At 33.3% G+C, this 144,179-nt stretch overlaps 2 protein-coding genes across 3 annotated transcripts in view; both read right to left on the minus strand.

Moving 5' to 3' along the window:
• Window positions 1-17,480: 17,480 nt before the first annotated feature.
• Window positions 17,481-102,836, minus strand: LOC145278625 (serine/threonine-protein kinase Chk2-like). Its single transcript, XM_080130675.1, has 16 exons — window positions 102,345-102,836; window positions 81,884-81,996; window positions 70,369-70,447; window positions 62,050-62,115; window positions 59,533-59,620; window positions 52,066-52,174; window positions 47,041-47,094; window positions 42,100-42,164; window positions 34,679-34,778; window positions 33,338-33,376; window positions 30,747-30,794; window positions 29,158-29,321; window positions 27,583-27,698; window positions 26,912-26,994; window positions 24,907-24,984; window positions 17,481-17,666 (listed from the first exon to the last, which is right to left on the minus strand). Exons 1-16 carry the CDS (start codon window positions 102,460-102,462, stop codon window positions 17,607-17,609), a joined length of 1,380 nt encoding a protein of 459 aa, XP_079986801.1. The 5' UTR covers window positions 102,463-102,836; the 3' UTR covers window positions 17,481-17,606.
• Window positions 102,837-112,149: 9,313 nt separating this feature from the next.
• The window catches only part of LOC145278641 (putative ATP-dependent DNA helicase HFM1), a 143,700-nt gene continuing 111,670 nt past the window's right edge, over window positions 112,150-144,179 (minus strand). For both annotated transcript variants that reach the window (XM_080130677.1, XM_080130676.1), the window contains 9 exons: window positions 141,876-141,979; window positions 140,181-140,245; window positions 136,703-136,766; window positions 134,502-134,752; window positions 131,237-131,462; window positions 129,328-129,376; window positions 125,917-126,228; window positions 117,580-117,711; window positions 112,150-112,344 (listed from right to left, as the gene is read on the minus strand). In XM_080130677.1, the coding sequence (XP_079986803.1) occupies window positions 112,287-112,344; window positions 117,580-117,711; window positions 125,917-126,228; window positions 129,328-129,376; window positions 131,237-131,462; window positions 134,502-134,752; window positions 136,703-136,766; window positions 140,181-140,245; window positions 141,876-141,979 (1,261 nt within the window). In that variant the 3' untranslated portion in view covers window positions 112,150-112,286. The remainder of the gene's footprint in view (window positions 112,345-117,579; window positions 117,712-125,916; window positions 126,229-129,327; window positions 129,377-131,236; window positions 131,463-134,501; window positions 134,753-136,702; window positions 136,767-140,180; window positions 140,246-141,875; window positions 141,980-144,179) is intronic.

The raw sequence follows: 144,179 nt of genomic DNA on the forward strand, positions 1-144,179 counted from the left end.
TATAGAATAGGTACAAAACACCCTTCCCTCCCCATGTTAAAAATGGCTTTTTAAATAATAACGGTATTATTTACGTCCGGATCACTCTCTGCACTAGTACCAAAATTGCAAAAAAAAATAAATGATTTTCTATATTAAAAAGAAAAATAACTTGAGCAATTTACGTGATTTTTGGAATATGAGATTTTCGATATGGAACGGATATGTAGATTATACAGCTTTTTGGGATGGTTCCTTAATTAATTTTTCTGTATTTTCTGTATTTTTTAAATTAGGTTGAATTCTGGAAAAAAAAATTTTTTTTAATTTCGGTCAACAAGACAAAGAGCAACACTTTAGATCAATATAATATTTTTGTTAACAATTCTTTCCAAAATGTTTATAACAATTAGATACTAAAGTTCACAATTATAGAAAATAATAATAAAATCAAGAACATCACGTTTTATTCATTTTTATTTTATATATATATTATTTTAAAAATATAATTATCCACTGACAATTTTTAAAATATAATTATCCACTGACACGTGTTTCATCATCTACGACTCATCTCAGTGACTGAATCTAACGAGACTCGAAATCAGGACCCCGCAATAAGAAGCCTAAGCCTCTTCCACTGAGCTATCTTGCACGACTACTAATTTATCAGATTTTTATGTAGATGTTGTTTGTTTGTTTTTGTTAACGATACTTATTAAATGAATTCAATTATTTATATGGAAGTGCATTTTTACCTAAATGCGAGTTAATAATTTTCCCTTTGACCAGTTTGGTACCCCCAAACTGGGGAGCAGCATATGTATTATTTTTAAAATATATATATATATATATATATATATATATATATATATATATATATACTAGCAAAAGTACCCGTCATTGACTGGGTTCAAAAACAGCCTACAGAAAATGGACTCTGATTTATGAAAGTATGATAAGTTATAAAAAGGAAGGGTTGTAAAGAGATAGCTTCGAATTTGGGGGTATCAAAACCAAAGCAAAATATGATGAAAGTAAAAATAAAATAGATAAACCCTATAATTTATTATACCATACTTGTTCACACTGAAACACTTATCACAATATTCTGTGGATCTATATTAAAAAACCTTGTTAAACTTTGTGACATATTTCCATTCTATGGAGGTCAGGTGCAAACGAACACCGAATAATTTTATTATACCATATTTCTTCAAACAGAAACATAATTATCAAAGTATACTTACACAGATAGATATTAAAAGTCTTTATTAAAGTTTGTGCCTATTTCCATTCTATGGAGGCCAGGCACGAATGCAGACCCCACAATTTTATTCTACGATCCCTATTTAAGTAAAAACATACTTATCAAAGTATTCTTATATACATCTATATCAAAAACACTTGAAAACATATTTTTTTAATTTTTTAATTTTTTATTTCCATACTTTGTGGACCAGGTGCGAACGCAGACCCCACAATTTTAATGAACTACCATTCTGCCAGATCAAACATACCCATTCCTGTGTCTCAATACATCTTCTATCATTATATGTAATCAGTTTTTTAAAATAGTCAACCATATAGGAGCCTATTCGTGACCAGACACACACACACACACACACACACACACACAGCTTTATTTATATATATATATATATATATATATATATATATATATATATATATATATATTCTCATCACTTATTGTATTTTTATACCTACAAAGATCCACCTAAGGATTTGCGATTTTGAACGGTCCTAGATCCACTCTCCCAGACTTTGAGAAGAGGTTAGCTTAAGGGGACTTTTGCTGGGGTCGATCACCTGAGACAGTAGACATAGGCAAAAATATGACAATGGCAAAGAAGAGGGAACAAATGCAGATGAACGATTGTAAAACAGATGTTGTGTTCATTTGTACCAATGCAGGAAATAACAATAAAAACTAATCAGACGGTGGTTCTTCTTTGTTATTGTACCTATTTACTATGCCTCCCCACGGGACAGAGTTAGACACCAGGGTCGTTTTTTAACGTGGAGAAAAGGTACAAAAATAAAAATTGTCTCAATCGTGAAGGATTTCTCCTCCACTGAAAGAGAACGAGAAATGGAAGTGCAGCATCTGATATTGTAGCGAAATTTGAAAATTGAAAATATTGAATTTTAAGTGAAACCAATGGTATGCACTGAATTGTCATGTCATAATAATGAAAATATCCAAAAATTGCAAAAAACGATAAGATAAAAAATTAATTATTCATGAAAACAGTTTTCAAAGACAATTAAGCAGAAAATTAAGTTTTACTAAATTGGCCAAAGATTTTCAGTTTTCAAAAAATATTTACCTCTCTTTTGTTAGAATTAGAACTCACCAGTTTCCTGTTGTCTTTTTTCATACATCTTGTCTCGACAGCATTTCATTTTATTATATATTAATCGGATTCTTTGTAGACAAAATAAAAATACAGGTTGTCCTCAGTGTCTGTATGTCTAGACAACATGATATTAATATAGTGTTCTCGAGAGGACCTTTATTATTCATGATATTCATAAATGACCTCCTTGATAAAATTGTAGCTTAGATGGGTATATTTGCTGATGCTACCACACTCTATAATAGACATGAGAGAAAAAAGAATGTACACATATACAAGGCAATGGCAGAAACTCAAGAAAACAACTTTCAGTCGAAAGTGAAATGGAACATTTAATTCTATTAAAACTAAGTGACTTCTTTCTTTTAATAACTACAAAAAAAAAAAAAAACACTCAACCACCTTAAAAATAACACCTTACCTGGGAGTACATCATTCAAATTCTTCGGCCTGACATTCACAGGCAACATGAATTATAACAAATACATTGAGGACATTGCAAAACCTGCTGCAAAGAAGGTAGACTTCCTCTACTGTGCTAGAAAATTACTCACACTAGAAAGCCTGAAGAATCCAAATGAGACAAATGATCAATCCTCATCTTCATATGAATGCAGTTACAGGAAACATGAACTGGAATAGATACATTGAGAGCGTTGCCAAGACTGCTGCGAAGAAGGTGGGCTCTCTCTATCATGCTAGAAAACTACTTATGCCTGAAAGTATCCTGTAAGGCCACCATTCACCCAGGTATGTAGTACTGTTGTCACATTTGGGCTGGTGCATCTGCTACTTGTCTCTCACTCCTGGACAGGGCTCAAAAGAGAGTCGCCAACCTGATAGGTCCTAAACTGTCATCTAGGCTTCAGCCTCTGTCCCATCGATAAAATGTTGCATCTCCCTGCCTGTTCTACAAGTATTTTAATGGTGGATGCTCTGATGAGCTTTAAGCACTTGTACCCCCCTCAATGTGAATACCCCCGACAAACCTGACAAGCAGCAAAATCCCACCCCTTCACAGTAGAGATCCCTAGGTATCAGAAAGCCTTCTACTCCAATAGTTTGTTCCCCAGAACTGCTAGACTTTGGAACTCTCTTCCGAGATTCTGCTTTCCCAACTGTACTGACATGCAGAAGTTCAAGTGTAATGTGAACAGACATCTTGCTACTCATCTCCCTTCATAATATTCCTGCAACTTATGTCACCGATAGTAGCCCCTACATCAAAGTGGCACTGCGCCTTGTTTGGGGTGAAAATTGAATAAAAAATGAATGCATTTACTTTTGAACAAACAAATATCTTGTTGCAGAATAATTTAGCGAGCTGCACCCTCTCAATAATGAAGTGTCCTCCACAGAACATTCACATGTGTGTTTAAAAATAGTTGAGAAAAATGATGCACACGTTGGATCCAGACCATTTTTATCATTTATGTCTTTAAAAACAAAAATGTGCTTATACTTGGTTTAAAAAAAGAAACACATTATCGCAGGGCTGCTTCCCAGCTGATTGCAATATGGCCATTTTCAAGTTCAATGTGAAAAAATTCTTGTTGAGCCGCCCTCTTAGATTTGTTAATTTTTTTCTACAACTAAAATGAATGAAAATGAAATAACAATAAATAGGCAAAGAGAACAAATTAACAATACACTTAATCAAACTTCAAAAGCAATTAGAACAACAACCACTCCTGCTAAAGATCGTGATCACTGATTAAATTGACCAAAACACTATCACTTGGTGCCACTATATACAATCTGCCAAAACAAATAAGATTGCCTGGTGAATAGAGCAAATTACCCATAGAATTGGAAAAATGAAAACTCAATCGTGTTCAACCGGAAATGTATTGGCCGTGAGGTTTGTTACTTGCTAATGGAGTCAATGGCTTCATGGCCAGGTTCGAATTTCCCAACCAGTAGTAATCGTGTCACTCTGCACTGATGATTCCCGAAAGGATGAAACACTAGTGTCTGTAGGTATAAAAAAATTATTTTTGTGATAAAGAGAAAGTCGGTCGCCTAAGCTCGCATGCATAGATCATGATGTTATAATCATTAGATCACTATGGCCGGATGTTACGACATTTAAAAAATAAATGTTTAAATTTCAACGATGTTTCTTGCAGTTGAGATTGGCTGTGAGGTTTGTTCCTTGCTTTGTGGCCAGGTTCAAATCTCCCGACTGGTAGTAATCATGTCACCCTACACTGATGATTCCCAAAAGGATGAAACACTAGTGTCTGTAGGTATTAAAAAATTATTGTTGTAATAATTATATGTGTGTGTGGGGGGGGTTGTAGATTTTATATCTTTATATCAATACACACACAAGTTTTCATTCCTCTTACATGCATAATCAAATTCTGCCCAATCAGCACAATGTTGTCACATCTGACACACATTTATCTCTTATCCTTGAAAGGCATTTGGGCCTTGAAGAATGATGACCCTTTAATAAAAAAAAAAAAAACTTCAAAGCATGAGTAAATTATTAATGAAAGAAAGCAATGGATGTAATTTGACTTGACAGCATTTACCTAGAATGATTTAAGTTGGTTCCTCCTATAGAATATACAGTCTCGGATAAATGCAGACCTGCATTTTTTTTTTAACAGTTAAGAGTAAATAAAAAAACTAATAGTCACCCTTGCACATAAGAGAAATGGGCTGTGTGACCACTTTTTTTTTATATATATATATATATATATATATATATATATATATATATATATATATATATATAAATAAATAAATAAATAAATAAATAAATAAAAAGACACTGATAGAATTCAGATGAGCCATTGTTGAAAATCTATAGATAAGGGAAATTAAAATAACCCCTTCTATATATTCCTTTTGTCAAACAATAAATTCTTAAATCGAATATATGTCTCTATATGTTTTTTTGTTTTTTTTTTGTTTTTTTTTTTCAGAATTTAAAATTTAACCACGATACTTATATATATATATATATATATTATATATATATAGATACTAACCTGGGTGCCCAGCATTGCCCGGGTGTTTGGAGGTGTGTGTTGAGCAAAAAAAAAAGTGGTCATAGTCACGTAGGCTTGAACTCATACCACGAAGGAGAAAAAGAATGTGAAAATAAAAACGCGACCTCTTTGCTGTTGCGTTCATCACCAAACCGGAAGTGGTGAATGTTTAAATTAAGGCTAGTCATTAATTTATTTTTATTTCGGACTACTAGTCTCATCTTTATTAGTTGTTGTTTTTTCATCTTTTATTGGATTGTTTATTCACAACGTTTCGGCCAACTAATTCTTCTGGCCTTCGTCAGGTGGTAACCGCGACGGATAGGAACTTTCTATAACTTAAGACATTTTTCACTTCCTCTCCCCTCGTGGCCGAGATTGTTAGGTGTCTGAGTTTTTTTCCCTTTCGTTTCCACCTTTGCGTCAAGGCTTCGGGTTCGAGCCTACCTTCCTACAAAAACTTCTTTTTTTCTTTTACACCTCCAAACACCCGGACAAAGTTGTTTTTTTTTTTAAACAGGGTTGTTTCATCTAACCCCCTCCCCTCCCCAACACACACACCTCCAAACACCCAGGCAACACCGGATACCCCCCGCTAATAGTTAATATAAGATGTAAGCATTTTTAACTTCCATTAAATATCAGTTCTGAGCAAAGAGGTCATTTTGATTAGTACCGCATTTTCTGAGATTAAACCAACCAGCTATTTTACTAAGAACTGACATTTATGGTAACTTGGAATGCTTATATAAAAATAAAACTTTTAAACGCAAATAGATCACAAGTATCAAGCGTAAAGTTTATCATTCCTTCCTAAAAAAGCATGGTCATATACACCAAAAGATCCTTTAAGTACTTTAAACAGAGTGTGCTTCGATGAACTCATAACACGTGTCCCCTTGACATATATACCTTCAACTAACACATCAAGCAGCAAAATCTTACCCCTTCATTGTTGAGGTTCATAGATATTGGAAACTAATAGTTTCTTCTCTTGAACTGCTACCTGCTTCCCCTAATTGTACTAACCTGCAGAAGTCCAAATGTAATGTGAACAAACATCTTGTTGCTCAACTCTCCACAGTCCTCTGTTAACTATGATCCCAAATAGTAGCTCCTTATGTCCAAATTGCAATATGCTTTGTTTGGGTTGAAAAAAAAACAAACAAAAAAAAAAGTGAAGTCATTGCCTCTTTTCGATTGTCTAGCCTTAATTTAAACCTATGTCACTTCCGGTTTGGTGATGGGCAGAACTGCAAAGACGTCACGTTTTTTTTTTTTTTGTCACAGTCTTTTTCTCCTTTGCGGTACGGGTTCGAGCCTGCCTGCCAACTACAACTTTTTTTTTTTCTCAACACACACCTACAACCACCCGGGCAACGCCGGGCACCCTGTCTAGTAAAATATATTTCTCACTTTGTGGAATTTCTACAGGTTCTGCTATTTTATAAATATTTATGAAAAAGTAAATGTAAATTTTATACAGAATAAAATTTTCTATTAAAATATAAATATCAACCCAACAAAAAGTTCCTTTAAATAGCTCAATACTCTGAATTTGTTTTAGTTTTATTCTTTACTGGAACAGACATTCATTATGCTCATCTAAAACAGTTTAGGTTATTGACTATACTAGCAGGCTGCCCGATGTTGCCCGGTTGTAAAATACACAAATATTATATTTTAATTAATGCAGAATTCTTATTCATTATAAATAAAATACTGTAGGTATTAAACATAACGTTAACTTCTTTAAATAAGTGAAGTAAAAAGAAACGTAAAAAAAAAAATGAGAGTATTATGTTTTTTCTAAACAGTTCACTTCTTGTAAGTAAAAAAAAAAAAAAAAAAATACTCAAGCTGAGATCGAAACCAAAACCTAATGACATCGAGTCAAGTACGATAAACATTAAACCAGTTTGACAGGATCTTTTCATGTGTCTTCAAACCTACTTATCCTTAATTTAACGAAGTAGTCATGTTTCTTGACCACACATGCAGTCATGAAACAGTTGACAAACATAGAAATCCCCCCCCCACGTACCAATTTGCTAATTTTGACCCCTTAACAGCCTTTTTTTCCGGATAAAAACCAATTAAAAAGTTTTCCACATGTTTGAATATCCTATATGCCAAATTTCAAGTCTGTAGATCAAAAATTTGTTGAGTATATAGGTTGAGAAGTGTAATCATACACACATTCTCACTTTTATAGATAAGCAAATAATTGTTTCGGCTCATACTGATATTTATATAATTCACTATGGGCACTCATCAGTGCTAAAATATATACATAAATAAATAAAGCGGTTAAATATTAAAAGTAAAAATTATTTTAGATTTTCTGAGGAAAAGAAATCGTTAATCAAAGGCCAAATTCATTGTTTGAGAAAGTGTGATTTGTTTAGATTAAACTAATCTGGGTGCCCGGCATTGCCTGAATGTTTGTAGGTGTGTGTTGAGAAAAAAAAAGGTGGTAGTAGGCAGGTAAGCAGGCTCAAACGCGTGACGCGAAGGTGGAAAAGAAAATGAAAGAAAATCTGACGTCTTACCGCTACTCCATGACGCGACCGGAAGTTCGGAACATTAAAATTAGACGCAGTCAATCCGACCGATACGATGACTTGCAAAAATGGCTCACAAAATAATCGACCTCTCCTTGTAGATAACTGTCCAGTTCAGGGTGAAGGCATGAATGTTTTTGGCCAATTTTTTTATATTTGTCATCAGAGACGTTGAGCTTCAAAATGATACCAATCTTGTGAAAATCCATCACCTCTGTCGAAAGTTTTCGGCAGACATACAAACATACATTTAAAGAGGCAGGTGAGATTTATATTATAGATCAAGTCTCCAGAATCATATATACACCAAGGAAAACAAGTTATGTATACCAGTGTGTTGCCTGAAGATCCAGAATGCATCTGACATGATCAAAATCCAATGCTTATGAAAGTGACTTTCATCTCTACATTTCACTGCTTAACAAAGTGACTGATGTGGAGGCTCTTCTCACCTTTATACCCCCCCCCCATACATGGCTCTTATTTCCATGGTGTTCTTGATCAGGGGTTTCCAAACTACGGCCCGCGGGTCAGATCTGACCAGTGGAGCTCTTATAGAATACATAAAAATATAGAAGAAATATTTTTAAAAATGGAAATTTGTAAAAATAGTGTAATTTTAAAAAAATGAGGTTTTGCAGAACCTATTTCACTAAAAAGCAAAACTAATAAGGAAAAGAATATCAAACCCGTTAAGGAATTCTTTTTTTTTTTTTAATTTTATTTTGGCTTGCGTAGCTCTAAAACATCAGCAATATGGCCTTCTGTTAGAAAAGTTTGGGGACCCATATTCTAGATGAACAAAAAGCTCAAGACATGGAAGAAAACCTGACCTCACAAGCAATTGCGGCTGTAAATGAAGAACCTGATGCTACTGATGCCCGCAACGCATTATGTCGACACTAACATCAGTACAGAAGGACTAACGCAAGTGCAATAAAACTGTTTCTTTAATTTATTACTATGTTTACGAGCAATAATAACTTTTCATTGTCACCGTTCTCAGGACAATTATCATTACATCAGAACTATCATCAGCATTGAAATTTAAAGTATTTTTATAGCGGATGCTCTGATAAACTACAAGCACTTGTAACCTCTCGATATAAATACTCCTGACAAACAGCAAAATCCCACCCCTACACAGTAGAGATCTCTAGATGTAAGAAAGCCTTCTACTCTTATAGTTTCTTATCCCGAACTGCTAGACTTTGAAATTCTTTTCCAGGTTCCTGCTTCCCTGACTGCATTGATATGCAGAAGTTCAAGTGTAATGTAAATAGGCATCTTGCTGCTCAACTCCCTATTTAATATCCCTTCAACTTATGTCCATGATAGTAGCCCCCTACATCAAAGTGACACTGTACCTAGTTTGAGGTATAAAAATAAAAAAAATAAAAAAATGAACATGACATGATAGCCTAGGTGTTACACTATTTTAAAACAAACCACAACAATTTTCTATATTAATTTCTGAGATATATTGGTTACAGAGTTGTGAAACTTTGAACACCCATTTTGACGGGTTTTTTTTTAAAAGTGGCACTTAATACTGTATAGGTCTGGGGCTACAAATGCCCTCACATACAATGTAGAATTCATTCCATTCAGGCAAAAGGTTTAGTACTTCGTTGTCTGTTTTTTTTAATTTTTTTTACTCATAGAAAAGAAAAAAATCCAGCCAATTCCTTGTTTTGAAAATTTTTTTAATTCAGCTCAAATTTACATGATTTAAAAAAATGATGGATGAAAGAAAAATGTTATTTTTTTAAGAAAGTTTTTCTTGATTTTGTGAAAGCGTTTTGCATTTGTAACGATCAAAAACAATGTTTTACGGTTTTTCTTCAATGAATAAAAAAAAATGTAAAAATATTTTTACACAACTAAATAACAAAGTATGCATATTTAGCAATTAGAATGACTCTAAAAGCTTTCAGGCAAAAGAACCACATGGAAGTGGCTAGACGAAATGTACATGCACTATATTTTTTATTTTTTTAGCAATCATCATGACACGTTGATTAAAAAAAAAAAAACTTAAATCAGAATAATGATCATAAGATGGCAGAATCTGTTCAAAGATAATAAAACCCTTCGAAATTGAACAAGATTAGCACGAGAAATGTAGTTTGGAAAAGTTAGGCAGACAGTTCCACTTAAAGAGTATGAAACTGTGCGACTATTCTTAAATATTTACAGTATAAATGACAGTTGTTTGTATGTCTGACTAAAACTCAAAAGTGACAAACCAAATACCCACAAAGTATTTTGTTGATTGGCATTGCCCCGGGATGAATAATATCTAAAAGTTAGAAAGAAAAAAAAAATTATTCATTGGATCTGAAACTGGTGTAAATTTTGTCAGGGAAGGGAGTCTGAAGGGACCTAACGCATTTTTTTTTTTTAATCAAAGAGTGAATTTGCTTATCCCAACTCATTTCTCGAGAAATCTATAAAAACAATATGTCCATGTGTTCCCAGAAAGAATAATGGGCTAGGTGGGGAAGAAAAGGTAGGAAGAGGAAGGATTTAAACTGTGGGGGGGGGGGAGAAGAAGGAAACAAAGAGATGAATAAAGAAATAAAAGTTTTAACAGAAATGTTATTCTTTTATCCTGGGCAACACGGGGTACATTAAATCAATTGCACCAAGATATTTGGTAAAGGCATAAAGTGACGTCAAGCGAGAATTTGGTTTATTGATATGAATGGGTGCATTTGAAAATTAATGCTTTTATTATGGTTTAGATGCACAAATGAACTATAATATGTGACAGAAATTACTAATGCCTTTGCTGGGCTGGTCACGCTCTCCGCTATCAATGAGGCAATCTCATCAGAGAAGCCATCGATCCAATTCCTCCTTGAAGCTGGAAAAAATGATGCAGCAACCAGCTTAAGACATGGCTCAGAGCCGTTAAGTATATACCGAACCGATTCTGGGTCGAATAATCTACGGTGTTCGCTGTTGGAACTGTGGCTGGCTGTCGATAGTGTCAGCATTGGATCGCCATAGTCAGCTTTCATGCGAGATGCAGTGAATTCCTTGGAAGGAGGCGGCTTAACTGATCCGTGGTGAATATCACCTCATGACAAAGAAGATATCAGTATAAGAGAACTATGTTAACAGTCGAAAATTATTTAACATTTTGTCATTTTTTTCCTTACATTTTTATGAATAATATTTTTATGAATAATATTTTTTCATATTTAAAAAATTTTCTTTTTACTTGTTCGAATGTTAAGTGTATTTTCAATTTGTCTTCTCAATTTTATTATTGGACACGTTCTTTACTGATGAGAATGCATAAAGAAAATTTGATAAATTAAAAAATATGTTACCATTGTTTATGGTCATTTTAAAAACACCGTACTCATAACATTTTAAAAATCATTGTAGTAATAACATTTTGAAAAAACATCGCACTCACAACTTTTGAAAAAACATTGAATGTCAAAAAGGAAACAAAAAAAAAATTATACACATTTTGTGATGCTTTTGGTATAATCAGATGTTTGGAGTTTTTCAACATCATACTTTTTCTTTCAAGATAACCTCACTGGAAATAAGACTTCCCAATATGTAGCTAGGGGATGTCCTTTTCTCTTCCCTGCAACCTCTTTCCCACAGAAGAGATGTTGCGAGTTTGTCTCCGCTTTATCGTTATTTTCAGGGCAAGTGCTCGGCTGAGCTCCAATCTATTGCCCCCCCCCCTCGCCAAACTTTCACAAGAAACACCCATCTAGCAGAAAACATTATCACTAATTTCTCCCCATTCTTTGTCTGTGCCTAAACATAAACGTAGATTCCATAAAAAAAGCTTCTTTCTTAGAACTGCACACCTATGGAATTGTCTTCTGTTTTCCTGCTTTCCAGCTGACTACAATATGGTTGTCTTCAAGTCTAACATAAACAAGTTTTTGATGAGCCGTTCCATATAAGTTAACAAATTTACCGAATTTCCATTACTAACGATTACTATATTGTCCAATTTCTACTGTACACTCTTTAACCTTTATCCTCGAGTGGCCTCTTGGCCTTGATAAGTGGTGATGCCTATGTAAAAAAAAAAAAAAAAAAAAAAAAAAAAAAAAAAGGTGTGAATCTTTTTTTTTAAATCTAACACAAAAATTCCACTTATTTTTGCAAACAGGGGGTACAAAAGAAAATTGCATTGAATGGAACCACAATTACACAAGGTTTCATAATTTTAAGATAAAATAAAAAATGTCGGATTTTATTTGTTGATAACAGAAAGAAATGAACTTGTGCGACAGATGTGTGCAATTTGCATAAAACTGAATCTGGAAGGATTCGGATTAGCACAACGTTGTGGAAAAAAAAAAAAAAAAAAATCTGCCCTTTGATATCAAATAATTTACTCAAATCAATAATTCAGATTTCTATAGAGTGCAATAAAATAGAGCCAGCACCAATTCTTTGCCCAAAGGGCAAACTAAGAATAAATGGAATCTGGCACCAGCTGGACCTAAACAATAACAACTACAATAGCAATCATTTTTCTATGACAGCCATTTATCTGGGTAAAGCAAATGTTTTTAAATGTCATACGCTATTTACAAATTGTGGTTTACAAAAGAAGACTGTTGCTCAAGTTCTTTTGCCGATGACAAGACAAACCATGCAAAAATTCACTTGTAATTCCAATATGAACATGCCTTTGTATGAAACTGTAAATAGAACAGTGTCACAAGCTTCATGCATGAAGTTGCATTTTGGTATGACGCCATCTCACAAAAGGAATCACATTTATAAATATATTTTCCAATACAAAGAGATTTGATTCGGTGCTTTAGCTAACATCTGAAGTGGCTCAACCAATATATAAAGTCTTATGTGGATAATCGGTGCTCTATCACTTTTATATAGGACAACTCTTTATCAATCTGCAATTGTTCTGGAGTTTTGTGTTAAGGAAGCTTCATCTATCTTGAAGCTACATTCATCAACTTTATTATTTGGATTCTTCAGATTACTCTCATTATCTTCCGTGTTATTTCCACAAGGTTTTGATCAACGTAACCTTCAACCTTCCTCAGGTTTATTTTGTCAAACTTTGAAATCTTTCAGTCAAACTCTGAAATCTACACAGAATTTCTAACAGAGCTCATCATTTAATCCACAAAGCATACTCTTGTTTCATCAGTCATGAGTAGGAGAAAGTTCTAAATAATTTGTAATTGTATTTGAGTGCTGTCTGCAACAAGGATTGAACGTTCAACATCTAGAAGAGTATAACCTTACAACTGCATTTTACAAAGTATTTTATCCACTGTGCCAGTTGTAAAGTAGGTGATATTCAAAATACAATTGTGAATTACTAAAGACTTGTACTCTGTCATGGCTGACAGAACCCAAGCATGCTACAATGCTATCCATAGATTAAATAAAAAAGGGTCTTTTTAAAAATTCCAGAGTTTGACAAGATACACCTGAAGAAGGTCAGAGATTACATCAACTGAAATGTTGTGAAAATAACACTCAAGTTAACAGTAGTCGGAATAATCCAAATAATCAATCGTAAGCTAAAAAAAATTCAGTCAGGTGGGACATTTTGGTAAGAATTTATTATTTGAGCCGAGAATGTAGGAGAGATGAATTTGAAAAAAAAAAAAAAAAATCCTTTCAACACTGATTTTGAAATTCTGTTAAAAATTGCTTTCTACGTTGAAAACTAGAAAAGATTTTTTTTTTCAGCAAATGTTCACAGCATTTTAAATATGATTGTGATGTTGGACAAAACAGAAAATGGAGAGGGAAAGAGAGGCAGAGAAAGAGTAAAAGAGATAATGAAAAAAAGGGGTCAACTTCTGTGTGACTTAATGTCAAAACAATAAAGATTCATTTTGTAGGATTAATGAACAAAAGTTTCCTGGCCATGCAATATATTTTATACAACTTATATGCAATACAGGATATGGCATTCCATAGGTAGCTACAGTATCCATTAGGTTAATCACACAACTCTTTTTAATAAAGATTAATTAAACAGAAAATAGGATAGAAAGAGGGAGAAAATAGTTTATAGTTGAATTGAGAGAGAACAGAGAAAAGGGAAAGAGAGAATAGTTTATAATTGAATTGTTTCTGCTGAAGGAAACCTGCTTTCACCGGACGATTTTTCTAATGCTTTAAACAATAATTTTTGTGCCCTAATTAAATGCTTTAAAAGCTACAATTAAAAAAAAAAAAAGTTTAAAAAAAAAGTTTAAAAAAAAAAAAAAAAATGAAATGCATAATTCCACGGCAAAAACAGAAACTGATTGAAAATAAAGAATAAAAAGGAAAAAAAAACTAAAAAAAAGAGGGGAAAAGAGAAGGGGGAAAGAGAGGGGGGAAAGAGATGGGGAAAAAGGGAAAAAGAAAAAGAAAAACATGGGAAAATAAAAAAAGTTAAAAAAAAAAAGAGGGGAAAAGCACCAAGTAAAAACAAAAAAGGTCTGGACGTATTTAACAAAATAAAATTTTTTTCCATTTTATATACTTTTTTTTTCAACAAGCATTTATTTATGAAAGTCAGACTTATAATTATAAATGACTCAAATATTCTATAATTTTTCTCCATATCTTTTGAACATTAACCCAGTCTCACACTTACACAACAGTGACAATAGAAATAGAAATACAAATACAGTAATACCTTGAGATATTAATGCAGTTAGATATGATTTTTTTTTTTAAATAAAATACATAGTAACTATATTAATGCCCTAAAACCATAGAACGGCAAAAATTTAAAAAAAATGGGAGGGGGGGGGAGAGACAAAAAAATACAAAAAAAAAACACGCAAAGCAAGAAAAAAAAAAAAACACGCAAAGCAAGAAAAAAAAAAAAAAAGTATGTTTGTGCATATGCATATCATAGGCTAGGTTACTTCAGTCTTTTCTCCCTGCCTCCTCCCATCTCACCTTCATTAGATGCTCATCCCCATCTCCATGGTAAGTTTGTTACAATTTTTTTTTTCTTATTCATCCTTTCTGCTACATTAAGACTTAATTATTAAACATTAAGTTCATTCAACGTTTTAATTGGCTAATCTTGCCTCATTTTACTTACCATATCATGTGTGCAGGAGTGGTAGTTTTGCTTCTCTCTCTCTCTCTCCCTCCTCCTTGTATGCATTCCAAATACTAGCACTTGCTCAGGCGGTGGGTACAACTATTTTTTATTGTTTTTATTAATGTTTATTATTATATATCAATTTCCGTGTTAAAACTGTTATATTTATCTTTCTTCAATGATTGTTGAGTGCAATCTGAGCGTACTTTGTTTTGGGATAAATCTTTTACCTTTAAAACAGATTAATTCTGTTTCTTTTCATTCAAATAATTTGAGATATCTTTTCAAGATACGTCGGTTGCAATGGAATGAATTAAATTTGTATCTCAAAGTATCACTGTATAGGTTTAAAATATAGATTTAAATACGTGCCACCAAGACATGTGTTAAGAAAAACAGTAAAAGTCAACGAATATCAAGAAAAAGCCAGCAGGATTATAAATGAAAAGAAAAAAAACAATTAAAAAAAAAAAATGAAGGAGTGAAAAAGACTGGATTAGAAAATTAAGCTTATATATATATATACCAACTGAATGTTCTGTGTTTCCCAGTCATACAATATTCTTAATCATGGTATTTTAATTTATGCAGATTGCGTATGTATTATTATAGAATCAATCCTCTATTGATTATTATATATTACAAGGAATAATTTGCCTGGTGGACTAATTCACAAAATAATTTAAAAAATAAAAAGTAATGATAATGTCGTTTATCAAATTCCGTCTGGTTGTTTACATAAGCTAATATTTGAGCTGGATGAATGCTCTAAAGTCACTTCTAATCAATGTTTAGTTTTAAAATATGCAAAGAAATGATTTGCAGCGATTTTAAATGGTACCTCTTTTATACCTTTGTGTGAAATTACAAAAGATAGGCTCAGCAGTTTTGGAACCTATAAAGAAAGAACACACACAAAGTGATTTTTATATAAGAGTGGATATATATATATATATCATAATTTAGTAATTTAAATTTTATGATTTGAAATGGTTAAATTTCAAATCTAGAATTTTTATTATATGCAAAACGAAGAATACATTTTAATTAGTATATTTCCTTAACCCATGAGTTTTCGATGTTTATTCATCTCCTCAGAGGAAAAATATTAGCAAATATTATAAATGGTTTGCACCGAATTTGCTAAAGTTAAAAATAAAAAAAAAGGTAAAAATAGAAAATTATAATTTAAAGTTTTTACATCATAGAATAAGGGAAATTAGATATTCGTGCAGAATGAAAAGGATATTGAACTTCAGATCTAAATTCTTTGTTAAATCCTGAAGTGAGAGTTTTATTTATAATATTTGCTAATATTTTTCCTCTGAGGAGATGAATAAACATCGAAAAATCATGGGTTAAGGAGATATACTTATTAAAATGTATTCTTTGTTTTGCATATAATAAAAATTCTAGATTTGAAATTTAACCGTTTCAAATCATAAAATTTTAATTACTAAATTATGATTTATTTGCTCTATCTGGTATATTGAGCAATTTTCATTTAGCTGAGATTGTCTTTATAAAATATTACATCGAATAATATTTTTCAATAATCACTGGATTTACATGCCAGTAGATTTATTACATTATTCTGAAGTGTGTGTGTGTGTGTGTATATATATATATATATATTTATCAATGATGGGATGTTTCTAATATTTTTTCCTGATTCCGAGTAAAATTGCTTAAAAAAATTAGAATTTTATTGGCGTCGGATTCAGCTCAGTCCTCATCTACTTTTAAATGTAGATATTTTCTTTTCAATTCGACAAACTTCTTCATATTTTCCTTTTATGTATCATATCCAAACTGAAACTCATTTGAAGATTTACATTCCTCAGTTAGGCAAACAATGTGAAAATAAGTTTCAAAGAAAAAATAAATCAAATAATTGTTTTTCAAATCGGAAATTTTTTTCGATTCAGATACCGAAAAAAGTTCTGATTTTTACAATTAATTGTGCCAACACTAATTTATATATATATATATATTAAACCACCTGCTTGGGTAGAGCACTGTTGTAAATGTATTTCACCTGCTACTTAATTGGCATTAATGCAAGTCTAGTTGCTTGTTTGTTTATAAATAAACAAGCAGCTCGAGTACTGTAAAAACATTTGAGGAGGTCGTTTGCAGGCACCAATCCCATGGACCGGAGATTAGAACTGCTGACTATCAACTCGATGGTTGTAGGTTCAATCCTTATCTAAGGAAAGGTGCTGGTCTAGCCACACTGATGAGCTGTGATACTGTGAAACAGTACTGCATGCGGATGACTATATAGATATATATATATATACATACATACTGTGATTGCTGGTTTAATAAAATTAGACCTGGTTAATGTTCAGGAGAGCTGGACAACCATACAATTACTTAAAAGTTTGAATTAAAAATAAATAAATAAATGCTTGTATGGTAGATTGTAAAAATGTTTAAAAAAATTTTTTAAGTAAATAAAAAAAAACAATTTGGCATTTTTTAAAAGATTTTTTCAGCATGAATATTTGAATTAGATATAAAAATGGAGATGTACTTGAAGCATAAAAATCTAATTTGGGAAAAAACAAAATGATAAATTCAGGGGACATAATTATCATCGAGATTTTTTTATTGCTTTTTCTTCTTCTTCTATTGCTTTTCGTTTTCTAGAAATCTGAAAGTAGAAAGAAAGATTATCAGAAAAATAAATAAATAAAAAATAAAATAAATGTACATAAATATAAAAATAGTAAATAAAAGTACAGCACTTGAAAAACAAAAATAAAGAAAAATCACTTTGAAGAGAATTTAAGTTTTTTCAGTGCACCTCCCCTTCCCATCTTAAGAATGGCTTTCTTAAAACTAGCTAATTTAAATTATTTGATGGTTTCTCTCTTGTTCTTTCAGACAGTTTTCAAATCGTCACTTTAGCTATAAAATTTAATTTTCTTTTTTAAAAATAAAACTTCTAGATCAATTGACATGATTTTTGGCATATATTTTCTTTCCATCACAGGGCTGTATATTATCCAAATTTTTCTTTATTTTTATATCGGAACAACTCTGGACAAACCCAAATGTTAAATTATGGACAGTAAATCCACGAGTATAGATTTTAACACATGACAGCTGGTATGGTCACAATGACCTGCCTATGTGTAAGGTAGGCAAGATTTTCAGTGTATTCTAGACTAATGTTCATAATTGAATGCAAACTGTACGTGTAACTCGTTTAATATTTTTCTCTAAATAAATCTCTATTCTATATCTAACTTAATTCTCTATCTTATTTTATATACACAACAAAGTTAAAACATGGGTCATACCCACAATAATACGGTTCAAGAAAGAAATGAAAAAGAATGACAGCCATTACACAGAAAAAAATGTGCTAATATATATATTAACATTGAGAAGTAAGAAATAGTCAACACAACACATCGATCACAACAAGCATATATGTGACATCAATGAAGAAAAAAAATTCAAATTATACACAACAAAGACTAAAGAGTTATCCAACATGTGTTTTATTATTATCATTTTATATGAAAACTACCCTATCACAAGACAATTCTTAAAAGGTAATGCTTTATTTTATATATACTGACCTGGGTGCCTGCCATTGCTTGGGTGTTTGGAGGTATAAAAAAAAAAAAAAAAAGTGGTAGTAGGCAGGCAGGCACCCAGGCAGGCTCAAACCTGTGACACGAAGGCGAAAAGAAAGTTAAAAATATGACGTCTTACTCCTACTCCATAACGCAACCAGAAGTGTAAAGCATTCAAATTTAACGTAGTCAATCAAACAGATGACTTGCAGAAATGGCGTTGCTTTTAAACCTCCAACGAAGGTCGTTTTTAATGTGGATGTGTGTGTGTGGGGGGGGGGACCAGCTCCAGCCAAAAGGGGAACTCTGGCAGTATCCAAATAAATAGTTTATATCTTATTATGAAGAGTTTCCCCTACATTGATCAAGGACCAATTACAGTATAGATACTACCCGGCTCAAGGGCCAGGCATTTGCGGTCAAATAGTTTCGCTTTATTTATATGAAAAAACAAACAAATAACCGATACAATGGAATTGCGGGAATTTTTTAAAACTCTATGAAAAAAAAAAATGATAGAGACAATATCCGTTTGCGAATCTGAGATATTAGGATCTAGGAAGTATAGGAAAACTTCTGGAATCTAACCGATGTGAGAACCCCGACGCAAAAAGCCTTTCGTGGACATACACAAATGCGCATACCAATTTTGCCTTTTATATATTGGACTAGCAGGGCTACCTGGCATTACTCAGGACCGTATAAACAATGAGAAAATTGAAGTTAATTTTGGACATATTTGTTATTCTTAGGATGGAGGAATTTTTAATGTCTATGTATCATTTGCTATGAAGACTAAAACTCTCCAGCGGGTAGCCAAAAAACTTAAAGACAATGAGTTCCTTCACGTGGGGAGATGAAAATTTATGTGCAGGAATTCTAAAATATTCAGTATACTTTATGGTGTGATTCCAGTTTCTGATTGGTTCTTATTAAAGTGATTCTGATTGGTCAGTTCTTATCACCCTAGTCTATAAATAGAACCTTCTAATTTTTTTGCAACTATACCCTCTTAGTTGTACAAAAAATATTGCAACAATATATAGAGTCAACCACATACAGTACTGTTTCGCTGTTTCACAGCTCAGTGTGGCTAGACAAGCAACTACTTCAAACCAGGATCAAAACCCGATTGCCAAAACGACAATCAGAGTTTCTAACCGTTGCGTTATTTCGGCTGCTGCTGTGTGTGTGTGTATATATATATATATATATATTATAACATACAGAGAGTTTTAGAGGTTTTACAACAAAAAAAAAAAATTTTGTCCCAAGTCTTTTGTTTGAAAATTTCTTTCCCTTTAAATCAATCACTCTCTTGTAATCAATATTAGTTTGCTTCCAAGAATTCATGCTAGTCTTGCTATTTTGGGGATCATTGATTGTTCACCATGAACAAGTGTTTTGGGGATTTAAAAACAAAGTAGACACCACCTCCCTAAAAATTCAAGAACAAAACTGTTCCAGATATTGGATGTAGTTTTTGCGCCATATTAATTTTTTATGTTATTAAAAATGTTCTCTTCTTATGTGTTCTTCATCTACAGCCAAGAAAGACGTGTTAGTAATTTATAGAGTTTAAATGACTCCATTATCCTTTGATTATATTTTTATAATAATTAAAGTTTAAAAAAAAATATATATAAAAAATAAATACATACACACACATACACTTGCCCATAAACACGTAGCAACATATGCGTACATAAAACATATACATATATATATACACACACAGACACACACACATTTTTTATATACTATATGTATTATTTATATAGATGTAGCTATAATTTTATAGTGTTTTCTTATATAATGTTAGATTTTCTCTATGAATTTACTTTAATTTGATATCACTTAAAAGCATAATTGGAAGCGTTTTTGACTGAAACAGTTCTGACTGCAGCAATACCTAAAGTTTATGTAAAAATACATAAGTATATATTAGCGGTCTGGCAAGGCCATAAGGGAGAGAACCAAGGCAGCAAAACTAAAGCTGGCCTACAGGACACTATATATACAAATGTAATTACAGAGGAATATAATGAATGACCAAAACTACATTCCAAAATTCATGATATTGACCATCTTATTTACAATTCTTGACAGTATGTTTCGTAGTGCAAAATCAATCAATTATTATATCAATCAGTGACTATTATGCCCTTAACTCATCCGAAGAAATAGAAATAATCAATCCGTCAAAAGGAAATAAAATGTGATTTGACATGATTAAAATCCGAAAATTGTAAAAGAAGCTGCAAATACCTTTAACATGTTTCCATTAAGTCATTTTTTTCCTTCTTTCTCCTCTCAGTTTGATTTTAGTTTTTTTTTTCAGTTTTCCGTGATTGTCTTATTTTTAAATATGTGTTCCCCGTTTTTTTTTAAATTATTTTTTTTTGTCTTAACAGCGATCCCCACTTTGGGGATCTCCCGACTTATTTCAGGGTCAATCCTGGTCACGGCAACAAATGTGGCCTTCTCGCCCACGTCAGCAGATGACTTGACCCTGCTGAACTGGTTTGGCCGTTGGCTGTCTATCTTCAGACTTCACATAAATTCTCAGCGTCTCAGGTTCCATGTCAATTCTGCTGAAAATCAATTAGCTTTGCATGCATGCCAGGAAAAGAAAACAGACTCCGGAGTTGTAACTACGAAAAAATTAATTTCACAAAAATTACAAGTTTTTACAAATGTACATTGTTCAGTATGTACACCAAAAACATCAAGATTCTCCAAAATCTTATTCTTCGTTCTTTACGATAGCGGTCAGGATGGATGAAGGGGGGTTTGTGGCATTCTTGGAGCGTGTGTTTTTCTTGAGATTTGGCTTCAATCTGCTAAATTCAGCCGAGGTATTTGCTTAAATACTAAGGTAACAGTAGATTCTGCTTGGTCGGACGAATTGAACCGACCAACCAGAATCCACCACGTCAAATGGGGAATTCCCAACTCTTTCTGCATGTGTGCATTTCAACAGGTCGTCCATAGCCTGCGAATCTGGGACCAAAACTAAATTTCTTTCACATGCCCCCAAAAGTTCAATCCTGTCACATAGAAAGCTAGGACGTCTGAGCAGGTGTTCCTCAGGCCAAATGAATGCACGATTTTATTCAACCTTATTCTGATATTTCCAGTCATTTTTTAAAACAATAAAATATCTGTGTTTTTACAAAGTACGATAAATTCATCCCTTTTTATAGGTCACCTGCCATTGTCCGGGATTCACTCAATGTTTAACAGACAATCTCAGCATATTTACCTGGCCTTGCTCAGGGTTTTAGGGGATCTTAATTACTCCGATGGGGAACAGTATCGCTCCTCTAGATGGTCACGTCATCTAATAACACTAACTAAGAGTTCATTATTCAAATTTCTCAGCTTAAAATTCACAACATGAATTGGAACAAATGCATAAAAACATTCACACCTGAGAGCATCCTATATCTCTACAAAGCCACAATTTGCCCATACATGGGGTATTGTTGCTACATATGGACTAGTACATCAACTACTAGTCTCTCTATTGGACAGGGTTAAAAGAAACCCAATCTAATACTGTTAATCAAGCTCCAATCCCTGTCCCATCTCCACAAAGTTGCATCCTCTTTTACAAGTACCTTAATGAAATGTGCTTTGATAAACTCATAGCACTGGTCCCCCCTCTACATAAATACCCAACTAACTGACAAGCAGCAAAATCCTGTCTCTTCACCGTATATGTCCCTAGAAGCTGGAAAGCTTACTACTTTAATAGATTCTTCCCTTGAAATGCTAGATTTTGGAATTCCCTGTGTTTCCATGATTGGCTATCATGCAGAAATTTAAATGTAATGTGAACAGACATTTTGCTGCTCAACTCCCTACATGATGTCTGTAAGCATGGTTCCACTTATGCCCCCAATGGCATAACGATCACATACTAGACGAATCGGATCATAAAAGTGATTATCCCAAAAGACTGGAAAAATAATACAATTGTGAATTGTTACAAGAGTAATTAATTATTAGAGAAAATTAATTAAAATCTTAAAATTGATGGATCAAGTCTTGGAAGTGATTAAGAGAATAATTGAATGGATCAAGTCTTGGAAGTAATTAAGAGAATAATTGAATGGATCAAGTCTTGGAAGTAATTAAGAGAATAATTGAATGGATCAAGTCTTGGAAGTAATTAAGAGAATAATTGAATGGATCAAGTCTTGGAAGTAATTAAGAGAATAATTGAATGGATCAAGTCTTGGAAGTAATTAAGAGAATAATTGAATGGATCAAGTCTTGGAAGTAATTAAGAGAATAATTGAATGGATCAAGTCTTGGAAGTAATTAAGAGAATAATTGAATGGATCAAGTCTTGGAAGTAATTAAGAGAATAATTGAATGGATCAAGTCTTGGAAGTGATTAAGAGAATAATTGAATGGATCAAGTCTTGGAAGTGATTAAGAGAATAATTGAATGGATCAAGTCTTGGAAGTGATTAAGAGAATAATTGAATGGATCAAGTCTTGGAAGTGATTAAGAGAATAATTGAATGGATCAAGTCTTGGAAGTAATTAAGAGAATAATTGAATGGATCAAGTCTTGGAAGTGATTAAGAGAATAATTGAATGGATCAAGTCTTGGAAGTAATTAAGAGAATAATTGAATGGATCAAGTCTTGGAAGTAATTAAGAGAATAATTGAATGGATCAAGTCTTGGAAGTAATTAAGAGAATAATTGAATGGATCAAGTCTTGGAAGTAATTAAGAGAATAATTGAATGGATCAAGTCTTGGAAGTGATTAAGAGAATAATTGAATGGATCAAGTCTTGGAAGTAATTAAGAGAATAATTGAATGGATCAAGTCTTGGAAGTAATTAAGAGAATAATTGAATGGATCAAGTCTTGGAAGTAATTAAGAGAATAATTGAATGGATCAAGTCTTGGAAGTAATTAAGAGAATAATTGAATGGATCAAGTCTTGGAAGTAATTAAGAGAATAATTGAATGGATCAAGTCTTGGAAGTGATTAAGAGAATAATTGAATGGATCAAGTCTTGGAAGTGATTAAGAGAATAATTGAATGGATCAAGTCTTGGAAGTGATTAAGAGAATAATTGAATGGATCAAGTCTTGGAAGTGATTAAGAGAATAATTGAATGGATCAAGTCTTGGAAGTGATTAAGAGAATAATTGAATGGATCAAGTCTTGGAAGTAATTAAGAGAATAATTGAATGGATCAAGTCTTGGAAGTAATTAAGAGAATAATTGAATGGATCAAGTCTTGGAAGTAATTAAGAGAATAATTGAATGGATCAAGTCTTGGAAGTAATTAAGAGAATAATTGAATGGATCAAGTCTTGGAAGTAATTAAGAGAATAATTGAATGGATCAAGTCTTGGAAGTAATTAAGAGAATAATTGAATGGATCAAGTCTTGGAAGTGATTAAGAGAATAATTGAATGGATCAAGTCTTGGAAGTGATTAAGAGAATAATTGAATGGATCAAGTCTTGGAAGTAATTAAGAGAATAATTGAATGGATCAAGTCTTGGAAGTAATTAAGAGAATAATTGAATGGATCAAGTCTTGGAAGTAATTAAGAGAATAATTGAATGGATCAAGTCTTGGAAGTGATTAAGAGAATAATTGAATGGATCAAGTCTTGGAAGTGAGTAAGAGAATAATTGAGCAGCAAAATAAAAACTCAAATATACAAAGATGAAATGCAGTTTAGTTTTATACCTCGTCAAAGTATATTTATCCTGATGTAATGTGGGTACTGTCGCAGAAACAAATAAACATAAATAAATCCAACTCCGCTTTTTTTTTCTTTTTTAACACAAGTCTTTTACTACATTTTTTTTCTCCCCATCTCGAGCCCCGCTTAAAGACTCTCTGCCACTGTGGGACCACACGTCCACCTCTCCAGACACACGTTTTTCTTTGTGTTTCCCTACATTGTCGGTCGTAAACAGCCATTTCTCGTCTTCAACTTTACACGTCAGTCTTTTTCAACCGACTTTTTCTTCTTTTGACCATGTGGTGTCCTTTTTTTCCTTTTTCTTGTTGCGACAGCTTGCGCATACTTCCTAATTTGCATATGTGCTTTTTTTCGGCTACTACTGCTAACCAGCTATCTTACAGCTTCTGCTGATGTTTTACCATGCACTCATGCACGCTCTGTTACAGTAAAATAAATGCAAGAGAAGTATCTTATGCATGGTCACATTACAAGTAGCCCCATATATGCCAGTAGCAATGTGCCTTGTTTTGGATGAATAAGATTATAAAAAAAAAAAATTTTTTTTTAATTACTCACAGGAGTCATTGAAATGCAATTGCCATTTATGTTTGGATGCATCAGCGTATACGCTTTCTTCAAAACAGCATCATCATTCTGGAAAGAAAAGTGAAAAAAATAAAATCTAAGCATTTCAGAATTTTTTTAAAATAAGGATTCATAATTTGTATTATGCAAACTACTGCTCTCAGTTTGCTCTCATTCTGTCATCCATGACCAGATAGAAGTCTTAAGTAAATTGTAATTGCAGTCTTAGCATCGCCTGCACTAAGGATTGAACCTTCAATCTCTAGAAGACAGTCACTTAGAACTAATTGATACTGGATTAAATAAAGAGTTTCATTTGAAATGCTGCACAGATTCCAGAGTTCAAGATACATTTTCTTTTTTTTTTTTACATAGGCATCACCACATTATCAAGGCCCAGAGGCCACTCAAGGATAAGGGTTAAAGAGTGTACAGTAGAAATTGGACAATATAGTAATCATTAGTAATGAAAATTTGGTAAATTTGATAACTTATATGGAACGGCTCATCAAGAACTTATTTACATCTCGGAGGATACATTGACCAAAACATGATTAATGCTCAAATAAGAACCGTAGTTCAGAAAATAAAAATTTTAAATTTGAATCTTCAGTGTCTCGACAAAGTACTTGGTTGGAATAAATTGGTGCATTATTGATTTTTTTTTCATAAAGTGAGCTGAATTCTTGATACACGATAGAGTTGTGATTACGAGTGAGGTAATTATATCAGAAATCAGCTCAATGCTAACGTTGGGTGTTATTGGCCTTAATGGAATACAGTCTTTGTGAACTTTAGGAAGGTCATATAAGTGTGGTAGCTTGCTGTGATGCTGGATTAACTGTATTTTGCAGGTGATATTAGGTTCTTAAATATGACAGGAGTGAGTCTGTTTTAGTGACAAAGATGGCTGCATGCATTCTATTTATTTTGGTATTTTGAGTTGAAGCTCAAGCAAAACACAGGAACACGATTCATTTCTTTCTTTCTACACATGCAACTCTTTTCTTGATCTGAAACCTCAGCTAGCCTTAACAAAAACAGGATTTGTTCAACATATGTATTGATAAATTTCTATGTCTCTTAAAAGCTTCGTTAAAAAGTTACGTTTCACGTTTCGTCATTACTTGAAGGAATTTTTCAAAAATGTTAACAGGTGGACATTACTTCATCCCTTTTGTTCAATAATTTGTTCTTTTTTTTTTTTTTTTGTCTCATTTAATTTTAGTCATTCTCAAAAATGACAGATATTCGAATATTTCAAAGTTCTCTACTTCTCAAACACGAGTTAGTAAAGTTGAGAATATAATTTTCCTCTCCCCAATCGATCATTTAAATATGTTATATCCTTCTTGTGATTTCTTGGTTTTATTAGATTCCAGGACAAGAATTAATCTAGTCTGGTTGAGTATCCAACCTTATGCCGTTACTTGAGGTAGCATCACTTGGAAAGGTGCACCATTCCTGGTAAAAGCCAGTGTGGCTAGCCATACCGAATAGATCTTATTTGAGCCACGAATACTATGCAATTCTGAATATTTAGTCATGGTTTATTTCTATAAAAAAAAGTATCTTCATGTCAGGTTGTTCTAACAAATTTTTATACAGTGAAACCTTGGATACTCAAAAATATCTCGTAGGCCTTCATATTCTATGTACGTGCATGAAAACTATATTTAAAGAATAAATATCTGACAAAACGCACAGGTATAAATAGGAATAAGGGTGATAAGTAAAAAAAAAAAAAAAAATTATACAAGACAAAATGAATAAACATAGAACCATGCAGATTTCATTTGGGTATTTTATTTTATTTATAAAACTTTATCAAGAAAAACATTTATTGAACAGTTTAAAGTTGGAAGTCATGGGAGAAAGGAAATATCCAAATGCAAGGTAAAGGATGTCAATGTGAAAGGAAGTAGGTTTGGTGGTAGGCCATACATTAAGAGTCTGTGATTGAGGGAGACAGAGGATAAAAAAAGATGGTACTTACAAACCATGGATGTTCTAAGGTTTCTTTTAATGTAATTCGGACCGATGGATTTACCGTCATAAGTTTTCTCACAAGGTCAATTGCTGAAAATTAAAATGAATTTTCAATACTTTTCAACAAGAAACTTTGCTTCCCAACAATTTCTTATATATCCTTTTTCACACACACACACACATGCTCCCTATGGTTACATATTTTTGTTAGACTGGTAGAATAAAATGATGAATGAGCAACATACACCGACTCCAAAAGGAGGAGTTAAAGCCTGGGAGGAGGATATGACAACAGAATAGATAATTTTATTGAGCTTGTCGGACTGACTTCCTTATCTTGGTTGTTATAGTCACAACGTTTTGGCCGTTTTGCCCTCCGGCCTTCATCAGGTGTTTTGTATTGAACTGGGGAACCGTTTGTTAGGAGTCTCGAACACAACCCTTTATTATTATTACGGGGGTACCATGTTCGGACTCTAGCTAGGCTCTAGGACAGTTGCTGATTCTGTTTTGAATGTTACTTTTCACTGCCTTCGTTCAGGATTGAACTCGGCACTTTTGGGTATCTGTAAACTTTGCTACGTGGCTGAGTGGTCCTAGACGTTGTATCAAAGTTTACAGTTACCTACTGGTCCGTTCACCTTATGTCATTCATACAAGCTCGTCTCCTCAACTTACCTTCTGGGGAAATATGTGACCAGTACTGTTTCGGGAAAGTATAATGTCCTCCAAGAATTTGTTCTGTTAACTTCATATCTTTTCTTTCTTCGGAAAATGGTGGATAGCCGACGAGGCTGTAAAATAACAAATAAATAAATAAACAGAAAAATAGAACAATAAGAAAAAGGTGTTTTTAGTATTGCTAGAAAAAGATATTCACTTAAATATGAATATTATTTTATTTTAATAATTTACAGTTTAAGTTGAGATAGAAAGAATAATTCTAATGGACATCTATTGCTTTGATTTTTCTCCAACTGTGCGGCCATTAATAATCTGGGCGAGTACTTCATCTCTTGCATTGCATGCTGGGAATTCTTTTTTTTTTTTTTCTATAGCTGTTATTAATTATTTTATTGACAAGCTGGCAGCTTGGCATTGCTCAGTCATACAATACACTTAAACATGATATTTTAATTTATGCAGATTGTGTATGTATTTTTATAGAATCAATCCTCTATTGAATATTATAGATTACAAGAAATAATTTGCCCGGTAGACTAATTTGCAAAAAAAATTAACAAATAAATAAAAAATAATGATAATGTCATTCATCAAATTCCATCTATGTTTGTTTACAATATCACGTCAGTTGATATTTGGGCTTGACAATGAATGCCCTGGAAAAGTTACTTCTGATTAAGGTTTAATTTTTTAAAAATTAAAAAGAAACGATTTGTGGCTATTTTAATGGTACCTTTTATAATAAATTGAATTCATAAGAAAAAATTCAAATAAAATGGTGAGGTACACATGGTCTTGAACAGGGGGATCATTTAATCTGTAGTTGAATGCTCTACCACAAAACTAGATCTCCAGATTATAATTGTAGGGAATAAAAGAAACAACACTGGGTTACGGTGTAGGGTAAGGAGTGATGTCTCTTGATAAGGGTAGACAGAGTTTGGATACGTGTAGAGCCTGCACGTAAATTCTCCCCTCATGAAACAATGTCGGACGAAAGAGTAGAACTCTAGACGGATTAATTCCCCCTACTCAGCCGATAAACCCACTATTAAAGTGACTAATGTTTTATTATGTTGTTCGATATTGCAGTGTTGTCATGTGTTCGTGTTTGTCAATAAATATTTGTCTATTGTACGCGTGTTACATTTAGTATTTATGCTGGTAGGTAGTTTTGTTTGAACCTTAACACTTAGCACATAAAAGACCTGTTTTTTGTTTTTCTTTAGAAGAAATTTGCCAAGATTTTGTTATCTCCCTTGGCTGGTGTAATGCAAAATATTCCGCTGTAAAAATGATTCTTTTTATCTATAAGAGAAAAAGACTATTTTTAAGATTGGATTTTTCTATTTTCGATACTTATAGGATGAATTTCTGTATAAAACATATCTAAGAACACTGCCAGACATATAAATTAGCTGTGTGTGAAATTTGCAAAACATAGGTTCAGCCGTTTCAGAACCTATGAGGAAGGAACTCACACGCACACAAAGTGACTAAGAGTAGAGATTAGAAGAAATCAGAGTAGAGATTAGATTAGATTAGAAAAAAGAAAACTATATTACTTACCAAACAAAAAGAATAACTCCCAAACTCCAAGAATCAATTGCCTCTGTATAAGTACCATGACCAGCAGAGAAAAGTACTTCAGGGGCAACATAAGTAGGTGTGCCACAAAATGTCTTTAACATACTCCCAGCATCAAAGAATTTTGAAAGACCAAAGTCCGTCAGCTGAAATTGTCATGGTTCAAAAGGTTCACTTACAAATGAAAACATCAAGCAAATACTAACTTAAAATTTAAATTATTCGATAAATTCACTTTTAGATCTTAATTTTTATGTTTTAATTAATAAAGTCAAATGAACGCATGCGAAAGTTCTTTCATGTTCTATGAGACATTGTTGTAGAGCCGAGAGACAAAACAAATTGTTTAAGGTCTCCAGTGATGGTGCCGTCCTTATCAGACAAAGCATGCCACCTTTGAGCCGTGTCTACAGTGGAAAGGGGGTGCTGACATTTTCAAATAAGCCAGCTCAGCACAAACTCTGAAATGTATGATGGTAAACAAACAGTTGGGATAGTTTATTACTGCACGTCATTAATTATGCAGAGATAATAATTGCATAAATAACATTTCTTTAAAGTTGTAACTAAATCAGAAGCAAGTTTCCATCAAATAATGAAAAAGAAAAATAAGGTCAACATTTTGACACCATTTATTCAAAGTTAACAGATGAAACCATTTCATTTTTGGAGAATTGAAACCGTTTTGAGGACATTGATATACAGCGAATAATACAAATATTATCCTTTTTTTTTTGAAGAAATAAAATTATTGGAGAAAAGAGAAAGTCTATTAGCATTAAAAACAAACAAATTGCATAGTTAAAAAAATGAAAATAAAAGTACAGTTAGTTGAATAAAGCCTTATTAAATCAATAATATTGTCTCTTAAATAAGTGCTAGATGATATTTTGACCAATTCATTTCTCTCCAAGAGACTAGATGGAAACTTTTCTCCAAATTTGTCAAAATGTTGCCCAATTGTCTATAAACAAATATCGCTTCTTCATTTTTCAATAGTAGAAAGTCTTTGTGTATCAGGTTTACTTTTCCCAGATATCAATGATCATGGCTCACCAGTCATTCTGTATTCGGACCATTCCACCATGATATTCTTTGCTATAGAACCTACAGTAGGTTTTAATTATTTGATATAACAACAATGCTCATACAGAATGGATAGTCTTAGTCATTATACCTTAATCAGCATCATTTGCTTAACACAACAAAAATTTGACCAATTCCAGAAGAAACTCTCAAACTGCTCAGCAGTTCATCTATCACTTGCCTGCCATAAGTTCACGTACCCTGCCAATAATGTGTACTGAGGATTTATTCTGAATAGAAAATTTCAAGCCATATTTAAATTTCAAGTAATTTAAAGAGATTTATTTTATTTGATTATATCGATCAGAATTATTTTCAGATTTTTTTTTTTTTCTGTACATGTCTTCCATGAATTTTGAGAAAGGAAATTATTTTCTTTCCAATTTTTGGATTTAGCTTTATCTTTAATTTAAAAAAAAAAAAAAAAAAAAAAAAAAACATGCCCTGAATTAATTACAAATATTAAAAAAAAAAAAATACATTACCTTAATTAATGTGTCCTCCTCATTTGTGAATAGAAGTATATTTTCAGGCTGAATAGTAGAAACATTTCAATAATGAAAAGAAAATTATTAATATTCTAATAAGCAAACATATATATATAATTACGAGGGGCGTGCAAATATGTAATGCCCCTGACCCACTTCCCATTGCAGTAGAGCAACGAAACTTGGCACAGTTATTAGTCTTTCTCTACATAGGAACCACCCAGAGTTATGCATTTGTCCCATTGTTTGATGCAGCTCTGGAGACTGTTTTTGTAGAACAACCCAGGTTGGTCCTCCAAACCACGACGTGATTTCAGAAATCAAGGCTGCATCATCTGGGAAATGCTTTCCTTTCAAAAACAACTTCATGGCTGGGAAGAGGTGAAAGTCAGAGGGTGCAAGGTCAGGAGAGTAGGGAGGATGGGGAAGGATTTCATAACCATATGCCCGTGCTTCTGATCTGGCAACATACGAGTTGTGGACCGGAGCATTGTCCTGCAGGAGGAGGGTACCTTTGCTGATCTTGCCCCGCCTCTTGATTTTGATAGCTTCCCTTAATTTCCTCAAAAGTGAAGCATAATAGGCTCCTGTAATTGTGGTACTCTTTGCCAGGAAATCTGTCATCACTACTCTGTCCTGGTCCCAGAAGACTGTGAGCATGACCTTGTCAGCGGAGGGCTGCACCTTTGCCTTCTTTGGAGGTGGTGAATTCAAGTGCTTCCACTGCAGTGACTGGGCTTTGGTCTCTGAATCATAGTGATGGACCCAAGTTTCATCCTGTGTAATCGGTCTTTTGAAAAACTTTGATTCACCTTCTTGGCACATCCCCAAATTCATCCTTGAGAACTCAACGCGTTCTCACTTCTGGAATGGTGTGAAAAACCTGGGAATCCATCTGACAGACGCCGTATGCATATGCAAATGGTCATGAATGATAATTTCCACAGACCCTGTACTAATCTTGACATCTTGAGCTATTTGGCGAATAGTAATGCGCCAATCTTCCAAAATGGCAGCCTCAACTTGACGGACAGATGCCTCATCAATGGCAGAAGGCGGGCGACCAGGTCTGGGAGCTGTTTCCACAGACTTCCGGCCATGTTTGTATTCACGATGCCAACGTTTTACAAGGTCATATGATGGGGCATTATCACCATAAGTTTCTTTCATTTCATCAAAAGTCTCCTGTGGTATGCGTCCTTTCAAATGCAAAAACCGGATCACTGCTCGACATTCAACAGGCTCCATTTCACACCTGACTCAGTTCAAACACCTGTAAAACAGAAACCACAATTAGTTTAGAGTTGTAATTTGTCACATAACACGTAGAGATATAAATCATTGCACATGCAAAATTTCAGCTAGATCAGACAACTGGAAGTGGGTCAAGGGCATTACTTATTGCACGCCTCTCGTATATATATATCTTTGATCTCACTTTTTTGTTTCCATAAAAAATGTTTTTAAATTAAAACATTTAAAAACTGGGAGAAAGAGTAACATTTATTTGTTGCATATTTGTATTTTTTAGTGTTTTTTTTTTAACCTCTTTCACCCCCCCCCCTGTTACCTACACTGAAAAATCCCCAAATACTGCTCAATCATTTTTTTTCTAATTTTTGGTGAGGATACTTATTTTTAACCGATACATAAATATATCAAAGAATTTTTACTTGGAATGCAATTTTCATACGTGACCCACATTGTGTGAGCACCGAATATTGGTGAAAAACTCATTTGTTTTTGCAACTATTTTAATTTTTTCAAATTGGCATCAGTTTCAAAAATTAAAACTTAATGATAATAAAATACAGGTCAGCTGCTGTGATTATTAATTGGTGGAAGTAAATATACTGAGGACAGATTTTGGCCAGGCACCATTTTCTTCTGAACTAATTCTTAGGTGAAAATTGCGATTCTGGAGTGTTATGCTCTTTTACAAATTTTTGTTTATTAAATTGTCAAGTTCAGGTACAGAATAGTCAATAAAGCCCTCTGCCTCCTTCCAATGCATAAAACGGGTTTCTAAATAATAACGTTATTTCACGCTGATTCATGCACAACTGAAAAAAAAACGTTTTTTTGTTAAGAACATTGTCCCACAATATTATGGCACCCATTTTTTTTTTTTTTTTTATCAAAATGAAACAAACTTATTGAAATATTCTGAATAATGTACCCCGCTAATTAATTTCCTAATAGTAGCCCCCTGCTTCAAAGTGGCACTGTGCCTTGTTTGGGGTGAAAATTGAATAAAAAAAAAAAAAAAAGTTATGGACATCTCAAAAACTTAAAATTTGTGAACAAACAGACAGGAAATACAACTTGTATCTGAGAATTGCTTTTTCAATGTATCATGGCAAACATCCAATGTGCAGAAAGCGAATCCAACTTATGCGACTTATTCTGAAAAAAAAAAAAAAAAAAAAAAAAAAAAAAAAAAAAAAAAATGACGAAAGCAAAAAATGTGTTTAGTAAATTGTGACTTTGTTTTCACACCCATCATCCTCACTCCCTTTTGACCTACAAAAATGATTATCCGTAAATGTTCTCCATCAAGGTTTTGTTAGAAAAGCAAAGATACTTACTTTCAAATCTCTGTGCGTGATTCCCAAATCATGGAGATACTGATAGAAGAAGAAAATAATCAGCATTTCATTTAAAATATTTTAAAAATTAAAAGAATGAAAAACCATTATAATACATTTTAGCAGGTATACTATATAACTGAATAATACAATTGCATTAAGGATATTTCAAAATTTTAGTGAAGGAAAATATAAAGATGTTTATCTTTTCAAAATGGAAATTGAGAAAACAAGGGGAGAAAAAAAAAAAAAAAAACGGAGGAAAATATGAGATACAATTTGGCACACAAATTTAGAGAATCAAAATAAGTGCAAAACATTGAAACACAAAGAATTTATCAGGGAATACAAAACACAAATAGAATTTGTTGTTTCCTTGACTGATTTCAAATTTAAAGGTGATTGGAATACGGCAGTTCAAAATAAAACACTAAAATTATTTGATATACTTACATATCAGGCAAACTATTTGTTTACACAACAAATAATTATCAAGCAGAATTTTAGTAATAAATAAAATTTATTTTTTTTTATCATTTTCATTACGTGTCTTTAAGCCAGATTATCTCCCTTCTTATATGAAAATTATCTGGTTCTTTGCTAAATTCGAAAATTGAAATACTGAAGTTTAAATGAAACCAATGTTATCTACTTAATTGTCATGTCACAGTAATGAACATATCCAAAAATTATGAAAAACTAAGAAAATTAATTATTAATGAGAACAGTTTTTGAAGACAATTAGCAAAAACTGAGTTTTGCAAAACAATTAAAAAATAAAAAATTAAAAAATCAGAAGTTCGAATCATAGCAAAAGGAGGTCAATTTTTCTGAAAACTGAAAATCTTTGGCCAATTTAGCAAAACTCAATTTTCACTAGTTGTCTTTGAAAACTATTTTCATTAATTATTAATTTTCTACCTTATTTCTCACAACTTTTGAATATGTTCATGACTGCAACATAATTCAGCAGATATCATTGGTTTCACTTGAAATTTAATATTTCAATTTTCTAATATTGCTCCAATAACGAAGAAGAACCAATCATCTCCCTTCTTATATGAGTATTATCTTCCTTATTCTAATATGAAGATACGATCCAGTTTTGTCCTTCAAAGTTCATTGACTACGAATCGTAAAATATTTTTTTTATTATTCTACCTAATAATTTTCATTTGCCTGACACGTATGTATGTCATTTTTCTGTTATTTTATTTGGAAGTGCCATGGCACTCGTATATTAATAAAAACAACCACCTAATGTTTTTTTCAGACTAGAGATAAATTGACAAATATGTCCAGACTTTAAAAAAAAAAAATTCTAATAAAAATTAGACTCACTTTGACAGCAGTTGCCATTTGATAGAAAAACAATTTTGCATTCTCTTCTTTGAGTTGTCCAATTGAACTGATACGGTCAAAAAGTTCACCACCTTCAACACTAAAAAGAAAACAAACATCATTAGACAATATCTTTGCATCAACAAAATGTTGCATCCCTCTGCCTGTTGTACAAGTATATTAATGGTGGGTGCTCCAACGAACTATAAGCCCTTGTACCCCCTCGTCATAAATACCCTCAACAAACAGCAAAATCCCACTTTTATACAGTAGAAATCTCCAGATGTTGGAAGACTTCTACTCTAATAGTTTCTTCCTCAGAGCTGCTGAACTTTGGAATTCGCTTCCGGTTTCCTGCTTCCGACTGTACTGACATGCAGAAGTGTAATGTAAACAGACATCTTGCTGCTCAGCTCCTTATACAGTAACCCTGCAATTATGTCACAAATAGTAGCCCCCTACATCAAAGTGGCACTGTGCCTTGTTTGGAGTGAAAATGTAATAAAAAAATTTTAAGAAAAGTTTCAGGCAATTACTTTTAGCAGTCTACCATAGTGTATTAAGCAAAAGGATTCCAATTAAAGAAGGTCAAAGAGTACAACAATGAAAATAATATAAATAATGAACAGCAAATTCAAAACAGATAAAAATTCATTGACAAAAAATTCCAGCATTTTCTTTTAACCAAATTTTTTTCATCTGTATCTGGTTCTCATTAAATCAACGAAAATAAGCAACACTGAGCCTAGTCAGTATTAAAATGTGTGACCATTTGGGAATACCAGGTCCTGTATATTAGGGCAGGTCGATTTGCAACTTTTCAGAAAATCAACATGGCACTGGTGATGACAGATACCAAAAATTAGATTTCTATCTTGAACAGAAAATTGAGCATTTAATTTTAAAAATTGTGTAGAAAAATGCTGAGAAATCCTTCATTTTCATAGCATTTGACACAACACTGACTTTGAAATTTCACTATTTTTATAAAAAATCCAATTAAAATTGATATATTCATATGAGATACATTGAAAAAAAAAATATGTGAATTATAATTTTAATTATGAATCACAACTAGACAAATATCTCAACTTTTACTGCATTAATGAAACAAACATTGTAAAAAAAAAAAGCTAATTAGCAACTAAGTCTTTTAAATTTCACAATTCAAAAAGATATGTGGAGATCTATTATACAATATTGTACAAGTTACAGAACCATGTATTTTAAATTTTTTATTAAACACAATAATATAAACTGTTATAATAGAACTATATTGTTCTGTATAATTTCTTTTCAAGAAAAATGAAGGTCTAATTTGCTGGCACGATGACTTTATAATAATGTATCCATATACAACTTTTTTTTTAGAAAAATCAATTAAATTTGACCGATGTTTGGCTGCAAAATTGATAGCCATAATCTTTTTCAATCTTTTTTTTTTTTTTTTTTTGAGTTGTTCACTATTTCTGGAAAAAACAACACAAAAAAACAATTTGAAAACACTTATTTTTTTATATTTTTGTGATGAAATATGAATAAAACTGACTATTGTTTGGGTAAATTGACAAAAACTAATAAAATTTAATGGATAAGTATTTATTTACCTAATGGACAAAATCGTTTGAATGCCCTCTTCTCTCACATCCAATTCATGTGAGTTTAGCATCGATATTATATTTTCCGGAAGTAGTGCAAAAGCGCTATATTTGGAACTGTTTAAAACAGTAATTTGGATTTCAGTTAACTGTTTTGTTCTCTGAATCATATTAAAATATACTGTTGGTTAAAAATATTATTGTTGGTTTGGATCTACAACCAACTAACTGCATACACTTGGATGATAAATTTGACCAGGATGTTTAATTTATCATAGTGTTTGAGGATAGACACCTTTACTTGAGGCAAATCTTGATAATTACTGATACAAAGTTTTCCCAAAGGACCAGGAAATGTTGTTAGGCTTTTTCTTGTTCCATCAATTAATTTAAAAATTGCTCTAAATGGCAGTTCTTCTAGTGGAACCTGAAAATTGTAAAATTTGCATGTTTAATAATAGAGCCAGATTGCATAATAAATACCAATATATTATTTTATTTTCCACAAAAAAAGGAACATAATTGCAGAATTAATTTAAGAGAACAAGTGTAGACTATATGCCTTTTTGACAATTTTCTGTCTTGCACTTTACTGCAAATTCATCACATCTCAAGACAGAAGTTTACAGCTACAATATATCAAACAATCTGTCCTGCATTTTTTTCACTTTGGTTGCTGCAAGAGATTTCCTGTCAATCTGTTTGGCCCTCTTATAACGAAATATATTGACATTCTGTCCTATATAACGTTCCCCTAACAAAGGCAATTGTGGATTAACTACTTGCCAAGTACTAATTAATTCCTCAGGAATTAACATAGAAATCCCACTATTTTTTAAGTGGCGATAACTGTTTGAGGAAATAACTAAACTTGATGACTTGTCATGAAGTTGGAGGTGCTGTGTCATCCAAACGACAAGGTGAACCAGCAAATTTTGTGAACCACGGGTTAAAACTGAACGTTGTGCTTTTAATGACATTTTAATCTGAAAAGTTAAATAAATGGATTAAAACTGAAGGAAACTATTTTAGGCTATCTTCCAGTTTCATATGTAAAAAAATAAGCGCTAGTTATAAGAAATAATTAAAAACTTTGTACAGTTGCATTAGATGTATTGAAGAGAGAGGACCAAACCAAATCAGAGACATAGTAGTGTTTAGTTTAAACATTTTTAGCAGACTTTAGCTCCTCCTTCGATAACATGAATTTACTCAAAGAGATTCAATTTTTCTGTCGCTGTGCCATTTTAAACAAGCGTTTAGAGTTTGAAAAACCAGTGCTTGTGCATCTATGTTACCATGCTATTTTTAATAGTATTTTCAAGTTAAATTTAATTAAGAAATTTTTGTTTATTAAATTTTTAGGTGAAAGTACAGAATAGTTAAAACACAACCTCCCATATTCCCCATGTTAAGAATAGTTTTCTAAATAATAAAGTTATTTTAGCACAATAACATAGATGCACAAATAAGGAAAACCTTTAAAGCAGTTTCCTTATTTACTCATATTAATCTTTGTGAGTTATCTGATTTTAAAACTATAATTTTAGAAGAAAATACTGCTTAAAAACAATTACTCCCTGAAAATAAAAGAAATAAACATTTGACACTAATTTTCTGCAAAGTATTTTTTTATTAAGTAGAACAACTTTAAAATTTATGTGGTTATGTTTCGTAAAGAATGTGTAGAATAAAATTGTATGGACTATTTCTTTTTAATATGAAACTGGAGTATTACCATATTTTAATAAAAATTTCAAATAGAATTTGATGTGAAATATTAGGTTGGTGCCAAAATAATGGTTTTGACATTCGTTTGAACGTCAAAAATATGCCATTATTTTTGCAGCAACCTAATAGAAAAACAAATTAAAAAAGATAAAATGAATATGTTTAAATTCACTGCAGATACTTGAAATATAATATATATTTTAAAGTCTTTTTCGTTTTTCCTTTCGAAATAATTAAGTCTAAATCGTAATGTTTTCAAATTAAATAATAAACAAACGTTAATTTTCAATATTAATAACGAGCGTGCTTTGCAACGGTGAAATCTAAAATGTTTCCGCTCCAAAAAAGTTCCCGAAATGAAAAAGCGAACTTTGGTCGCTATTATTTAAAAAACATAATTTTGCCTTTACACCTAATATTTATTTTATTAATTCATTATCTTCACTCATTTAATTTAAAAATGTAGTTTAAAATATATTCTAAATAATGATTCCATTTTCTTAACAGTCTTAATTTTCTTGGCAGTGTTCTTAGAAAGGTTTTGTATCGGAATGTCTTCGATAAGTATCAGTAATCTATAATTGAAATACTCCAATGAAAGGAACAAACGATTTTGACCAAAGTTAACACCTTACACAGCCTAACATTGCGAGTGCATTTGAAAAATTTTATTACCACACAATCATTCAATTCCGGGCACGGTCGGGTCACATTCTTGACAATTCACCGAAAAACTTTTAATCGCTTAAATTTTTCAACTTTTAAAGTCATTTCCTCAAGCGAAAATAACGATTTTGAAAAAAATATTTCGTGTAGGTCTTTTTTATGTCAAACCCCAACTATCATCACCATTGCCTCCTCACCGGGGTTCCAACATCGACCTGCCCTACTGTATATGCTCTCTGCTAATCTCAACATTTTTTACAGTTGTCCTGGAATTCTTCTGGCCATTGGAATCAGGCAGTGCAACTCAGCAGAGATGTGGTTGGAGTTTGCGCAAACTTTAGTTTACAATTACATGCACAGAAACCCTTACAGAGGATATCCATTGTTTCTTAAGACTGAACAGAAGCTATAACTTTTATCCATTCAAATTTATGACAAATATTTTTACAAATTTTTTGCAGCCAGATATCACTATTTTCTACTTAAGATGTTTTTTTATTAATTTCTTTGGTACTTATAGAGTATGAGGCACAGATGAAAATCACATTACAACTATCAGGTAAAAATTAGTATACTAACCAAAAATTAGGAAAAATAATCAAGTAGAAATTTAACTAGAAATAATATGAAATTTTTTTATAAATTTTGTAGGAGTTACCATGGACCATTCTGAAGAGTTATATGAAATAGGAAGTAACTCCTGTAACATAATATACCCCTCATCCTGTTAAGAATGACATTAGAAATAATGTTACCATTTCTACAGCTATTCTTGACATGAGGAAAAATGATGGATGGGAAGGAGGGGGGAGGTGTCAAATTACAACCGCATAGGAGAGCTATCTCTCCTGTTTTAGATGAATCTTCAGAATGGATCATCGATCGTTTTTTTTTCTAATTTTTGATGATGATACTTATTTTTGCCGGATACATAATTATATAGAATTGGTTTTTCTTTGTTAATGTAGCAATATTCAAAAACTGAAAAATTGAATTTAAGTGAAACCAATGATATCTACTTATTTCTCATGTTGCAGTAATGAACATATCCCAAAATTATGAAAAACGATTGGGTACAAAAATAATTATTAATGAAAACAGTTTTCATAGACAATTAGTAATAATTAAGTTTTGCTAAATTGGCCAAAGATTTTCAGTTTTCAGAAAAGATTTACCACTCCCTTTTGTTACAATTTTTTTTTTTTTTTGCAAAACTCAACTTTTGCTAATTCCCTTAAAAAACTATATTGATATATATATAAAAGTGAGAATGTGTGTACGTGAGGAAACTGCTCAACCTATATATTAAACAAATTTTTGATCTACAGCCTTGATATTTGGTGTATAGGATATTCAGACATGTGGAAAACTTAAATCAGTTTTAATCCCGAAAAAAAGCGCTGCTAAGAGGGAAAAATTTTTAAATTAATACTTGGGAGTCATCGGATTTTTATCTGCTTGCTGTTTCATGAATAGGTCACATTACAAATTCCTTATGTTAAAAATAAGTTTGAAAACACTTTTAAAGATTGTGTCAAGCTGATGTAATGGTTATCATACTTGAGTCATTGTCTTTCTGTTTTGGTTTTGATCTAAGCTCGATTATTATATTTTATTTTTTTTTTTACTTACAATGTGACCCGATGGGGACCGGGCGATGCCGAGTGACCTTGCTAGTCAACACGAATTCAGAGGAATTCGCATGGCTGAATTCTAATGATGATGATGGTTTGATGTTGTTTAAACAGAAATGTCTATGGGATTTTGTCAGAAAGGAAAAAAACAAAAACAAATGATAATTGTTTTATCTCATTGCTGTTATATATCTGTTAACAACGAAAAAGGTTGTTTGTAAACCCTCTGTGAGGGATATGAAGCATGTGGGTCAAGGGTAGGGGTCGCCGCCAAGCATTGTTCGACTTGGGGTGACTAATCACGCCTAATTGGTAATAAGTAAAAACCTCAGTGCAGGTGGGGGTTGAGTTTTGGTAGAGATAAGCTCTAAGAGAAAGAAAGAAAGGTGTTTGTAACCATTCTCTGAAGGAGAGGTGGGGAAAAAGGGGTTGGATTAAGAAAAAGGAATTCTAAACAGAAAAGAGTCGTAGCCAGCAAAGCGAACGACTGGGCTAGTCAAGCGCTCCTAATTTGGGAGCCCTTCAGGGCCTGATGTTATGATGGGAACTAGCCTGTGTTAATGGGAACTCTGTGACTTTACTGGTCTGGTCTTACATCGTTCACTGCTATAGTCAGTCGCCTCAAATTAGACAGTAGTTGTTATGAAGTAATGAAAACAAATAGTTTGTTACTGTTATAACCCGGAGTTCTGTTTGTTGTGGTGAGGACTCTTGATTTTGCAGCAAGCCGCAAGGACCAGAGGAGTGATTGATGTACCTGGAGACTACCTACACATGGAAAGAAAGACGATTCGATCGAGAGGAAAAGCGCCCCTCCATGAAAACACAGTGGGTAAAGACGATCAACAGGCCAACTTGTAACGAGACAAGGTACAATCAAGAGACACCTGCAACATCGAGTGGAATCCGACGAGGTTAAGGACGCCCGGTACCCGGTGTGGTTGGTGCGGCATTGGTAACGTTATAAATGGTGCCGGATCATACATCGTTATAACAAGAAGTGAGCTGTTTAGAAAAAAATACTCGCATGCACAGGTCTCAGTTTCGTTCCATTTTTTTTTTAAGGAATCTAAGATTACATTTAATATCTATGGTATTTCTGTTTATAAAAAAGAATTTTGCATTAATTAAAATATAATATTAATGCATATTTTATGACTAGGCAAAACTGGACAACCTGCTAATATATATATATATATATATATATTAGTGACCCGGTAAGACCACAGGAGAGACAACCAAGCAAAGAAAACTCCTCAGCAAAATTCATCCCAAAGCAGCAAAACTAAAGCTAGCCTGCCAGGACACTAAACATACAAATGTAGGCAAATTTGGGCATATATATATATATATATATATATATATATATATATATATATATATATATAAAAAACGAAGAACCAAATATTTTTTTTTACTTTTCATCTGTATAAGAGCCATTTCTTTGATTGCAAATATTAATCTGTCATATCTGCTTTTGTTTCGTTCATGTTGGAAGTCATGTTCAGATCAACCACAAATTTTTCAAATCTAAAAAGAAAAGTGACTAAACTAAATTTATAACTTCAATGATAAGTAAATAACGCTTGTAAAAAAGAGTGCATCCCACAACAGAAAACAGATAAAACGACAAATATTTCAAAGATTATCAGTTTCTTTCAAAGAGGAGATGACTGCAAACAATTTCTGGCAAAGAGAAACGTAACAGTTCAACTGGATGAATGATGTAACCCATTTTTTTTTTTTTTTCACTCAGTCTACAAAATTTTTCACAAAACAAAAGTTTACTCACAGCTCAAGTACGATAAAAAGATTTTCAGGAGTGTCGATGATTTCTTCAACTTCAATAATACAAGGCTGCAAAGATAAAATTGGAAATTGAACTGAAAATTTTTAACGAAACAGTTAATCTTTAAATGAGTTTTCTGTTATTAGATTACATTTCAGGATGGAATTTATGCCAAGGTCTTACATTGGAGTCAGAGCTTTAGTTAGTCCTGCAATCTAACAAATCTGTTTCTACAAGTAATAATTCATTATATATACATACACACACATATATATGACATGCCGGGCGTTGCCTAGGTGTTTGGAGATGTGTGTCGAAAAAAAAAAAAAAAAAAAGTCGTTGTAAGCAAGCAAACTCGAACGCATGACGCGAAAGCGGAAAAGAAAGTGAAAGAAAACCTGACGTCTTACCCCCTACACCATGACTCAACCGGAAGTTCGGAACGTTAAAATTAGTAAAGTCATTCCAACCAATACGATGACTTGCAAAAATGGAGACACAAAATAATTGACCCTCCTTGTAGAAAACTACCTAGTGGAGAGTGAAGGAATTAATGTTTCTAGCCAATTTTTCGATATTTGTCGTCCGCTGGGTCGAGCTTCAAAACGATACTGATCCCGTGAAAATCTGTCGCCTCTGTTGAAAGTTTTAGGCAGACATATAAACATACATACATACATTTAAACAGACAGGTGAGATTTATATAATAGATGCATATTTATGTATGGCACAATCGTGTTGACACACCGTTTCTCGTCAGATCACCAAAGTTAAGCAATGTTGAGCCTGGCCAGTACCAGATGGGTGACCACTTGGGAAAGCTAGGCGCTGTATGTAGCTTCTGAGAAGGTTGGGTGTGTGGGGCCAGCACCCTCACCCCAAAAAAAGAATTCTTATATATGCACACACACATATATATATATATGTGTGTGTGTGTGCATGTATGTATGTATATATAATGAAAAAAGAATTCCTCACTACAAAAAGTATTTACAAAGTTATAGATAGTCTATGCCCCTCCAGGGGCTCAAGACTATGATGTATATTTAGGCAGCATATTTTCATTAAACATACATTGTTGAAAAGCATGGAGAGTTTCTGTTTAATGATTTTCTTTTTGATTTTTTCCAATAAATGTTTGTATGTAGGATATATATGTGCTGTTGCATTGTTTCCACTAGCGCTTTCTACTGAAACCAGTCATCATCAGGTGTTTGTTTGTCTGTTTGGTTTAAAACATGTGGCTATTTATAGAAAAGTATGTTTGGGGAGATGTGGTCAGGTGTTTAAGGCATATCTAACTGAATGTATGTACAATATTTAAACAGGTGTATTAAAATTACAATATATTAAAATTACAATTGAAAATTTACATTTTTCCCCCTTTTCCTTCTCGCCTACTTATTGTTAATTATGTACCTAGACACTTTAAAATATTCCAACTGGATTTGTAGTTGATATTTATTGTTGGAATTTTCGTTTTTATATACAAAGCCTCTAGAATTTTGAGTCATTTTACATTGGGATCATTATGTAAGATTTTTATGTTCTCAATTATAATTTCCTAAATTCTGAGTGTGGGCAGCCATATCTACTCAATTTTTAGTAGTCAAAGAAAAAAAAAAAATTGAGTAGATATGAATTAATCTTAGAAATAAATCGAAGAAAAGTTTTCCTACAGATTTTGGTTTTCTGTAAAAGATGGAAATTCCCATAGCCGACCGGAACTTATGCATTTTGGGACTAGTCTAATTTTCAATTTTGTAAATCCTCTATCTGGCCCAAAATATACCCTATTTTCTGAGATGTACCCATAAATTGTATTCTACATGAATCCCCAATGTAACTTTCACAGTACCAGGATACCAGGAATCCTGATAAGCAACAACTATCTATTCACCAGTTGATGGTAATTTTTGTCATTTCTTTTATTGTTTTACTGAAAATTCAATTATATAAAAAGAAATAAAACGGTAATTTTTTACCTTTTTTCCAGCTTAACATTTAAAATGACTACCTTTTTTAAGGTTTTTAGGGTATGCTGAAAACATATCACATTTAAATTTTCTGCAAATAAGTAGCTTTTTCGGATATTAAGCAATGTCATTTCTTATGTTATCGCTGGTGGCCATCTTGGTACGCACAAACGCAACCTTGAGAAACCATGCGCAAACGCACATACCAAGATGGCCACTAGCAATAACGTAAGAAATGACATTGCTTAATATCCGGAAAGCTACTTATTTGTGGAAAATTTAAATGTGATATTTGTTTTCAGCGTACCCAAAAACCTTAAAAAAGGTAGTCATTTTAAAGAAAAATGTTAAGGTGGAAACAAGGTAAAAATTTACAAAATGCATCAACAATGAAATTCTTTATCTAACAGCCTAATTAATATTATTATTATTTAGATATCCTCAGTTTAAAAAAAACTGAAAAACGGGTTTGTTTTACAGATTCGAAAAAATAGTCTTGACAAGGAGTTAAAATAAATTCAAGTTTCACAATATCTTTTTTATTTCATTGTTAGGTGAAAGTACAAAATAGTTAACAAAACACACTTCCTTCCCCATGTTAAGAATGGGTTTCTAAATAATATTTCAGCATGGTAGCATAAGTGCACAAGTACCTTTTATTTGTTACTAGCGGGGGTATCCGGCGTCGCCTGGGTGTTTAGAGGTGTGTGTGTGTTTGTTCGGAGAGAGTAAATCAAAACAAAAGAATAAGCAAAGTAATAACCCTGTTTGAATGTGTCAGAAAAAAAAAAAAAAAGTAATGTTAAAACTTTTTAAAAAAAAAGAAAAAAGTAATGTTAAAACTTTAAAAAAAAAAAAAAAAAGTAATGTTAAAACTTTAAAAAAAAAAAGTAATGTTAAAACTTTAAAAAAAAAAAGTAATGTTAAAACTTTAAAAAAAAAAAGTAATGTTAAAACTTTAAAAAAAAAAAGTAATGTTAAAACTTTAAAAAAAAAAAGTAATGTTAAAACTTTAAAAAAAAAAATCGGAAAAAAAACAAAAACAAATGTGATGCAAACAAATGTTAAAATTTCTTAAAATCGGAAAAACAGAAAAAAAAAAAAAAAAAAAAAATATGTGAACCTGAGGGGGGGGGGAAAAAAAAAAAAAAAAAAAAAAAAACAGTGAACGCAAAAAAATGGCATAAATAACTGTTTTAATATAGTATTGTTTGGAAATCAAATTTGAAAAACTTGAAAATAATCTTTTTAAATCGACAAACTCAGAATAAAAAAATGACTAGTCTAATAAGATGTAAGCAGAAACAGTTTTCTATTTTTAAGAGAATATTTTAGTCAGCTCACCACATTATGTTAGAATTAGCGCTTAGCAAGCCGTTTATCTATTAATTTCTATAAATGATAACATTTTAAATAAATTTACGGACAATTAATAATTATCAAATATTTACATATACATAAAATTATTCTGAAACTATTATCTATATGAAAATGGATGATATATGCCAATTTATCTTATCAATTTTGAAATATTCTTCGTCAACTTTGTTCGGTCGTAACTTTGCTTCCTGTGGTCGTAAAAACATAAAAAACACCAGTAGAGATGGACTTCTTGTTTATATAGCATGTAAAATTTCAGCAATATTCTATCAAATTTAACCCCACACATGTGTATCCAAATGTAACGTATAAAATATAAACATTGAAAAACAGTTTTGCTGTCGTCATTTTTTACCGTCTTTTTTTTCATTTTTAACTTGGAGCATAAAAATATTGAACGCATAAAAGAAAAATAGATGAACATCATTGGAATGCTTATTTTATTCTCTTTCCATCAATATAATTCTTTTAAAAATTGGTCAACAAATAAAAAAGATGACTTCTTGAAGCACATTAGGTATATAATATTGCCGATATCCACAAATACAGCATACACTTGTAATGCTAATATATACACACACACACACACACACACACATACATATATATCTCAACCCAGCGACTGATGATGTAGGCTTCTCTAGCACCACTGATGCGTCTCATTAAGATGAAATCTATATATCTATAAAAGTGAACGTGTGTGTATCTGTGTGTGTGTGTGTGTGTGTGTGTGTGTACATTTCCCTATGCAATAACTGTCTACAGACTCGAAATTTGATATACAGGGTACTGAGATTTGGGAAAATCGATGTGATCGGTTTTCAGCCAGAAATTTGACAATTAAGGGGTCAAAGTTCAACGATATGACCTTTGAGAACTCTACCAAACTCCTGACAATTTGGAGTCTAAACACTTGAAATTTTAGATATAGGTTCCTTGGACATGGATCTAACTTGATTTGAGCCCAAAACAATAAATTTTAAGGGTTCATAATAGGGGTCAAAGTTAAAAAAAATGACCGTTTTTTTTTTTGTTTTTTTTTGCTCAGCATACACCTCCGGGCAACGCCGGGCACTCATGCTAGCAATATATCAAATAAAATATTTAAAATTTTACATACAAGTAAAATGATATGAATGTTAGAAAGATCCTATGTGGATTGACCAACTTTTCCACATCAACAAGTCTCATCATGGTTTCCATAATAATCATTATTGAATCTTCAACCACAAGGACTCATGGTGTAATGGGTAAAAATGCCAAGTAATATTCAATTCAAAGTGATACTCTTCTTCAGGTAAAGGTTCAATCTCAGAATGGAGCATGCTACCTCCATGGATTAAATAAAGGGTTTCATACGAAATTCGTTCAGAGTTCAAAGTTCAGCAAGATACACTTGAAGGTCGGAGGTTACATCAGGTTAAACATTATGAAAATCACACTCAAGATGAGAAGAATAGTCTGAATAATTCAAACAATACAAATGATCAGTCCTCATGTCAAAAATTCAGAAACAGTGATAGATCAGAATTTGCAGAATGCATAGAAAATGTTAAATGATGATGGTGGTGATGATGATGGCACTTACATGATTGACAGATTTTAATATTTTGGCTTCTATCATTATACGTGATGGATCATTCTAAAAAGAGAAGAAAAAAAATCTTTAAATACACAAAAAACAGTAAAATAATCAAATCAAATAAAAATGAATTAAGAAAAGTGGATTTATATCTGTTTTTCAAAAAAAAAAAAACAACTTTGAACAAATAGAACATAAGAAACAGTTGGGCTGAATTTATAATTCCTTAATTCTGTTTTTTTAATTCATTTTCATCCCAAACAAGGTATATTTGGGACATAAGGAGCTACTATTTGGGATCATGTCTAACAGGGAAGTGTTGGGAGTTGAGCAGTTACAGTTAAACTTCTGCAGCTTAGTACAGTCAGGGAAGCAGAAAGCAGAGAGGGAAGTCCAACATTTAGCAGTCTGAGGGGAAGAAACTATTAGAGTAGAAGGCTTTCCGGCAACTAGGGACCTTAACAGAGGAGTGGAATTTTGCTTTTTGTCAGGGGTACCTTGAGAGGTTACAAGTGCTATGAGTTCATCAAAACACATTCCATTAAAATATTTGTAAAGCAGGCACAGAGATGCAACATTGCATCAATGAGACAAAGGTTGGAACTTGGCCAATAGTGTGGGGCCTATTAAATTTGTGAGTCTAAGGGAGAGAGACGAGTGATAGATGCACCAGCCAACAATACTCCTTGCATTGTTGAATCATGCATTTATAAAGATATAAGATGCTCTCATATAATTTTTTAGCATCCACTTTCTTTGCAGCAACCATGGCAATATCCTCAATGTATTTATTCCACTTCATAATGTCTGAATGTTAAACCAAGGTTTTTTTAATAGAATATATTTGTTTTTTGCAAGTCAGTTTCTATTTAAGCCATAGTTGGGACCCTAACAGGTACTACCACTCCGGGTCAGAGTGGACCTGGGAGCAATGGCAATTAAAGGATGGTTCCACACTTCTCAGAGCCTGCAAGCTGGGGCCTCACCATCAGATATAGTTTAAGGTCATATCCAGGACCGTTAAGCCAAGGAGTTTGAAAGATAGGGTTTCAGGTAGGGTTTTATTTTTCATGGCAATTGATGGTTGAGAAGGGTTTTTTTGTAGTTGTTGAAGGAAAGAAGCTTAGTCCTAGCAACATTTATGCTATGATATTTAGTAAGTTGATTCAACATTGTATACCAGATTACCCATTAAAAAAAAAAAAAAAAAAAAAAAGAAATAATGTACTGATCAAAATTATAAAATCCTTGCCATCAACATCAAATAAACCTTTAGTATGAAAATGATTGGATTAAATACAAAAATAACACAAGCAAACTTGCGTTTACCAACAAAAATGTGAATTCAAAATTACGCATGTTAGATCAAAGTTGCTTAAAAAATGTAAATGACCTTGAACAGAAAAAAATAAACAAAATAAAGCTACCAGCAAAAATATTTTTTAAATTCTAATTGTAACATAACTGATGATGGTTGAAAGTACTTGAGCATATGAAGGTTTCATAGACAGTGCAAATAAACATTCACTAACTTGTAAAAAAAAGATAAAATTTATTCAAATTGACATAATTATTATATATAAAACTTTACAATATAATCTCAAAAATTATAATACTTTGGAATTAAACTGTCTAGGCGTCTTTGCTTGCTTGAATCTTGTCTTGGACAATTCCATCTTAAAAAAAAAAAAGGGGGGGGCGACAAGTGAAATTTTCTACACACACACACACACACAGTTCAGAGGCTAAGGATGAGGGTATATTTTGGTTTCAATTCTAGCTGATGGCAACCAAGTCATACATATATACTTTTTTAGTTTTAATCTGACTACTATATTAGGTTCAATATAATAATCAATAAAAAATTGTCTCTATAATAATAAATATGTAATCGATATTAAAATATATTTAAGCTTACAACCGGGCAATGCTGAGTATCCTGGTAGTTTATAATAAACTCTAATATTTTATGTTAATTATAAACCGACTAAATTCTACTTTAGTTAATATGGCATAATCATGTAGACTTACCGGTTCATATTAGGTTAACTAAGTTAAGCAACATTGAGCTTGGTCAGTAGCAGAGGGGTGACCATTTGGGAATACCAGATGCTGTATGTAAGAGTATCTTGACACCTTTCTGCAAGAGGTGCAAAAACCTAATGCCATCATCTTTGTTGATGGGGATATACATGCAGCTTGTGGACCGCTTATGAAATTTTATATTCCCATGAAACTTTGGAGGAAGCCGGTTCGATTCCTCTAAGGTGAGTGCCGCTTCGGTATGGTATGTACTTTAGTTGATTTCTTTCACATTGAAATACAATGTTAAATGCTAATTATTTGAAGAGGATTAATTTCTCAAATATGTTTTAACAAAGTGTTATAATTTGACCAATTTGATATTTTATCAAACTAACTTAAATCAATTCTAGAAACAACTTGGATGATGCATAAAAATTAGTACAAGTTTTTCAAAATTCAGTCAATTTGTTAAAAATAAAAAATCATAATTTATTCCTTTTTACATCAAAAATAAAATCAAAATAATTTAACAAATATGTGTATATTTCTATATTAATAAAGTAGCCGCAGGAATTTCCCTCTAGGCTACAGTATCATAGGTTTGCAACAAGATACCCCATAAAATTCAATACAGCTAGGCTAATAGCCACTATCTTATGTAGCTTTCAAAACTTTTGTAGACACATTCAATTGTGATAATAAAATACTATATTACATCCTAGGATCAACACCATCACAATCTTGTTAGAGGAAGGGGTACCTATTTTTCCCTCTTAATATTTAGACCTACCATGATCACCAGGAGGACGTTTATACATTTCACAGATTGTACCCTTACACCAGCTGTAACTGGCTCATACATGCATATGCCATTATCTTTCCTGTAGTGGAATAAAAAAAATAATAAAGTCTCCCTCAAGAAAATCCATTGCCTCTGATTGGTTACCTGCTAATTCTCTTATTCTGGAATTAGATCATTCTAAATGAACACTTCAGAACATTACAATATAGTGTCGCTAAAACAAATACTTCTCCACACACCATCAATTTCAATTAATAGACAATTTTCAGTATATACCAACCGTGAACAAATCATCCTCGCCTTTTACATAAGTAATGACTGTTTAGCTTTTCTGCTAAGACTAAAACATATGCAAACATACAATACATATCTTCTACATTCTTCTTTCTTTCTTTATGGTCGTCACCATCAAATGTCAACAACATACGAGTAGTTGTTGACCGATATTATATCAGTCACAGTTTAATGATTAATATTTGCTTTTTTCCCTTTACACATATAATTTTACACGTTAACTAACTTGTTAGGATAACACTTTCTTTTATCATTCTGATCGCCTTCAGGAGAGGGTGAAAACATGCCGCGGTATAATTAAATACTGGAAACCCAAAAATTTTAATACAGTGATTCTAACAAAATGTTAGAGAATTATTGGCATTTTAACATGCATTGCTAACACTTTACTTGCGCATATGGAACTACCATAAAATGTTAAACACATACTGCTCTTTCCTTGCTCAGATGGAACTCTCAAAATGTAAACACAGCATGGGTTTTGGAATCTAAATATGCACAAAATACTGACATGCTACTACCTCTCCCTTCAAAAAACATCCCTCAAAAGAAAAAACAAATTCTTTTATAAGTACCAATATTTAATTTTCTATTTTTGAGCGATTATCAAGGTTTAAATGATACAATGTTTTTGTTTTTTTTGCATTTTTTTTTTTATTCCTGTTGACAATTCGATTACCTAAGCTTCAAAGCTGTGACATATCATGTTGACATTTTTTTTTTTAAACTGAATAAACGCTTTCAAATAAGTTAAAACACAAATAATATTATGCAGGTAAATTTCAACATATATTTTATTGGCTACAGAAACTTATTTGTTATATATTTGTTTTTTTATCACTTTTACTTTCTGTGGAATATATTATTTAGATGTGCTAGAGCTACTAAAGTCGTTTTATTGTTTATTTTAATAACATTTTTTGTGCCAACAGACTCAGTAGATCACCCATGTAAGAGGGAATATTTAATAAAAATTGGGAGTTTTCTTTAGTAAATATCTTTTTAGGCATGGACTTAGAAAGATATTTGCCAAAAATAACCTCTCCAAACTTCTGAGTAAATTCATTTTATTGTTTATTACATTATTTATTGTTTTACGATATTTTATGCTGACGGACCCAACTGACTGCCTTGTTGAAGTTGCTTTAATCAGCAGCAGTGGCAATTAGTTGTACATTGATCGTGCTTAATTTTTAGTCGTACGATTTTTGTAAAGCTGACAAGCAGAGCATTATTTCTGGTGTATACAGTGTGAGTATGTATAGAAGTGAAACCTAACCAGTGAGAGTGGCGGACATGCCGTATGGAGAGAAACGATATGATACAATGGATGTGTAATGCGAGTCTTAAAGACAGGCTTAGTTCTAATTATTTTAAAGGAAGATTAAATCAGGAACGTATAGTGTGCAGAACAGGAAATTTTGATTATATTGCCAATTTGAAAGAATAGATGAAAGTTCTTGAATCAATAGATGCAGAACAGTTGAGGTAGTAAGGTTAATTCATAGGAGAAAGCCAAGGAAAAAGATGGAAATAATACAGGGTGACCCCCCCCCCAAAAAAAAAACGGGCCCCAACTCTAATTAGGCCCCGTTTCTTAGTGTTTTGTCTGAATGAAATGAAACTTTGGCCATAACTAGTTTATTATATTCAAAACATCACATCAAAACACTACGGTCTTTGGCCTTTTTTTCTCTCCATTCTACAGCATATGTTCTAGATAGCCTCCATTTAGCTTTTGTTTTTTTTTGGGTCACCCTGTAAAAATGGACTTTAGGGGAAGAGGGAGAAATAAAGAGCTGGCCGGAGATAGATTACTTTGGAAGTTAATTTCTTGAAGCTGCATGTGAAATGGACATTATGATGATGATGAATTCTTGTGCGATAACAACAAGATGAAAAATACTTACTATCTGTACTCTGTCATTTATCGAAAACTTCTTTTTGGGAATAATTTTCATTGCAAATTTTTTGCACGTTCCTTTTGAAAAGCAAAGTTTTACTTCTCCGCACGCACCTCTGAAAGAAACAAGCAAGAAAACTTTTTGAAATTCTATCAAACGAGTCTATCATTAAGTTACCAAAATCTCACAAACAATGCTTGATTACTGTATTGGAGAGGAGGGGGGAGGCATTATTTTTTTGTACATAGATATCAAAATATAATCAATATTATAGAAAAATTTATGCAAGTTTTATGGGAAAAAAAAATGACATATATTGTAAGATTGATTGGTTATTGCAGCATTCGCACTGGATTGGTTGGGCCAGCTCCATCCAACAAATTCACTGCATCCCGTATAACAGCCGACCAAGACGGCGGTCAGAGGTTGTTTTTACTACAAGTGTAAGCCATTTGTGGTTCCATTGACGGGACCTGTAGAGGCAGGGGCCAAGGATCATTTCAGTATCCCATTTCACCGTGCTGAGCCAGGTCTTGAGTTGGCCCCCGCAGCGTTTCTTCCAGTCTGATGGTAGTGCTGGATCAATGGCTTCATGAATGAGGTCACCTGGGTTTCGGAGAAGCACATGGCTGAACCAGCAAAGAAGCATTGTTGAAGGGAGCATCTGCCCTGACCATGTTTTTGGAGATAAATTGTTGCTAGCGGACACATAGGATGTGGCGTAGGCAGTGATGGTCAAATACGTCCAGCTTGCGAAGGTCACTTGCACACACAGGTTTCGCAGTCATAAAGCAGAAAAGTGCGGACTGGTAGATCCTGATCTTTTGAGCTTTATCTCTTACCGGGACCAAAGCCACGACTGCAGTTGACAGAGAATGTGGCCTTCATGAACACCGGAACCGATATAAAAAAGTATAATTTCTGACCATATACGCAAACTTTTGTGCGGGTGGAGTGGTAAAAGGCCGTCATAAGATCGAGCAGTTTTTGTATGATGCTATCAGCATTCATAACCTTCCAAAGGGCGCCACGATCAATAGAGTCGAAAGCATCAGCAAAGTTAATAAAGTAGACGATGGTTTTCTGCTGGTAGCTCCAGCACTGTTCAAGCACTCTTCGGAGGGTAAATATTTGGTCGATACAGCCACGGCCTGTGCAGAATCCGCATTGATTGTCGTGTACGTATGTCTCTTTGCTGTTGAAGCCACTTTAATAAGATGATGGCAAAGATTTTTGCACTGATATCGATATGGCTGATGCCATGATTATTACTGCAGACACATTTATCTCCTTTTTTGAAAAGGGGAAGCAGGACAGCATCGCTCCAATCCTCAAGAAGGTTTCGGTTTCCCAACCGTGGGTGATAATTTGGTGTAAAATTGGGACCAGGACATTTGAAGCATGTTTGAAGATTTCAGATCGAAAACCATCTTCACCGGCTGTTTTATTGTTTTTCAGCTTTTTGATGGCGTCCAGGACTTCATTCATTGTAGGAAGGGTGATAACAGTCGTAAGCATCAGAAGGGACAGCATTGATCTGGGATGGGTGGGGGGTGGGGTAAGCAGTGAGGTAAAGTGATTACTCCAGCGTTGCTCACCTTATGGATTAAGATTTCACTGCTGCCTCCAAAAGGTTTGGTGGTTGAATGGAGAATGCTGTAAAGTTTCCTTGTATTACCTACTTATGAGGCTTGCTCTAACTCTTCAGCAATTTTTTACCAATAGATGTTGCGGTCAGCTCTCGCAAAGCAGGTGGTTTTGTGGCATAGCTGACAGAAGTCATCGGAACTGGAGCATCAAGTTTGTTTTGTTTGCAAGCTCAATTGTGCGGCCTGATATCCAATCTTTGGCACGTCTCTTGGTGGTGCTGAGAGTTTGGTGTGCTACTTCTTTGACATTGTTTTTGAATGATTACCACATGGATTCAACATTTGTGTCAGTCGGTTGAAGTGCTTCAAGACCATTGAAATGATTGGATAGATTTATATTAACTACCCATGCGGGGTCGAAGAAATACCTGGATTAGGACCCAGGCGCGGGGCGAACCCCCTCGGAGCTGATGGACCCGTAGGTCTTCCCAGGCCATCCGTCTAGGAGAAGGAAAACTCTGAAACTAAACCTAGGGGAGGGAGGTCTCTTCAGTCCTGGATGACAACCTTCCTAGAGCTGGTGACTCAAACAAATCACCGGTTGGCAAACCTAAACTGCTTAAGGAGGAGATAGACTCTGTCTATCGCTCGGCTTTCATACTCCTTCTTTGCCTATTGGCCAGGCGTAGAGGTACTATCACAGGGACTCGCTTGAATCACCCAGTGGTTGACCTTGTTTCCTGACTAGGGTAATGAACGCCGCTTTTCCCCACTCCTGCCACATCCCATCCCCCTAAACTGGACACAGTGGGGTGCTTCAGTGCCATATATGTCAGTGCAGTTGGACTGGGCTGGCTTTGCCTAATGGATTGAGGGTACCGGATTGACAGTTCCTGGCTGCTGTTTCCGACTGATAGTACAGGAGCCCTAACTCTTCGGTAGCGCTTAGAGCGGCTGCTCCATCAACAGTTGTAAAATATCGGGATGTTTGTAGTGCCATGTCGCGCATGGAAAGGGACCCTGCACTCATCCCCGGTGGGCTTTCCTGAGGCCACAATCCTGTGGGTGAGGACAGCTGATGGTCTACTTGTATTGCATGTCTGGTATTCTGCACAACTACTTGTCCAGCATCCCCTCACTCATCCACCCTAACTGAAACTTTTAAATAAAATAAAATGAAATGACAGCTCAAGCAAAAGTTACGTTTAAACCAGGACCAAACTCAAAGAAAACCAACCTGCCTCCTCCCTTGAGGCTTGCATTTACTAATATCCGCGGGCTTAGAACTAACTTAGATGATGTTGAGTCATTTCTCCTTGTAAACACCCCGGATATCTTAGCATTAAGTGAAACTAACCTTCACTCCTCCATACCCTCTAACCACTTTAACATGCCTGGTTATCTCCCACTCTACCGTAAGGACTCGGACAGACATATGCATGGACTTGGAGTCTATATTCGAAACACTCTCCCCCTAACTAGAGAAATAAAACTAGAATCAGAGGGCCAGGCCTTTATGTGCTTCAGACTAAATATGCAACACAATATTAGCTACTTATATTTTCTCTACCGCTCTCCCTCAAACCAAGACTGTACCCTAATAAACAAAGTCTCAGACAGCATAGATATAGCACTCTCCCTCGATACTAGCGCACAAATACATGTATTTGGTGACTTCAATGTCCACCACAGTAACTGGCTAGGATTCTCAAATCACACAGACGTAGCTGGTAGCGCCACATATAGCTTCTCTATATCTCATTCCCTATCTCAGATGGTTACATTTCCGACACGTTTCCCAGACCAGCACGATCAACATGCCTCACTTCTAGATCTCTTTCTGACAACAGTTCCCAATGACTGTACAACAAATGCCCATAGCCCACTCGGGAATGCTGATCACGCTGTGATAATGGTAGAAATCAGCCTAAATTCTCGCCCTAAAACTGAAGACCCACTACTCAAAACAACGAGGTATTACAAAAAGGCTGATTGGGAAGCCATCAGGGAGCTCATCAGAGATGCCCCATGGCAAAATATCTTTACTCTTCCAGCGGAACAGTGTGCAAATGAGACAACTGAATGGTTCAAAACTGCTATTGAAGCACATGTTCCCGCACGGAAATACTATAGCAAGCCCCACTCCCCCCAATGGTTTACTTCTGCTTGTGCAGCTGCCATTTGTCAAAGGCAGCATGCGTTCCGCAGATTCAACCGACATAAGTCCAGCTCAAATAAACAGAAGTTTATAGAAGCTAGAAATAATTGTAAGAGAGTGATAGACACAGCTAAGTCAGATTACTCTGAAACCACCAGAAAGCGCATCGAAGCACAGAAATTAGGAACCCGGGATTTTTGGAAAATCTACAACAGCGTAGTTAATAATGGACAGTCAATTATTCCCCCACTAACAAACAATCATGAGGTTGCTTGCACGGCAACTGACAAGGCTAATCTGCTTGCCAGTCGGTTTGCCTCAAACTCCACACTGAACTCGGTACACCACTCACTCCCTGATTTTCCTCTGCGAACAGACGCCACACTTGACGACTTGAAAATCACCCCTTCTCAGGTACATGCTATTATAAAAAACCTAGACACCTCTAAAGCATGTGGACCAGATCTCATCCCGGCTGTGCTATTAAAAAAATGCTCTGCCGAGGTTGCTCCAGTTCTGTCCAAACTTTACAATAAATGCCTTAACGAATCTTGTTTTCCCGACTGCTGGAAAACCGCCTCTGTGGTACCAGTCTTCAAGAATTCTGGTGAAAGAACTGACCCACTAAATTATCGCCCCATTAGCCTCCTCCCGCTTTTCGCCAAAATATTTGAGTCCTTAGTTAATAAAGCCCTAGTCCAGCACCTAACAGCTGCTAAACTCTTGACTGACAAACAATATGGATTCAGGCAAGCCCGTTCAACAGCAGATATCTTAACTGTAGTTTCTGAACGTATATACCGTTCATTGGATAAAACAGGGGAGGGTAGAGCGGTGGCCCTTGATATATCTAAGGCTTTTGACAGGGTATGGCACGATGGTCTTCTAAGGAAAATTAGATCATATGGAATCACTGGAAGAATTCATAACGTAATTAAATCCTTCTTAAGTAATAGAAAAATCAAAGTTGTCCTCGACGGACGTACATCCAAACAATATGACATAAATGCGGGAGTGCATCAGGGGTCTATCCTTGGACCTCTATTGTTCCTGATATTCATAAACGACCTCCCTGATAATATTGTTTCGGAGATGGGTATATTTGCCGATGACACCACTCTCTATAACAGATATGAGGGGAAAACAAATGAACACATATCCAAGAAAATGGCAGAAACACTAGAGGATGACCTCCAATCCGTAGTGGAATGGGGACAAAAATGGTTGGTCTCATTCAATGCTGCTAAGACTAAGCTTGTTTCCTTCAATAACTACAAGAAACCTTCTCTACCACCAATAGCAATGGCCAAGAACACATTGCCTGAAAGTACTTCTTTTAAACTCCTCGGCCTAACGTTTACAGGGAATATGAACTGGAATAGATACATTGAGAGCATTGCCAAGGCTGCTGCAAGGAAGGTTGGCTCCCTCTACCGTGCTAGAAAACTACTTACGCCTGCCAGTATCCTATACCTCTATAAGGCAACCATTCGCCCATGTATGGAGTACTGTTGTCACATCTGGGCTGGTGCATCTGCTGCTTGTCTCTCGCTCCTGGACAGGGTTCAAAAAAGAGTCGCAAACCTGATAGGTCCTGAACTGTCATCTGGGCTTCAACCTCTGTCCCATCGACGAGATGTTGCATCCCTCTGCCTGTTCTACAAATACTTTAATGGTGAATGCTCTGACGAACTGCAAACACTTGTACCTCCCCGACGTAACTACCCCCGACAAACCCGACAAGCTACTAAGTCTCATCCCTTTACAGTGGAGATCCCGAGGTGCAAGAAAGCCTTTTACTCCAATAGTTTCTTCCCCAGAACTGCGGGTCTTTGGAACTCCCTTCCGGGATTCTGCTTTCCCAACTGCAATGATATGCAGAAGTTCAAGTGTAATGTTAACAAACATCTTTCTACTCTTCTCCCTTCATAATGACCCCGCTAATTAATTCCCTAATAGTAGCCCCCTGCTTCAAAGTGGCACTGTGCCTTGTTTGGGGTGAAAATTGAATTAAAAAAAAAAAAAAAAAAAAAAAAGATTAATTTGAAAGGTGTTTCGAGTATCATTGCATTTGAGCCGGGCTTTATCATATTTCAATGAGTCTTCTTATTCGCCTTTAGTTGTAGGCATAGTTTTGCGCTCCATATATTGTAAAACTTGAAATGAAAACTTCAACGAGAATATAACTAAAAGTTTGGAGTTGCTTGTTATCGTATGAATTTTTTTACTCTTATTTACCCCTAACAAGGCAAATTACAACTAAGACATAAGGGGTTACTAATACAACTCCAGGAGCATTCTAAATAGGAAGTTAAGCAGCAAGATGTCTATTCATGTCGCACTTAAATTTCTGCATGTTAGTACAGTTAGGAGAGCAGGATACAGGGAGTGAATTCCAAAGTCAGGAAGTTCAAATGAAGAAACTTTCAGAGTAGAAGACTCTTCTGCATCAAGGGACTTCTACAATCAAAGAGTAAGATTTTGCTGTTGTAGAGTTAGTCAGGGGTATTTACATCAAGAGGGTACATATTCAGAGCACATTCCATTAAAATAGTGCTAAAAATAGCACTGAGATGCAACATTGTGGTGATGGGACAGAGGTTGGAGACTGGTTGATAGTGCGGGACCTATTAGATTGGAAATTTTTTCGTTGGACTGTGTTCATATGCATGTTGCTCATTTACGACAATGTATTTTTTTAGTATCTTGTTATTTATTTTTTTTTTTTTTTTTGCATATTCAATTAATATCTGATGATTTTTACATTGTCACAAAAAGTGGTGAATATTGTCAGGTTGAACATCTGGGCAAAAATGAGGAGCAACAATGAATTCATGAATGCCCCAAGGAAGAGAGATAGATGGAGAGCCATAGCACGACTTGAAGGAATGAATTGTTATAATCTATTTGTACACGCCCAAGTATTTTTTGTTCTTTCACATATTAGCTTGAGGTGAAAATATAATATATATATATATATATATATATATATATATATATATATATATATATACTTCAGAATAGTTTTTATTTAACAATCAGTTGTTATGGAAACGTGAGATTGTAGGTTTACAAAATATTACTGGCAGTAATATTCTATAAGTTATCCCATCTAAACAAGAAATGCTCGATATGCAAGATAGAGCAAATAAATTAAATCATAATTCAATGAATTTCAAAAAACTCTCATTGAAATGAAATGAAGTGATTGAGTTTCATATCAAAGAATTTTTATTATTCTAAGCAAGACAAAGAATGCTTTAGAAAATTAATCTCCTTAACCTATAGGGTTTTGATGTCTACCAGCTCATCAGAGGATTTTACCAAGCAAGCTGGATATAAAAAAACATCCTTTTTCTGCAAATCCTCCTGCTACAGGACTTCTGATAAATTGATTATTTTGACTTTGACTTTCCATGTCTCACTGACTTTAGCAAATAGGGTGCATACCTTTATAAGTATTTGCTAATATTTTCTCTCTGATGAGATGGTAGACATCGAAACCCCATAGGTTAAGATTAATTTTCTAAAGCATTCTTTGTCTTGCTTAGAATAATAAAAATTCTTTGATATGAAACTCAACCACTTCATTTCATTTCAATGAGAGGTTTTTGAAATTCATTGAATTACAATTTAATATATATATCCAATAAAATGTGGTGGACATTGTAATAAAAAAAAAAAAAATTTTAATCTGATAAAATGTGGTGGATATTGTATACTCACTTTCCCAGAAGTTTCGTTACAGTATATTTCTCTGTCACTACTTTCGGCAAATCATTGTCAGTGTTTTGTAGATCATTATAAAGATAAACTGAAAACAAAAAGTAAAAACCAACATCAAAAAAGAAAAAATTCTTTCAAATCGTGTTAACTTGCATTTCTGAAATGAGGATTGATTATTCGTATTTGGATTCTTTGGAAACATGAAAATAACTCAAGATGAAAACAGCATTTCAAAGAACTGAAATAATACGGACTGCATTTATGTTTCCAATTTATTCATGAACATCAATGTGGTTTTAAAAGGACAAAAATTTGTCATTAAAATTCTTCATCTGATATTCTAACATTAAAAAAAGAAATCTTTCTTTTAACAGAATATTTATAAAAAAACTTTTTGGTTATCATTTCTACTTCATTTCAGATCGCTCCTACAATTTTAATTTATTTTTTTTTTGTTTATTAAATTGTAAGATGAAAGTGCAAAGTATACACATTCCCTATGTTAAGCAACGCTTTTATAAATAACATTATTATTTAGAAAAATCATGCTTAATATGGGATGGGGGTGCAACCGGAAGTGAAGTGGAAACAGTAGTATTAAAGGTAACCATTTTTAAATCATTTTGCCATAAGTTAATTGACAAGCACCACATACAAAAGGTTCATTTGCTTTAAACACTCAATTAACAAAGAATGATAATTAATTATCAGGAAGTTTCATCAGATGTCCTGTTGGCATGGCTGAATATTTGGGTACATCCTCACATTTATAGATGTATATATTGGTCTGTCAGGCTTCAGTTTTGAATAGCATTTTTACATTTCTAGCCATTGTTCCTATAAATAATTTGCAACTGTATTTTTTGTATTGCCTGCACTAAAGATTGAACCATTAACCTCCAGAAGAGGATCACTGAGCACTGAATTTGACTTGGCATGTTTATCTGATACACTATGTGGCTTTTGTCGACAATTACTTCAGACTTCTACCCAATTACGGCTGATGAAATAAGAGCATGCTACCTTTTTGGATTAAATAAACGGTTCCATTTGAAATTGCATGTAGATTTCCAAGTTCAGCAAGATACATGTGAAGGTTACAACCGGTCGAAACGTGAAAATAGCATTAGTCCTCATCTCAAAAATTCAAAAGCAAATTATAATCTGAAACTTGTCATTTTTAAAACTACTAATCAAAAAACAGATTCAATAATTAATCTATAAACGAAATAGTCAAACTACTGTTGATAGCACGGAAGCGAGTGAAGAACAAAAAAACTTCAATCATTGGTTAACATAATACATAATCATAACTATTCATCTGATAAATAAGTGCAAGTCCAGTGTTCAACCTAATTAAAATAATTTTAAATACAGAAAAAGATTTTTCTGATGTACCCACCACAGATCGAAAATGTAACATTCCCAAAATCACAGAAATTGATCAATTTTTTTTATACATAGAAAAACATTTTAACAATTTTTAGCAATTGTAATATTTAACTGTAGTTATTACAAGGCTGATTTTAATCTTAATAGTTCAAATTGAAACGTCTCCTTTTATTTATTAAAGATGGCAGATCAAGACTATGTTACACTTCCTCATAAAATTTCATTTTTCGAGTAAAAAAAAAAAAAAACTGGGCATGTACATCAAAGATTTTTCTGTATTTTCGTTTTGTTAATTAGGGTAATCTCCGGACTTGCACTGATAATTGCTTTAAAATACAGAGTGACCATAAAAAAAAAAAAAGCCACTCATGGAATTGATAAAAAATCTACAATCTAAATTATATTCGGTAAAAATAAACTTCAATCGATGGCTGACTTGTCCACCAAGTTTTAGTTAAGAATGTTCAACAATCTTTGTTTTATCACCAATGATAGATGTTGAGGCTTTACTAATAGTTTAATCAGTAGAAGGTGTCATACTGAATCAGACCAACAAAATTAAACTTAACGATGCAATAAAAAGATCAGTTTATTTTATTTTTTTGATCCAAAGTTCAAACAATTTTTTCACCTTACCCCATGTAAGGCCAGTTTTCCACAACTAATCATATGAATCGCCTATCTTTTTGTGGTAATGGTTTGATGAGGTATAGCAATAAATGCCAGCAGTTGGCATGTGCCCACTACTGACACACAAACATGGAACCTTTCTAATACAAAAATAATACAAGTATGCAAATTTAGGTGCTGTTGGGAGTCTGGGGTGGCAGCATAAAAAAGACATTTTTTTGTTAGACACAAATCTTTCATTTTTGGATGTTGCTTCATTTGCATGGGAGTTGGAAGAGGAAAAAAAAAGAAAAAAACTGCTGCTTAGGTGAATAAGCAAACATTTTGTCATGGGAGAAAGAAAGAGAAAATAATCCGACTCCAGTGCGTGTTTTATTTTCAACTTTAAAGAATTTACATAACTAAAATCGAAATTCTTTTAAAATATTGTTTAGCCACCAAAAAAAAAAATTTTTAAATAAAAATAATAAAAAAAGAGAATTGTAAATCTTTTACCTTTATTATATTTAAACGACAACGCAATTTCATCATTATTATTTAAAACTTGTTTGTTTCCTTTACCTGAAAAAACAAAAAACGGAACATTTAAATAAAGTTATTTCAGTTGAAACTTATTTCTGCAAATATTTCTGGCATTTAATCCTGAAATAGTTTGTTTTATATATAATTTTTTTATTGGAATCCTTTGAAATGAGTAATGTGTGTATCGATTTGTGGACTGTTAGCCTCATATTCATAGTTGTTTTGGCTCACCACGTTTCAACCAACTCATCCTATGACCATCTTCAGGTGATTAACTGCAATGGAATAGGAATGCTGAGCCTTGTAACTGTATCCCTAGCAATTACTGACTTCCATGATTGTTGGCTCACCACGTTTTGGCCAACAAAACATCTGGCCTTATTTGGGTAGGATTGAAACCGCTATCTTCAGACAATGCACACCTGGAAGTGTAGAGATTCAATACCTCTATTTACTGCGCCACAGGCCCTGCAGGATTTTTTTTTATTTTTTTTTTTTTATTACATTTTCACCCCAAACAAGGCAAATTGCCACTTTGGTGTAGGGGGCTACTATCAGGGGAAACATCTACTGGGGTACTATGTAGGGATTTGAGCAGCGAGATGTTGGTTCACATTGCACTTGAACTTATGCAAGTTAGTACAGTTGGGGAAGCAGTGACCTGGAATGGAATTCCAAAGTCTAGCAGTTCTGGGGAAGAAACTACTGGAGTAGAAAGATCTTTTACATCTAGGGATCTCTACAGTGTGGGGGTGGGATCTTGCAGCTTGTCGGGTCTCTCAAGGGTGTTTACGTCGTGGTGGCACAAGTGATTGCAGTTTATCAGAGCATTCCCCATTATCATACTTGTAGAACAGGCAGAGGGATGCAACGTTTCGACGATGGGACAGAGGCTGAAACTTAGATGCCAGTTTAGGGCCTATCAGATTTGCGACTCTTTTGAACCATGTCAAGGAGCGAGAGACTAGTAGCCGATACACCAGCCCAAATATGACAGCAATACTCCATACATGGGCGAATAGTGGCCTTATAGAGGTACAGGATACTTTCGGGTGTTAGAAGTTTTCTAGAACGGTAGAGAGAGCCCACCTTCCTCGCAGCGGCCCTGGCAATGCTCTCGATGTAATTGTTCCAGCTCATGTTTCCTGTGAACGTTAGGCCAAGGAGCTTGAGAGGCGTACTCTCAGATAAAGAGTCGTTGGCCATTGCTATAGGTGGTAGAGAAGGTTTCTTGTAATTATTGAATGAAACCAGTTTTGTCTTGGCAGCATTGAACGTGACTATCCATTTTTGTCCCCATTCCACTACAGATTGGAGGTCATCCTCTAGTGTTTCTGCCATTACTTTAGATATATGTTCATTTGTTTTTCTGTCGTGCCTGCTATAGAGTGTGGTGTCATCAGCATATATACCCATCTCTGAGGTAATTTTGTCAGGGAGGTCATTTATGAATATCAGGAACAGCAGAGGTCCAAGGATATATCCCTGGGGCACTCCCGCATTTATATCATATTGTTTAGATGTACGACCGTCGAGGACAACCTGGATTTTTCTCTTATCTAAGAAGGATTTAATTATGTTAAGTATTCTACCAGTGATACCATATGATCTAATCTTCCTGAGGAGACCCTCATGCCATACCCTATCAAAAGCCTTGGATATATCTAGAGCTACCGCTCTGCCCTCTCCCGCTTTGTCCAGTGAATGGTATATGCGTTCAGAGATTACAGTGAGGATGTCTGCCGTGGAACGGGCTTGTCTAAATCCATATTGTTGGTCGGTCAGAAGTTTAGTATCTGTAAGGTGCTGGACTAGAGCATGGTTAATTAAGGTCTCAAATATTTTGGCAAAAAGTGGGAGGAGGCTAATAGGGCGATAATTTAATGGGTCAGTTCTTTCGCCAGAATTCTTGAATACTGGTACCACAGAAGCAGTTTTCCAACAGCCCGGAAAGCAAGATTCATTAAGGCATTTGTTGTAGAGTTTGGAGAGAACTGGAGCTACTTCGGCTGAGCACTTTTTTAATAGCACAGCTGGGATGAGGTCGGGTCCACATGCTTTGGAAGTGTCAAGGTTTTTTATGATAGCATGCACCTGAGCAGGGGTGATTATTAGATCGTCAAGCGTGGCGTTTGTCCACATAGGAAATTGAGGTTTAGAAGGTCCAGTGTGGAGTTTGAGGCAAACCGACTGGCAAGCATGTTAGCCTCCTCGGTTGCTGAGCAAAGAACCTCGTGATTGTTGGTTAGTGGAGGAATTGTTGATTGCCCATTATTTACTACACTGTTGTAGATTTTCCAGAAGTCACGAGTTCCTAGTTTTTGTGCTTCGATGCGTTTTTTAGTGGTTTCCGTAAATTCCCTCTTAGCTGTCGCTATTTCTTTCTTAACGTTACTTCTAGCTTCTATGTACTTCTGTCTGTTTGAACTGGACTTATGTCGGTTAAACCTGCGGAATGCATGCTGCCTTTGGGCAATGGCAGTTGCGCAAGTCGAAGTAAACCATTGGGGAGAGTGGGGCTTGCTATAGAATTTCCGCATGGGAACATGCGCTTCGATTGCAGTTTTTGAACCATTCAGTGGTCTCGGTTGCACACTGTTCAGCAGGAAGAGAAAAAATATTTCCCCATGGGGCGTCTGATAAGATCTCTGATGGCTTCCCAGTCAGTCTTTTTATAATATCTCGTTGTTTTGAGCACTGGCTCTTCAGTTTTGGGTCTAGACTTTAGGGTGATTTCAACCATTATCACTGCATGATCAGCGTTCCCAAGTGGGCTGTCGGCTTTTGTTATACAATCATCAGGAACTGTGGTCAAAAACAGATCTAAAAGTGATGCGTGTTGTTCTTCCTGATCAGGGAAACGGGTTGGAAAAGTAACAATTTGTGATAGGGAGTGAGATATAGAGAAGCTATGAGTTGCGCTGCCCGCTGCATATGTGTAAGTAGAGAATCCAAGCCAGTTTTTGTGATGGACATTAAAGTCACCAAATACATGTACTTGGGCGCTAGTGTCGAAGGAGAGTGCTGTGTCTATGCTGTCAGATACTTTGTTTATTATGGTGCAGTCTTGGGTCGAGGGAGAGCGGTAGAGAAAGTAAAAGTGGCTAATGTTGTGTTGCATAATTAGTCTAAAGCACATAAAGGCTTGATCATCCGATTCTAGGTTTGTTTCTCTAGTCAAGGGAAGGGTGTTACGAATGTAAGCTCCAAGTCCGTGCATATGTCTGTCAGAGTCCTTACGGCAGAGTGGGAGATATCCAGGCATGTTAAAGTAGTTAGAAGGGATGGAGGAGTGTAGGTTAGTCTCACTTAGTGCTAAGATATCCGGGGTATTTGTGAGGAGAAATGCTTCAATATCAGCTAAATTAGTTCTAAGCCCACAGATATTTGCGAATGCAAGCCTCAAGGGAGGAGGCAAGTTGGATTTGTTTGACCCTAAGCCTGGTTTAAGCTTATTTTTAGATTGTACTGTCATCATTTTTTAACGAGTTTCAGTTAGGTTAGGGGAAGCCGAGCAGGAGGTTATGCAGAATATCACATGCATCACAAGTAGACCATCAGCTGACCCTCCATCAACTAGGACTGTGGCCTCAGGAAAGCCCACCAGGGATGAGTGCAGGGTCCCTTTCCATGCACGCCATGGCACTGCAAACATCCCGGTATTATACAACTGTTGATGGAGCAGCCGCTCTAAGCGCTACCAAAGAGTTAGGGCTCCTGTACTACCAGTCGGAAACAGCAGCCAGTAACTGTCAATCCGGTACCCTCAACCCATCAGAGGAAGGTCAACCCAATCTAATTGCTCAAGCATATATGGTACTCAAGCATTCTCAAGTGCCCAGCTTTAGGGGTGGGGTGTGTCGGGAGTGGGGGAAACGGCGTTCATTGCCCTAGACAAGAAACAAGATCTACCAATGGGTGTTTCTGTCGAATCACTGTGATAGTATCTCTGCGCCTGACTAATAGGCAAAGAAGGAGTATGGAAGCCGGGCGATAGGTAGGACCTATCTACTCCTTAAGCAATTTAGGTTTGCAAACCGGTAATTTGTTTGAGTCACCAGCTCTAGGAAGGTTGTCATCCAAGACTGAAGAGGCCTTCCTCCTCTTTGGTTTAGTTTCAGAGTTTTCCTTCTCCAAGACGGATGATCTGGAAAGATCTACTGGGTCCGTCACCACTGAGAGGGTTTGCTCCGCGCCTGGGTTCTAATCCAGGTATTTCTGCGACCCCGCGTGGTTAGTTAATGTTATTGGGTTAGTTTGTAGGGGTTATATATCTGCTAAATAGTTACACTCCTCAAAGTGAATTAGGGACATTGTTATTTCATTGTTACTGGATAAAGGGGTTGAGTAGAGCTCATGCAATGTAAGCAACTATGATTGTAAGAAGGCTTGTTAGGAGATAATGTGGTTTGAGGCTTTCTCATATATATACATTTTTTATTATTTTTCTTTATTTTTTTAATTTTTTTTTTATTCATGTGAGCTTGGGCCTAGTATAACATTAAAGTGTGAGTAGGTGTTAAGAATTGAACTATGAGTTGTGCCAAAACTATATTTTAGATGACAGCAGGGCATGAGATGCGAGTGCAATATAGTACGGATAAAACAGTAAGTTTTGAGTCATGTGTAATTTGGTAAATAGATATATGGGCTGGTTTTAGTAGGTGCGAATAAAGTTGAAAGGTACATAGTGAGTTTCTATTATTGAGAGATGTTTTCAGCTTTCACGTAAGAGTTATGGACATTTAGCATAGCAAGGAGCATTGGTTCAGTTTCGTATTTGCGTTGCAAAGCTATCTAAGAGGAGACATAGTTGTGTAATGCAGTGCGGTGTGCTTTGCTTCCGAGTACATACTTTGGCTGTTAAATACCAACTGGAATAGGACTGAACTCCAATGCATGTCTAAAGGGTAGAATTGTATAGATGTGTAGTAATGACTAGGCAGTTAGCATGTGAGGGTTAGGGGCTGGAAGTTAAAGATTCCAGTACAAAACAGTGTGAAATGTAGGAGTTAAGTGGCGGTTTGGTGGGAAGGAGCAGATTGTTAGCCTTCAAGAGACAGGGATTATTAATTTACAAGAAACATATCTACATTAGGATTTAGAGTGGCAGGTAATTTTTTTTTTTTTTTTTGCGCATGCAGGTTAGACAGGTCTTGGAGGTAAAATGTATATTGGGATTTCGTAGCTAGCAGTTAGGTGTTTGTTCCAGTTACAAGAACTAGTTCATGGTGGATCGGAAATTCGTATTTTGTATTTATAGGCAGACAATTAAGGTCACGCATAGAGCATAGCATCCACTCAGGAAGAATAGTTCTAGTATCACAGCTAAGATACTGCATATTTAGGTTACGAATAGTGAGAGTTAAAATTGGGCGGCACTTTTTTTTTTTTCTTTTTTTTTTTTTGCACCTTACCATGGCTGTTAATATTAAGTATTGTACTTAAATAAAGTTCTTCTGTCATCTAATTAATCTAAATAGGGATTCCCCCCACCCCATTACTACGTCGATGTGACATGGTAAAAAGAAAGATTTGTCAGGAAATGGTTTTAAAATAAGTGAATCAAGAATGGTCAAGATTTGTGAGAAATAAGATAAAATTACATAGAATGATATGAGCACAAACGAAAAAAAAGAGGGTTAGATTTGTTTGGTTTTAAAAATAAAATAAATAAGTAAAAATAGAATAAAATAAAATATTAAAATAAAAGAAAGTGTGCAAAAAAAAAAAAATCATGGTTTGATTTTTTGGTCTTATAAAATCAAAGTTTTTGTTCTTACCTGATCCTCCATTGTTGGGTTTGAATGGTATTATATATTATTTTTTTTTATTTGAATCCTTTGGAAATGAGTAATTTGTGTATTTGTTTATTTATGGACTGTTATCCTCATCTTATTGTTTCAGCATGTTTCGGTCAACTCATCTTCTGGCCTTCTTCAGGTGATTAACTGCAACGGGATAGGAATGCTGAGTCTTGTAACTGTATCCATCCTGCCACAGTTAATCACCCGAAGAAGGGCAGAGGATGAGTAGGCCGAAACATGGTGAAACAACAACAACTATGAGATAACAGTCCACAAATAGATAAATAGTTTTTGTTTATTATCTAAATAAATGGCTGTTAAGATTTATTTTTACTTTTTAAAAAAATAAATTTTAAGTGAATCTCATACACAGTTTAATTCTTTATGAAAACAAAAAAAAAAAGTAAAAAAAAAAATGTTTAGCAAGAACAGTAAAGAAAAATCTTAGCCCTTGGGTAAGCAATCCTATGGTAACATTCTGCAGATGAGAAGTGTTTGCGAAGAAATTCTTCATGAAAATTATCTTTAGATTTTGGGTTGATGCAATTTTAATCTAAATAGAAATTGGCAACACTCCTTTCTACTGCACGTACAACTCCCTCAGACATCAGCATTAACAGATGCACTCTTACTTACGGATATTTGATTCACACAAGATGTTTTTGTAAAACTGGAAAAACTTAACACTGAAAAGAGTATGGGGCCAGATAATATTCCCAATATTCTGCTCAATCAGTGTGCTTGCTCATTATCTGTTTAACCTATCGTTTGTATCTGATCACATGCTTCTTCTATGGAAGATCTTTACCGTGGTTCTGGTCTACAAGTGCAGAGGTGATAGATCAAAGTAATCTAGTTATCATCCAATTTCTCTGTCCTCTTGTCTCGGCAAAGTCATGGAGCACATTGTGACCAACTGTCTTCACATCTCATAGATAATGTGCTCATCAACCCATCTTAATTCGTTTTTCTAAAATCACATTCTGCTGTGGAACAGGCCTCTTGTTTGTAGCAGCACTTGGCTCCAAAATGTGAGATTTAGAAGTGCACATTCTTTTACCAACGCATTCGGAACTGTTCCTCACTCGCCCCTGCAACAAAAACTGATGCTTTTAGTTATACCAACTCTTAACGGCAATGTGTTCTCTCAGCTGCCAAACACTAGACTCACTGTCCTTCTCAATTCATCCTTAATACAACTAATTCTTTCAAATACAAACTAATGCCTTTTTTTTTTTTTTTTTACATAGGAGACACCACTTATCAAGAGGCCACTCTAGGATAAGGGTTAAAGAGTGTACAGTAATCAATGGGACAATATCATAGTAATCATTAGTCGTGGAAATTTGGTAAATTGGATTACTTAAGGAGAACGGCTCATCAAGAACTTGTTTACATTGGACTTGAAGACGACCATATTGTAGTCAGCTGGAAAGCAGGTGAACAGAAGAGAGTTCCACAGGTGTGCAGTTCTAAGAAAGAAGTTTTATTCATTTATTCATGGAATCTACGTTTAGCTTTAGGCACAGATAAAGAGTGGGGGAAATTATTGACAGTGTTTTCAGCTATGCCTTTCTATTTTTAAGGCATAACGCTCAACCATTTTGTAGTTATATAATGCCACATCAAGTCATTTTGGTAGGTTTTATTCTTTAAATTCTTAATATTCTCAAATTATTCATTTCCAGTGTAAAGTTGTTTGGTTCGATTATTTTAAGTTTTATGGCATTATTTTTTTCAAGAAACGTTTACTATTTTTTAGGTTATTTTATGAGAAATTATGTTGCTGTTTAATATATTCAAATATTTATAGATTAATTTGTTTTGTATATGTGCATTTTTAAATAATCTATACTGTAAAGTCTACTTAACCCATAGTTCAGACACTGACTAGGCAAGAATCAACCTTGAAGTAATAGTGATTATGTCAGATATTGAGGCCACACAAATAGATGCTATTTAAGGGCATATCTAAGATCAGATTGGAGTAAATAAAATTTGAGTAGTAGACAAGGTTGGGAAATAGGACAGACAGAATAAAACCTTTTACATAAGAAAGATGGAAAAAACAAAAATTAACGGATTCTAGTGTGCTGTTAAAAACTACCCAGAAATAGCTTTTATACGAATCCTAATCAAAGAATACATTCAATAATTAATCCATAAAAATAACCAAAGTCAAAGTGCTGTTAATAACACAGAAATCACTGAAAAGCAAAAAAAAAAAAAAAAGTTTTCAGCTCAATTCAATCATTGGTCGATATTTAATATAAAGGCCGGGATTCAACAACTATCTACAGAGGTATACATACATACATATATATATATAGGTAGAACCTCTTGTCCAATAATTTCCAAGAGCATTTAGTGTTGCAATAGAAACAAAATTACTTGTAAATAAGTTGCAATTATTGCTAGGCATCTCATAATTGTAGCCTTTTGCGAAACGAAGCTAAAAAGGAAACAAATACAAAAAATAACTTACCAACTTTCTCAGAATTAATGAATGTTCCATTTGTGCTTCGATCCTCCAGAAAAACATGTGTTCCTACACTGGTCTTTTCCTAAAAAATAAATCATCCTCACATTTATTTTTTTTCTTTTTATCAAACAACAGTTCAAAATTGTAAGAAATACTTTAAATGCATTCACACATATCACTTGGAAGCTTTGTCCAGCAATCAGAGGCTCAAATTTGAAATAATATTTTCATTACCAAGCACACTTCCTATAAATATCCGTTCTTATTTGGAAAAAGCTAATAATACACTTACACATAAGAGACTGTACCCGAAACGAATACATACATCATAAAAAAATTTCTGTATTATATATATATATATATATATATTATTCAAACTCAACCAGCGCTTTTAAGGAACAAAAATCTTAACATGACCAACGCACTGTTCTGAGATTTTAAAAACTACCGTAAAAACAACAAACGCACTTCTACTTGCTGATTCTCTGTTCCAACAACAACATGGCAAAAAAAGACATACTGATGATGAAGCTTTGCTTCGAAATATATTTATGAATTTCAAACAAAATAAATGTCTGTTTAGTTTGTAATAATACGTTGTGTTGGCTTCAAATGTATATAATGCATATTTTATTATATGATGATTGCAACGTCTTGTCAGACGAGTGCCACTCCCTCAGACATTTAAAATCCATGAGTCCAAATGCCTGAGGGAGTATCTATACAAAAATGATGTTACAGAGTCTTAGCTTTGTACGACAGCTAAGTCTCTCTCTCGGTTCAAAATGTTGAGATCCAGCAACAAGCAAGAGCAAGATTAGCCAGCAACAAATTAAACTGCAGACCAGCTTAATGCGGGTACTGGTCTCCCGCTTTATGGTTTTTTTAAATCAGAGATTTGCTTCTCCTAGAAAGGTTGCCTTCACCACGGCTTACGGGAGCCCTCTCCACCCCATTAATGAATGTTCCATTTGTGCTTCGATCCTCCAGAAAAACATGTGTTCCAGAATTAATGAATTTTATTATATATATATATATGTATATGTGTGTATATATATATATATATATATATATTAAAAGTTTGACTCTTGTCCAGGTAACCTACATCTAAAGTTTCAAGTGTTTAGACCCAAAGTTGGTGGAGGAGTTTGGTAGAGTCTACAAACGTCAACTCTTTCAACTTTGACCTCCTGGCAGCCAAATTTTCACCCAAAAATTGATTAAAAAGCTTGCTGCTAGTCTGAATACCATTTATGTAAAATTTCAAATGTTTAGACACAAAATTGGCTGAATAGTTTGCTAGAGATGGCAAAGGTAAAATCTTTTGAACTTTGACCCCTTGGCAGCCCAATATTTTCGGCTAAAAACCGATTAAAAAGTTTGCCCTATGTCTGAATACACTTTATGTAAAATTTTAAATGATTAAACCAAAAATTGGCTGAGTAATTTGGTAGAGACAGCAGCGGTCAAATTTCTTTTAACTTTGACCCCTTAACATTTATTGTTTTGGACTCAAATCAAATTAACAAGTTTGATCCATGTCCAAGTAACCTACATCTAAAATTTCAAGGGTTTAGACTCAAAATTCGCGGAGGAATTTGGTAGAGTTTTCAAAAGTCAAATCGTTGAACTTTGACCCCTCGACAACAAAATTTCTGGCCAAAAACAGATTAAAAAATTTTCTCAAATCTCAATATCCCTTATTTCAAATCTCGAGTCTGTAGACTGAAAATTGACAGAGTAGTTAGGTAGGGAAATGTACACGCACAGACAGACAATTTTACTTTTATAGATATATATCAAAGAATAACAGTATAGTTACATTTCATGATCTAGGTATTTATTTTTCATGCAAAACAGCTCCTTCCAACATATTACAATTTCTGTACATTTTTTACAGATCGGTTTCATTATGTAGAAAAAAAAAACGGTTATTATATCAATACCATCTCTTTTCATGCATATACTCTTCAGAAAAATTAGAAATTCCTTGCTTAGGTAGAAAAAAATGCATGACAATATAATTCTGTAAAAAGAAAAGTTCATAAAAGACTCAACATCATGTGTTTGTTCCGGCAGCTATCTTTATTCATACATTTTTTTTTTCTACCTAAACAAAGAATTTCTAATCTTTCTGAAGAGTATATGCATGAAAAGAGACAGTATTAATATAATAACCAATTGTTTTTGCATTATGGAATGGAGCTTTAAAAAATGTACTGAAATTGTAATGTGCTGGAGGAACCGTTTTGCATGAAAAATAGATATTTGGATCTTAGAATGTAACTATATTATTCTTTTATATATGCTGTTTTATATTTAGTATACATTGGGCTTCTAAACAAAAAGGAATGGTATACACAAGAGCTAAATAGAATTGAAAAAACATTTTACCAAAACATATATATATATATATAATTAAACATTAAAATATATTGGTAAAGCACCAATTTTTTTCCAAAGTGCTCAATACAAGGTAAAGCTTTATAAAAATACATTATATAAACATTTCAAATTATAACTAATTTCCAATGTATTGATAATATGAACTAAAAGAATATTTTTTCAAAAGTGCTCAATACATAGGTAGAGCTTTTATAAATAAAATTGTATGAAGATCAGAAGTAACCTAATGTCGATTAACAAGTGTTTCGACACTAACGCATGTTCAACAACAAATTTGTTGTCTGTATTTTCAGCTGATTTAGGACGAATCTGATGCGCTGAATCCAAAAATCACATTGGTTTTGTTCAATCATGTCAAGTTGAGAGTAAAATGCCATGTTGAATAATTGTTTTGATTGGAAATGATTATTTTAATGACAAGAAGTATTCAGGTTCGATAGTTCTGGATAATTATGTCGAAAAGTGATCAGTTTGAAACCTTGAAATCTTCCAAAATCTGGTGCTCAGTATACACGAAGAAGGACTGGCCTGTGCGGGAGGAATTGGTGTCTTGCAAAGAAAGGAACATCATCAACAACGACCCTCTGGGTGACAGAGACAATACTCTTGCCACATCAAGCAGTTCATCAAGGCTGATGGTGACTGCTTCACTTACTTGTGCTAGGCTTTTCCAGGATTAATCATGGAGAAGTTAAAAGCTGGCATTTTGATGGTCCTCAGATCCGGCAGTTTATCAGAGATACGGAGTTTGAAAACTCAATGTATGACGTGTCACTGTATTCTGGTAGTGAAGAACTTTCTTGGTAACAATAAGGCCAGATATTACGCAGAACTTGTCAACACCATGCCCATTTGCTTTCAGAAACCTGGGCTGCAACATGAGCGTCAAGATGCACTACCTATTTTCACATATGGACTGGTTTCCTGCGAATCTGGGTTCAATTAGTGACGAGTAGGGGGAAGAGATTCCATCATGACCTGAAAGAGATGGAAACCAGGTATCAGGGTTACCAAGACACAGGCATGATGACTGATAACTGTTGGAATCTGAAGAGAGACCTTGCTACTGCTGAGTATTCCAGGAGTTTGAAGAAATGGAATTTTAAGCTCTAAAATTTGAACAATGGTGAAGCAATACGCAATATACATGTACTTGCCTTTATCAATACCCACCATTCAGTTTACAGTAATCAATGTTTTTATCAGGTAATCAATATATGTTGTTGACAAAACATTTTCTCTTTAAAATATTTAAGATGAAATGTGTTGACAAAAATGTAATCGACTTTGTCACAAGATCTGATTTTTTTTTTTTTCCAAAAGCAACTTAGCACAAAAACCTGACCTGATGGAGAGAAACAGATGCCATTTCCTGATTCAACAAAAATACCCGAAATCAGTTGTAGAAATCTAGACAACATTCAAAAAGTGAAAAATTGTTGCCCAGTATAATGATTAATATAATGAAAAAAAAAAATTCTCCAAAAATTTACCAATGAGAGTCGACAAGTTGACCTCGATTAAACGTGTCATTTATTGTCTAGAGGTCAATTCACCCTACCCCCAACACATTTGCTGAGTGCACATAAACTTTAAGGCTAATTTCTCTACTCCCTCCCTTCACAACCTCATTTGTCCCTGCCACCCGAACATACGCATACTTAATTATTGCAATTAGGAAGGGAAGACTTATGATTCATGATTAAAAGTAAATTTGTATATATATAAATATATATATTCCTTTAATCTTAGGGGGAAAAAGGGGGAACAGGAGAGGAAAGAAACAGAAATGGGGAGCCAGCTGACTGGTTTCGACCCTCGCTTCTCAAAGCTGTATTGAGGGAATTTTTAAAACAAAGAATGAAAAAGCAATTAAAATTGCGTTTTATTCAATTTACAGGAGAAAAAAAAAAAAAAAAAAAAAAAAAAAAAAGAAAGTGGGAAAACGATTAAAATAAAACAGTGTTATGGTCAAATACCCTAGAAATTAATCATGTTCAAACTCAGGAGGCATTCCCTTTGCTTGCAAAGAGAAGGTTTTCTAAGTGGAACGTGAATAGTCTCCAAGATTTTAAAGTGATATAATGAATGAGCACGACTAAGAATAAAAAAAAGAGTCCATGTTAAAGTTTGTTGCACAAGACGGGTTTTTAAGTAAATGATCAGTAATTGAGGACCCGTACGTGTTAGTAACAACGTCAGTTGCCCAGTAGGTTCCATTCCTAATTTTACTGGGTACATGTTGTTGGATTCTTCCATCTAATCTTAATGTCGTTTGACCAAAGTAGTTGGCACCGCAACCACATTCCAAAATTGTAAATAACGTTATTATTATGGGGAGGGGGGGGGGGGTAGAACGTCTTTTTGAGAAGATGGTAATAAAGTTCTCGTAGAGAACACAACACGCACATTGGCAGCAAAATAACATCCATGAACTGCTGAACTTATTTGTTTGGCAAATTTCTCACTGTACCCAACCAAGGCAAACGAAGATAAATTGGACATTTTGCTACTATATTCTCTTTAATTTGAGAGAATTCAGTCAATTTTTTTTGAATAACTGACCTAATCACATCTAGTGGGTACCCGTTTTTGGATAAAGTATCTGTAATTGTTTCCAATTCCTCATCTAATTTTGACTTGGAACAAATCATAAGGGCACGAAATCATAAGGATACTTAATTGTATCGCAAATAATTCAAACTGTTTAAATTTACATAAATTTTTTAAACTTTTTTTTTATTTTATTTTCTTATCAGTTCATTCAAGCTGGGGATGAAGCATCCTACTGGATGCCAAACATTCACCCGCTAACTCAGATATTGCAACTTAAAGATCTTTTTAAGATGCTGACCATCCCATTAAGTGCAATTGTCTGAATCTCTTGCACTTGGTTGACCGGGTATATTTGCCAGGCAGTTTTTAAATTTTTTCATGAGTCCAGTTTGCTCCTATAATAACTAGATTGATAGAGATCTTCCTAAGATTCCAATTTCTTTCTCATATTATACATAATACCTTGGTGTTTCGTTATCTTTTTCATATTATACATAATACCTTGGTATTTCATTATCTTTTTCATTTAAATTCTGTTTAACCCAGTATCATTGGGGACACTAACTTCTAATAAGGTTGCTTCTTTCTCCTTCCTGTCCTATATCACTATGTCAGGTTTAATAGCCCCATTTTCTATGTACGTAGCTGTAGGGATTGCATAGTCATAGTGGATGGTGTATAACTTGTTTCAGACTATTTTTTTTTTCCTTTGAAGATTGTAACATTGGGTATGGTGCAGCCAAACCAGCTGTCAACATTGTCCTGCTTTTTATTGAAACCAACCGAGAGCTCTTTTTAGTATCCTTGCTGTTCCCTTAAGTGCAATTGTCTGGATCTCTTTTGCACTTGGTTCACTAGGAATATTAGTTAGGTAAGACCAGGTTTTTTTTTAAATTGTTTTTTTTTTTATTACATTTTCACCCCAAACAAGGCACATTGCCACTTTGATGTAGGAGGCTACTATCAGGGGCAACAGCTACTGGGGTACTATGTAGGGATTTGGGCAGCAAGATGTCTGTTCATGTTGCACTTGAACTTATGCATGTCAGTATAGTTAGGGAAGCAGGGACCTGGAATGGAATTCCAAAGTCTAGCGGTTCTGGGGAAGAAACTACTGGAGTAGAAAGATCTTTTACATCTAGGAATCACTACAGTGTGGGGGTGGGATTTAGCAGCCTGTTGGGTTTGTCGAGGGTGTTCACGTCGTGGGGGCACAAGTGTCTGCAGTTCGTCACAGCATTCACCATTAAAATACTTGTAGAACAGGCAGAGGGATGCAATGTTTTGTCGATGGGACAGAGGCTGAAGCTTAGATGCCAGTTCAGGGCCTATCAGATTGGCAACTCTCTTTTGAACCTTGTCAAGGAGCGAGAGACTAGTAGCCGATGCACCAGCCCAAATATGACAGCAATACTCCATACATGGACGAATGGTTGCCTTAAAGAGGTGCAGGATACTTTCGGGTGTTAGTAGTTTTCTAGCACGGTAGAGAGAGCCCACCTTCCTCGCAGCGGCCCTGACAATGCCCTCGATGTAATTGTTCCAACTCATGTTTCCTGTGAACGTTAGACAAAGGAGCTTGAAAGACGTACTCTCAGATAAAGAGTCGTCGGCCATTGCTATAGGTGGTAGAGAAGGTTTCTAGTAATTATTGAATGAAACTAGTTTAGTCTTAGCAGCATTGAACGTGATCATCCATTTTTGTCCCCATTCCACTACAGAATGGAGGTCTTCCTCTAGTGTTTCTGCCATTTCTTTAGAAATTTGTTCATTCGTCTTCCTGTCGTGCCTGCCATAGAGTGTAGTGTCATCAGCATATATACCCATTTCAGAGGAAATTTTGTCGGGGAGGTTATTTATGAATATCAGGAACAGTAGAGGTCCAAGGATAGACCCCTGAGGCACTCCCGCATTTATATCATTGTTTAGATGTACGACCGTCGAGGACAACCTGGATTTTTCTCTTATCTAAGAAGGATTTAATTATGTTAAGTATTCTACTAGTGATACCGATATCAAGGGGGTAAATGCTACAAGTTCATTGTTAAAGTACTTGTAAAACGGGCACAGGGAGGAGATGGTGGGGCAATGGGACAGAGGTTGGAGCTGGACCGACGGTGTAGGATCTATTTAATTTATTCTTTCTTGTTGATGAGCGAGAGACTAGTGGTAGATGCACCAGTCTAGATGTGGCAACAATACTCCATCCATGGGTAAATTATGGCTTTATAAAGATATAGGATGCTCTCTAGCGCAAGTAATTTTCTAGCATGTTAGAGGGAGCCCACCTTTACAGCAGCCTTGGCAATGTCCTTAATGTATTCGTTCCAAGTCATGTTGCCTGTGAATGTAAGGCCAAAGAGTTTGAAAGATGGGCTCTCAGTTATTGTATTATTTGTCGTGACAATCGTTGGGCGAAAAGATTTTTGTTGTTAAAGGAAAAAATCTTAGTAATAGTAACATCCGTTTACCACCCTATTCGACTACAGACTGAACATCATTTTCTTTTTAAGGTTTCTGCCATTGCCTTGGATGAGTGTACACTGCCCCCCCCCGCTCATGTCTTTTATAGAGCATGGTATCATCAGCAAATATAGCCATATTAGACACAATTTTATCAGGGAAGTTGTTTAAAAATCAATTTGGCAATTAACGGGAGGAGCAAGAAAGTAAGAACACCATAATTGATTAGCCAAATAAAGAATTTCGTGGATAAGGACCGTCATGTGTCTATAGAGATATTTGGGCACAGTTTGATGTCAGTGTGGGAATTGTACACACAATTATTCATGAGGAACTGAAAATACGGAAGATTTGCGTGAAGTTTGTCCCAAGGGTGCTAAGAGAAGATCAAAAAGATGTTGTCATGACAGCAGGAAGATGGTCAAACTGATTAATTCAGACCCTGCAGTTCTTGATACTCTGGTGGCTTGCGATGAAAGCTGGATCTACTGCCATAACCCAAAAACGAAGAGACAGAGTTTGTTCCCAGTAGAAGCATACTGGCTCTTCCAGACCAAAGAAAGCCAACAGAGCAAATCCACACAGAAACTTATGATGATCCACTTTTTTTTTTGACAGCACGGGCATGATCTCCATGCACTGGGTTCCCACTGGACAGACATTCAACAAGGAGTACTATACTGAGAGTTTAAGGGAGTTTAGGAAGAGATTCCATTGGAAGAGACCAGCACTCTTCAAGATAATGCACCAGACTATTTGACCAAGATGAGCATCAAGACGGTTCCTCACCCTCCTTATTGTCCAGACTTGCTCCCTGTGACTTTTGGTTAATCCCTAAGTTCAAAGAAACCTTAAAGACTGTCATTATGATACAATTGAGGAGATGAACGAGGCTGTAATGTGGATCATTGACATGCTCATACAAGAGGATTTCCATAGGTTGTTGGAACGGTACAAAAAGTGCATTACAGCCAGAGAAGATTACTTTGAAAGGGAACTAGAGTTTCATGTGTGTATTATCAATAAAAGTGCTCATATGAAAAACTGTGGAAGCTTATTGAAGGCACCTTGTATGTATGGTGTTTTCTTAGATGCAACAAACTTTAAATTGACAACTATATTTTTTTTAATTGCAGATTTGGCAACTATCTGTTATTTTGAGTTCAGCTTTGTTTGGCAATTTATCATAAAGAGACTTACACCTGAGTAGCATTTGATAATTGAAAATGATAGAATCAATTTACTGAATGAAACATTTGATGAATGAATAATTTCATGACATGGACCACTCAACTGGCCACCTCCTTCAGGAGTTAACCCCATTTTCTTTGACGATATGTAAAATCCTAGGTCCATTTGACGCATTATTGCAGAAATACATTCTAATTTAAAGTGTAGAGTTTGTGAAAATTGGATCTCAGATTATGCCATATATGCGCAATCTGCAGGGGCCATATGTCCGATAATGTATTTAAATTATAAATGCCAAAACTGAATCTTTGAAATAAATCACATCTAATAAAAATATTTTAATCTGATTTAGTTTAATTTAAAGTTCATGGCTCCAAAATAAAATTAAAAAAACAAGTGAAGCATGCATGGTCCCCCGTGAGTGCACAGTGAACGAGGTATAAAAAAAAAAAAAATGACTAAGTTCAGCATCCCCCCCCCAATCACCACCATTAGTCCCAAAAGTTCCCAGTAGACGTCAAATCCTGGTGAAAATGAACAAACGGTGCAGTTTTAGGCCTTAAGATTTGTAAACTTGAATTCTGCACCATGTAAAAAAAAAAAAAAAAAAAAAAAAAATTTTTTTAAATAACCACGTCCATCATTTGTACCCGCCCCCATTTAACTGCAAGGCTTTAACATTTAAATTTGAGTTCAGCACCATGCAAAACTGCTAAATAGACACACACAGAAAATTTTGGACAGATATGGTAAAATAGTCCCAAGAATGGAGTTTTTATTAGCCCTAAAAGAGCCCCTGGGGCACACCCAATAGTTATTGCGAAGTATAGACAAACAAAATTATATAGAAATCAGTTAGTTACAACTTTTCAGAAAGTTTTATAAAAATCTAAGGCATCATTTTTTTAATAAGCACAAAAGTGTCAATTTCAGCTATTTTAACCTCTCGGAAAATCTGTTCTGTTACTTTTTTACTCATCATGTTTAATGTTTGTGCGAAATTGTTTTTAAATTCCAAGGCGTAGTTATTGAGAAAAGTGTGGACAGACGAACGGACAAGGGTGAATTTACAGGTCCACCCTCCTTTTGTCGGGGGATAAAAAAAACCTATATATATATATATATATATATATAGGTTTTTTTTTATCACAATTTTTATCTCAATTTGTCTTTACATAAGCAGTAATTTGTTGCTACACGGTCATGAGCATGTTTCAGTCTTCTAGTGTTTAGTAACTATACACCTCATCATTGGTTACCCTAGTTTTGAAAATTTATTTATATATATATATATATATATATATATATCAGTTTTTTTGGAAAAAGAAATCCAGCAGAGTGCTCAATTAAAAGGAAAATCCGAAATGTAAGAGCGTATTTATATTTTGTGTACAGAAAGTTGTTAGGAGACAAATCATTGGTACCGTCGGTTCCAAGCCCGATAATTAGGACCGAATATTGGCTGAAGAGAGCTATATAAGGATACCTTAAACGGTCCTTATTATTGGGCTTGAAACCGACAGTACCAATGATTTGTCTCATCTAACAACTTTCTGTACACAAAATATATATATATATATATATATATATATATACATTATATATATTACTGTGACTTAGTTAAATTTAAAATTCATGCCTCCAAAATAAAGTAAAACAAAAACAGAAACCTGTATAAATGGATTCACCTGTTAATTTGAACATATGAAGTTCATATAAAAGCGTAATTGTTTGAAATCCATACAGATTCCGACTTGTTTATCATCGTGATGAAGACTTGTGTAGCACCATCCACACTTTTTGAAATAACTGCTAATCTCAGTCAGTACAATTGATTGCCATGGACAGAGTAGACATTAGACCTTGGGTCTACTGTCTATTTTCTTTCTCGGAGATGCACATCTTAACTAAGATTGAGAGTGCATTTCTCCCAATGGTTTTTAACGCATCCCCACATACAAATGTAGAAATTTCTGTCTGACGCAGTATACATTGTGTCTAGTATTACAAAATGGTCACCGATTTCATACTGGCCAGGCTCATTATACTTATTATTATGCTTAACTTCAGTGATCTATCAAGAACCAATGTGTCAATATGATTATGCATGTGTATATATATCCATGTGGCATAATCACGTTGACACACCAGTTCTCGTCAGATCACCAAAGTTAAACAACGTTGAGCCTGACCAAATGAGTGCCCATTTTGGAATTCTAGGCGCTGTATGTGCTCTCCGCTTATCTTTGCATGGTTTCCAACCTCCACTTGACACTGGTATTTAATAGCGCAAACACAGGAGAAATGTGCTTAGAGATTGTGCAACTCTTGTCACAAAAGTTCTACGTGCAGTATCCATAGTCTGTCAATACTGAAAGAAGTTACAATATATATATATATATATATATATATATATATGTACACACATATAGATATAAACAATGTAAAAAAATACATTTAGTATGCACTTAAGCAGCAAGAATTCTTTTAAACATGTATTAAAAACAAGACTTCTGTCAGTTCACTTTTTCAATAGTCCTTATTTCCAGGTCACAGGTCACAGAAAATATCAAATTTAAATTGATAAATTCGTGGATTTATTCTGTAGTCATTTTATGTTAATCATTTTATTGAACTAATGGAGCTCTCTTCTAGGATCATTTCCAAAAATGGAGTTAAGTGTCTTTGTGCATTTATCCAAAATCATATGTGGCTTTACTAAAATTATTCCGTTTCAAATCTTTACCCTCACATTATCAAACCAACCAGCTACCTACTTTTGACATCAGGTTCTAATTGACCCCAAAGTTCCCTTTCCCATCAATCATCACACACGTTGGATCTATATCTACACTTAATTTCAAATTTTGATTAGTGCCAAGGAATGTGCAACATAACGAACCCGATATATTTGAAAGTGAACTTTGCTGTAAGCCTGAAAATGTTTGCTTGATTCATCAAATTTGACATCGCAGTTGGCGCCTCTTCCAAAAGTGTAGACATCATTTTGAAGATCTGCAAGAAAATATGAAAGTAATTTTAGTGAAAAAGTTATTCGCTTTAAAAATTTTTTATTAAATACTTGTGACAATGTTGGTAAATTTGCTTACAAACTAGAAAAATAAATGTACATTTACAAACTAGAAAAATAAATGTACATTTACAAACCAGAAAAATTAATGTACATTTACAAACCAGAAAAATTAATGTACATTTACAAACCAGAAAAATTAATGTACATTTACAAACCAGAAAAATTAATGTACATTTACAAACCAGAAAAATTAATGTACATTTACAAACCAGAAAAATTAATGTACATTTACAAACCAGAAAAATTAATGTACATTTACAAACCAGAAAAATTAATGTACATTTACAAACCAGAAAAATTAATGTACATTTACAAACCAGAAAAATTAATGTACATTTACAAACCAGAAAAATTAATGTACATTTACAAACCAGAAAAATTAATGTACATTTACAAACCAGAAAAATTAATGTACATTTACAAACCAGAAAAATTAATGTACATTTACAAACCAGAAAAATAAATGTACATTTACAAACCAGAAAAATAAATGTACATTTACAAACTAGAAAAATAAATGTACATTTACAAACTAGAAAAATAAATGTACATTTACAAACTAGAAAAATAAATGTACATTTACAAACTAGAAAAATAAATGTACATTTACAAACTAGAAAAATTAATGTACATTTACAAACCAGAAAAATTAATGTACATTTACAAACCAAAAAAATAAATGTACATTTACAAACCAGAAAAATAAATGTACATTTACAAACCAGAAAAATAAATGTACATTTACAAACCAGAAAAATAAATGTACATTTACAAACTAGAAAAATTAATGTACATTTACAAACTAGAAAAATTAATGTACATTTACAAACTAGAAAAATTAATGTACATTTACAAACTAGAAAAATTAATGTACATTTACAAACTAGAAAAATTAATATACATTTACAAACTAGAAAAATAAATGTACATTTACAAACTAGAAAAATAAATGTACATTTACAAACTAGAAAAATGTACATTTACAAACTAGAAAAATGTACATTTACAAACTAGAAAAATGTACATTTACAAACTAGAAAAATATACATTTACAAACTAGAAAAATAAATGTACATTTACAAACTAGAAAAATAAATGTACATTTACAAACTAGAAAAATAAATGTACATTTACAAACTAGAAAAATAAATGTACATTTACAAACTAGAAAAATAAATGTACATTTACAAACTAGAAAAATTAATGTACATTTACAAACTAGAAAAATTAATGTACATTTACAAACTAGAAAAAGAAATGTACATTTACAAACTAGAAAAATAAATATACATTTACAAACTAGAAAAATAAATATACATTTACAAACTAGAAAAATAAATGTACATTTACAAACTAGAAAAATAAATGTACATTTACAAACTAGAAAAATGTACATTTACAAACTAGAAAAATATACATTTACAAACTAGAAAAATATACATTTACAAACTAGAAAAATAAATGTACATTTACAAACTAGAAAAATAAATGTACATTTACAAACTAGAAAAATAAATGTACATTTACAAACTAGAAAAATGTACATTTACAAACTAGAAAAATGTACATTTACAAACTAGAAAAATATACATTTACAAACTAGAAAAATAAATGTACATTTACAAACTAGAAAAATAAATGTACATTTACAAACTAGAAAAATAAATGTACATTTACAAACTAGAAAAATAAATGTACATTTACAAACTAGAAAAATAAATGTACATTTACAAACTAGAAAAATAAATGTACATTTACAAACTAGAAAAATAAATGTACATTTACAAACTAGAAAAATAAATGTACATTTACAAACTAGAAAAATAAATGTACATTTACAAACTAGAAAAATAAATGTACATTTACAAACTAGAAAAATAAATATACATTTACAAACTAGAAAAATAAATGTACATTTACAAACTAGAAAAATAAATGTACATTTACAAACTAGAAAAATAAATATACATTTACAAACTAGAAAAATTAATGTACATTTACAAACTAGAAAAATTAATGTACATTTACAAACTAGAAAAATAAATGTACATTTACAAACTAGAAAAATAAATAATCTTTCTTGTATGTCGTTTATTTATGCCATCATTTTACTCTCCTTTTGTTACCCACTCTATTCCCCTCCTTCCACCACCTAAAACATTTAATTAGTTAACACAAACAAGATGATCAGTTTTATTGGTGATACTATAGTATTAGTCACAATTGAAAATCTCATTTCAAATAAAATGACCATCATATACTTATTTGTCATTCTGAAAAAAGAATCCTCACCAAAAGTTAGAAACCAATGATTGAATTAATTCAAAGTAAAAATCAATTTTATCGTAAATTGCAGTTTTATTATGTCTTTCATTTGTTCTTAATGAACACATAACTAAAGAAATGGCAAAAACACTAGAGGATGACCTCCAAGAATGGATGTTCACATTCAATGTTGCCAAGACTAAACTGGTTTCCTTCAATAATTACAAGAAACCTTCTCTACCACCAATAGCAATGGCCAGTGACTCCCTGTCTGAGAGTACATCTTTCAAACTGCTTGGCCTAACATTCACAAGAAACGTGAGTTGGAACAATTACATTGAAGGCATTGCCAGGGGCCGCTGCAAGAAAGGTAGGCTCTCTCTACCGTGCTAGAAAACTACTGACACCTGAAAGTATCCTGTACCTCTATAAGGCCACCACACGCCCATGTATGGAGTATTGTTGTCACATTTGGGCTGGTGCATCTGCTGCTAGTCTCTCGCTCCTAGACAAGGTTCAAGAGAGTCGCCAATCTGATAGGCCCTCAACTGGCATCTAAACTTCAGCCTCTGTCCCATCGACAAAACGTTGCATCCCTCTGCCTGTTCTACAAGTATTTTAAAATACAGTAGTTTCTTCCGCAGAACCGCTAGACTCTGGAATTCCATTCCAGGTCCCTGCTTCCCTAACTGTACTGACATGCAGAAGTTCAAGTGTAACGTGAACCGACATCTTGCTGCCCAAATCCCAACAGTGCCCCAGCAGTTGCTGCCCCTGATAGTAGCCCCCTATACCAAAGTGGCAATGTACCTTGTTTGGGGTGAAAATGTAATTAAAAAAAAAAAAAAAGAAAAAAAAAAATTAAAGAAAAGACTGATTTATCTTTTTTCTAATTCCATTTTCATCTGGAACAAAGCACAGTGCCATTTTGATGTAGAGGGCTACTATCGGGACAATAAGTTGCAGGATTGCTATGCAGGGAGTTGAGCAGCAAGATGTCTTTATATTACACTTGAACTTCTGCATATCAGTACAGTTGGGGAAGAAGGAACCCGGAAGGGCGTTCCAAAGTCTAGCAGTTCTGGGGAAAAAAACTAAGAGAAAAAAATCTTCTTACATCTAAAGATCGCTACTGTATAGGGGTGGAATTTTGCTGCCTGTCGGGTTTGTTGGGGGTATTTACATTGAGGGGGTACAAGGGCTTGTAGTTCGGAGCATCCACCATTAAAATACTTGTAAAACAAGCAAAGGGATGCAACATTTTGTTGATGGGACAGAGACTGAAGCCTAGATGGCAGTTCTGGACGTATCAGGTTGGCAGCTTTCTTTTGAACCCTGTCCAGGAGTAAGAGACTAGTAGCGGACCAAATGTGACAACAATACTCCATACATGAGCAAATGGTGGCATTGTATAGGTACAGGCTACTTTCAGGCGTAAGTAACTTTCTAGCACGGAAGAGAGAGCCCACCTTTCTTGCAGCGGCCCTGGTAATGCTCTCAACGTATCTGTTCCAACTCATGTTCCCTGTGAACCTTAAGCTGAGGAATTTGAAAGAAGTACTTTCAGGTAATGTATTTTTAGCCATAGTTATTAGTGGTTGAGGAGGTTTCTTGTAATTATTGAAGGAAACAAGCTTAATCTTGGCAGCATTGAATGTGACCATTTTTGTCCCCATTCCACCACAGATTGGAGGTCTTCCTCTAGTGTTTGTTCCATTTCTTTAGATATGTGTTCATTTGTTTTCCCCTCGTCTCTTTTATAGAGAATGGTGTCATCAGCAAATATACTCATCTCAGAGACAATTTTATCAGGGAGGTCGTTTATGAATATTAGGAATAATAAAGGTCCAAGGATACACCCCTAAGGTACACTCGCATTTACATCATATTGTTTAGATGTACGATCGTAGAGGACAACCTGGATTTTTCTCTTATCTAAGAAGGACTTAATTATGTTAAGTATTTGTCCAGATATACCATAAGATCTGATTTTTCTGAGAAGACCATTGTGCCAAACCCTGTCAAAAGCCTTAGATATATCTGGGGCTACTGCTCTACTTTCCCCTGCTTTGTCCAGTTATGGTATATATATTTAGAGATTATAGTTAGAATATCTGCTGTATAATAGGCTTGCCTAAATTCATATTGTTGGTACCCGAATTTTGCTTTCTGATTCTGGAAAACTGCTTCTATTGTACAAATTTTAAAAATACTGGTGAAAAAAAAACTAACCCACTAAATTATCGTTCTCCCTCTCTTCGCTAAAATCTTTGAGCCCTTAATCAATAAAGCACTAGTCCATTTCATAGATAATAAACTTCTTTCCAATCCACAGTATGGATTTAGGCAAGTCCATTCTACTGCAGATATCCTAACTGTAATCTCCAATCATATATACCATATAAGGCAGGAGAGACTAGGCCAGTAGCCCTAGAATATCTAAAGACTAATCATTAAACTAGTAAACTATTTCAAAATTCCATTCTGGAACTTTGAAAAAAAAATAAAAAATAAAAATTTTTCAACTCCTTGTTTGGTTAATAAATATTCATGCACAAAGCACCAATTCATTGCCGACACCACATTAATATTAAATTACTTAATTTGAGGCAATTCTGAAAAAAAAAAAAAAAAAAAAATTATTTAAGCTTTAAATAATCAACATTACTCATTTTAAGGTTGGGCTTTCATTATTGTAATCAAGAAACATTAATGTATGTTTACATCATCTGTCATGCAATAATGCCAGCAAATTACAGATAAAACATTCATCTTATGATCGAACAGAATTTAGAGAAAAAAAAAAAAACTGTCACAATTAAAATAAATTTAGAAATTTTTTTTTTTTATCTTGTATTAATACAAGATAAAAAAAAAAATTTCTGCATTTTTTATTAAAAGATTTATTATTTGACTAAAAAATAAAATATTTACAAAGAATATTAAAAAATATTACATGAAGATCATATCAAACATATGACATAACATATGATATATCAAATATATGACATAACATATGATATATCAAATATATAGCATACTTGCAGTTTGCCTGGCCATAAAATAAGTGGTCAACTCACTTAAGAGATGCTCTTTAATTGGGCAAACCAGAAAGGAAGTTGCCCACTACAACCAAGCAACAATGATGTTATATACCAACGATATTCAAAATCTTACGCTGCGAGTATTCGCTTTTTGATGCTACAGATCAAAAGTAAACCGAAGCCAATTTCATAATCGCTCAAAAGTTGAGGACGTTTTGTTAATTTAAAATAATGCTATTTATTTTATTAATTCAAAATAATGCTATTATTTATTAATTTATTATTTATTAACATGGAAAAAGATTGAAGAAGTTGCTTTTATTCTTCAGAGATGAAGAATATGGTTTAACTGTTATGCTCTGTAGTTTGCCTTCGAAGAACACATAGGATATGAGAAGTCCTATATCAGATAAGATTAGTTCCTCGTGATCAAAACTGTCAAAATCACCAATTCATCACTTTTGGAATAACTCTGAATCATAGCTATGATACAAGATCATTTGTGGTGATCTAGATCTTTATGTTGCGAGTGAAACAGTTGTATTCACTAGTAGTTTTCCCAAGTGGTGACTAAAAATAATAAAACGCTTATCTGTTGGTGACTTTTTTTTTATGACAATCTTCCAAAGCTTATTACTGAGGAAAAAAAAAAAAAGTCTTTTCAACCTTTATTTGTTTTTGTTTTTTTTAATAAAACAAGCAAAGTCAAATTATTCAAGAAAAGTTTAATAGAACAATATACTCTTTTTGTTGGGGAACCAAAAAGAGGGTGAACCTGTAAATTCACCCTTGTCCGTTCATCTGTCCACTTTTCTCAACTACGCCTTTGAATTTTTAAAAATTTTGTACAAACATTAAACATGATACAAGTAAAAAGTAACATCGGATTTTCCTGTGCCTTTCGGGTTAAAATGGTTAAAATTGACACTTTTGTGCTTATTAAAAAAAAAAAAAAAAAAAAAAAATTGATGCCTTGGATAAAACTTTCTGAAAAGTTGTAACTAAGTGATTTCTATATAATTTTGTTTGTCTATACTTTGCGATAACTTTTTGGTGTGCCCCAGGGGCTCTTTTAGGGCTAATAAAAACCCCATTCTTGGGACTATTTTACCACATCTGTCCAAAATTTTCTGTGTGTGTCTATTTAGCAGTTTTGCATGGTGCTGAACTCAAATTTAAATATGTTTAAGGCCTTTGGGATTTTGGGAGGCAAATGGACTTACTCATTTCTATTTTTGCATGGTGCAGAACTCAAATTTACATATGTTAAGGCTTAAAAATGCACTGTTTTTCATTTTCATCAGGATTTGACGTCCTCTGGGGACTTTGGGGGCTAAATGAGGAGGGGGGGGCTGAACTGAGTCATTTTTTTTTTATACCTCGTTCACTGTGCACTCACGGAGCACGAAGAACACTTCACTTGTTTTTATTTTTTAATGAAGGCTGTTAAAAAAAGGCTGTTCTAATGTTTATACATTCAAATCTGAACATAAAATTAAGTGTATATTTTGAATTACACTTAAAAGAAAAAAAAAGAAATCTTTATGATGTATGTACCAATCACAGAATGAAGATATATTCCAAAAATCATGTAAGTTTGGTAAGTAACTGCAAATATTTAATTGTCAAAGGTCAACTAAGGATAAATTTGTCTGCAGAACCCTGTATGAGAACATAAAAAGTTGTGTAAAACTGTTCTGTTTGTGGAACTAACTATATCAATCGTGTGATGGAGATTCTCCTTGTACTATATAATAGTAGGTCAGGCTAACACTTAGCGTAATACGGTTCTACGATACATACTTGTCATTTTTTATCTATCAATAAAACTATGAGACATGATCACATATGCATTTCCCAACGATGAAAAAAAAAAAAAAAAAAAAAAAAAAAAATTCATTGTTTGTTCATTATTAACTTGCAGCCCCCACCCCGACGTTGTCCAGTCATAAAATATGTTTAAACATGTTTTAATTCATGCAAATTAAGTATTTATTATTACAGAGTCAATTCTCTATCAATTATTATATTTAACCTAATATATAGCATGGAGATGAAAACTAAAAATATATATGTACGATTTGTTATTGGCATTTTTTTTTAGTGAGATTAACAAATTTGAAATTTATTTAATTTCCCCCGCTACCTTAGCGGTTCTTTTAAGAGCTATAAGCTATTAGTGTTATTCATAGATATATATTAGATATGTATGAGATTGCCCTTATTTTTTATGGGACATATTTATTTTTATTATTAAATATTATCTTACATGCATAAAAGTATACGTGTTGCTGATGAAGGCTAAAAGCCAGAAACATTAGCTAGAATTGAAACCAAAACACACAAGTGTCCATCCTCATTTCTTAGCCACGTCCATACGCATATATATATATATATATATATATATATATATATATAATTTCATTTGGCATCTCTTTTTTAAAAGATGGAATTGCCCCATCATCGAAGACAAAATTCAAGCAAGTAAGGTCCAAAAAGCCTCATAATTATATAGATTAAATATATGACAGTATTTTTCAGGCTCTATGGTACTTGTCGCATTTTATTGATATAAAACTATGAGCAAGATCACATGCGCATGTGTTTTTCCCCACCTGGACACAACGATGATGAACACTGAATTTTTATTTTATTTATTATTAAATATTTATTGAAATCAAAAATAAGGAAAAACTAAAACATTTTTAATTCTATTTAAAAAAAAAAAAAAAAAAAAGGCGACAAACATGAATAGCTTCTTATCACAAAATTAAATTATTATGGTTTGTATTGTTAAATGCAACTTATAACTAGGGCTATGACAACAGAATATTCTTATTGTTTTGACACTCGAGTATATATCCAACGCAGTTAATCAACCGAGAACCACATCACTCTATATAAAAACATACAAGATATCAACGGATATATACTCAAGAGTCAAAACAATGAAAAGAATATGCTGTTGTCATAGCCCCTACTTATTTATAACTAGCATTATTTGCCCAATGTTGCCTGGTTATAGATGAAATAAAATATTAAAGAAATCTAAAATATAAAATTCACTATGTTTTTCAAAGTGCATCTCCTCCTTGGCACGAGGTGGGTTAAATGATCACATTTCTTGTAAACCGTTGTTTTATATATATACTAGCGAGGGGTACCCGGCGTTGCCCGGGTGTTTGTAGGTGTGTGTGAAAAAAAACAAAAAAAAACAGGTGCCCGTGAAAAAAAAAAACGAAGCCTTGACGACGCGCAGTTGGAAAATAGTAAAGTGTGAAAAAAAAAAAAACAGGTGCGCGTTTTTGATTGACGTGACGGCGATAGGTATTCAGCAGTTACGATTTTGTGCGGGACAGTTTTTAAATAAATAAATCGGTTTGTTTGTTTTTAACTAAGTTCGGGGAAAACCAGCTCCCTGTTTATTAGAGGGGAGTGTCTCGTCTCGAAATGAAAGCTACCGTCTGATATGACGAAGTCGACATTGAACAAACGTTACTTAGCTCTCTAGAGACCACTGGCTCTGGGCCTGCGATTAGTGTCGAGTTTCGCTTTTTGTTTATACCGAAAACCGAATGTAACGCGTGCCGATGCAGGAAATGTGGAATAATTAACGTTTGAAAGTCAATAAAATAAAATTAAATAGACAGACGAGCTTCGTGGTTAAGTGTGAGATATTACAATTTATAGATGATATAAAAAGTTTTAAGTTGCGAAGCGAGCGAGCGCTTCTCTGAAAAAAGCCTTTTGTGGACATCGAGGAGAAGCGTACATACATACATACATTTTCGCTTTTATATATATAGATAAGCCAATAAAAATAGCTGCTAAGGAGTCAAACTTGAAAAAAAAAAAAAAAAGGAAATTTGGCTGGCGTAAGTCGACTTAGTGTTCTTGAATACATATGCAAAAATGCATACATTTATACGTTAAAGTCGATTTATGTTTAACTATTTCTTATCTGTTTAACAGTAGCTCAAACGGTAATGACTAAGGCCAGAGTGCTAAATGGTTTGGTTTTGATTTTAGCTGATGGCACCCAAGTTATTTTTTTAATTTTATTTTTGAAATCACAACTATATATTGGGTACAATATAATAATCAATAGAGAATTGTCTATAATATGAAATCTGCATAAATTAAAATATCATATTTAAGCATATTTTACAACCGGGCAATGCCAGGTGTTGTGCAAGTAAAATAATAAGCAAAAATAAAATGACATAATTGATTTGATCTCCGCACACGCATGAATCCTGTTAAGTGTCATGTGAATAAAACCGTAATATTAAACGATTACATTTCCTTTGTGTTGATAAGAAAATATGTGTGCATATTTTTTTTTAAAACTTATTTACGCCAAACAATGCAAATGGCCACTTGGACGTAAGAGGTTACTGTTTGGGACCATGCTTACAGTGAAACTATGTAGAAAGTTGAGCAGAGTTATGTGTTCAGATTAAATTTAAATTTCTGTACGCTAGCATAATCCAAAGACGCAGGAAACGGGGAGGGAAATAAAAAAGCTAACAATTTAAAATTTGTCTTTTGATTATTCACTCCAAACAAGACATATTGCTTCTGGCACGTGAGAGACTATTATATGTAACCATGTCTACAGGGACACTATGTAGGGAGTTGAGCTGCAAAAAGTTTGTTCACATTACATTAAAATTTATGCACGTCATTAATCGGGAAGCAAGAAACGGGGGAGGGAGGATTCCCAAAGTCTATCAGTTAGAGAGAAGAGTAGAAAGTTTTCCAGAATCTAGGGGCCTTTATAGTGAAGGAGTGGGATTTTGCTGCTTTAAGGATTAGTCGGTATTTACATCAAGGGGAAACTTTTTATTATTAGTTTTAGAAAGAAAACGTAGTACAAATCAGTATTGCTTCATTAAAAAAAAAAAAAAAAAAAGTTATTTTAAGAAAAAAATGAAAATAGACGCAAGTCGCTTAGTGTTTATAGTGGGTAACACGAACGAAGGTTGCCAAAACATGAAACAACCTGCACAAGTGTACAGGAAACTGAATAATTTTTCATAAATTATAAAGGAATAGATGTCAATTCACTTGCACATTTTTTTTTATTTTTAAAAAGAAACTATAATTAAAAAAAACAGTCTCTTCTCAACATGACTTTTTTTAATTATAAAATAAAATAAAATTAAATAAAATAAAATTAAATAAAATAAAATAAAATTAAATAAAATAAAATAATTATAAAATAAAATAATTATAAAATAAAATAATTATAAAATAAAATAATTATAAAATAAAATAATTATAAAATAATTATAAAATAAAATAATTATAAAATAAAATAATTATAAAATAAAATAGCTAATTTGAAACCGTAAACAAACAGCCATGTTTTTTTTTTTTTTTTTTTTTTTTAATTTTTGGAGAGGAAATGGTTTTAAGGATTTTTAACCAATAAGGAGTGACTATAAAGGGAGGCCATTTGTTTCTCATTAATGTTTGCGATTGTTTTTTATGATACTGGATGTCGGACAAGTAAATTGATATTTACATTGGCTCCTACATTGTATTCATTTCTATATTAAATCTACCTAAGTCTTTGTCGTTCAACTTATGTGCTGCTTATTTGAGACATTTTATTTTACACTTCATTCCACAACGGTTGATAGTTTCACTATCCTACACATACAATTAGTCATACTCAGTAATGGCTGACAGAATGAGAAGAATCTACTCTCCTAGATGATATAAAGGATTCAATTTAAAATTCCATTCAGATTCCAAACTTTAACATTTTTGTATTATTTGAATGTTAATCTCAAAATGTGTCGGCTGATGTAACCTCTGATCTTCTTCTGGCACATCTTATTGAACTTTGGAATCTGTAATTTATTTTTTTTAAACAAAAATAATGAATGAATTTGCATACTTCTTGGTATACTGTCCTTTGTTTTTTTAACCTATAGTGAAACTGAAAAGCGATTCCAACGAACACAGAAAGAAAATGGTTTTAATTACTCTCTTTCCTTCCCCAGTTCATTGGAATTCGCTTTCCTCCTCATCCCACAAAGCTACTAAGTTTTCAAAGAAAGGAATGAACTCAACATTCTCCAACCGACAATAACCCAAAATGTAACACATACATGTGAAAGCAGTAAGCCATTGCGAATTTAGAAATTCCAAGAACGGGTCAATAAAATCCGTTTTCTCCAGACTTAACCAGCTTTACCTGAAGGTACCGAAGAATATCACTTAACGTTTTTGTGTCCTTTTTGGCCTGAAGGAGACAAGTTGCAAAAGAAAAGGGCTCAGTGACTCGCATACCAGCATCTTTCATCTTGTTGACACACGCTTACACACTAATGAGTCAGGAAAACAGAAACAAGCTACCACTTGTATATATCCACACACTAGGAACAAGATAAACCAACGCACATACATACACAATGCCACGGTGCCAAATACTTCTATACATATTACTTATACATTCACATTATCACCATATTAACATACACGTTTCTAACCCTTATGATTATTTACTTTCTTTATCAAACATGCATTTAATAATATGAAAAAAATATATATCATCTCTTGTATAAAAATGTTTTGTTTGTTTTTCCCAATTTTTGCATTTACAAGAGACTGCTTATGTTTTAGGTAGCACTTGCTACCTGGTGACCTAGTCACTAAAGTTTCATTTATTTCCATTTTTAATATACATGTCCGTATATCTTCTATTTTTCTTCCTTATAGCGAAAACAACTTTTATACCCAAATTAAATGTCAGTGTGGTCCTTGGCTCTACCCAAAAGACGCTATTGCTATCCCAAACTACTAAAACCAGGGACCATACTACCATAAGCATAAAGTTTTTGTGCTATATATAGGTATATAATTTTCTTTTTACGGACAAAGGGATTAATCTGAAGAATTACCGTGATTTCGGCGATTTCATTACACTGAGTTTAAGTAAACAAAAACAAAAAAGGTATGTGTGTGGGGGGGGGGCAACCAGCATTCGACGGTTTCGCATGACATCGAACTAACTCAACTTCCCCATCTCTATTCAACGCGGGAACAGGTCCGTATACTTTTCAAACTTGGCTGGTCAGTAAATAATAATGAAAGTAGGCCAACAATGGAGATTATTATCACGCCAACGGTTTTTACCCGGTTCGTTGTCGGTGGTGTGGTGGTGATACAGTCACCAATATCGCAGCACAGCAGTAGCACAGCATTTGAACATTATCAATTTAAAAAAAAAAAACGGGGTTCTTCATCTTAATGGTTAGAATCAAACTTTCTCAAAAAAATTCAACGGAGAGTCAAAGTTGTTCATCTTATGCAATGATTAATTGGTAAATTTTTACGACGTGACCAAGTGTAAACACCCCAACCTCCCCATGTTAAGAACGGCTTTTGGAATAAACACCCTCACAAACCTCGAGAGCCGTTCTAAATATGGGGAGGTTGGGGGTGGGCGCTGGGCAGGTCGTAAAAAAATACTGATTAATTTTTAATTTAATAATTCAGGGATTGCCAAATTATAGTTTCAAAAAGTGTGGGATCACTTTTCTAAATTAATTTAACGTAAAATGAGCACCTACTTTATGGCTACCTTTATTCGGGGAGGGGAGGGAGACTTGTTTTCGAGGGGTTTTCGGGTGTGCTGAAAACGAATATCGCATTTAAATTTTTCTGTAAATAAGTAGTTTTCCGGATATTATGCAATGTAATTCTTTGTTATAAGTGGTGGTTATTGTTGTACGCGCAAGCGCGCATATTTTTTGCCGGTTGATTGGTTTTGTGTTGGCCTACCAGATAACAATTACCAAATAAATACCCCCTTAAAAAATTACCAGAACCCTCCCAAAAATGGTGGTTATAAAATGGGTGCTCATTTTACGTAAAAAAAATATATAAAGTGATCCCCCACTTAAAACTAAGTTCTTCCTATCTTAAAAACTGAAATTTTAAACATTTTTGCTTTCAGCAGCGGCGCCGCTGAGCAGCGGCGCCCCGAAAACCTTTAATAGTAATTAAAAAGGATTTTTTTGAGGGTGGAAAGATACTGAACTGCACTTTTACCTAGAAAGGAAAAACAAAAAGTAAAAAGAAACAAAAATAAGACGATTTCGTTTCATTTCGATTATAAAAAAAAAATCAAGAAAAATGGAAAAATAAAAAACGAAATGTTTCGTTTAATATTTTCATTTCCGGTTTGATGTTTTGCTTTCTTAATTCAAATTCGAAGCAAACTATTTCCTTGGGCCGAATTACACCCATGGTAAGTAATCAGTCAAGATTACCCAGATGAGTTACTCTTCTAGCTACTTGAATAAGTTTTTAGTATTTTTACTTATTTTATAACCAACAAATGGCCGCAACTGGACACTTACCTACGTAATATTCTTTCCCCCTAAATCTTTGTTTTTCCGACTAATAAAATAAATAAAATAAACAGTTTTTTTTTCCTAAAATATTTTGCATTAAAAACCACTGCAAACGAAAAGGAAGTTATGACTAGATTCGTTCATTTGTTTAATTATATTAAATTCTTGTGAAATAGTATTTATTTTAATGTTTTTCTATGTATAACATTTATTTAAAAAAAAAAAAAAAAAGTTTCAAATTTACAACGCAAAAGAAAAAAAAAAAAAAGAAGCCCTTTTACAGTTTAAGGAAACTAAAATATGAAGAAGAAAATGGGACATAAGTCTTGTTACACCGGTAATAAGAATGCCACTTGATTGGATAGTGAAATTGACGTCATTTTATAAATAAAATGAAATATTGAAATTGACAATATTAGAAAAGAAAACAATATTTTTTCTATTAAATAATTTTTATTAAATACAAGAATTTAAAAAAAAAATGATTTTTTAGTAATTTAGATCTTTTTTATTGAATCCCTCCCTTGTAATTTTATAAATAAAATGACAAAGATAATTAGAAATGATATTAATTAAACGATATTGAAATATATAGAAAAAAATAATTATTGTAACAGAATTTTTAAAAAGTTAAAATCATATTTAAGTAACACAATTCAGTTTGCTATTAAAAGTGAAACATTTTAGTTTATTTTAAAATTAAAAAAAAATGAATTAGATCTCCAGTTATTACTATAAAATTTAAAAATTTAAATTATTGTAAAAGAATTTAATTACTAAGTATTTAATAATTAAAATATTTGTCTAAAAATAATAAAAATAATTATTTTAAAGAATTTTTTTAAAGTTAAGTCATTTGAGTAACAATTCGATTGCCTATTTATATAGTGAACCAATATTTTACTTTATTTTAAAATTTTAAAAAATTAATTAGATTTAAAAAAAAAAAATCGAAAAATGCAAGGAAGTCGACAAATTGCTAATCAGGTATTAACGCCGCAGGCAATGCATGAAATTGTTTGACAAAAAAAATTACTATTGGTCAGTTTCAATATCGCTTCATTAATATTTCTAATCATCTTTATTTGGTTGTAAAAAAAAAAAAAAGTGTTTTATTGTCAATTTCAATATCGTTTCATTATCATTTCTAATTATCTTTGTCATGTTATTTAGAAAACTATGCGGAAGTGATTCAATAAAAAAGATCTAAACTGCTAAAAAAAAACTTTTTTTTTTTTTTTAATTCCTGTATTTAATAAAAATTAAATAAAAATTGTTTTCTGATATTGTCAATATCAATATCTCATTCTATTTATAAAATTACGCCAGTTTCACTATCCAATCAAGTGGCATTCTTATTACCGCCGGTGTATCAGCATTTTTGTAGGAATTTTTGACACCCCTAACACGAAACTGCGAATAAAATATAAAAATCTCGTAATTTCTCTGTTAAAAGTGGGTTATTTATTTTCTTTATGGATTATACTTCCAAAAATAAACTATTACAGTTGTTTTAAAAGTAATAGAAATATTTTTTTTTAAAACAGTAATGAATTTTCCGAACTCAATATTTTTCAATTTTTAAACTTTAAAAATCTATCAAAATTTTTCTATTGATTCTATTTTTACGATATTTTCAGGGTCAATGTAAAATTTTATGTTCTTTCCAATAAACCGAATATAATATTTTAGACAAACGTTTTTTTTTAATTCACGCCCCCCCCCCATTTTCAAGTTTCTCTTAAAAAGTAAATAATTTATGTTGAATAGTTTTATATATCACAAATTCAAGAGAAAAGGTCAATAAATAATATATTCAAATTTAAAACAAAAAAAAAAAAACCGTTTTTTAGAAATTTACCTGTAAAGTCCGAAGTTTAAAACCTTTTTTTAAAAAAAAAAAAACACATTGTTTTTTTTTTTGTTGTTTTTTTTTTTATGAAACCTTGGTCCTTGCTCCTTTAATTGAAAAAAAAATTAGGGCTTGAATTACATTTTTCGAGGAGTTATAAGCTTGGAAAGATGGGGTGGAATTATTCACTATTTTCACGAAATTTCTGATACACCTGTAACATGACTTATGTCCCATTTTCTTCTCCATATTTCAGTTTTCTTAAACTGCAACAGGGCCGTAATTTCAACCATTTTTATTTAATTTTTTTTTTTTTTTTTTTTTTTTCGAACGCTCTCGGTCAAAATAGCCGAATAACCAAATATAGACTTTGGTGCTTACTTGTTAAGATAGAGTCGACAGTTCGATTTTGAAAAATATTATTTTAAGCAAAAACTTACTTATGTCGAAAATAGTAATATGCTAAAAAAAATTACGAAAATTCATAGAGTAGAAAATTATTTATAGTAAAAAGTAATTTTGGGTGAAAATTGCATTTTCCTATATGTAAACACCTTGAAGATTGCGAATACAAAGGAATACCCTTTTCGCACTGTACTGACTGACGTTTGGTTTTAGCCGATAGCGATAGACTTTTTTTATTAATTATTAAAAATACAATAGTTGTTTTACTCAACGAAATGTCGTAATTTTTGGATATATTACTATTTTCGACATGACACTTAAGTAGTAAGTACTGTTGTTTTGGCTTAAAAACATTTTTTTTTAAATCGATCTGTCTAATATTAACAAGAAGCACCTAAGATTTTATATTGTAAGGGTCAACGGAGGTAGGTATAACTTCGTTCTAAACTGAATATTTAAAATTACATCTCTATGAGCTCTTTTCAGTCCATATTCAATGAAGATGTTTATTCAGCTCGAAAACCATACAGTGTTTACCGATGTATTGGAAAATTCAAGATGGCGTCTGACTCCTTAACACCGTAAGTTTGGGAAAAGAGGTTATAAATAAAAAACTAGACAAATACTATTAAAAACCCGCCGAATATATGTCAACCTATGTCACGGTAACATATATTGAGCGAGCTTTTAACAGTATTTTATCCAGTTTTTTCATTTATAACACCTTTTCCCAAACTTACTGTGTTAAAGAGAGAGTAAGACGCCATCTTCAATTTTCCAATACATCGGTAAACACTATGGTTTTCGAGCTGAATAAACATGTTACATTGAATAAAAACACGAAAAATATATCCAGTTAGGTAGAAAAATAACTTAGCTTGCCTTTGATAACATTTATTTGTTATATATTTGTTTTTTGACAACTTTTTCGAATCTATGTGTACACTGTACAGTAATACAAACCACAAAACTTTAATTAAACTTGAAAATACAATTTAAAAGAAAAAAAAATATCGCGGATCAATAAGTGCACTTGCAGCACTGGATTTTCTTGAGTCGAAAACGCTTAAATGTTGTAACTACCTTTGTTTATTGTGCGTAAAGCAAAAGCATTACTCGATTTGTGTCAATAAAAGTTATTTTACAAAGAAAAACACCGTTGACAGTTGACAAAATGGACCGCATGGCCGCATGGTTTAATCGTGGCTATATGACGATGGTCACGGTTTGATCCAACGTGATAAGTCTCAAAATAAAGAAAAACACAGACGGACTTGTTATTTTAAAAATATGAGTTGATTAATATTCAGACTAACTTTAAAATATTTATAATATCTTTACTTAGAAAAAAAAAAAAAAAATCATACACAGAGCCATTTTTTTTTCTTACTCCGCGTGATGAAAACAAACTTTAATAATTATTGAAGTTTAAAAAAAGATTACACATTATTATTATTATTATTATTATTATTATTATTATTTAAAGTTTCAGTTTATGGAATATATGTGAATAGAGTACTAGACAATGTGCCTGAAATAACATTTAGAAACACATTCTTAACATGGGGAGGGTGTTTTGTAACCGTTCTGTACTTTAACCTAACAATTTAATGAACAAATACATAGTAAAAATTGAATTTAACTTCAAAATACTATTTTTAAAAAATCTCTGCATGAGCACCAGGATATCAACCACTTGGTGGGTGGGATGACCCTGTTTTTAAAGAAAGTACACCCGACTTAAAGATGAAACATAACCTGAATATTATCTCATCGCTTAATCATTTGTTTTATTTAATGTTTGCTAATTAAAATATAACTACACGAAATATTAAATTCGAATATCCTTCACAAAAGTTTTTTTTTGTTTTGTTTATAAGAATAAAAAGTTAACTCAATATTGTACAACAAAATAAAAAATAAAAAAAAATCTGCATTAAAATTTAATGAAAGTGTCGATTTTAGATTTGAAAAACAAAGTAATCAAATTTACCAAATTTATACTAACGATTCCTATGATAGTGTCAGTGTCTCATTGTCTACTGTACCTGTATTCTCGAGTGGCCTCTGGGCCTTGATAAGTAGTGACTCCTATGTAAAAAAAAAAAATTGTACAAACTCCCATGTAAACAATATAATTACGAAGTTAAATCTACCAGAGTGCATTTCACTTTTTTTGTAAACAAATCAAAATTATTGTTAAAAAAAAAAAAAAATCACAAGTTCGAAATTTGAAAGAATTTAAACTGTCGATTATGATTTTTCTTTTTAATTTTTCGTGTATTAAAATATTTGAAATTTACATCCAACAGAGATTTTAAAAACATTTATAAAAGTTTAGTCAAAGTAATAACCAAACAAGACAGTAATTATTAAAGTTGAGTTTATTTTTTACTGCAGAGAATGATCCGGACGTAAATAATAACATTATTTTTAAAAAGCCATTCTTAACATGGGGAGAGTGTTTTGACACCTATTCTATACTTCAACCTTACAATTGAATAATAAAAAAAAAAAACTTTAATTAAACTTGGAAATATGATTTTAAAAATAGCGCGGCGGATCACTCTCTGCACTAGCACCATTTTTTCCAATAGCCAACAAGAACAACAAATAAAAAGGGTATGCTCTGTAGTTACATTGAGCTTTATAAATGAAACAACATTTAGAAAGCTATTTTTTGTTTTATAACTATTCTGTACTTTCACCTAACAATTTAATAAACGAAGGATACCATAAAATTTGAATTTAACTTGAAAATACTATTTAAAAAAAAGGGTACGGCACAATGAGTGCAAGCAGTTATACAACAAATAAATGTTACCAAAGGCAAGATAAATTACTCTTCTACTTACCTGGATAAGGTTTTTTTGTGTTTTAACTTATTTTAAAGCGTTTATTAATACTTGAAAACAAAAAGTAGTGTCAAGTCTGTTGATTTAGAACAAAAGAAAAATAAATGACGGCTTCTTTGCAGCCATCTTGATCCTCGATGATCGCTCGAAAATCGTAAATTAAACAAAAATACTAGAAAGAAACATAGCTAATAAATGTCACTAATCGTACGAAAATGTAATGTCCTCCCAGTATTTAGATAGGTAGAAGAGTAACTTATCTTGCCTTTGGTGATATTTAAGTATTGTATATTTGTTTGGATGCTTGTGCACTTAACCACGCTATCTTTTAAAATAGTATTTTCGAGTTAAAGTTTTACGCTATTTGGGGGGGGGGGTTGTATTACTGTACACAGATTCGAGAAAGTTGTCAAAAGACAAATATATAACTAATAAATATTATCAAAGGCAAGATAAGTTACTTTTCTACCTAACTGGATACATTTTTTGTTGTTTTTATTTAATGTAACATGTTTATTCAGCTCAAAAAACATGCAGTGTTTACCGATGTATTGGAAAATTCAAGATGGCGCCCAAAACTCTCTTTAACATGGTAAGTTTGGGAAAAGGTGTTATAAATAATAAACTAGACATAATACTATTAAAAAACACCGAATATATGTCAACTTATGTCACGGTAACATATAATGAGCGAATTTCTAACAGTATTTTGTCTAGTTTATTATTTATAACATCTTTTCCTGAACTTACCGTGTTAAAGAGAGTGTCGGGCGCCATTTTGAATTTTCCAATACATCGGTAAACACTGTATGCTTTTCGAGCTGAATAAACATGTTACATTGAATAAAAACACGAAAAATATATTCAGTTAGGTAGAAAAGTAACTTATCTTGCCTTTGATAACATTTATTTGTTATATATTTGTTTTTTGACAACTTTTTCGAATCTATGTGTCACTGTACAGTAATACAAACCCAAAATGGCTTTCTAAATAACATTTCAGCACGGTTCAGTAAGTGCACAAGTACCTTTTTTTGTTTGTTTTTTTAAATACCCTTTCATTTATTTATTTAGGTACTAGTGAACTTATTGGTCCGTGCTGAAATAATAAAGTTATTATTTAAAAAGCCATTCTTAACATAGGGAGGGGAGGGTGTTTTGTACCTATTCTATACTTTAACCTTACAATTGAATAAAAAAAAAACATATCATAAAACTTTAATTAAACTTGGAAATACGATTAAAAAATAGCGTGGATCGGATCAGTAAGTGAACTAGCACCTTTATTTATTTTGGCTACGGTAAAATATGCGCTTAAAATTAAATTTGTTTTAATGAAATCAAAATGAAAGTAAAAGAATTCCCGTTTAAGGCCGGACAGGTACCGTTAGAATGTCGATTTCTTATGTCATTCTAGAGGGGGGGGGCGACAAAACAATTTATTACAAAAAAAAAAAAAAAAAAAAACACGCTCACCAAATGTGTTAAACGCGGATCCCAATGAAAAAAGTCTTGACCAACCACACGGTTCCGCCAACATTTCTTCGTCACTTATAAAACTATCGCTGATATCCTGGGTAGCTAAAGTCGCCATACTGATTTGAAATGTTTTGATTTTTCACGATGAACTAAGTTCTTTTTACTTTTCGAAAGTTACCAGGTACTCGTTCGACTTCTTGCCGGTCGTTTAGCTATCCGTCAAGAATGAAAATGAAAAATCCAATTTTTGTTGACGACGCATGCGTATTCGTTTCCTGTTGCACACCATGGGGAAAGAAAGAATCCCGAAATAAAATTAAGTCATTTTTGTTATTATTATTAAAACTATGTATAGCATAAAGATATATTGAAATTCAACTAAAAGTGAAACATGCAAATTTTATTTTTATAGTTTGCTTTTTAATTTGTTTTTCTTTTCTTTTTTTTATATATCACCTGAACGTTCAAGTCAATTAAAAGTTGATAAACACAAAAGAGTTGTCTCCCATGGTTGGACATTTTGTCCGAATGGCTTTAAAGTAAAAAAAAAACAAAAACAAAAAAAAAAACATGATGTACTTATTTAAAATTCTTCCTAATTAAGGAAACAAAAATGCACAAAATCTCTAGTGCACGTACTCCTCCTGCAATGAAGATGTCATATTCCAAAAATCACGTAAATCAAGTAATTTTTTTTTTTTTAAATAAGAAAATTAAATTTTATGAGTAAGCCAAAATGTTATTATCTCACGTTCCTAGCTTGAAAAAATGGGGGGGGGGGCTGATAAGTCCACAATAATTTTAACTTGTGAGATCAGCTATTTCACATTAATTGCTTAAAATCGTTTGAAATGATTTTTCTTATAAAAATAAAAATATTTTATCAATTTACATGATTTTTGGAATATGATATTTTCGTTTCGTGATGGATATGTACATCATAAACATTTTACTATAGTTTTTTTTATTATTAGATTGAATTCTAAATAAGAACAAAAAAAAACAAACTAAACTACATTATGTTTCAGATTTTATTTTTTAGATAAAGATTGCTTATTTGAATTATTCAGGCTACTATTCTCATCAGTTTGCAATGATAGTCTTCTGAGGGTTGGAGGTTCAATCTCCAAGACCAGAGATAGAAGCGAAAAATAAAATAAAATAAAAGCATTACTTAACAATTCTTGTCAACCCAAAGTGCATTTTTGGAGAGCTAGATTTTACCCCACATTAAAATCTATCTTGTGCATAACTGCCCTCGTGGGGAGGTAAGTAAATCGGAACACTTCATAACTACAGAAATGAGAATAATCTAACCCTATGGGATTGTTATAAAAGGTTCTGTACTAAATTCTATTTCAGTTCATGAGTTTGATATAAAGATTCTTGCGTTTAAAAAGATGTGTACCGACTGAATCATTTTGTGATTTTGATGAACACTAACAAGCAAATGACTTAAATTGCTACTTTTTTCCTTTCTTTGCTGCGTTTGTATTTGCCCTCTTTGTCACTCCCAAAAGCAAGTAAGTTTTCACAGGAACATATTAACTTAAAATATTTTCAATTAATGAAAACCGCTTCAAACCCCAAAAGTGTTAGGTTAAAAAGAAAGTACTTGCAGAATTTTTAATTTTGATTTCGAATGATGTATTTTAAAATAAGTTTTCATTATGATATCTTTACTTTATATATCATTTTAAACAGCATTTTTCGCTCTTGTTGCGGACCAGCATATAAAATACCCTAACTCTCTACAAGAAAAAATAATGAAATGAATTGAATGAAGGAAACAAAGAACTCAAATGCTGGAATAAAATAAACATGTCGTTTATTTTCTGTTGAGAAATGAAAGTCTCCGGTGTACACGTGTTCATTCAGCCGTTGACGACTACGCGCGTGGAAGGAAAGGGGAATGCAATAGAGAAACGCGAAGTGACAAGCCGGCTTGTAGAAAGAGAGGGTTAAGCTCAGTAGAGCATCGCGCACATGTCTATTTTGATGGACCAAAGGCGAAGGGGAGATAGAGTGACGTTAGAGCATGCGGTCGGTTCGTCGACTAAGCAGCTCGAAGGCTGGTTCGGACAAAAAAAAGGTAGTTGACAGGTTTTGTTGACTTTTATACTGGAGTTAGTGTTCTGGGTGCGCATGTCTGGCTTTCACTTTACAGGAAGTGACGTTTCGCATGTGTACGTACTTGTGTGCGTATATGTGTGTACGTTAGCGTGTGTGTGTGCGCGTGAATGTGAGTGTATATACGTGAACGTGAGTATATGTACGTGTCTGTGAGTATGTGCGTGCATACATGTGGGTGTGTGTATGATGATGTGTATATGCATGTGTGTGTGTGTGCATACGTGCGTGCGTAAATGTGGGCGTGTATATGTGAAGAAAAACATGTTTGAACACTCTATCCTATCGTTTAAATTACAATCGTTTTAAAACAATTATGTCTTCTTTTCAGGACGTTGAATACAATATTACAGCTCGTGATTTCAACAAAGCGTTTTACCCAGAAACCAGTACTGAACACACAACACAATGGTGGTTTAAGAAATTTTGAGGCAGCGACAAGAGTCTTGAAGACAATAATCATAGTGGACGGCCATCGGATGTGTACAATGATCAATTAAGAGCTTTAGTTGAAGCCAATCTATGCACAACTGTTTGAGAACTTGCTTCTGAATTAGACGTAACATATACGACAACTTCCAACTACTTGATAAACGGGTGCCTCATGAATTAAACGACAACCAAAAGAAATGCCGTTATCAAATATCATTTTCTTTTCTATTACACAAGAGCGACTCGTTTCCTGACTGGGTTGTGAATTGCAATAAAAAGTGGGTTCTTTATGACAATGCGAAACGCTCAGCTCAGTGGTTAGACGCTGACGAAGCTCCACAACACTTCCTGAAGTCAGAGTTGCACCAAAAGAAGGTCATGCTGACTGTTTGGTGGCCTGCGACCGGTTTTATCCATTACAAGTTTTTGAATGCAGGCAAAACCATTACAGTAGTGAAGTACTGTCAACAAATGGATGAAATGATTACATGTTGTTAAACTGATTCTGAAGAAGTTGAATAAATTGAGTTATGAAACTCTGCCTCATCCACCATACTCCAAACCTGTGTTATATCACATAGCCCTCCATTTTTGCATGAATAAACCAGAAACCAGCAAGGGCAGCAACAGTGACAATAATGGCAATACTAAGACAAAACCGTTCGTTGATACAATGCAAATGAACTCACTAAATACAGACAACAACTTCACAGCCCATTTCTTCATGTACCCACATCAATAGAATAACTTGCACCTCACTTCAACAAAGAAAACTGCCAGAGAAGGCCACACATCAAAAGAAAAACCAAAATACAAAACACAAACATCACAGTAAATGCAACTCCTGCAGCACATAAACACGACTATTTCACAAAACACTGCCACTGTACAACACCGACTAGATTACATTCACAATTTTATTAACTTTAAATCGATATAACACATGCATACATACACCAAACAGCCGATACTATGCAACACAATAAAGCACAAAAAAACAAACACAATTAAAAGCAATTAAAAACTCTCTTTGCTCTCTGCTACGTCCGCTTCATGACTATAAAAGCATCAGTCTTTTCGACAACCGATAGATCAGCCCTAGCGTGCCGTGCTGTGAACTCTGCTTCGTCATCAGCCAGCAGCTAACCCCTTGTTAGTGACACCAGATGCTCAAATTACCACACATAGCCAACATCACCATGCCGCTGTCATCTCACCCGCGATCCTGACATAAGCCCTAAAGATAAAAACCCTCCGGCCAACGCTAGATCATCATCTCTCACCAGCCCCTTGCGAGCAATATCAGCTATCAAGTATTGCAGTACGCACTAAGCCACATTCCTACCATCACCGCCCCTCATCCAGTCAGACCAAACTCAGATCGCTGACAATTTTATTTCAATGCCCGACCAACCTTCATAACGATGACGCCATAAATCTCTGATTTGGTGGAAATAAAATATATATAAATTTAACCTTACTCAGTCGTTTGTATTTTGTTTTTGCAACCATATGCTTGTTTATTACGACTGTCACTTATCAACTATCACTTTTTGAAGCATCCTTTTCTGTGTGAGAAATGCTTTGAAAACCTAAGCGATATCAAAAACGCCTTCAGTGACATAATCGCCACCAAAACGCAAGATTTTTATGTTACTGGCATAAATGCACTTGTTTTGCATTAGCAAAACTATGTTGATTCTGATGATGCTTATTTTCGATCAATAAATTTTTGTTTGAGCCAAGATGTGTTCATCTGAATTTAAAAGTTAAAAACTGCACAAACTTTTCTTGTCAACCTGATAACAAATCTATGTCATAGTAACAAGTCAACAGTAACCAGATGAGATTTTCCCCAGATGACACCTGCCAACTACACCCCAAACAGGACCCTAAGAGTGTATGCCCAATTACTTCTCCATCCCCTGTACCTTTAGCCGGTGGCCGGGGGGGGGGGGTGACCAAAGCGAAACAAAATCTTCAATGGCTCACATACAAGTTTTCTTCACACATTCTTAAATACTAGCGAGAGTCAAATGAACAAAAACAAACTGTTACCCACAACACGTACTAACAAGAACAAAGTAAACCAACACACACATAAACACACACACACACACAATGCCATACTGCCAAATACTTACACATATTCACACTATAAACAATGTGATTACTAAACTCAACTTCCAGCTAAGCTAAAACACAAATGGATCAAATAACTATCCTCTTTGTTACTGTTTTGTTTCGATATGCTTTCCTCTCCACTTCCAAAAGCAACTAAGTTTTCACAGGAACATGCTAACTCAAAGTCTTTTCAACCAGTGAAAATCGTTTTAAAGCCCAAAACTAACAAGTCTTTGTTAAACTAACCAAGCCCATAAAAACATAAAAACAATGACCTGGTTAACAAAATCAGATTTCTCCAGATTTTTCCAGCCTGCATACCTGGAACAAAATTGAAGAACTCCCGCATGCCTTTGGCATTAGGAGGCAAGGCGAATAGCAACCTTCAATGACTCATGTATAAGTTCCATAAGCCCACGCACATCTATACAAGCATTAACAAGAACAAGGTAAACCAACACACATACATAGTGTCAGACAATCTATTATTTATATACACATATTATTTACACTACGAACACATTGACCTACACATTTCTAAGTTTTGTGACTATTTATTCAACTTTTTCACCAAAAAAAATTTTCATAAATGAAAATTTACTGATTGAAAATAACTTAGATTTTAGAGATAAAAATGCTTTGTTTTAAAATTTTGTTTTTTTTAACTTTTCATTTACAAAACTCTATTCATATTTTAGTTAGCACTTGCTAATTAGTAACCCTAATATTCTTTAGTGCTGCATTTATTTCCATTTTTCGATGAAGCATGCCTTGATTAGTGTTGGGATGATTAATCTGAATCAGGAATTGCAAATATCAGAAGTGTTGCAATATTTTGGTTCTATAATGGGGTAGTTATTTAATTGCCGCCCACATCGGCAATATTTGGCACAAGGCCTGGAAAGTGGGAACCCCGCAGGCTCCCCTAAAGGAGGGGCACTCCTACAATTTTAAAAATTGCCTGAGTAACCCCGTCGGCATTCCCCGGTCGGGGCGTCTCAGGCAGCAAGCAATAAACTTGCCCCACCGGAAAGCCCGGTGGCAAGGCCTGAGAGGGTGGACCTCCTAGGTATTACCCAGGCGGTGTACCTCAGTCCAACAGGTGCTGGGCCGGTTCCCGGCCCCTCACCTGTTGGGCTGAGTGTCAAGTGACGAATCCTTGACGTGTACTACCCTGTCTCCCTGCAGCCGAAGCCGCTAGGAGACACATCCCATCATACAAGGTTCTATAATGGGGTATGACCCCACACAGTCGGACGATTCTATTTATAAACGATGCTGCTAAGAACTGACGAATCAAATTAATTCACGTTCTGCTACCAACCAATCCGAAACCAGAATTGCTTCATAAATATTAAACCTTTTCTGGAGCAATTTCACATGTTCTTTTCCGTCTCGACACGGTAAGAATATTTTGTTCTGTGGAACTGTCTACTACAAACAAGTCACCTCCCAGGACTTGTGTGTAACAGTGAACCATCTGAAACTCAAAATGGCTTACGCTTCTTGAAGAAGTTTTTGTGCTATCAATATTAATGCTTCTTCATATTTTTTTTTTATGTTTTTCATATTATGCATTTACTTAATTGACACTTTATACACTTTACAAATAAGAAAATTGATATTAAACTTATATAGGGTGTTTTTTTTAGAGTTGGCAAACTTTAAATTAAAATAAATCAAAGAAAAATATTTTTATTATACAAATATAAAACTTCACAATTTTATCAAACTCTTGGATAAAATATATAAAGAGAAAACATTTAGAACTTTATAATAAAAAAAAAATTTATATTTAAATGTACCTCATTCTATAAACTGAAGAATGAAATTTAGGTATTTGTTCCTGTAACTAAGAGATAAAAAGGATAAAAAACACAAATATATGAGGGGTGTGCAATAAGTAATGCTCCTGACCCATTTCCCATAGCAGTAGAGCAACGAAACTTGGCACAGTTATTAGTCTTTCTCTACAGAGGAACCATCCAGAGTTATGCATTTCTCCCATTGTTTGATGCAGCTCTGGAGACCGTTTTTGTAAAACACCCAAGGTTGGTCCTCTAACCATGACGTGACTTCAGAAATCAAGGCTGCATCATCTGGGAAACGCTTTCCTTTCAAAAACAACTTCATAGCTGGGAAGAGGTGAAAGTCAGAGGGTGCAAGGTCAGGAGAGTAGGGAGGATGGGGAAGGATTTCATAACCACATGCCCGTGCTTCTGATCTGGCGACATGCAAGTTGTGGACCGGAACGTTGTCTTGCAGAAGGAGGGTACCTTTGCTGATATTGCTCCACCTCTTGATTTTGATAGCTTTCCTTAATTTCCTCAAAAGTGAAGCATAATAGGCTCCTATAATTGTGGTACCCTTTGCCAGGAAATCTGTCATCACTACTCTGTCCTGGTCCCAGAAGACTGTGAGCATGACCTTGCCAACGGAGGACTACACCCTTGCCTTCTTTGGAGGTAGTGAGTCCAAGTGCTTCCACTGCATTGACTGGGCTTTGGTCTCTGGATTATACCCAGGTTTCATCCTGTGTAATGAGTCTTTTGAAAAACTTTAACTCATCTTCTTGGCACATCTCCAAATTCATCCTCGAGCACTCGACGCGTTCTCACTTTTGGAATGGTGTGAGCAACCTGGGAATCCATCTGGCAGACACCTTATGCATATGCAAATGGTCATCAATGATAGTTTCCACAGACCCTGTACTAATCTTGACATCTTGGGCTATTTGGCGAATAGTAATGCACCGATCTTCCAAAATGCCAGCCTCAACTTGACAGACAGATGCCTCATCAATGGGGGGACCAGGTCTGGGAGCTGTTTCCAGACTTCCGGCCATGTTTGAATTCACGATGACAGCGTTTTACAAGGTCATATGATGGGACATTATCACCATAAGTTTGTTTCATTTCATCAAAAGTCTCCTGTGGTGTGCGTCCTTTCAAATACAAAAACCGGGATCACTGCTCGACATTCAACAGGCTCCATTTCACACCTGACTCAGTTCAAACACCTGCAAAACAGAAACCACAATTAGTTCAGAGCTGTAATTTGCCACATAACCCATAGAGATATAAATCATTGCACATGCAAAATTTTAGCTAGATCAGACAACTGGAAGTGGGTCAGGGGAATTACTTATTGCACGCCACTCGTATATTATCAAATGCTTGCATAAATTACTTTTCTGCTAATATTGATAAGGTTATTTGTGTTTAAACTTATTTTAAAGCGTTTTTAGTTCAAAATAAACCTAGTGTCCACTGTTAAGTTAGAATAAAAAATGATCATCTATAAGCCCTGCACAAGGTTCCTTGGAAGTTACTCAAAATTGAAAATTACACAAAATGTTGGTAAAAATAAAAAGATAAATATCAACAATCATGCGAAAATGTAATGTTCTTAGCAGTATTTTGTTTAATTTTCGATTTTTGAGCCATTATATTAGATAGGATTAGTGAGAAGAAAAAAGTTAGAATCGGCTGGAACTGACGGTCATTTTATGTCAAATTTATATACAAATCTGATTTCTTATCTGAAATTCTAAAATAATTGTTTTTTTTCTTTCGACCATATAATCATTTAAAAAAAGGTAAAATCTCATTTTGAGGGAGTTATTTAGCTAAAGGTGTTAACTTACAAATTCTTCTTCACCATCACCACCATCATCATCATCATCAATAATAATTTGTTTTTATTGCTTTTACAATAAACCAAATTAATCTAATAAGCAACCAAATCTTTATATTTGGGAGAAAAAATATAAATATTATTTCATAAAGAAAAAGCAGAGAATACTTAACAAGAGTCCCTTTTGCTTTCACATTGTTTTTATGTGTGTACTCAGGTTTCTTATTCTGTCAAAAAGCACCAAATTGGGGTTCTCTTCACTAGACGATCGCATAACTCTAAACCTCTGTTCTTTTGTTTACCATCATTTCCAACTTGCATCACAGGTCAGAATCTGGGTTGCTTTCTCCTACTTGCTTTTTCCAGGAGTTTCTTTACTTCAATTCTCATTCTTGTTTATTCTGGTGTTGCCCGGTATCATCATTTAACACTAGGCATCCGTCACAAGTGATTCAGTACAAAACTGATATGCATCTAAGAAGTTCATTATACAAAAGCACTCAACAAAACAAAAAACAAGCTTTACAGCCATTTGACAATTCTTTCTTTATAGACATTTCAGTGTTTAATTTAAAGTTGTCTGAGAAATACTAGGAATATGATTCCATTAAAATGAAGAAAGACTCCAAACTGTCATTTTTCTGATCAAAACATGAGTAGGGAGGAGAGGGGGGTATTAAAAGACATTCACTTTAATAGGCCATGTATTGTGTGCACTATTTGTAAAACAAATAAATGAATTCCAGAAATGTAACATCTATTGTGCAAGTTATTGGATGAGTAAATATAATATTAATGTTATAGAATTCAAGATATTGTGTACAAGGTATCAAGCTCTTGAGGTGAATGATAAAAAAGGGTGTGCAAATGCGGGTGATGTTGGTGGCTTTCTTTACAGCTGATGGTGTTCTTTTTTTTTTTGTAATGATATGAGAGAAATTAATTTGCGAAGAAACCAACATTGATGCAAAGTTCTTTAACTGAATTGGGGGGGGGGGCAAGAAAAAAAAGAAGGAAAATGCAGTCGAAATATAAAGAGGGGGAAGAAGAAAGAGAGAAGTGAAGACAAAAAAAGGTGGGAAAAAATAAAAGGAAGTAAATGAGGAGGAGAAAGAGGAGGAGGAGGAGAGAGAGAAAGAAAGAGGAGAGAGAAGCTAGAGATAAAAGGAGGGTGACACAGATAGAGGGTAAAAAGAAAGAGGCGAAGGAAGGAAGATAAAATTAGAAATAAAAAAGAAGTGAAAGAGGGGGAAGAGGGAAAAGAGGAGGAGAGGAGTTATAGATAAAAGGAGGAAGGGACACAGATGGAGGGAGAAAGAGAGAGGTGAAGAAAAGAATGTAGAAAAAGGTGGAAAAGAAAAGAAATGGAGGAAGAAAGATGAGAGAGAAAGATGAGAGAGAAGGAAAATATACACTTCTTAAATCACTTGTGTGTTTTATTGTCTTTCAAATATTTCAAAACAAACAATAAAAATTAATTTAACATTAATTTTATTCATTTCTCATTTCATTTTAAAAGATAAATAACAATATACAGTTCAACAAAATATTTCAGCATCTAAAAATATGAGAATAATTTGCAATAATAACAACTTCTAGAAAGTAGTCGACATGATCTTAAAATATGCCATCAAAAATGCTGTAGATGCTGCTGTCAGTATCTGCGTTGGATGTTCTGTAAACAATAAAAAAAAAATAAATAAACAACAATATTAGCAAATAATATCTTCTATATATATAAAAGTGAAAATGTATGTATGTATGTATGTATGTATGTGTGCTCGCTTTTTCTGTATGTCTACAAAAGGCTTTTTTCAGAGAAGCGGTCGCTCGCCTAACAACTTTTTAAAACTTTTTATATCACATATAAATCGTAATATCTCAGTTAACAATGAAGCTCGCCTGTCTATTTAATTTTTTCGATTTCGGGAAGATAAATATTCAACATCTGTCGCTCGCCGTATGTGGGTTAGTCTTTTTCCTATAACATCTTGGGAAAATAAAAATAAAAAAAAAGCGTTTTGCAGTATCCTGCAGTCAAACTTGACCTCATTAACTCATTAAAACGGACACCTGCCAAATCCAAGTAATTAAATAAATTCAAACGTGTTTCCGTTAGCATCTCACAGTGGGGCAATGGTTAACGTCGCACTTTTTTTTTTCACACTTTAATTTACAACTTTGCTTCAACAGTTCGGGTTCGATCCTCATACTTATTTTTTTTTTTACCCCCCCCCCCCCGGAGTTTCTACACACACCTCCAAACACCCGGGCAACGCCGGGTACCCCTCGCTAGTAATTAATAAATGCAACAATAAGAAGGTTGGAAGGTGATTTTTATTATTTTTATTAAATCTTTTTGATTAGTAAAAGTTGCGATTCACTTTTTTGTTTCATTTTACTTTAATCGAAATTCTTAGATATCAAGAGGACTCTCCCTGGGGCTAACACTTGATCTTTACATGAGATACATATATCGCCTCCATCTGTCATGAGAGACAATGAATACCCTTTACAAAAGAGTTGCGCATGTAATTGTGAAGTAAGGGCTGCATAATCCCCAACCACACCTCTCCTGAATTGATTCTGGTGGCAGGGAGAAATCCAGGATCACTAGAAACAATGCCGAGATAAGTGGAGAACACATACAGCACCTGGTATTCCGAAATGGTCATCCATTTAGTACTGACCAGGCTCAACATTGCTTAACTACATTGATCTAGCAGGAACCAATGTGTTATATGCCATATGAGATGCATTCGAATATTCCATTACAGTTCTTCTTTTTTATCTCTCAAATGTTTTTTTTTTTTTTTTTTTTTTACACAGTGATCACCACTTATCAAGGCCCGGAAGCCACTCAGGGATAAGGGTTATTGCAAGTACATCACGTTAGTGAGGAGATTTTATGAAGTGTTTAATTAGGGGGGCGGTTCATTAGGAATTTGTTAACATTAGACTTGAAGACATCCAAGTTGTAGTCCGGAGGGAAGCAGGCAGACGGAACAGAGTTCCACAGGCGTGCAGTTCTAAGAAAGAAGCTTGACTTATTAAAGAAGTTAAGAATACTAATTTTCCTCTCCTTGTACCGTTGATTTTATATGCCTGGCATTTCTGGTTGTACAGTGATAATGGCTTGAATTTAAGTTTTAAAATGAAAAAGTCAAGTGTCATTGCGAAATTGTGCTTTAAACAGAAACATTAATTTTGAATGCGCCCCTGTTATATCAAAGAACCTACTGTTGATTTTATATGTTGGGCCTTTCGGCTTGTGTGGTAATAAAACCTCTCAAATGCACTTGTGATATTAGACTGTGTTAGGTGTTAATTAAATGTAGTCAAAATCGTCTGTTCCTTCTTTCATCAGATTATTTCGATTACCGATACTTATCAAAGACATTCCGACACAAAACCTATCTAAGAACACTGCCACTTATCTTTCATGTGAAATTGCATAAAAATCCACCCAGCCGTTTTTGAGTCCGTAGGGAACTCACTCACAGACACACAGATACACAGACAAAGTTCCTTTTATATAACAGTAGAGATAGAGATTATAAACTGAATATAAGTTATATTGTGCTTTTGTGTTTTTTTAGTACCCACTTTACCAGCTTATTTGAACGCAATAAGCAGTATGTAAGCAAATCAAAGTTGTTTATTTTATTTTATGCTTTTATTTATTTATTTTTTATTTTGTGGAAATTATTTTTCTTTTGTGGAAATTATTTTATGCTTTTATTTTTTATTTTTTTATTTTGTGGAAATTATTTTTATTTTGTGGAAATTATTTTATGCATTTATTTTTTTATTTTTTATTTTTATTTTGTGGAAATTATGACAAATAATGCAATGCAGATGCATGACAAGATGAGACATGGGGAATAGTTGTCTCCAAGCAGAGATGTGAAAGAGTTGCACATTTTTTACCTTATCTATTTTTTTATGCTTCTTCATATTTTAATTGAAATAAATCAAAGAAAAATATTTTTATCATACAAATATATAGTTTATTCCAAAGATTGATTTTTGACATTTATAATTTACATACAATTTCGAGCCTGTGACTTGCACATAGATGGCATAATATAGAGGTCTAATTTTCACAAATTCTGTGAATTAAATTATCCTGTATTTTGGAATTAATATGTTGAACATTGTCTTCCAAGTTGTCTTTTATGTCTGGTTTATCAGCGTAGACATGGGACTTTACAAATCCCCAAAGAAAATAATCTAATGGGATTAAATCACATGAACTAGGTGGCCTGTTTCCAATTAAAATTAATAAGATATTTCGTATCAGGTTTACAAGAAAGTTCTTACAGTTTTTAACCTTTAAATTCAGACGAACATATCTCGGCTCAAACAAAAATTTATTGATTGAAATAAGCACCATCAGAATGAAGACACTTTTGTCAACACATGTATTTATGACATTAACGTGAAAATCTTGCATTTTGGTGGCAATAAAGTTGCTGAAGACGTTTTGATATCGCTTAGGTTTTTGAAACATTTCTCATGCAGAAAGTTGTAGAAATGCCTGAAAAAGTGGTGAGAACTCTGGAGAGTATGACAGATGAGGTAGAGTTTCGTAACCCAATTCGTTCAACTTCTGCAGGGTTGATTTAGCAACGTGCAGTTAGGCATTGTTGTGGAGGAATATTGGGCCTTTTCTGTTGACTAATGCTGGGTGTTGTTGTTGAAATTTCTGATGCATTTCATCCATTTGTTGGCAGTACTAATCAGCCATAATGATTTTGCCTGCATTCAAAAACCGGTAATGGATGAGATCTGTCACAGACCACCAAACAGTCAGCATGACGGTTTTGGTGCAACTCTGGCTTTGGGAAGTGTCCTGGAGCTCTATCGATGTCTAACTACTGAACTGAGCATCGCCAGTTGTCGTAAAGAACCCACTTTTCATTGCAAGTTACAATCTGGTCGCGAAACAGGTCATTCTTATTGCATAAAAAAAGGGAAGATGACACTTAATAACAGCATATTTTTTGGTCGTCATTCAATTTGTGAGGCACCCATTTATTAATTTTTTATCTTTCCAATCTCTCTCGATTGGTTAGAAATCATCTTATACATTACGTTTAATTCAGAAGCAAATTCTCTAACAGTTATGTGTGGATTGGCTTTGATTAAGGCTTTTAATTGATCATTGTCAACATTCAATAGCTGATCACTATGTTCATCATCTTCAAAACTCTTATCGTCGCCACAAAATTTCTTAAACCATCATTGTGCTGTGTGTTCAGTAGTAGTTCCTGAGCCAAATGCTTCATTGAAATCGTGAGTTGTTTCAGCAGCTTTTTGGCTTAGCTTGAATTGAAATAAGAAAATTGTGCGAATTTGTATTTTTTTCCATCTTGTATTCAATGTTCTGAAAAGTAGACATAATTGTTTTAAAACGATTGTAATTTAAACGATTAGATAGAGCGAAAAACGCTGTTTAAAATGATGTATAAAGTAAAGTTATTATAACGAAAACTTATTTGAAAATACATCGTTTGAAATCAAAATTAAAAATTCCACAAGAACTTTCTTTTCAACCTAATAGATAAAATTATAAAATGTACTGCTTGTAATTAGTATAGGGTATTTATTTTTTTTTAGAGGCGGTGAACTTTAAATTAAAATAAATCACAAAAAAAATATTTTTATTATACAAATATGTGGTTTATTCCAAAGATTCATTTTTTGGCATTTATAATTTAAATATAATTTCAGGCATATGAGGTTGTGGCTTGCATGTATATGGCATAATCTAAAGGTCCAATTTTCACAATATGCATTAATTAGGCTGTATTTCAAGGTTAATGCATCGAATGTTGTCTTCCAAGTGGTCTATTGTGTCTGGTTCATCATTGTAGACATTAGACTTTACATATCTTCATAGAAAATAATCTAATGAGGTTAAATTGCACAAAGAAGGGAAGCAGTTGACAGATCCATTTTTTGAAATTAGTAGTGCTTATTATTATTATTTATAAATTATAAATCATTAATGTTTCTCGCAATAAATTGATCATATCATTTTCAATTATCAAATACTGCTCAGGTGTTAGTCTCATCATGATGAATTGACAAACCAAGCAAACCTCAAAATAACCGATAGCTGCTAAATCTGCAATTAAATAAAATATAGTTGTCAATTTAAAGTTTGCCACCTATGCATGAAAGACTTTTTTTATTTTATTTTGTTGCACAAAATCAAATTTTCCAGGTTTATGTCCCAAAGTTTCCAGGCACTATGTGAACTATGTACTGTGAGGATATTAGATATATTAGATATTCTTTTTATCTGTCCATCTGTCTGTTCCAGTTTTTCTTGTGAACTCCTGGTCCAATCTAGCTAAAATTTTGTTAGGACCTTTGTCCTAAAAAAATTTTGTTAGGTGCAGCGAACTAAGTATTATGATATCCATTCGATGCACAGTCAGGGTAATAGGGATTAATATTTTATGCAAATATGAGAACAAATTTAATCATATTCAACCATCAATTTGGCATAAAAAAACTCATTCTATGTCAATGGATTATAATTTTTACCAATTCTTAATAAGTTAAAAAGTTTAGTAATAAGATAGTTCTGGAATTGGTAGTTAAATTGGTGTAGCCTAATATTGATTACTTATTCCCCATTCCATACTTGTAAAGCTTTCTACAAGAACAATTCAGCTAATGTATTTAATTTTAGCATTTTTTTATACAAATATTTTGAAATATTATTTAAAATATTGCAATGCAAAAACAAATGAACAAAAAGAATAGAAACTGATTGAATTCAAAATAATGATTATAAAATTTCATGAAAAAAAAAACAAAAACAATCAAGAATAGATTTTTTTTTCTCTATTTCTAAGCATGAAAAAATTCCACATTTTTTTAAATTATTTTTTACCTTTTTTCCTCTTGCACATTTCTGTTTTGAAGTTCTTGCTCTGAACAAAATATACCTGCATTTGCACTACAATTCATATCATTCATTCGCTCAGAATATTCAGCTATGTTTAAGAGTGTTTCAGATGTTGCCCTGAAAAGGGTAAAATACATCAAATGTTAAATATACCAAGAAATAATCAGAAAATGAAGAATAGATTTGGTAAGGTGATAAATATCACTGACTGACATCTTCCTTTCTTCAGAAACAATAATTACTCTCTGAAATGATACCTGTGAAATGATACCTGTGAAATGATACCTGTGAAATGATACCTGTGAAATGATGAGTGATTAATGAAGTAACTGCACATCTGCCGACCTGGCATTGCTTAAATCCAGTGGCCAAGAGAAATTCACAATAACCAGGCAAAATATTCTGAGATAAGTGGATATTCTGGAGTTTTTCTTCTTCTAGATTAATTGCCTTATCAAAATCTAACATACTATTTCATTCATAGCTAGGAGGGGAAAGGGGATAAATGGATTTGTAACTTTCTTAAAAGTATGAGAGAAACTGACTCTACAGTCACTTCCACTTCCAAACTTAGAGTATTCAGTATTTTCAAGCAGCATATATTTGTGGCTTAAGATTTTGTATGTTTTCTTTATAATATCATTGCTGATTGGTTGTAGCAGTCACCTTCCTTTCTGGCTTGTCCACTCAAAGACTATCACTCAGGTGAACTGACCATATAAAAGATGTGTAGCAGCCAGCAAGCGCTACATCACAGGCAGGAGCTACTTCTCTCGATGAGATTCGAAATCCATTTTCTCCATGGCTTGTCCAATCACAAGCCAGCTCTATATCACGTGACAGAGTATATAAAAGGCGAAATCTGAAACTCAATTCTCTTTCTCGCTGGCCTGCACACATCACTGGGAGGCTTTGACCCCCGACCAAACGTGAGTACGACAAGCTAGCTATGGCTCTCTTCAAACTCACATTTATTTCCATGTGCGGTACCCAAATGAACATTCTTTGTCATGCTAAAGACACACACATACCTACTCTTTCTTACCATGAGACACTAATCCTATGCCCTTTGGTTTACAAAACGCGGCTAGTACCTTTCAGCGTTTCATGGACGAAGTAGTGCATGACTTAGACTTTGTCTATAACTATATAGATGACATTCTCATGGCAAGTGCCCCACCTGAGGAACATGTCACTCATCTCTGCCTACTGTTCAAACGGTTTCAGCAATATCAGGTGAGGATTAACCCTGGTAAATGTTTTTTCAGTGCTTCGTCATTAGTTATCCTGGACCACATTATCAGCCCAGACGGTATATCTTAGTTACCAGAAAATGTGAAAGCTCTACAAGATCTTCGACCACCCACTTCACTTCACCAACTAAGGCACTTTCTCCGTCTGTTAAACTATTATAGATGCTTTATCCCACACTGTGCGGATCTTCTAGTTCCTCTTTCTGACCTGTTACATAACAGGAAGAAGAAAAATGAGAAAATCTCACTTAATGAGATTCAGCTTAAAGCTTTTAATGAAGTGAAAACAAAACTGACGACAATATCTCTACTTGCACATCTTGTACCCGATGCCCAGTTTTCACTGGTGGTTGACGCATCAGACACAGCTGTAGGTGCAGTGTTGCAACAGCAGCACCAACAACATTTACAACCTCTCACATACTTTTTGAGACAGCTGAAACCGGCAGAACAACGTTACTGCACATTTGGCCATGAACTCCTGGCAATGTACCTCGCAGTGAAGAAATCCGAACATTCACTCGAGGGCCATCAATTTGTGATCTACACTGATCACCATCTGCTTACATACACACTGCGTTCTAAGCCAGACAAATATTTTCCCAGCAAAATTCACCACTTGGATTTTGTTTCGCAATTTACCAGCGATATCTGACATATCTCAGGTGAGCAGAATGCAGCAGCAGACGCCTTGTCCTGCCTTTCCATTAATTTTCTGTCCTCACCATTGAATATTGACTTACAGCAGATAGCCTTAGACCAGCCAAGTCTGGACACTTTGGATCCGTTGTCACCTGAATCTGCAACTTGCAAATTTGCATACCTGATCGTGCCTACCTCGGACATGCAGATCATTTGTGACACTTCAATGGATTCACCTCGACCATTTGTTCCTATGATTCATTGTAGAGTTGTTTTTGACACCCTATACAATCTGGCACACCCTGGATGCAAAGTCACAGTGAAGCTGATTATAACTAGATTTTTCTGGCCAAATATGAGGTGCAATATCATTGCCTGGACACACACCTGTGTATCCTACCAAAAGTCAAAGGTGCACAAGCATATCAATGCACGCCTCAAAACATTCAATACCCCAGATGCTCGGTTTAGCCATGTTCATATTGATCTGGTTGGACCATGGCCAGTCAGTAAGGGATTTACTAATCTCCTGACCTGCATAGACCGTTTTACACGGTGGCCTGAAGCTATTCCCCTCACAGACATTTCAGCTGAGTCTGTAGGCTGGATATCGCATTACAGAGTTCCCACAACCATCACCACTGATCATGGCGTACAGTTTGAATCCCACCTCTTCCAGGAACTTTCCAGGATTCTAGGGATCTAACGTATTTGTACTACAAGTTATCACCCTGCTTCTAACGGGATGATAGAACGCTTCCATCGCCAATTGAAAGCAGCATTACATGCTTACCCTGACCAACAGCGATGGAGCGAATACGTACCATTTGTCCTTCTTGGCTGTCGTGCATCAATCAAGGAGGACATGGATAATCTCCAGCCGAACTTATCTATGGAGTACCTCTATCATTGCCAGGTCAAATGCTGACTCCGATAAAGTTAACAACAACCAATTCAGCTCTGTATGTCGACAGACTGCGAGCTTATTTTAGTAAGCTCCCACTGATGCACACTAGGGAGCAGACCATAAGATCATCGGTCCTAAAGGACATTTCATCTTGGACTCACGTTTTTCTTAGAAAGGATGCTGTGAAAGCCTCTTATATTATACTTATATTAGCCTTATACTGGCTCTTATCGCATGCTTTCACGTACTGATAAACTTTTCACCCTAGATATCAGTGGTAAAAGAGAAACTGTCTTTATCGACAGAGTAAAAAAAAGCCTTTCTAGACACAAAAACAAATGAGCCACATATTCCCCCTACTTACGCACAGCATCAAAATATACATACACCTGAAGTAAGTACTCCACCCAAAGACAATTACATAACCACTACACGTAGTGGTCATAGAGTACATTGGCCAAAGAAATTATGTAAGATTCTGTACATTTAATATGCCATTGTCAAATTTATGCTTGGATTTTTTTCAAAAAATAAAAATAAAAATAGAACTTTTTACAAGAAAGGCATTTTTCTTTCCCAAAGAAATAACATTTTTTTTCTGCTTCTTCAGGAAAACCAGCTTTTCACAGAAAAGCAAGAGCATTTTTTCACATAAAAATTGTAAATAATTGTACTATTTCTTTTCTTCTCTGTCGGCTTTCCACCTAAGCAGGGGGTGATGTAGCAGTCACAGAGAACTATTTTCTCTGGTGAATCAATGCCCCCCCCTTCTGAGTTCTTCAGCCACAGGCTGACCTATCAGCTAACAATGCACATTGATTCATCTGCTCCCTAAAAAGTCTTGAGGGAACATCAGTCAGTCAGAACTGGACCCCCAGCCTAGCAACACCTATTCTCTCTCGTCCCCTGTCCACCGGCCATCTCACTATAGCATTGACAGCCTTGATTTGAAACAACTGCTACCCAGCTGGGGACGACACAGTACTGACTGTCCAACGATGACCTTAAAAGAACTTTCTTTTTCTTCTTCCCTTTTCGCAGCCCAACATGCCAGTTACCTGCTACAAATAAAATATTCTTCGTGGTTACTGTTAAAAAGAAGTTTGTTATTTCTTTTGTGCCTTTGTGTTCTTTAAATATATTTTATTAGGAAGGTAAAACAATTACCTCTCCTAAACATTAAATCACAGCAACTCTCTCTTTCTTTCTGGCCATCTACGTGGCATGGATCAAACCCAACTACTCTCTTATGATGCCACACAACCCAATCAGGCTTTCGGGCCTGGAGTTCAACTAAGATGAAAAGACAAAAAATCCATCGTAGCTACCACCAAACGATAACTTCAACCACACGTACATGAACTCTCCTTCTCCAGACTCCCTGATCTTTTGTCCTCGTCCATAAATTGACACATGCTTTTACTAACTTCAACACACATCGATGAACTCTCTTTCAACAGGTCTGTCTAATCATTCATCAACGTCTCTATACAGCAACTATTCCCAAGACTAACTCTTTTTCATAGCAGTCCTACTAATGAAGATAATGAATAAAGTTGTCATTAAATGTTAGAATGAAATCCTTGTCTTCATTCTATAGGTCATTATAATAAGTATTAACCAAGCTCAGAGTTGCTTAACTTTGATGATTCAGCAATAACCAGTGTTTCAATGAGACACAGTCTTATAAAACTGATTTATGTAAATCATAATTAATTCCAAAGTTTAGTTGATTTTGAACAAAACTTAATGAAGGCAATTTTATATTTTATTTCTGAATTTTCAAGACAAGGATTGATAATTTGGATTGTTCCGACTACTGTTTTCATTTTAAACGTTATTTGAATCTCCTAATAATTATTTAATTTATGTTTGCTGCTGGACAGACCAGCGAGAAAGGTTTGTGATTTCGCCTTTTTATATACTCGTCATGTGACTGAGAGCTGGCTTGTGATTGGACAAGCCAGAGAGAAGTTGTGAGAAATAGTCTCTGCCTGTTTGTAGCGGCTGCTATTTGGATTATTTCAACTACTGTTTTCATTTTAAATGTTATTAGAACACTGTTTCAGACAATGTAACCTCCAACCTTCTTTATCTTGTATCTTGTTGAATTTGGGAATTTTTCTATCAAACTTAGGAATCTTTCTGTCAAACTTGGGAATCTGCATTGGAATTTCGAACTGAAACCCATTATTTAATCTACAGAATTAGCATGCTCTTGTTCTGTCAGCCATGACTTGGTAGAAGTCTTAAGTAATTTGCAGTTATTTTCTTCATATCAACCACACTGACGGTTGAACCTTCAACCCTCAGAAGAGTGTCACTTATAACTGAATTTTACTTAGTAGTTTATCCGTTACATCACAGTGTTATACCTTCACTCAGAAACCTGCATAAACATGGGTAGGGGAGTCTACCAGCGAAAATGTGCCACCCAGCTCTATTCCACAAGTGAAAACCTATGGGAGAAAATATCCATGTGATACAGAGCTGTGTATGGGCTAATGATCCTTACATTCCCTAAGTAGTGATTGGAAGTGTTTGCGGCAAGTTAGTAAGAAACATGCATGAATTGTGCTTTAAGCTTTTTCTTATTGGAAGTAAATTAAATGAAAATATGAATCCAGAGTCCAAATTATATTTTATATATTCTTTTGTTTTTTGTTCTTATTCTGAAAAAAGGAATTAATAATAGAAATCATGATAATGATGAGTCACTCAAAGTTCTTGATTATAGGATGCAATGTCAAGACGGAAGGTTCTCATGGCTGCAAGAAGAAATAGAAGTCACCACATGAGCTTTTGCACACCACTTTTAAAGTCATTCAAAGTTGAAATTATAATTTAGAAAGAAAAGAGCAGTCCAAAATGTTTTTCAAACAACCGATAAAAATATCACTATTAAATCAAGAAGAAAGGTCATTTCTTCATTAACTTTTTCCCCAATTGTACGTCCAGAGATGGATAAAGTATTCAGATGTTCAATTCTGAATTACATAACAACATAGTTACTTCCTTGAATGCGTTGAATACACAATGCTCAAGTAATATGGTCTTATGCTTTCTTTAGATTTGTCGAATTCACAATACTCAAATGATTTGTAGAATTCACTGTCCTCAATGGATAATCTTATGTCGCATTCTATTTTTGTGTGGTGACAAATGTACACTCGCATTCTATTAATATTTTTTAGAGATAAAGATAGTTTCTGATTTTGGGTTGGCTTTTAATCTCTTATGACGAAATGATTCGTTTCATGTCTTATTGAAACAATTAGAAAAATTAGTTGCTTTTCTTTCTCTTCTCTTTCAAGAGTGTTTTTTATAGAAAATGAAAAATTTGCATTTTTATTTCTGTTTGCCTTTCACGACGGTTGCCCAGAGTCGATACAATCCTTTCCTATCAAAGGTTGATTCCAGATCGATTTTTAATTTGTCCAATCTCTCACACCTAGCATCTGCACACACTACAAAGAAAAAAATATGACGTATGGCAGGTGTGAACTCGCATAACTGAAGTTACTAACCGAATGTTTTTACCGATGTGGCCATGATTACGCAGATGCTATGACATTGCAAATGTAGTTGTTTCAAATGAAATTTTTCAATTTTTTTGTCCAAGAGATTATTCTTTGTAAAGATGCTGAGTTGGTGCGTGTATGATATGCATGACAAAAGTTTTAGCGGACATATAAACAAACACACAGACGACTGAGATTTATGTGATAGACTAGCATGGATACTTGGCGTTGCTCGAGTCCACATGAAGTTACATTTGGACACAGCTGCTATACTAAGGATATTAAGCAGTTTTTCATTATTATATATCAACTCGATTGTGGGCAACGTTGATACACCCATAACAATTTCAAAAATAAAAGATACTTAAAAACAGATAAAAACACAAAAATGTAATCCCCAAAAAAGAAGTATGTGACAATCTCCCCACCAGATATTTCAGCAGAAGGGATATGAAGAGAAGAAGCTATTCTTCAGATATTGAGCACTTTTTGTTGCCCTTGCACTAGAACCCCCCCCCAAAAAAAAAAAAAGAAAAATTAAAATTAAAAAGTAACTCTTTTTCAATCAAAAAAGCAGGAAGTACCCCTGCAACTGAAAAAAAATGAGCCATGGTGTCTGGACTCGAATGCAAAAGAGGAGAAGAAAGCAAAAACCTACGGACAAATGCTTTTGCCCACATGGTCATGAGTGCTTATGACATCATGACATTGCAAAATAAGCGTTTTTAACATAGTTTTGGTTTAATACATGTTCGTATCTTACGAAAAAAGACATGTGAAATACGGACCCCCTCCTTCCAAAAGGGGTCCAGTTGACCGCTACAGAATGAATCTTTTTTTCTAATTTTCAAATAGTATGCATTCAGGGACCAATTTCGACTCGGTCAGATGCAGACGACAAAAGTTTTTAGCAGACATACAAACACACACACACACACACACACATACACAAACAGGTCCCTTTTATATAATAAACTAGCATGGATACTCAGCATTTCTTGAGTTCGGTTTGTACACAGCTGCTATCAAAGTGTAGTATCTGTTCTTCAGATGCTGCACTTCCATTTCTTGTTCTCTTTCGGTGGAGGAGCAGTCTTTCACGACTGAGACAATTTTTATTTTTGTACTTTTTCTCCACGTTAAAAAACGACCCTGGTGTCTAACTCTGTAAATAGATATACTAAGGATGCTGAGCACTTTCATCATCGATACCTCACAACAATTTCAAAAATAAAAGAACGGTATCGCCCCCAAGAAAGAAAAAGTACATAACAGTACATACTCACCAGATATTTCGGCAGAAGGGATGCAAAGAGAAACACTTTTTGTTGCCTGTGTAGTGGACCCCCCCCCCACCCTTAAAAAAAAAATAAATGAATCAAAACAACTTTTCTTTCAATCAAAATAGCAGCAAGTGCCTTGCGATTGCAAAAAAAAAAAAAAAATAGCTGCGGTAGGTGAGCTAGAACCTGAAACACGAAAGAGTGATAGAAGGGTAAAACTTACTGGCCATCAGACCACAATGAATTATGACGTCATGATGATGCCAAATAACGTTTTTAAACATAGTTTGCATGCGTGCCTTGCGAAAATGGCGCCATAAAAAGTGATCCTCCTTGCAAGAAATGGTCCAGTTGGCCAACACAGAATTAATCTTTTTTTTTATAATTTTCCCATATTATGTGTTCAAGGGATCTCTCTTTCAGATGGTACTGGTTTCGACTCAGTCTAATGTGGCTGACGAAAGTTTTTAGCAGGCATATGAACACACAAACAAATGTACAAACACACAAACAAACTGACGTTTGAGATTTATATAATAGAAAACTCATGTAACTTCATAAAAAATTTTGTGGAAAACTAATGAATTAATTGAGAAAATCACTGATAAAAAAGCATGGAAAATGAACTTGCTGAGATGATCAGTTCAGTTATGTCAAAATAAAAAAGCAGGATGAAAAAAGAGCAATTCTAGTCTGATAAAGAATAAAAGGTTTACCGTCCCAAATCTTGTTTGTTGTGACTACTTTTTTGGAAAAAATGTCTGGGAGAATCCTGTGAGAGCCAAGCAACTACTTGGCCATATTGATGTTGCTGTTGTAGCTGAGGGCTGTGCTTTTTCAGGAAAGAATTTGGACTTTTATAGAATGTGTTTTCAGCAAGTTCAGAGGATAGGTCATCTATTTTGTGAAACGGTTGTGCTAATGTTGGTAGCTCAAGAGAAAAGTCTCCGTAAGGTTCTTCTTCAATAGGAGATTCAGTAATGTACATCTCATTTGGACTGGCACCAGAAATATCTTCTTGATTAAAACTATAAAACAAAACAAAACAATATTTAAAAAAATACTTTTATTTTATCACACATTAATGAACCATGATCATTAATTACATACATGCATAATTAATTACGTACTGGTGAGGAATGCCTAACCTTGCCGGGTCGTAAAATATGCTTAAATATATTTTAATTCATGCAGATTTCGTATTTATCATTACAGAGCCAACTCTCTCTCTCTCTCTCTCTATATATATATATATATGTGTGTGTGTGTGTATATATATATATATATATATATATATATATATATATATATATATATATATATATATACACACACACACACACACACATATATATATAGAGTACTGATTTCAGAAGTTAAAAAAAATGACTTGGGTGCCATCAACTAGAATCGAAATCAAAACATTTAGCACTTCAGTCACGTTCCCTACTGTTTGAGCTATCAACAGATATATAAGAAAGATTTAAAATTAAACCACTTCAAGGCATGAATGAATTTGCACATGCGCAAAAGTAATAGAAATATATATTATTTAATTAATTGGAATGTTTATTGAGATGAGTATTATTTAATCATTTTTATTTACTGCAGACAATTATCCTCATCTTTTAGTTGTTGTTTCATGACATTTTGGCCAACTATTCCTATGGCCCTCGTCAGATGGTTATCGTGATGGGATAGAAACTCTGAATCTCCTAACTGCATTCTCAGCAATTACTGCCTTCCATAGTTGTTATCGTCTCACTGCAACAGAGTGGATAGAGACGTTGAATCTCTATGGTTCCAGGTAAGCATTGTCTGAAGATAGCGGTTTCAATCCTACCCAAAGCCGGCCAAAGGCTTAGTTGGCCAATTTCAAAGACGTGGGGTGGCATGATGTGGCCGTAACTTGGAACCACACCAAAGACTAAAACCGTGACTGGAAAATTTGTTTTCATCACCCGGAGCACGTCCCTGTCATTCATGACAATCCAGCGATGCATTTTGAGGGTGCTGGCAATGGTCCTGTTATCAACTTGGATTGGTAAAAGCATGAGTTGTACAGCAGCATATCTCTAATCTCACGCGTTGAACATCGTATCACTTTCAGACATGATAGAAGGCTCCTATCACTCTTGGGATTTGTACACGACTGGTCAACTAGTAGATGGTCTGCAACAAAACAGACAACCGGTTTTCATCAAACAGAATTGGATTATGTCATCTTTTTTAGGGCGACGATTTTATCATTCCACCCTGTAATGAAACATAATTCAGAATCACTAATAGTAGGTGACTCATGACTCCTCCCTCGCACTTTGTAACCTGCGGTAGTGTTTTAAAGTTTAATTAAATTTAAGTTGCCTCAGTGAAACTATGTTAAAATCAGTTTCTGAAATGTTTTTTTCTTCTGAATCGTTAAATGTTCTAGCAAAAAGATGCAAAAATATTCTCATAAATGTACGCATATATATCTATATATCTATATATCTATATATATATATATATATATATATATATATATATATATATATATATATATACTGACTTTACATTCCCTTTTACAAGCTTTCATTTTGTCAATTTGTCTCTCAGATCATGAGGAACCAGAAAGTTTCATTTCTCAAAATATTCTTGACAACACTGCCAATACAGATACTTATAGCCCACTCAGGAATGTTGATTACCTAGTTGGTATCAAATGAAACTGAGGCACCATTGTTTAAAGCAACAAAATATTATGAACATGCTGATTGAGAATCCCTAAAATTCACTTTGTAGTAAAAACCCTTTTTCTCTCTGCTGAAGAGTGTGCAAGGGGAGCTAACTGAATGGGTCAAAGCAGACGTAGAAGCATTTGTCAGGATGTAGAAATTCTATAGTAAGCCTCACTCTTCACAATGCTTAGTTCAACCTTTGTAGCTGCTATTGCACAGAGGCTACAAGCATCCAACCGTTTCAACTGCACAAATCAGCTATAAATAGAAAAAGATTTATAGCATCAAGAAACCAATATAAGAGTATGTATACTGAGATGGCCAGAAAACACATAAAAATTAGAAACTTACAATACTATGGTGAGCAATGGGCATTCAACATAATCACTAATCAGTCACCATGATATAGCTTGCAAGACAATGGATAAAGCTAAACTGCTTATCTCAATATGGAAATTACATAGTAAGCCTCACTATGTTTACTTTAACTTGTGCAGTTTTTATTGCCCATAGGTAGCAAGCATTCCACTATTTTCATTGCCATAAGTTAGCTATAAATAGACAATAGTTATAGTATCAAGAGTGTAATAGATGCTGTTGCAGTAGGTATACCGAGATGATAAAAAACACAGAATCACAGATGCTTATAATAGTATGATGAACAATGGACAATAAACAATTCACCAACTAATCAACCACAAGCAATACAATGGATAAGACTGAACTGCTTGCTTAGTGGTTTGTTTTAAACTCCACTTTGGACTCCACAAACCATACCCTCCCTCAAACTGCAGATAGAAACTACATTAAATGATTTTACCATCATCTCTTCCCATGTCCTGGATATCATAAAAATCTGGAAACTCCCAAAGCATGTGAGCCAGATCTTATTGCTGTTATAGTAATAATGAAATGCTTTGCTGAGCTGGCTTATGTCCTTTTCAAACTCTATGACAAATGCTTTGCAGAATCTTGGTTTCCTCACAGCTGGTAAAAAAACTGACCCACAAAACTGTCTCCTGCACTTTGCTGAAATCTTTGAATCATTAATCAAGCTAGCAACAGTACACCACCTCGAAAATGTTAAACATCTTTCCGACTAACAGCATGAATTCAAGCAAACTCATTCTACTACAGATATCCTAACAGTCATCTTTGAACACAAATACCATATACTGAATAAGGCAGATGAAGCTAGAACAATAGTGTTTGATATATCCAGGGTTTCTGACAAAGTCAAGGTCTTTTTAGGAAAATTAATTTGTACGATATTGTTGGACAAAGATTTAATATAAAAAAATAAAATCATTTTTAATTCAATGTGTATTTACATGGAGTTTATTTTTCATATGCATAAATGCAAAAGAAAAAGGTTAATTTATTGATAAAATGAGAAATCCCTTACTTTACCTATTGTCATATTGAGTGAATGTTTTCTCCATCTTGTTAGAATTGACTTCTGAAATGAAGCAAAGATTATATAGTTTATGTATGAATTGATATAGTATTTATAATTTAGTATTGCCTTGCAATAAAGCAAAAAGGTGTTCAACAATGCTGACTATGGAATTGGTAAAACAAATTTGAATCTTGTCTGGTCTATTACATTCATGGAAAGGTAAACCCCCAGTACCTATTAGACTACCCGTGACCCGTTGGGTCAGTATGTTATATTAGCTATAGAATTAATGTATGAGTGTGACACTTGTGATATAAAGAAAATATTTTTTGTGACATAACAGAAACATTTCTACAAAAGTATATTAAAATGAAAAAAGAATATAGATAGATTTCTATGAGTCGTTCCGTTTATAATTGTTTATTTTTGGAAAAAAAAAACTTACAGTCATTGAATTATAAGTGGTTTGCCATACTTATAGGTAAATGTGCACTGAACAGACACCATAATACTTAAAGTTAAATTCAAATTTTGATATATCGTTTTTAAATGAAATTGTTAGTTGAAAGTACAGAATAGTTAAAAACACTCTCCCCATGTTAAGAACAGCTTTTTAAATATAAAAATGAAAATAAAATGTAACTTTTTTTCATTAAATTTAAATAAACATTCATGACCCATTGGGTCAGATATTTAATTGATATGTTAATAATAAGGCCAATAAAACTAATTAAAACAATGCGGAAATGAACGATGTAAAAAAGAGCAGAAAGTATTAACAATTATTTATTTGGATAATTTAAACGCAAAAAAAACCCCAATTGGGACACTGAAAACGTACACAGTAAAACAATATGTTTTATTGTCGAGTTGATTATTTATGCTGTTATGAGTTTATGTTTGTGTACGCATGCGTAACCAGAAGTCGTAAACCGGATGTTGGATTATAACACCCGTTACAAGGTTATTTGAGTTTTATAATTATGCAGATTGATATGAGAAAAGTAGTTAATTTACTATAGCTAGATCAGCATTATATATCACACATTATTTTTTTGACAAGCACATATTTAGATTCAAACCATTAATGAAACAGGAAGTTGTACAATTTTTTTTTCTGGTGTTACTAATTATTATTTAACTGAAACATTTTGCATATCTAATTAGCAATTTTTAACAAATCCCATAAAATGTTTACTTGTATATAAAAAGCACTGTGTGTGTGTGTGTGTGTGTGCCTGCATGCGTGCGTACGTGCATGAGTTTGTTCCCTATCGATTCTGAAACAACTGAGCTATTTATTTTTTAATTTCACACAAAGGTACTTCATGTATCTGGGCGTGTTCTTAGATAGGTCTTGTATCGGAATGCCTCCAATAAGTATTGATAATCAAAAAAATCCGATTAAAAAAGAAACAGTCTGGTTTTAACCAAAGTTAACAGCCTTGTACAGCCTAACATCACAAGTGCATTTGAAAAGGTTTCAACACGCAAGCAGATGAACTCAGCATATATCAACAGTAGGTACTTTGAGAAGACAAAGGTGTATTCAAAATTAATGTTCTAGAGGATAACTGAACCATGATACTTCACTTTTTCATTTTAAACTTTAATTCAAGTCATTATATGTAAAAATAATCTAATAAAATCAACAACAGGTTCTCTACAGTGCAATGTACACTACAATGTATTATGGACTAAGTCACTGCAGGGAGGCATGTGAAACTTCCTCCTAGTAGACCATGGTGGGTCCCCAACTACAGCAATTAACAAATCGATTTGATTGAAAAATGGTCGAAGTCACCAATTTCGATGACAATAAAAGTATTGGAAATGTGGAACATTCATGGAGCCTCATTCAATCCCGGATAACGTTGGGTCTCTCTGCTAGTTTGTTATAGAATCGATAATAATTCATACCCGGTTCATATGCAAATTTTTCTCTCATCTTGTAATAGGTATCCAGCTTGTTCCATCCATTTGGAGTTGTTTTATTGTCATTTGATTCAGATCTCACAAATGGAGTAACTGGTTTAACAGTGGGAGTTGATGCAGGAGTAGCAATAACAGGATCAGCGTTTATTTTAGGTTTTGGACAAAATGCAAATTGCTTAAGATCAATCACTTTCTGTGGTGTATTTTGAGGCTGGAATAAATGACAAAACAAGACATTAGTTAGGTATGAACCCCCAGTTCCTATTGCTATGAGAAAAGTAGCTAATTTACTATAGTTAGATCAGCATTATATATCACACATCATTTATTATTACTTTTCTTTTTAATAGAAGCGCATATTTATTTAAACCATTAATGAAACAGAAAGCTGTCAATTCATAAGAAGACTTTAAAACACATTTGCCTCAGCATTGCCTGGGTAGAATAAAAAAGAATGATTTAACAATTAAAAATTATACACACAAAAAAGAATATCCTGAAAAAAAAACTTTTTTCTACGATAAAATGAAGTGCAGAAACCATATTTAATTTTGCTGATACATTTTTTTACTGCACCCTTCTCACAAACTTAAAATGAAATTTATTGCAGGGCTAGGTTAAGTGAAGTTCATCATCATCATCTGTACTTAGCCAAATATTGGTATTCTTCGTCATGGTCAAGCTTTTTGCTTTCTTGTGTGAAGTGGTTGTTGTTTTCATAAATTAGCTCACCCACTCATAAGGTCTAGAAAAGTGAACATTTTACACAAATAATTTCTCCCTATTACTTTGGATGAATGAAAAAGAAAAATGTCCCCACCCCAATTTTCCTGTCCCAAAATTAAGAATCCTTTCACTAATACATGTGAACTTACTGGTAACTGGGCGGGAAATGATTAAAATAGGTTACTAATGGTTCCAAGCAACCGTACAAGAGAGTGGACACTGTTTTTATAATTTCCCTCACTACTACCAGAAAGTATAAAAAATTGAAAAATTTTACAAAAGTAAATCCCCCACCTTATTTCTATTTAAAACAAAAATAAATTAACATCAGGTTTTTGGAAGGATTACCAAGGTAAGTAGTAAAATAAAGTCTTAATTCAAAAGAAATTGAAATAATTATTACCCCCCACCTGAAAAAAGTGGGAGCTTAATAAAATACATTTTTCAATCAAATGTAAACAAACTGGCTGTCAATCTCAGTAATTATATGGATGACAATAATTGCAATAATATATCAGTTTATTATTATTCATAACATTATTAGGTAATATAATAGTTGAAAGGAATGAAAAAATATGAAAGCATCTGTTTGTAGCAGTTCCAGACATCCATATATCGATAAAGCAAGACATTAATTTGTCTTTTGAGTTATACTAAATTTATTAAAACAGAGTTTAAGTTTTCAATATTTTGGAAAATGTTGGAATTGTAAACATTTACTTTTTTTATTTTCATAAAAATATTTTCTAATTATCCACAGACGTATGTTTTGTCATTATAACTCATCAGCATGGCTGAAACTAGTGAAATTCGAACCAAAATCACAGAGTCTGGTATCTGAAGCGCTCTCACTGAGCCAATCTCCATGAGTAATAAGTGTATTGCTTTTTTGTAGATGTTATCTAGTTGTTCATTCTGCCTGTGATATTTTTTATAATTATATTAAAAAAATAGATATATGTCACTTTCCACCTAAGGAAAATTATTCCTAGTTAGCATGATATTTTAAAAAATAACAGAAAAATCTGCTTAATTATACCTTTTTTTATTTTTCTTATTTTTTTATGCTAAATAAAAAAAAAGTTAATGTAAGTTCCCATGTATCAGAAACGTTTTCGATTCTTCATTGAATCCTCATTAGATGTAAAAGCAAATGAGCAAATATTGTATTAGTAAACTAACTACACCAAAACTCAACACCCTACAAGTAATAATATTGCCTATGAGACCAGTAATAATATTTTACTAATGCTTAACATAAGAGAATTTTATCCTGTAATACTAATTCCGACATCGCAGAATATAAATTGTTAACGTCTTTTGGTGTCTAATTGACTTCAAGCACACATTTCACAGCTATATATAGTATGGCAACCAAGTGTATAGCACTTGAATACACATATAATACTCTAATAACAAGGTATTTGTTTTAGATCATTGGGAGACAGACTTAATATGTAGAACAATTAATACTCCATCTGTCATCTCTATAATTATATATTTCTCAGATTTTTGCATGTGATTCTCGTCTTCATGTGACTTACATCTTCTTTTTACTTACTGATAATTGATTATGATATTGACATAAAAAAGTTTGATACTTGTTGTTAAAAATTCGATTAAAAAGAAAAAAAATTAATTATCAAATTAAATCCATCATAATCACTTTGATTTCTTTGTAAACAGTTTGTTTTATTAATAGTTAAAAAGAGAATAAATAATTACTTTGTAAGCCTTCAAAATTTGACAGGAATTCGCAAGTATTTAAATTGTAAAGTAGAAAATCATTTCTTAGCAAATCTCCAGTAAATCTCCAGTAAGGTTGAAAGTTTTAACTTTAGAAATTCTATTTACAAAAAGAAATAAGAATATGGTAAGAAAAAAATTCCAAACAAAAAATAAAATTAAAAAATACTTCCGGATAACGCTGATTAGGTCCAGTTAATTCTTTTACTTTATTTTCAGGTACTGATCCAGAACCTGACCCAAGGTTATGTTAGCATCTTCCTGTAGTTTAAGGTAAGTAGCTGGAAAAGCAGCTGGATTAGCCAATCAAATGTCAGCAGACAATGTTTTCCTTAATTGAAAAAAAAATCCTAATCTGATATGAATATTCATGAAAAAAATTGTTTTCTATCATAGTTGTTTCCACAAAAGAATTTTGTCATTACAAAAAAAATTTTTAATTGAAATTTTCTTGAAAAAAAAAAACTTCTTAGATACTTTCCATGAAAAATTTTCGTTCATAGTTATTTCCATGTTTTCATCTTTAAACAATTTATTTCTTTGAAACATTTATTAAAATTTTTTAATATACTTTTGTTACAAAAACATAAAAATATTTCTTCCCCATAATAAAACTTACAGTAAATCTTATCTTCTTGTGTTAAAGTTTAGTTCTCATCATTTTGAATTTATAGTCTGGCAATGTTCAAGTTGTTTTTTTTCTTGACTGCTTGCTATAAACCGCTGGAAGATGCCAACATAGACTTGCATGTCTAGCCATTTTCATGATTATACAAACCTTTAAGCGCTTTATATTTGGTGTATATGGCAGATTTTTCATTTTTTCCTTCAAGCTATCAATATAAGAATGAAGACTGCTTTGACTAGTGGATACTCTGGTTGTAGGAGTTTGGCTGTTGGTAGCAACAAAGCTTTTTTGTGGTACTTGCTTTCTTTTCTGTGGTGCATTTTTGGAACCTGCTTTACAGCATTGGTGAGCACATTCTTTTTTGTTGTGACATCGATGCTGACAACTTGCATTGTTGACTACTAAAGAATAAATGAACAAAAGAATTTAAAGACCCCAATTTATTCAACACAAAAATGTATTAAAGTATGTGGTATGGTACCTGACTTTGGTAGAGACCAATTTTTGATGAAAACAACATCTTTGGGTATTGCCAAGAACTACACCAACATTTAATATAAATTGGGTATAAAAGTAAGGTTTTAGAGAAGTAAGAAACTGGAAGGATACACATGTGGGAGTGCATATAGAAATGGAAATCAATGAAACATAGAAGGGTCACCAGTTAGTAAGTGCTAACTAAAACGTAAAAAGAGTTTTGTAAATGAAAAATTGAGAACACAAAATTTTATAACACAACATGTTTATGGCTAAAATTTTATAAGAGTATAAAAGTTATTTTCAATTAGTAAATATTCATTTATGCAAATTCATTTTTGATGAAGAACGTTTAGTTAGCAGTTACAAGGCTTAGGAATGTGAATGTCAATATGTTCATAGTGTGAATATATGTATGTGAATATTTGGCAGCGTAGCACTGTGTATGTGTGAGCATTGGTTTATCTTGTTGTTGTTACGTTTGTATAGCAATTTGTTTCTGTCTGTCTGACTTTCACTAGTATTTTAGAATGTGTGGGCAAGATGAAGAAGGCTCGTATGTAAGTCATTGAAAATTCCTTTGTGATTTGGAGAGAGTGTATAGCATAAGTTATTGAGTTTTCCTTACTGCCTGCTGGAAATCTGTCGTTTTGACTGTTTGTTTCCTCAATTTATAGGAGTTTCTAAGTTTCCGACAACTGATACTTTTGATATAGATTTGTTACTTTTCAGGTTTAAATGATTTTCATTGGTTGAAAATGCTTTGCGTTAACACGTTCCTGTGAAAACTCACTTGCTTTAAGAAATGAAGAGGAAATCAGATCCAGGTGAAGTGGAGAAAGAAAAACAGTAGCAATTAGGGACATTTGCTTTTTAGCATTTGTGGGAATCACTTTGTGATTTAGTTACTACAAGTATTCAAAATTTCTGTTTTCAAACCGTCTTATTTAATTTCAGGAATATCTATTGACAGAACACAGGACAACAATTATTTGGAGAGTTAAACAGACCAGGAAGTTGGGCTGGAAAGAGTCAAAGTCGAGACTGATGGGAGTTTAATCTCTTGAGGTCTACAAAAGTGTATGGGTGGAAAGTGGGTAGAAGATGTAAGACTCTAGAGAAATGTGTTCAATTCCGAGGGAATATCATGAAAGTGAATATATGTTACATAAAGAAAATATAACTTCACATCATGATGTTTTCTTTCAGAAGGAGAAGAAGTTCATTTCAGCAGGACAACTACAAGGAAAAATCAAGAAGGTATGTTTCTCTTTTGGTCTCATATTATTCGTCGTGGTAAGAGGACTGTTTCCATTTATGCTATTGTTCCATTATTGAACTGTTTGTTTGAATGTCTACACGAACCACACTACACATACATCTTTATATATACATACATTTACATAGTGGCATATAACATGAACACTAAACATGCACACACATATATATGCATTATATATGCAGCACATTATATAGACGATGCACACAGGTGCAACACTGGACAACACAGTCCACTATGAACAGTTATGTACACGCAGATCATTATTTGGTACACGTATATATATACACACTGTAATGCAACAACTATACTGAGAGGTAATAACTTTGTATGAGTGTATTTTGTAGTTTGCCAGTTTTGGTGTTAAGTATTACAACTCCTGTTCTCTATGTATTCTATCTTGTTGCAAATACAAATAAATTATATCGTGTCAGAGTCTTCTTTTGGGTCACAATAATATAGAATGTCTTAATCTCTTTTGATGAAAAGATTTTTCTTGAAGTATTAAAAGAAAAACTATGCATTAAAAATCATTGATTTATTTTATATCTACATTCCAATAACATATAATAGTGTATCTCTTTCTCTTTCTTACCTGGTGCTTCGACAAGTTTTACAGGATCTTCGGAACACATGATTTTATTACTGGAAGAATTTAACTGAAAGATCAAGAGAATTTTTTAAAATACATTAGTAAATTTATTCCATTACATTAATTTTTTAATTTCGTTGAAACAATATGTTAGAAAAGTTAATTGTTGTAATAAGTGAAAAAGGTCAATGAGTGGGAAGTGAAACGCAAATGAATATACCAAAATATAGGGCATAATCACGTTGACACATCGGATTCTGTCAGATCACTGAAGTTTAGCAACGTTAAGCCTGGTCAGTACTAAAATGGGTGACCATTTGGGAATTCCAGGTGCTACATGCGCTATCCGCTTATCTCGGCATTGTTTCCAGTCAGTCTTGGGCCTCTCCTTGCCACTGGACCCAAGCAGTGCCGATTCAGGAGAGGTGTGGTTGGGAATTGTGCAACCCTTGCCTCACAATTACACATACAGCTACCCTTACAGGGTTGTCCATTGTCTCTTGAAACTGAACAGAGGTATCGATACCAAAATATTATATACTTACATCGATGAGGGAGTAAAAAACAGAATAACATTTTGGACAAAATGGAAAATTGGTTTATGGAAAGGTGGATAAGCAAGGTAACATACTAGTAAAAATAAGAATTATTATAACATCATTAAAGCGGGATCACAAAGGCCTAGTTTTTACAACATCTCTGACATCATAGCCACGACTATATTTTGTGAAAATATTTATATTTGAAAAAAATACGATACTGGGTAATTTTTACAATTCTATCTCCACAAATTTTATCCTCCCTCTACCTGTTTATTTTTTTTTACTTTTATTTTTCTTTTCCTTTTCTTTCTATTGTATGGTTTCATTTTTTTTTTTTACATAGGCGTCACCACTTATCAAGGCCGATAGGCCACTCAAAGATGAGGGTTAAATAGTGTACAGTAGTCAAAAGGACTAATCGATAGTAATGGAAGTTCGGTAAATTTGTTAACTTAAGTGGAACGGCTCATCAGAAACTTGTTCACGTTGGACTTGAAGACAACCATATTATAGACAGCTGGAAAGCAGGAAAACGGAAGACAATTCCACAGGCGTGCAGTTCTAAGAAAGAAGCTTTGATCATAGAATCTATGTTTAGGTTTAGGCACAGATAAAGAGTGGGAGGAATTATTGATAATGTTTTCAGCTAGACAAGTGTTTTTTGTGAAAGTTTGGCGAGGGGGAACCATAGATTGAAGCCCAGTCAAACACTTTCCATGAAAATAACGATAAAGCAGAGACAAACTCGCAACATCTCTTCTGTGAGATAGAGGTTGCAGCGAAGAGAAAAGGACATCTCCCACCAGGCCACAAAGTCTATTTTGAACCCTATCAAGGCAGGAGAAGTCTTTTCTAGTAGCCCCTGCCCATATGTGGCAACAGTATTCCATACTTGGATGTATTTGGCTCTTATATATAGATAGAGAATTGCATCAGCAGTGAGATATCTACTGGATCGATAGAAGGATCCCACCATTTTTCCAGCGGTCTTGGCAACAGATTTATATATACGTATTCCATTTAAGATCAGGAGTAAAGGTCAAGCCCAGAAGCCTGTCAAAACTTGAGGCCTCATGAAGACGAGAGCCATTCATTTTAATTGATGCCAGATGGGGATCAGAACGTTGATGATGTAAAGATAGAAGCTTGGTTTTAGATGCATTAAAAGTAACCAGCCACTTCTTTCCCCATTGTACAACGTGATCAAGATCAGAGGAGAGAGAATCGGAGAGAACTTGGTCATTTACTGTCTTAGGTGTGCTACCATAGATGGTAGTGTCGTCAGCAAAAATGTCTACAAATGATGTAAGGATGTGATTTGGAAGATCATTAATGTAGATCAGGAAAAGAGTTGGACCCAGGATGGACCCCTGAGGGACTCCAGCATTAATACTAAGAGCTTCTGATTTTTGTCCATTAACATATTAACAGCTTAATAATAAATAGAAATTTCACACATCTCCACACTCAAATTAAACCTTATGAACCTAAAACAAAAGTCAACAAATTAAAAGGTTTGTAAAGGTTATTAGGAAAATGTCAGTAAAATATTGAATGGATGCATTAGAAATCATGTACTTTTTGAACCAATTATAATTAGCCAAAACTATATAATTCTAGGAGCCGGTTTCAGAGGAAAAGGATATAAAAACAGATTTTGTACTGCAAAGAATACACATCAATGAACAGTGCCTATACTATCTGACTGGCAACCATTTGCATGGCAGCCATTCAACTGTTCCACTGGCCTGCTTTTCAGCAGACTACAACATGGCCATCTTCAAGTCCAATATAAACAAGCACATGATGAGCTGCAACCAAATTCTACCCAATCTCCACTACTAACGACCACTATGCTGTTGTTTTAGACTCATTAACTCTTATCCTCGAGTGGCCTTTAAGACTTGATAAGTGGTGGCTCCCTTGTAAAAAAAAACAAAAAAAAAACATTTTCTCTATTGTTTGATTTTATTATCAGTTAAATTAAATTCTTTTCATTTATATAGTATCTGATTATAAAATTATGATTAGCATCTAGCATAGTAGAGCAAGCATATGAAATTACACATGCTTGAATATCTTGTTGCTAGCTCTGAATGATGTGATGCCATCATATGACTCTTTTTTTTTTTTATCTTTCTTACTTACCAAGCTGAAAAGATGTCATTTCACATCAATTTCTTTTCACAGACTCTTCTGACAAGCAAAATATGTGACAATCACACATAGTATGGAGATGGAGACTTCATTTATCCTATCGACACTATTTAGTCATTCTGTTATGCATCAATATATTTCTTTTCTCACTTTGCAGCAAAGCACAAACCTGAACAAACTCTCTCCTTCAATATATTTATACATATCTTCTGAAAGATTTTTTTTTTTCATTGTTAAAACCTTGTTTCATGATATTCTTTAATCATTTCTACCTCTGGTAGCGTTCAGAATATATTTATATTGCAATGTGTCTCTCTCGTCAAACCTCTAATATATCATTCACATTTAAGTGGAAAAGATGCCTATCTTTCTGCTCATATGTCATTGAAAGATAGTCGATTATTTTGAGCCCTCACATGAACTTTCGGTCAACATTTTTCTTTTTGATTATGATGTATCATCTAGCAATATAACCCAAATCTACATAAGCATATCATATTACCGGTGTGGTGTGTCCACCATACGGATAATAATGAACTCTTTCACTTATTATAAAGACCAAGAAAATATGTCTTAAGGTGTTAGCACACCAGTTATGCATGAGTCATGCACATGTGGTAGTCGGACTGATGTATAACCATACTCTTTATTGATCGTATTTGTTTTACTATTCAATATATTTTGTTGTCACTAATTACTGACTTGTGTCTTTCTTCCGGACCCTTACAGAACCACAACAGTTATATAAATAAGGTCTATTATGAAAAAATTAATCTTCTTACCTTTTTTCTGTCGGTTTCAGATTCTCGAAACATCGGTTTGAAAGAAGCCACAATATCAATACCAACTGCAAAAAAAAAGTACATCTCGGATTAAATAGTTTATAATACTTGTTTATTTATTCCTAGTATAGAAGCAGCAACAGCTAGCAAATATTGAACTCGGTCTTAATCAACATTTTCTTTCAGCTGATCAGAGGCACAGAAATATTCACCTCCGTACGTTAGAATATTTTGTAATATAAAAAACCTACATTAGCTCTATTTCTCTCATTTTGCTTTTTTTCTAATTTCTTTGAGGCTTGACACACAGGAGTATGTCATTAAAGTGAGCTTTGGCCTTTGGTAGAAGGCACATGGCAAACACAATAAGGAACTACTGAGCACAGCAACAGCATGTAGGCACTGATAACTGAAATCACTTACACACAAGTTCATACATATACCCTCACATATCTAAACAAAAGTAAATATAGATACATTCTCTATCACATGGAACAGTAGAATAAAGGGGTTCTCAACTTTTTACAGAGACTAAATTATACTTCTCTTCACTTAGAATGTTCTAAGATACTCTTAACTCCCACTCATTATTACCTCCTTATTTTTGGCCCTTTTTAACACTCATGCTTTTCACCACGCCATATTAGCAATGTTGCTCAGATAAAGATAACGCTGAACACAAATAAATGCATACAATACTGATAATTTCATAATCTGTAATGAATGGAACCTCGGTATTTAAGATTAATAAAACATATTTAATTATTAAATCATTGTAATCTTCTTCAAGAATATAAAAGAATCAAGTTACCCATCTTGAGAAAAGTCTAAAAAAACAGATTCACTAGCAGAGCGCTTGGTCATAAAATATGCTTAAATATGACATTTTCATTTATGCAAATTTTGTATTCATTATTATAGAACTAATTCTATACTGATTATTATATGGTACCCAATATACACTAGTGATTTTAAAAGTAAAAAAAAAAATTACTTGGGTGCCATCAGCTAGAAGCGAAGCCAAAACATTTAGCACTCCAGCCTTAGTCATTACCGTTTGAGCTATCGTCAGACAGATAAGAAACAGTTAAAAATGAACTGACTTTAACGTATAAATGTATATTGGCACATTTTTTTTTTTTTTTTACACAGTGATCACCACTTATCAAGGCCCGGAAGCCACTCAGGGATAAGGGTTATTGCAAGTACATTACGTTAGTGTGGAGATTTGATGAAGTGTTTACTAAAGGGGGCGGTTCATTAGGAATTTGTTAACATTGGACTTGAAGACATCCAAGTTGTAGTCCAGTGGGAAGCAGGCAGACGGAACATGTATACAAGAGCACTTTAAATCAACTTACACCTGCCAAGTTCTATTTTTTTCTTTCAATTTTGACCCCTTAAAAGTTATTTTTACTGGCTTAGCCAGTAAAACCCCATAAACGAAGTCCATAAAAAATGCAATCATTTGATCTGCCTCGCACTATGCTGCAATCTTGCATCTCGTAGAAGATGCACTTTGAAAAAAAGGAGACAGATAGACATATTGAGTTTTATAAATTAGAAAATATATAGACATAAAATTCAATAATAGGGATAAAGCAGCAACAACATAATTAAGGATGTGCACAAAATAAATTATTATCTTAACATATGTATTTCCAAAATGCAATAAAAATTGTAAATAGTTTTTACCCCAATCAAAACTGATCAGATTGATGTATATTTCCTGTCCATTATTTGCTTTATATACATGAAGCTGTTTTGAGAATCCATTGTCCTTTAGTAAATACTTATCCCTGCCGAGAGAAATAAAAAAATCTATAAAAATTCATGATTTGGCATTTCATTTTTATCAAATAAAATTACATATGACTTCTTTTAAAATATACTGAAGAAATTTTTTTATTTTAAGTAAAAAATTTTTTATTTCTTTATTAGGTAAAATTTTTTTATTTCTTTATTAGGTAAAATTTTTTATTTCTTTATTAGGTAAAATTTTTTTATTTCTTTATTAGGTAAAATTTTTTATTTCTTTATTAGGTAAATTTTTTTTATTTCTTTATTAAGTAAAAAGTTTTTATTTCTTTATTAAGTAAAAATTTTTTATTTCTTTATTAAGTAAAAATTTTTTATTTCTTTATTAGGTAAAATTTTTTTATTTCTTTATTAGGTAAAATTTTTTTATTTCTTTATTAGGTAAATTTTTTTTATTTCTTTATTAGGTAAAATTTTTTATTTCTTTATTAGGTAAAGTTTTTTATTTCTTTATTAGGTAAAATTTTTTTATTTCTTTATTAAGTAAAAAGTTTTTATTTCTTTATTAAGTAAAAAGTTTTTATTTCTTTATTAGGTAAAAATGTTTTATTTCTTTATTAGGTAAAAATTTTTTATTTCTTTATTAGGTAAAATTTTTTATTTCTTTATTAGGTAAAATTTTTTTTATTTCTTTATTAGGTAAAATTTTTTTTATTTCTTTATTAGGTAAAAAATTTTTTATTTCTTTATTAGGAAAAATTTTTTTATTTCTTTATTAAGTAAAATTTTTTTATTTCTTTATTAGGTAAAAATTTTATTTCTTTATTAGGTAAAATTTTCTATTTCTTTATTAGGTAAAAATTTTTCATTTCTTTATTAGGTAAAATTTTTTATTTCTTTATTAGGTAAAATTTTTTATTTCTTTATTTGGTAAAAATTTTTTATTTCAATATTAGGTAAAAAATTTTTTATTTCTTTATTAGGTAAAATTTTTTTATTTCTTTATTAAGTAAAAAGTTTTTATTTCTTTATTAGGTAAAATTTTTTTATTTCTTTATTAAGTAAAAAGTTTTTATTTCTTTATTAGGTAAAAAATTTTTATTTCTTTATTAGGTAAAATTTTTTATTTCTTTATTAGGTAAAATTTGTTTATTTCTTTATTAAGTAAAATTTTGTATTTCTTTATTAGGTAAAATTTTTTATTTCTTTATTAGGTAAAAATGTTTTATTTCTTTATTAAGTAAAAAGATTTTATTTCTTTATTAAGTAAAAAGTTTTTATTTCTTTATTAGGTAAAATTTTTTATTTCTTTATTAGGTAAAAAGTTTTTATTTCTTTATGAGATAAAATTTTTTATTTCTTTATAAAGTAAAAAGTTTTTATTTCTTTATTAGGTAAAATATTTTTATTTCTTTATTAAGTAAAAATTTTTTATTTCTTTATTAGGTAAAATTTTTTATTTCTTTATTAGGTAAAATTTTTTATTTCTTTATTAGGGAAAAATTTTTTATTTCTTTATTAGGTAAAATTTTTTATTTCTTTATTAGGTAAAATTTTTTATTTCTTTATTTGGTAAAAATTTTTTATTTCAATATTAGGTAATAATTTTGTATTTCTTTATTAGGTAAAACTTTTTTATTTCTTTATTAAGTAAAAAGTTTTTATTTCTTTATTAAGTAAAAATTTTTTATTTCTTTATTAGGTAAAATTTTTTATTTCTTTATTAGGTAAAAAATTTTATTTCTTTATTAAGTAAAAATTTTTTATTTCAATATTAGGTAAAAATTTTGTATTTCTTTATTAGGTAAAACTTTTTTTATTTCTTTATTAGGTAAAAATTTTATTTCTTTATTAGGTAAAATTTTTTTATTTCTTTATTAAGTAAAAATTTTTTATTTCAATATTAGGTAAAAATTTTGTATTTCTTTATTAGGTAAAATTTTTTATTTCTTTATTAGGTAAAAATTTTTTATTTCTTTATTAGGTAAAATTTTTTATTTCTTTATTAGGTAAAATTTTTTATTTCTTTATTTGGTAAAAATTTTTTATTTCAATATTAGGTAAAAATTTTGTATTTCTTTATTAGGTAAAACTTTTTTTATTTCTTTATTAAGTAAAAAGTTTTTATTTCTTTATTAAGTAAAAATTTTTTATTTCTTTATTAGGTAAAATTTTTTATTTCTTTATTAGGTAAAATTTTTTATTTCTTTATTAGGTAAAAAATTTTATTTCTTTATTTGG

The sequence above is a fragment of the Euprymna scolopes genome, chromosome 1 (genome assembly GCF_053919585.1).
Source record: "Euprymna scolopes isolate OS-2025 chromosome 1, ASM5391958v1, whole genome shotgun sequence".
NCBI classification, from domain to species: domain Eukaryota; kingdom Metazoa; phylum Mollusca; class Cephalopoda; order Sepiida; family Sepiolidae; genus Euprymna; species Euprymna scolopes.

Bases quoted from the DNA above. Each gene is read 5' to 3' on its own strand.
- LOC145278625 (XM_080130675.1), bottom strand. From the start codon at position 102,462: ATGGCGACTTTAGCTACCCAGGATATCAGCGATAGTTTTATAAGTGAC. The intron at 59,621-62,049 runs GTAAAAGATTTA...TTTTGTTTTCAG, and splicing joins GTCGTTTAAATATAATAAAG to TTTATCTTTATAATGATCTA. The intron at 33,377-34,678 runs GTGAGTCTAATT...TTCTTCTATCAG, and splicing joins AAATGGCAACTGCTGTCAAA to TATCTCCATGATTTGGGAAT.